Raw genomic sequence first — 144,179 nt, 5'->3', positions numbered from 1 at the left:
ATAGCTTTCTACACAGACTGTCAGTGGCTTCTCCAAGCTTACAGGCAGGAGTCTTGGAGATGCTAGAGAGAGAACTTGGAACCTTCTTCATGCAAGCATGTAGGTGCTCTGCCAAGAGCGGCCCCGTTGCTTAAGCGAATATCTTACCATGCTCACATGTGGTCTCCCATTGAATGGTTCATGGAAATAGTATTGAGGCCCATCAAATCACAATTAAAGTAAGTGGGTTGGGGAAAATGAAACACTGAATTTCAAAGTTCCTGAGGGTGGGTGGGTTTCATATAACAATGCACAAGCTATTTTATGCTTGAGTTAGTACCAAATTTCAAAAAAGGGCTCCTCCCAAGTGTCCGTGCTCGGGTTTGGTGAAGTGCTGGGCTCCGAGGCCAGATTGAAATTGGGGCCAGAGCTAGGCTGAGGAATAGAGCCAGAAAGCAGGTGATGCCAGGAGCAAGAACTAGGTGAGGGCTGGGGCCAACTGCTGGAGCTGGAGTAGCGCTATGTAGGCCTGTTGTATCAGCAAAGATTAGGCCCTGAATGCAGGGTTTATATGAGAACCAGGATCCCCACCCCTTTGTGGAGCTCAAAACTAGCCCTGATCAAAGACAAGGACCTGAGTTGGCCTCCCCCTCTTCCTGAGTAAGCCTATCTGAATGTAGAGCAACCTGTAAAGCGCTTCCCTACCTATGCTGGGGCTTGGCCCTGCTGTGATGTCAACTCTGCTCCTGGAATCCTGGGTGCAGTGGAGGGGGTCCCAGGGATAAGTCCAGCTGAAGAACTTTGCAGTTTCTGGGTTCCTCCAAAGGAGTGACTATAGGCTGTTGCATCTGGGGGGCTTTTGTTGGGGCAAGAGGTTTCACCTGGGTTTTTCTCCTCTTCCAGGTCTAAATCTAAGTGGGTCCCAACACCATGGAGAAACATTTGAGAATTTTCAGGGGAAGTCAAAAAAATTTTTAATAGGAGATAAAATTTCTCAGGGGGTTTCTGCACATTTCTATAATGCAGCATTTAAGAAAAGAAATGATTAACCTTGTAGCATTCTTTTATTCATACCTCCAGATGATTTGGTGGAAAAAATACATGAGTAAGGCATCAAGGAACTCTGAGTTTCCAAAGGACATGCCAGGGATCAATAGAGACTCTAGATACTAGGCCTGTGAGATAACTTTTGTTCCAACTTCACAGTGAGTATCACAGTTATTTTAACACCCCCAGCTTTGTCTGACTCTGACCCCGACTCCAGTCCTGACCCAAACCACAACCTTCAAAAGAGTTCAAAGGACTCTGTTACTGGCAAAGCTTTTCTTTTTGTTCCCAGGAGCCCCCTCATTCGTGTTTGGGTCTCCAGGCTTGGAGGTCTCACTCTGTACATGCTCAGGAGCCTCACAGAAATCGTGAGCCCTCCGTTGGTACATATGGGGACAGGTCACTTAATAGCAATGGACTAGCCACCCCTAGATTTGGCTACAACTGAGCAAATTGGAACGGGGAACAGATGCATGCTTTCCCTATGTGGGAACCCCCTAAGTAGACCCCAGGAGTTAACCAAAAGCAAGTTAACTCTCCATCAAGGCTATCCTATGCTCAGCCTTATCTTTCCCCTCCTTCCACCAAGAGATAGCAGTAAGTCAATGTGCTAATCGGCCCAGCAGGAAGAAACAGTTAAGGTCTGCATAGGTAAATTCCCCACCTCACAAAGGAGTTTGAGCAAGCTATACAAGCCTAAGAGATGTACCCATCAAAAATACTGATTAGTTTACTGGACCGCTTCTCACATTACTGGACTGCTTCTCACATTACTGGACCGCTTCTCACATTCGCATGAAAACATTCTGTTTTCATGACAAAAGCCTTGGCATTCCCCGGCAATTTCCACATTATACACTCAGGTAGAAAGATCAACAACAATGGGTTCCTTACTGGTCCCTCCCCAACAACAGTGGTCAGTTGGAATTCACCCCCAGGATATGTTTTTGGGTATAAGTATCCCCAGTTACATGATCCAGTGTGCTCTGTCATATGCTCTACATAGGACTCCATTGGGTGCTCCTTGTGATCTTTATGCCTTTCACTAGGGACTCCCTCACCGACTCTGTCAGCTTTCTGGGCAATTTACTGTTCACAGGCCACGCCAGGCTGCATTCAGTATTTTGTGCCATTTTTCAGATCAGCTCTCTTGCCCAGCCTGATCTGCCCAGTCTTCCTCGCTAACCTGGGAAGCTGGATCCAAGAAAGAAGCCCCCTCCTGGAATCATCGCTATCGACTAACGTCTCCAATCTTCCTGCGTCCGCTTTGGCCAGACCTGAGGAACAAAGTCCATTGGTGGTCCCCAGAGCTCCCCATCCAGACCAGGTGATATGAGCCTTCGCCCCTGCTTTGGCCCCAAATCTATCTCTATTCCCCTTTCTTAGATCCAACCCCCTCCTTCTCTAAGAAACCTCTTTCTCTAGCCTGCCTGGGAACTTACACAATTATGACTCTAAGCTAAAACTCCTCATTGCAGTTAAATGTATTTTTGATAGTAATTGTGTGTTAACCACATAATTCTCTTTTCTGTACCCGCTCTTATAATAAAGATATTATTTTTATTTTGAAATTTAAATCTTGTCTCAGTGCAGTCATTTCTTGATTCCAGAGGCTTGCACAAATTACAACTGACATGGAGCTTCCCCCTTAAGAGCTAATTCCCCCACAAAGCCCAAAAATTGGGGTGCTGACCCAACACCCCAGGACAGTTCCATTAACAACCCTGAACTAACATTTGTGGGGTCAGAGCAGATTGGGTTGGACCCAATCCCAACATTTCAATTTGTGCATGGGCCTACTAAATACCCTCCTGGATAACTGTGCCCCAGACCTTAATGAATAATACCTTAGTACTATTCTTTATTTTCCATTACATTGGAGTAAACGGCACCTTATAGTTTTCCCCCCAGAAAAATTATGACTAAATTGGTGTCCGTTTGACTCTACTGTTTGATTAGTAAAGTGTTTTTTTTCAAGTACAGGACCAAAAGTTTTGTAAACCTTTCACTGATTTTACTTTTGTAGGACAAGTTTACTTTTGTAGGACAATAATAGAATCTCTGTAGTGCCTTGGAAGTGTCCAAAGCAGTTTTGTGTGGTATATAAATATGTTAAAGAGATAGATAGATAGATAGATAGATAGATAGATAGATAGATAGACCTTATCTTGCTCTGAGTTACAATAATTCTGTACAGTATTGTCAGTATTGTTATCCCTGTATTGCAAATGCGGAGCTGACTAAGATTGAGAGAGTGTGGTTTGCCTAAAGCTACTGGTGCATTCATGGCAAAGGCGAGATTTGCATTAGGTCTCTGTCAGGGTTGTAGCTAGGGGAGAGGGGGCCCATGTTCACCCCTCTCCCTGGCAGCCCCTTGGACTGAGGGAGATAATTAAGAAAACAGGGAAGGGTGGAGCTGGTGGGCCCTCAGGAGCTAGGGGCCCTGGGTTCTTTGAATCCATCCACTCATTTATAGCTTCACCCCTGGTCTCTGTCTGTCAGGGGCAAACAAAGAGATTCTAGAGATGCCACACAAAGGCCCTGTGCACGCAAATGTGTGCTGAAGAGGAATGCCTTCCACCTGAAAGTGCCTCTAAGGGCAGGAGCCCCTATCCTGTCTGGGACCATGTTGCATGAGGAAGGGGAAATTAACTGTTTTTCTTTGCACTATTCCCCCACTGGCCATCTCCTGAAGCAGCTGCTTTCTAGACAAATATGGCTATTTGCCCATGGAATGACTATTACCTGTGGCTGTTTTCAGGAGAAAGCCATTGTAGAGGCAAATAGCCAGTTTGATGTAACCCTCCACCTCCACCCCATGGTCATAATCAGGACTGCAGCTGTTTTGGATCAAAGAAGAGTAACTTTTGGTTGGAAGCATGACTACTTAGCACTTATTTCCAGCTCATATCTAGTTTGACTCTTAGCCACTGCTACACTAACTCTCTCTAGTCCAATCTATAATTGGACTAGATTTTCCTTCTTTTGGAGGTTCCTCTTGTCCCCATTCTTCTTCTCTCTTTCCTCCATAATCGAACCATTCACCTGAGATGAAGATTACATTTGGGCAGCCAGTTAGCACAATATCTCCAAAACACAGTGTAGACTTGAGTTGGTGTCTACATTTCTTTTCATCCCTGTTTTCCATTCCAAGAGCCTTAATGCAAGTCTAGTGTCTGACGCCACAGAATTTCTTCCCATTCTCCTTCAGTTACCTCTGTAATGCTTTTATAATGAGAGCTTCCACAATTCTAGTCTTTGTTCCACAGGCTAGCTGAGGAGGAGTGTTTAATGGTCACTTGAAAATAAAATACGAGCCGTAATATAGGGCAGCTATTGAATTTTTAATCACTGCCAGGGGACAAGTAAATAATCCTTACCACAGGCGTAGCTGCAGAGTCTTATTAAAATACAACACGTCAATTACGGCCAAGCACTGAGATGCTGAGGACTGTATAAACTGATCAGCTCCAATACTGACAGGCAGTGAGTGTGTATGGCTTAACCAAAAACCTCCATGTGTTCATTCCGTGCAGAAGTCATTGTTGTCATCTTCTGTTAAGAGTTTGTAAAAGAAATTTCTTGATGGAAAGGCCAGAGTGGTGTTGAATTATTTGGGGGAGGGGAAGAAAACAGTCCCCCACACACAAAAAAGAAGCAGTTTATTATGCCAATGGAGATCTGAGCAATATATTTTTCTCTCAAGAAAATATATGCCTTAACACTGGAAGTCAAGGAAGGGAATGGTTGTTAGTTAACAGAAGAAGAGAAACACCCATGCAGTGCGAATACCTTATATATCCAAGCCTGATGTTCAAATCTGTTCATAGCACATTGCTGAAAAGTTCATCTGAACCCATTACAACAACTCACCTTTACTATGTATAAAAGGGCTTGTCACAGCACCAGTGATCCAAATGATTGTTTTTCTCTGAACCAATGTGGAGTGACTTGATCAAGAGAAGGCCAGCAAGCTCTCACATGCTGTTGGTGATAGCTACTTTGAATTCGGTACTAATCTCTTCATCTAGAGTCAAGCACAAAGGAAATTCCCAAGGTTCTACAACAGTCAGAAGCACAAATGACACCGTTCTTTGCACACCTTCCTTGGTCACTCCAGGTGGCTTTTTAAACACTCTTTTGACTTAACTCAAGAATAATGATCTTCTAGGTAGCAGGAACTGTTGGGAGTGTCAGAGTTTCTGAATAACTCAAGGCAAAAAAAGGGAAGCACTTAAGCAAAAGCAGCAGATATTTAGGGAAGCCAGAACAGAAATTCAGGCATATCTGAAATTTAAAACATAAACATAAAGTACATAATTCTACTAATGTATTGACTTGTGAAAATGTTACATTAGATCAATTTATTTAGTAATTTATGTCTTGCCTCTTGGCAGCCAAAGCACCTCACAATAACTCAAAACACAATTAAAATGCCACATAATAAACACAAAGCAATCTCATTAACAACTCTGTCAACAACAGCATTAAAATAAAAGAGTGAGAAGCAGCAAGATTAAAAACTCAGCAGAGGGCAATCAAACCAACTGGAACATCAGAATTAACCATTTCCAAATGTCTAAAGGCTCCTGTTTTGCTATATTATAAACAACTTGCAATGTTTGTTTCAAAATATGAGCCTTTTCTACAATTTCTTTATTCTTTTTTACATAGTAACAACATTTCTCTCCAATCAGGTCACAGGCACCTCCTTGCCATGCTGCTATAATATCCAGGGCTTTTCTATTCTGAATAACCATCGAGCATAGAAAGTTTTACCTCATCTTGGAGATCTAATAAAGCCATGAGTGTCACATTGAATCCTTTCTCCATTTCATGAGAGATATTAATTATTGTCTTTTCTAATTCTGCTACTCCTAAGGTGGGGATTATGATTCTACACGCTTTGTGGAACCCCGTATTTCTTTTCACTATTGGATTTTCCAGTGTCTCCCTCCCTTCCCTTTTTAACCAGTGTCCAAGTTAACCACCCAAACTGTCCAAGTTAACCACCCAAACTGTCCAAGTTAACCACCCCCCTTGCACCTGCATGGGTAGAGGTATCAGGTAAAACAAACAACTCAGCAGACAAGCATACATAGTCATGATTACAGATTTTCCCGTGGTTCAACCTCCTTTTGCCCTTTTGAACAGAGTCTTTAACCCATCAAGGGGTTCAACTTCCCACCGTTATGAGGGTTCCTTCTTTGCAGCTGTTGCTGATGGTGGACTGCTGGTCCTTCTTCTGGGTCGGGGTTGATGTCCTCTGGAGACCCCCTTGGGATTCTTTCCTTATACTTGGTCACTGTTTGGGTCACCAACAGAACCTGGGGAGGGCCCTGCTTACTGAGAGAAAAAGATAGGCATACAAGACATCAATTCCTTCCCCCCTGAAGGGACAGCATCCTGGGATCAGGGTCGGCCAACCAAAATTCCCCAAGAGAGGAAGATCACAACCTTTCTTAGGTCTAGTTCTCAAGGCAAGCAACACAAGTAAAACCTGAGGCCATTCCAAATTGGTCTTTTTGCATTATTATTATTATTTTTTCCAATAATGTTTTTGTTTCTCTGTTTGCCCTCGCTTCCCAAAGTTCAAAACAGGGGATAATGGCCTCATTTGGGGCTTAGAGCAGCTGCTGTGGCTGTGTTACAGGAAGGGAAGGCTTTACCCGATGAGCAATCCTGGGCAGGAGGCAAAAGCAACAAAAGTCAAAAGAAATAATGTTCACATTCACCCCACCCTTGTGGGTTTGTGACTTTGAAGAGACATTAAAATAAACTGGCAGGTCAAACATAGTCTTATCACTCGAGAGGCCACAACATAAACTCCAGCACTTGAATCTCGCAAAGGCTTTTTGGGTGGAACTGCTGATAAAGTCCTGTTCTCCTGTAGCCTCATACGTCTCTTCTTCCAAGATGTCCAGAATGATGTACTACATACTTAAGTTTCTTCTCACAACAACCCTTCAAAGCAGGCCAGGCCATTTAAGTGGCTGGCTAAGTGTCACCCAGCAAGCTTCATGGTCGAATGAGGAACTGGACTTGGGTTTTCCCGGTTCTAGTCCAGCACTCTAACCACCACACTGGCTGCCAACATAGTTTCAGACTTCTGTCAGGGCAATCAATCTTCGTCCAGTGTATCTGACTTAATTCTCCATAAAAGGGTGATTTGTCAGTGACATCTGGCCTTCGGGATCTTCACCGTCCCCATCTAAGCCACGTGTACGTAGTGTTTTAGCTCTCCATCAATAATATCCTCATAAAAACCTATATAAAAGGAAACAGTCCCTGCCCCTGGGCAAAATTACTATACCTTGTTGAAATAGGATTGAAATCTCTTTCACGAGGCCTAGTGTCTCATGAAACAAACAGGCTTCTGTGGTAAAATATGTTATCAGAAAAATTGTCCATAATCTTGCAGAGGGGTGAAGCCTGTGATAAACACAAGTTATTATCAAGTCTCTAATCAGGAACTGTGAAAACAGAGTATGGGTTTAACAGTAGCACACAGAAAGCTAGATCCTTTTAAGCTGGGAAGTCTTTCAGGTGAATGCAAACCAGTGCTTGGGAACTCCCTGCCACTTGATATAACTGGCTATGGGAGTGGCATCTGGATTTCAAAAGTCTTTGAAGAGGCAAAGCAGGGCTGGCTGTGATGAAAAATTTAAATTTAAGCCTTAGACCATTTTATAGTGGCTCTCAGTGTACATGGTAACAAAAATATTGCAAAGATGTAAGCTCCCCTAATATTTACAACACATTATATCAGCTTGTATTTACAACTCTTTTTATCCATTCAGCTTAAAACCTTTCTTTTCTCTTTCTCACCCTCCCACACTTTACTGACATCCCTTCATACCATAAAAAAGCTTAAGCAAGGTTAACTGTGGGGGGAAAAGAATCTAAGAGCCCCCCCCCTTTATTGCTTCAGGCCAATCTGTATCCAAATTACATGGAATTTCCCCCAGAGAACCATGAATAATAGTCCTTATTCTAAAGGTATACAGTCAAGAGAGTATAGTTATAAACAATGAAAGCCCCACCTGTACAGAGGTGAGTGTGGGGCTGGGGAGGCGCTAAAGTTCCCTTCTTTCTCATCACTTTATCAATAACTGAACAGACTAATGACATCTGATAAGACAATACCAAAACTCAAAATAAACAAGAGATCAATTTAAAGGGATTCAGCTGAGTTACAACATTGGGACCTTAGAATCCTTTCCTAATTTTCTACTACTACTACTACTACGAATAAACACTGAGAAATGCAACATCTTTATGCATGAACATTGCTAATCCAGTATTCCTGGTTCTACTTGTAGACTGTTCAAGGGTTAATTCGCCCTATTTCAACTTTAAGAGAAGCACAATCATTTACAGAAGGATTATTCAGTATATGACCAAGGTGTTCCCATCTTCAGAGCATGAAAGCTCCCTTTGGCTTCCTCATGAAAGTGCTTCCAAAGAAACAACCCCATACAAAAAGTTACAAACAAAAATCCTGAGTCTTCACAGAAAGTGGCCACAAACATGCACGGCACACTATTAAACTATTTCCTGGAGCTAATTATCTTACATATAATCTTGATAGTGAAATATGCTTTAAATCTTTTGATAAAAAGTTCATTGAATTCCAATAAGTTACAAACTGGAGTTCTCTACTAGCTAGCTATTCCTTTTACTGGCTGGCATCTAATTAAACGTTTGGCTGGGTTGGGTTCCCAAGATATTTTATTGAAGCAGAGGGAGAGGAAAAGGCTCCAACTCTCCCCAAAACCCACATACTATGGTTAAAATACAGGAATTACACTTTTTATATTTAGCTACAATAAGAAGAAACATGGTGGTCCCTTTTCTTTCCAATTTTCAAGAAAGGTAGGCTACTGGTCGTGATGCTGGACCCAAATATTGGGTCACAACTGCAGCCATACATCCTTTGTCCTCTTTTACAAACAAGTAAAAGGGTTTCTCATAGTTCAGAAATGCTACTGCAGGCGCAGAAACTAATAAAAAATTTAAGATTTCCCAAGCATCTCAGGCTTCTTCTGTCCAAGACTCTGAGTTTCTGCTAAAGTAAATACATGTACCTAAACACATACACATTTTTCACCTTTTGTGGATTCAAATACATCACCTACAGATGAACATGCAGTAAGGCCTCAGACAGTGCATGAAATGGGTGGCTAGATGCACCTCAAGGGGTGGGGAGTTCCACAGTCTGGGGGCTCCAGCCAAAAAGTCTCTGTCATGTGTTCCCTACAGATGAACACGCAGTAAGGCCTCAGATATTGCATGAAATGGGTGGCTAGATTAATATTGGATGAGGCGGTCCTTTAAATATCCTGGTCCCAAGCTGTTAAGGACTTTTAAAGGGACTCACTAACTACTGTACTTGAACTGAGCTCAGAAAGAAAAAATGAAGATGGAACTGAGTGAGAGTCACACTCTCCCAGGCATCATGGGCCCCAAGAAGGACAAAGTGAAGCTTCTGAATGCTTTGCAAGGATAGCTCCATGTAGAATACTTCGCAATGATGCAATAAGACAAATCTAGGCATAGAATAACTCATGCCTGCCTAGATGTGGCGCAGCGGGGAAATGCTTGACTAACAAGCAGAAAGTTGCTGGTTCGAATCCCCGCGGGTACTATATTGGGCAGCAGTGATATAGGAAGATGCTGAAAGGCATCATCTCATACTGCGTGGGAGATGGCAATGGTAAACCCCTCCTGTATTCTACCAAAGACAACCACAGGGCTCTGTGGGCTCTAGGAGTCGAAATCAACTTGATGGCACACTTTAGTTGTGTCAAAGGCATATGCTATGCTGGCCAGATTACCTCAATCAAAACAAAGGAGGGAGGCCACAAGTGCAAAAACAGCCACAGAAGTCCCAACAGTGTACTGAAGTAGAGTTTGTTGTAGAGTGTTTCAACTGATGAAGCACAGCAACCTTATATTTTAGAGTGATAATATAATAGGTGCACTGAAAAAAATATAGGCTGCTGCTTGATTTCAGCAGCATTTCTGAAGAAGAACATGTTGTGCTTACAATAAACCATATTTATTGGTGCACCTTTAAAGTTTTCTCTTTTGTTGTTTCCAAATGTTGCCTCAGCAACGAGAATGTATGTAAGGTAGCCTTAGGCACGCCATTGTTCTCACAGCCTCAGACCTTGCCCACACACTGCCATCTGCAAAACAGAACATTGATAATGCACTGTCTTCCACATGCTGTAAAGATTACTGAGAGAATGCATGTGATTGTGAAGTCCTTGAGCGTGCTAAATGTGATTGCTTTTTAATATCTGCAGCGGAGGAAATAGAGCCCTATTAGGGCTGTTCCTGGGGGGTGAATCAGCATGTGCGAGGCCTTCTTAATATTTCTGTATAATATACATTATATGTAAACACACACACAAACACACACACACACATAACGTCTTTATTTTACACATTTGCATAACTCAAACATATAATGATTGGTGAGTTTTTAAAACTCACGAGTCATAATCAGTATTGCATTGCCTTCATTCCAAAACTGAATTCTCTTGCAATATAAATCTTATTTTGAGGGAAGACACTTGGATTCCCAACATGATTATACATTTAGTGCAAGGGGCAGGCATTATTTGAATCAGGCACTCCACACTTTTGCATGGAAGCGCCATTAATGCAACCCCCCCCCCATTAAAGGATTGGCGAGGGTGGGAAAACAATTCTGCACCAAATTGTTCAGTTGCTGAAATTCCCTCTACTTAGGAGACTCCATCTTTCAGGGTGATGATGGGCAGAAAGGCATCTAGTCATAGAAGAGGTTATGGAGACAACCTATTGCTGCACATATTTGCACATATCATCAGAAAGGGGTAGCATATAGCAGAGGGCTGTTGAATTGTTTCTGCTTAGTTGCATCCCATTCCTGGGATCTTGATCCAGTTCTAAACCACTCCTATAAAAACACAATCAAGCACATAACAATTCTGACCCATGCCTCCTGAACTCCAAATAGGCTTTTGTGTGTGTGAGGAATACGTTTTGTTTGGGGCGGTAGTACCAAGGCAGTGTGTGCGCACATGCATTCAGAGCGGAGCATTTCTGATTCAACCTGAGCGGGATCTAAACAACTCTCCCTTCAGTGTCCCCTCTAATATTTTTCATGTGTGTGCTGAATGAGTTTTGTTCTGGGCAGCTGCACTAAGGCATGCACATTCAGAGTGGGGCTTTCCTGATTCAATCTGAGTGGGATCTAAAAACCGAGTGGACATCAAAAATGTTGTGTGCGGTTGCACATGCGCACGCCTTAGAGGCAACACTGTCCCACCCTCCCTCCTTACAAGCTGCTGATTTTAAGTGTGTTTCCACACTCACCTGGGCCTTCTAGAACAAGCAAACAGCAGACACAGGGCGGATTAACTTTTTTTACTCCTATAGGCAAAAAGGCTTTTGCCATCCTTCAAAAAAAAAAGGGGGGGGGGGCAAGTACTGTGGGGGGGGGGAGAGGAAAGTCCCCCTCCTGCCAACTTTACTTAATTTTTTTAAAAAGGCAGGGTGGCAGTAACTGCTGCGGGGAGGAGGAGTGACCGGGTTAAGTTCTCCCCTTTTGTCGCCTAAAAGACTGCTGCTGGTGGCGGGATGGGGTGTGGTGTGGCCACTGGCTTCAGGGAATGGGGGGGGGTGTGTGTGTGAGAAGGGGAGAGTTTCCCCCCCCATTTTTTACTTTTAAAAGCCCACCACTCACAGCAGTGAGCTTGGCTCCTCCCTCCTCTCTCCTCCCACCTCCTCCTGAGTGAATGTGCTCAGGCTGAAGCTCTGCCTCCCACCTCCGGCTCTGCTATAGACGATAGCTCTGCTGCAGTCTATAGCAGAGCGGGAGGTGGAGCCTCAGCCTGAGTGCATTCACTCAGGAGGAAGCGAGGAGGAAGAAGGAGCCAAGCAAAAAGCGGGGACTTTCCCCTCACCCGGTCACTCCCCCTCCCCACTTTTGGACGTTAAGGACTCTGCACTGTCTCATGTCTCAATGACAGAGGGGGACAGACTAGTGAGTCAGAGAGCTAGAGAGGTCAAGACATTGGTCATCCCTTCTCTACTGCTCTGACACTATCCCTTTGATATGTAGATTGCTATCCTTAGGGACTTCCTTCCTTCCTGCCACTTCCTCTTCCTCTTTCCTTTCTTCTTCCTTGCAACACCCACTCTCTTCTCTTCCTGCACCGTGTGTGCAGAGATGCAGAATCCATCCCTCTGCATTCAGCTAGCTAGCTAGATTGGAGATCCTATCTCTCCACTTTCCTATCTAGAATGGAGTTCTCCAATAAAGACTCCTTATATTGATTTGAAACTATGAACTGGCTCCAAGTTATTTTACTCTCAGCAAACAAGCATGCCTAGGCAGACTCCGCTGTGCTGTGCCTCAGTGCACTATGCTGTAATAGAAGGGTATCTCTTACCAGAGAGAATTCCCAACGCCCACAGCAACTACTGCCACCGCTGTCCTGCCTTTAAAAAAAAGTGAAGTAAAGGAGGGGGACTTTCCTTTCACCCCCCCTCCCCACAGCTATTGCTGATGCTGTGGCTATAAAAAAAATGAAGTACAGGAGGCAGGAGGGGGACTTTCCTCTTGCCTCCTGCCGCTTCCAACAGAGGCAGAGGCACGGCAAAATTTGAGGAGCAGCCGCTCCTCAGATTTTGCTGCCATAGGCAGATGCCTCCTCTGCCTCTGCACTAATCTGCCAGTGAGCAGGCAGCAACTGCAGATGGCAGGAAGGTGGGCGGGCGGGCAGGCAGGGACAGACAGCAACCACACAGGACGAGTGAGTAAAACAAGACAGATGAATTCCAACAAGCAAATGGATGGGGTAGATTTGGGAACAAATCTGGATGGATGGACAGTAGAGGAACTGATATTGGCAGCAACAAGTATGGTGCACTGAGTTGCTGTGTATGTGTGCACACTTTCTCCTCAGGCTAGGAGAAAGTGTGCAGCCACAGATGGTGGTGGTGCAGGAGAGAGTTTGCGCCAGAGAAAATGCATAGCCACAGATGATGGCGGAGTATACGTGCCTCCCCCCAGCCCACATGCCTCTGATCATCATCAGCTGGGCTCTGCACAGGAAGAAAGCCGCAGGTGGCTGGGGGTGGGGAAAGAGAGAGTGTGCAGTGCCTGCCGGCCAGCTGCTACTCCCAGCCCAGACTTCCTCCAAGCAGCAGCTGCCCAACTCCAGGCTCTGGTGGCAGGGGACAAAGCCAGCCGCCCCCACCTCTGGTTGCTTTCTTCACTCTGTGACAGTGGAGAAAGCAGCTGCTGGTGGTGGGGCCTGGGAAGAGATTGCACGCAACTGAGGGCTGCACACCAACTCCTAGCCCGTGCCTCTTCTGAATGGCAGCTGCTCACTCAGTTCTCGCCGTGGGGACTGGGAGAGAAAGCAGCTGTCCGTAGTCCCCAGATGGAGGGAGCTGGGGAGAGAGTGCATGTGCAGGGCCTGCTGCCAGCCACATGCCTCTTCCGAGCAACAGCCACTCAACTCAGAGCTGCAGGACTTGGTGCCCAAAGCAGGCTGCAGCCTGTTGGTGGACCAGGGAGAGAATGTGCCCACGGCTGCATAGGGCCTGCTGGCCTGAGCCGCCTCCTTCCTGGCCTGCATGGTCGCATCTTCTCAGCAACAGCCACTCTGGTGGTTAGGCTGGCAGGAGACAGTGAGTAAGGGGGCAAAGAAAGCAATCACAGGTGGTTGCGGGGCCTGGGGAGGCCTGAGGGGGTGTGGGGTTGGGGGTGAGTACCCTGGTCACCCCACCCAAAGGATGGGCTTGAACTCTGTTGACATACAAAGACCATACTACTGCATCTACTGTTATCTTGACTTATTCTGAAGGTCAAATTGCTATCATTCAAGAAGCTGAGTGGTAAAAAATGATATTTTTCTCATTCCCATGTGATAATCAATATGAAAGTGTGCTTTGGTATATCAAAGTGGGAGATCATCTCCTTCCAAACCTTTGCAATGATTTATTTAGTTGGTTTTTTAAAATCTCTCATCAGTAACAGTATGCAGTAGCCCCTCTGAGAATAATTTTGACATCAAAACCTGCAGCAAAATGTGAAGGACAGATATTGCCAGATGGAGAAATATGAATGAGACTGAGCAAAATTTCTGATCCGCTGCCAATTATAAGATGATTCCTATTAATAATATATCCAATGTTATTCTTATCCTAGAAGAGTGTAGCAAAGCAAACATATTGACATGATGTACCTACAAGTCTAACAAACGTTGATCTGTTTGGTGAAACTATTCTTTAATATAACTGATCAAGCAGAATTCCCTGAAACAGAAGGAAAGGGGTACAAAAATGTTGACTGCCAAAGAAAAAATATAAGCACCACAAGGTTAGATGATGAGATTTAACTCATCTGAGGCCTAAGGCATGATTCTGTCTTCAAGTTATGCATGCTATGAAGACTGAACCCCAGTTAGGCATATGTCTATAGGAAGGTGGACATATGTTCATCGGCATATGGGGATGAGGTCATAGTTCAGTGGTAGAGCACCTGCTTTACATGCAGAAGGTCCCAGGTTCAATTCCTTGAGTCTCCAGGTAGGGGTGGGAAAGACCCCTGTCTGGATCCCTAGAGAGCCACCACCAGTCAGTGTAGACAATAATGAGCTACACGGACCAATGGGCTGACTCAGTATAAGGCAGCCTTTTATGTTCCACCCTGAGTACTCTCTTCCCCATCCAGTGAGATAACTCGCTTCATCACTGACTATCTGCTTTGAGGCTAGCTTCTTGACATCAGTCGTTGGCTTAACCTTTTCCAATGCTCTTAAAATGAAGTAGAGTCAGTGTGTATCCTGGAAGCAGCATCCTCTACTTGGACTGCCACCAGGAGAAAGTTCTTCACAACCCAAGGTTGTGCAGCCACCTCACGTAGCTCCTGTTGTCTCTCTTGGTTTTGCTTATTCTGCGGTGTCCTCATTAACTTCCCTGGCTCCCTTATATAGGGAACACATGGGGGCATGTGTTGCTTTGGGAAAGGCCACCCATGCTCTGGAAGAGCTGTTAAGTCCCTGAAAGGATGGCACCTGGCAATTAGCCCAATGCTACAGTTACTTGGCTAAACTGAGGCCTGCATTAGTCTTCTAGTGGGTATAACGAATGCAGAGCATCCTGTCCCCACAAATACTTGATACATTTTGATCATAAGTTACCTTTATTAAGCCAATTCCAGCAATAAAGTCCATTTTAGCAATTACTATTAAAAGAAATATATCAATGCCTTTCATACTAATGGACTTGTATATGAACAGCACATTACATATGAAAACTAATCAGTTTACATAATCTTGAGGGATTTCTGCCTACCAACATAAGCCCTCCCCATGTCCCTACAGCTGAATGAGATCCACCACATACAGTATGTGCACGATATATTCTGAAATGAGGTTTGAACTTGCTGACTTGGAGGTGAAAGGAAAATGTAGTTGATCGAGAAATACTGGAGCCTGTGAAGAAGTCATTTGGCCTAATATAAAAAGCTATGCGGGGAAAATAGAATTCAGAAAGCAAAAATGGAAGGTTAGGCATAATAGATGCCCTGCACTGCAATGTCTGAATGAGACACAGGCAGTTTTCACACTTGGCAGAGATCCTAGATTCCTGGTGTCAATGGACTTATTATCACATAACAGAAAAAATGCTGACAGGGGTAAAGCCACCTTAAAAACTACAAAGAGCCCAGATACTGAAGGACACAGCTGCTATTTTTTCTTCTGATGTCTCTGCAAAGAAGTTAAGAGAATAAAAAAGATGACACATGGACAAAGGAGGCTGAAAAACCAATAGCAAGTGAGCAAAATGAGTGCAATACTGTCAAAGAGGTGGTGCAGCATAGCAGCCAAGGGACTAAGTAGGAAGCCCGTGGTTCAGATCTCACTTTTGCCATGATCTCATTAGGTGACCATAGTCTAGAACAGGAGTTCCCAATCTGTGGTACTCCAAAGGTTGCTGAACTACAACTCCCATCATCCCACATGGGATGATGGGAGTTGTAGTTCAGCAACTTCTGGAGTACCACAGGTTGGGAACCGCTGGACTAGAACTAGAAGTTATGGGATATGTGTGACTGACTACTGCTGGAAGTAGCAGACTTCTTGTGTCTCCTTCCCTAATTATACAAGAATATGAAAAAAACTTTATGAAGTTGTTCCCTGAGTTTATGTGTCTTTCTGGAAGCTATATAAATATATAGATGTTCAGAATATTATGTTAACAGAATAGATGTTCTGTTAAGGCAATGTTCAGTTGTATTCTGCTAGTTCCTTGGTTTATTCAGTTAGATTTTTTTAAAGTGATTTTTTTTAAAAAAATGATTGTTTTTGCACTTATTGATATTTGCAGTTGCCTTTGTTTACAGTTAACAGTAAAGCGAGAAACACACTCTGCAGTAAATGGTAGTAGAAAGAAAAAGGCACTCTGCATATATGTAGGCATCATTGTTAGTTATGACTGAACTCTGCCTGAGAGCAAATTCTGGGGCAGACCTCTTTTACAAATGGAAACCTAGTCTTCAAGCACAATTCAAGCACAGAGGGTAGATATAAATGGAGAGTTTTCACAATGGAGGGAAGTAAGAAGTGGGGTCCCCCAGTGCTTTTTAATTTATTCATAAATGATCTAGAAGCAGGGGTAAGCAGCATGGTGGCCAGATTTGCAGATGATGCCATACTCTTTCAGGTAGTGAAATCCAAAATGAATTGTGAGGAGATCCAAAAGGATCTCTCCAAATTGGGTGAGTGGGCGACAAAAAGGCAAATGCGGTTCAGTGTTGGCTAGTGTAAGGTGATGCACATTGGGATGAAAAACCCCAACTTCAAGTATATGTTGATGGGATCTGAGCTGTTGGTGACTGACCAGGAGAGGGATCTTGGGGTTGTGGTGGACAGCTCGTTGAAAGTGTCAACTCAATGTGCGGCAGCTGTGAAAAAGGCCAATTCCATTCTAGGGAACATTAGGAAGGGGATTGAAAATATAGGCTAATATTATAATGCCCTTATACAAAACTATGGTACGGCCACATCTGGAGTACTGCGTACAATTCTGGTTACCACATCCAATGAAGGACATTGTAGAACTGGAAAAGGTGCAGAAGAGGGCAACCAAGATGATCAGGGGCCTGGAGCACCTTTCTTATGAGGCAAAGCTACAACACCTGGGGCTATTTAGTTTAGAAAAAAGATGACTCTTCTCCCTCTCCCATAACACTAGAACCAGGGGTCATCTTATGAAATTGATTGCCAGGAAATTTAGGACCAACAAACGGAGGTACTTTTCCCACACAACACATTATCAACTTGTGGAATTCTCTGCCACAAGATGTGGTGACAGTCAACAACCTGGATGGCTTTGGGATTTGGATAACTTCATGGAGGAGAGGTCTATCAATGGCTACTAGTTGGAGTGCTATAGGCCACCTCCAGCCTCAAAGGCAGGATGCCTCTGACTACTAGTTTCGGGTGAGTAACAGCAGGAGAGATGGCATGCCCTCAACTCCTGCCTGTAGGCTTCTAGTGGCATCTGGTGGGCCACTGTGTGAAACAGGATTCTGGACTAGATAGACCTTGGGCCTGATCCAGCAGGGCTGTTCTTATGTTCTTAATTCTGCTCTCAAACCAGGCTCTTGTACTGTATATACCTGAATCCAAGTCTAGGTTTCTCCTGCAAGTTTTTTTATATTAGAAATCAAGTGTTCACCTTAAATTCAGAGTCCTCTTCCTTTTGAGTAAGTGCAGGTATAACCTGTATTTAATTCAGAGTCATCGCGCTCAGCAGAGCTATCCCGGGTTGTGAGGAGTTTGATTTCTGCTCCTTCTACTTCAAATCAGTCCCTGGGGTCGTTCTGCTGTGATGCCTTTAATGGGTTTTTTGCAAACAAGATCTCCTGTATTCGGGCCGACTTGGACTCCACTGTTTTTGCAGGGTCTATGGAGGAGGTGTCCAGCAATCCCTCTTGTAATATTAGATTGGATCAGTTTCAATCTGTGACTCATGAGGATGTGGACAAGCTGCTTGGGGCAGTGAGGCCTACCACCTGTTCTCTGGATCCTTGCCCGACTTGGCTGCTTCTGTCTAGCAGGGAGATTGTTGGAGATGGCCTAGTTAATATCATTAACGCATCACTGAGGGAGGGGAGGGTGCCCCCTTGTTTGAAGGAGGGATTGATTTGACCACTCCTAAAGAAGCCTTCTTTGGTTCCCTTAGTGATGGACAGTTACAGGCCAATCTCCAATCTCCCTTGGTTGGGCAAGGTGATTGAGAGGGTGGTGGCTGACCAGCTCCAGGCAGTCTTGGAGGAAACTGATTATCTAGATCCATTTCAAACTGGCTTTAGGGCTGGCTATGGGGTTGAGACAGCCTTGGTCGGCCTGATGGATGACCTTTACCGGGAATCGACAGAGGGAGTGTGACTCTGCTGGTTCTTCTGGATCTCTCGGTGGCCTTCGATACCATCGACCATGGTATCCTTCTGGATCGCCTGGGGGAGTTGGGGATAGGAGGCAGTGCTTTGCAGTGGTTCTGCTCCTATCTCTCGGGTAGATTCCAGATGGTGGAGCTTGGTGACAGTTGCTCCTCAAAATGGAAGCTGTTATATGGAGTCCCCCAGGGCTCCATTCTGTCACCAATGTTTTTTAATATCTATATGAAACCGCTGGGTGAGGTCATCAGGAGATTTGGTGCTGGGTGCCATCAGTATGCTGATGACACCCAAATCTACTTCTCCTTTTCATCTTCAGGAAATGACACTCATTCTCTAAATGCCTGCCTACAGGCCGTAATGGGCTGGATGAGGGAGGACCAATTGAAGCTGAATCCAAGCAAGATAGAGGTGCTCATTGTGGGGGCTCAGAATCTGAGGGATGAATTAGATCTCCCTGTGCTGGATGGGGATACACTCCCCCAGAAGGAGCAGGTGCGCAGCTTGGGAGTACTCCTGGACCCAGGCCTCACCCTGGTATCTCAGGTGGAGGCCATGGCCAGGAGTGCTTTCTATCAGCTTCGGCTGATTTGACAGCCGCGGTCCATTCCTCAGAGAGGATGACCTCAAAACAGTGGTGCATCAGCTGGTAACCTCCCGGCTTGACTACTGCAATGCACTCTACGTGGGGCTGCCTTTGTACGTAGTCCGGAAACTTCAGTTAGTTCAGAATGCGGCAGCTAGATTGGTCTCTGGGGCAACCCGTAGAGACCATATTATGCCTGTTTTGAAACAGCTACACTGGCTGCCGATATGTTACTGGGCAAAATACAAAGTGCTGGTTATTACCTTTAAAGCCCTGAATGGCTTTGAGTTATCTGAGAGAGCGCCTTCTTTTACGTGATCCCAACCCCACATTAAGGTCATCTGAGGAGGTCCGTCTCCAGTTGCCACCAGTTTGCCTGGTGGCGACACAGAGGTGGGCCTTCTCTGTAGCTGCTCCTGGGCTATGGAATGCACTCCCAGCAGAAATTCGTAATTTGAGATCATTGCTGTCCTTCAAGAGAGCCCTTAAAACGTACTTATTTGGCCTGGCCTTCCAGAGTTGTAAATGATTAATGGTTTTAAACTGTTTTAAATTGTTGCCCTGATTTTCAGGGCTTTTAGCTGTTTTATTGGTTTTATTGTGTTTTAATAGTTTGATTTTAATTGTTAATTTGTTTTTAATTGTTTGTATCATGTTGTGAACCGCCCTGAGCCGTTTTGGAAGGGTGGTATATAAATCTAATGAATAATAATAATAATCTATGATTTTGGTAAATATGGTATCCTTTCCTGGGGACAAGGAAAGACTTTCTAGAGGGGTATGTTGATATCCTGGCTTCTTTTTGCTTTTCAAAATATTTCTGTATTTTTAGAGTTGTGTTAATCATTCCATCAGTATCTGCAGGAACCACAAGCACTGCTGCATGTTGTGTACTTCTTATTTTAAGAAAGTGATCAGTACTCCTTCAAAATGTGAATTTCAGGTGGTTGTGAACTTGTGATGTCAGAGAAAGGATATATAGAAGCTCATTCAGGAATTTTCCCACGTGTGGATGGTTGCCTCCTTCTTTTCTGGCAATAAAAATTTCATCTCAGCTGTCTAAACATCAGAGCTGTTGGTGAACATGTTGGGCAGTGTTCTCTCTAATTTTTTTCATCTATGTGTGGAATGAGTTCTGTTCTGGATAGCAGTATCAAGGCAGTGTGTGCACACATGCATTAAGAATGGGGCCTTCCTGATTCAACCTGAACAGCATCTAAAATTAACTGAGAGAACATCAAAAAACTTGTGAGCACACACACACATGCATACCTTAGAGGGAACACTGGTGTTGGAGTGAGTTGAATTTCCCATTTATCGCATGCTTATAGAGTGCTATGCAGGTATGGGTTGTTTATTGTATTTGTTGATCTAGTTTTTGTTTCTTGGTCACAGGACTTCCTCCACACTGTGTGGGTGGCAATCCCCAGGATCTCAACTCTTTTGTTGAGAAGAGCTTAGGTGAGATGAGTGCTGATTCATGGTTAAGTTGTAAATCAGGAAATTTCAAGCTACTTGTTTTGAAGATTGTCTTAACACAGCTTTTTGAACTCTAGGTTTTTTTAAAAAAGAAATTATTTAGCATTTGTTGCCAAATACGTATCTGAGTTTAGGAACAAGGCATGGTTTGAAATAAAAAGAGGAATTTCAGTTTCAATAACAGAGATCTTTGAAGCCAAGACAGTTTTATGGAATCTCAGTTTAGGAGGTCTCAGTTAATAGTTTGAAATAGGGTTTTGTGATTAATATCAAGGTGTGAAGAATGATCTGCCAGTATCCATTCCAAATACTTGGAGACTTCCATTTTTTTTGGTCTGTCCATTTCAGTTGTGTGTTTTGACTTAACATTAGCCTGAAAGGTTATAAGGAACAACAATTGATTTTTCATATTGTAATATTTTATCTGTGATCTTGTTTTATTAGTTTTGTGAATATTAACTGTTTTAATATTTGTTGTATCATTAATTTGTAAACCGCCTGGAGATATTTATATCAGGTGGTATAGAAATATGATTAAACAAACAAATAAATATTGATCTTGAATCCTGATGCTGCTCTAAACTCCTCTAGTATTTTTTCTATGCTGATGATTGCTAGCTCAGGGTTGGATAGATGATAGTGTAACACCATCTGCAAATAGACTAATAATGTGCTTCAAATTATCAATAGTGATCCCTCTGCTGTCTAGAGAAGATCATATAGCATTTGCCAAAGGTTCAGTAGATAGGGCAAATAATGTCAGTGACAGGGGGCATCCTTGCCTTGTCCCTCTTTTTTGTATAGCGCTACTTGGTAATTGAAGTCCATTTACTAATAGTTTGACAGTGGGAAAGCTGTATAAAGAGTGTATAATGTTTCTAAATTTGGACCCAAAGTCTAGTTTTGCAAGAAGGTAATGTAGATATTATGGTGCTAGTCTATCAAAAGCCTTTCCCTATCTAGCGTTAATATAGCCAGAGGCTTTTTTATTTTATTTTTATTCACGCAGTGTATAACATTTAAAGTCCTTCAGATGTTAAGTTTGTATTGTATTGAGAATAAATCCTGATTGATCTGGATGGATGTAGTACTTGTACAACTATGAGTCTCCTGGATAATATTGTTCTAAATAATTTTGCATCTAGATTAAGAAGTGATATGGACTTATATCACAACCCCTGCTAACTTGGCAAAGAGGCACCTTTTAATGTGGTGATTCTCTTTATTTAGCAGGGGGAAGAGTAACTGACCCTATCCACATCCAGCACAGTACCTCCAGTGACTGTTGCTGGTATCTATCATATGTTTCTTTTTAGATTGTGAACCCTTTGGGGACAGGGTTCCATCTTATTTGTTTGTTATTTCTCTGTGTAAACAGCCCTGAGCCATATTTGGAAGGACAGTATAGCAAATAAATAAATAAATAAATAAGTAGTAGTAGAAAAATCAACAACAAACAGCAAGTGCCGCCTTTGTAAAGAAGCAGATGAAACAGTGGACCACCTGATCAGCTGTTGTAAAAATTTTGCACAGACTGACTAAAAACAAAGGCATGACAAGGTAGCATGGATGATACACTGGAACATCTGCAAAAAATACAAGCTACCTGTAGCCAAAAATTGGTGGGACCATAAAACTGAAAAAGCTGTAGAAAATGAAGATGCAAAAATATTATGGGACTTTCGACTACAAACAAACATCTGCCACGCAATACACCAGATATAACAGTAGTCTAGAAGAAAGAAAAACAAGTCAAAATAATCAACATAGCAATACCAGGTGATAGCAGAATTGAAGGGGGAGGGAATTTTTTTTTAAAAAAATACAAAGATCTACAAATTGAAATTGAAAGGCTGTGGCATAAGAAGACCAAAATAATCCCAGTAGTAATTGGCTACTGGGATTCCAAAACAACTTGGTGCAATTCCAAAACAACTTGAAGAGCACCTCAACACCATAGGGGCCACAGAAATCACCATCAGCCGATTACAAAAAGCAACTTTACTGAGAACAGCCTATATTTTGTGATAATATCTGTAATAATAACAATATTGATAATAAAATTTAACTATCCCAGGTCCTTGGGAAGGACTTGATTTCTGGATAAAACAAACCAGTCAATAACACCTGTCTGACTGTGTAAACAAGAAATAATATTTTATTTTATTTTAATTAATTAATTATATTTATAGGATTCTGGTTTGGTGTTATCTCTCTTGGGTTTGAGAATTACGCTATGTACATTTCCATCCAGGACTGAGGGACAAGGCCAGTTTCCAAAATATTATTAAATAGGGGAGTTAATAGATTGAGGAGATGAAATTTACATTTTCTATTATAGTCTATTGAGAATCCATTGGGTCCAGGGGACTTGTCTGTCATTGTAGAATTGATGATTATGTCTATTTCTTTATCTAGAATAGGTGCTTCCAGATTTCTGTGTAAATTGGGGGTCTCTGCTGCTGGAGCTAATTTTGTATCAAGTCATTTATTTTGTTATTATGCAGTAGTTCTGAAGAGTATAGGTTTTGGTAATATGTGGTAAATTCATATATATATATATATATATATATATATATATGATTGGTAAAGCATTTATGCTTTTGGGGATGAGTAATTTAACAGTTTTAGATTAATGTTTATTCGTCAAATGCTTTGCTAGGGATTTAGTAGCCCGAGCTCCTTTCTCATAAGAATTATGCCAAATATAGAGTAATTGTTTTTGGATTTTAGGCTTGTCTAAAAGGTTCAGTTTTGATCTAGCTTTTTGAAGTTTGTTGTGTAAAAAGAAAAAAGCATTTCCTGTCTGTTTATGTTGATGTTCTAAGTCTCTAAATTCTTTTAATATTTTTCTCTTTCCGGGTTCCTGATTTTTTGTGTCCTTTCTGCTTGACTAAAATATTCTCCTCTCAATGTTGCTTTAAAAGAATCTCATACTACTTGTATATTTTCTTTCTTTCTTTCTTTCTTTCCTTCTTTCTTTCTTTCTTTCTTTCTTTCTTTCTTTCTTATTAAGATTTTATACCGCCCTTCCAAAAGGCTCAGGGCAGTTTACATTAAAACAACACAATTAAAATCAATTAACAATTAAAACAGAAATTATAAAAAACCCGGAAACCTATTGGCAGACAGTGTAGCTCCATCAATAGAAGAGTAATGTGGTCTCTCCAAGATGATCCAGAGACCAACCTGGCTGCCGCATTCTGAACCAACTGAAGTTTCCAGACTACGTACAAAGGCAGCCCCACGTAGAGTGCATTACAGAAGTCAAGTCTGGAGGTTACCAACAGATGAACCACTGTTTTGAGGTCATTGATCTCGAGAAACGGGCGTAGGTGGCGTATCAGCCGGAGCTGATAGAAAGCACCCCTGGCCACCAGCTCAACCAGAGAAACCAGGGAGAGGTGTGGATCCAGAAGTACTCCCAGACTGCGAACCTGTTCCTTTTGAGGGAGTGTGAACCCATCTAGAACAGGTAGGTCAAAGTCATCTCCGGAGTTCTGACCCCACACAATAAGCACCTCCGTCTTATCTGGATTCAGCTTCAGTTTATTCTCCCTCATCCAGCCCATTACTGCTTCCGGCAGGTATTTAGGGAGGATATGCCAGTTCCTGAGGAAGTTGACATGGAGACGTAGATCTGGGTGTCATCAGCATACTGGTAACCCTCGGCTCCAAATCTCCTGATGATCTCTCCCAGCAGTTTCATGTAGATGTTAAAAAGCATTGGAGAGAGTATGGAGCCTTGAGGGCTCCATTCATGCTACATTCTAGATTGAAATCAAAATATGCATTCATCAATCACACTTTATTTCAGTCAACAGACCAGAAAAAACCTAATATAGAAGTAACAAACAATCATATAAAAACAGTACATGGACTAAGATGCTCAGTTAAGATACTCAATTAAATCATATTACATCAGGTATTAGTGGCAGCAGCCAGCAATGTGGCAATTTTGCCAGTTTTATGAGAATCCCAATCAGATAATAACAGGGAAAAATAAAACTCATCTGATCTACCAAGGTATCTGATAATAATAGGTGTAATAAATATAAAATGAATATCATGATAAAAGGAGTATTACAAAAGTATATGAATCAATGTCTCCAACATACCTGGACTGCAAGGACAAATACTCTCATCATAGAGGATATTCTGAAATCTTCCTACAAGTAGCTTAGAGGGAAGCATGTGATAGTGCACCAGTGTGAACGCTCTTCAGTGTTTTAGAATGTTATGATTGAAAATCTTAGAGGAGAGCTGGTCTTGTGGTAGCAAGCATGACTTGTCCCCATAGCTAAGCAGGGTATGCCCTGGTTGCATCTGAATGGGAGACTTGATGTGTGAGCACTGCAAGATATTATTCTCCTCAGGGGATGAAACCGCTCTGGGAAGAGCATAAGGTTTCAAGTTCCCTCCCTGGCTTCTCCAAGATAGGGCTGAGAGAGATTCCTGCCTGCAACCTTGGAGAAGCCACTGCCAGTCTGTGAAGACAATACTGAGCTAGATAGACCAATGGTCTGACTCAGTATATGGCAGTTTCCTATGTTCCTATGTTCCTAAAATATACTTAGCTGTAGTGAACCTATTTATAAAGCTCTCAAAGGTGTTACAAATTGGAGCCAAACTTAAATATTAATTCATCTTTTCTTCCAGTTTCTCTACAATGAATGTATTATTCAATAAAGAGATATCCAGTTTCCATGAACACGTTTTTTTCTTTTAATTTCTCCAAATTGCATTGTACACGAGGTCCAACTGTGGTCAGACCATATTCTACCCTATCAGAGCATTTTGCAAATGGTGTTGCAATGAATCAGTAATACAGATATAATATATTCTAGAATAAACTCTGTGCCTCGCCAAGCAGTATGTATATTCCCTATTGATTGGATGAATTCATCTCCATGTAACACTTGTATTTTTCTAAAAGTTGTGATATTGGAGTTGTAGGCCAGGCTTGGTTGTGCTTCATTACATCAATAGTTTTATCATATTAGGATCCACATAAGTGTTGAAATCTCCTCCTGTGGTCTAGTCTTTTATGTCAGATGGCTGTATTTTCTTAAAAACAGCTTTAAGAAATTTATATTTTTTGGCATTAGTTGCATATACAGAGTGAAATATCGGCGGTGTGTCAATAAGGGTGCCTTCTACAAACAGACTTAAAAAACTGAGACAAGGTGTACGGGAAAATCCCACCATCCTCCTCCACTCTTAGCTGTGGCATTTTCAAAAGCCAGAGAAGGAAGAGAAAGGAAGTGTGGCAGGGGAGAGGAGAGTACAGTACTCTTTCTCCTCCTCACTTGCTTTTGCTCACTTCCCGCCTGGCTTTTGAAAATGCCATAGGCAAGAGTGGAAGAAGATGAGAGTGATAGCAGTGGTGTTGGTGCTAATGTACTGCTAAGGAAGTTAAGAAAGAGATCACAGCCAGGCTGCAGTGGGTTGGGGAGGAAAGGAGGCTTTGCTGTGGTGGGAGGAGGAAACCAAGGCCCACTGGAGTTGAGGGGACAGAGCAGTGTGCTCTGCATACCACTGAAGAGTAAGGGAGGGAAAGTGCTGAGGTAGGGGTGGAAGGCTGGAGAGTGATGGCCTGGAGACATTGTTTCAGGTGCCGGGGAGTTGAACTGGCCCTGTGAGTTTGCAAAGTGGAATGGTGCACTATTGGAGTGGGAGGGCTATGCAGATCAGTGTTTAGAATTACGGTATGTGGTTGGTAGGGCTAGTGGATGGTATCGTTTGAACTGACCCAACATGTGGAGCAATACAGGTGTTGGCTACACTCCTAGTCACAGGTCAAGAACTGAGCTTGAGGTCTCTTGCAGTAAACCTGCACTTCAGACCTCCATTAATTTTATACAAGTTTAACCGTCATGGCTTTCCCCAAATAAATGTGGGAACTGTAGTTCAGTGAGGGCTCTGACAATTCTCCATTAAGGATTGTGGTCCCACCCACCTCCATCTGAGAATCCCAGTGCCCTTGAGAGAGAGGGAAATGATTTCAACCATTTCAAATCCAAGATCTAGATATGCTCTTAGTCTGTGGTTAGCTAAAAGGGCTCATGATGTTGGATACTAACCTTTGAAAAGACTGTACCTTCACTCCGCCCTGCCCTGTTGCCATTGTTTCACCCTCTGTGCTAAAACTATGTTGATATACTTCATGTTTCTTGATTCTGTGCCAGAGAAGGCTGCAAATAATCAAATAATTTTGACTGGGTTATCATTTAAAGACAATTTTTATAACCTACTGGATAGAAAGTAGCTGAGTTAGTATTAATAATGTCCTTGGTAATTTAGTTCATATTGTAATTATTAATTTTAAGGCATATGATTCTTTGGCAGGCTGTAGTTAAGAAATCCTTACTTTTGATTAATAATCCTCAAATGAAATTGTCTTCCCAAAGTCATGAAAGACAATGAGTGGTAATGTTTTGGATATGATTCAGATAAGTTGCCATAGAAATGTTCAGTGCCCCATATTGCTTAAAGGGGCATATTCTCAGCTAGTGCAACTTGGCAGTGATTCTTAAACATCGGTGTCATTATGTCTGAAGACTGCCTATGAATAACAATATAGGAAGGGAATTATTAGCTCTGCACAAACCTAGCAGTGGCGGCCAGTGCTGGCTGGGGTGGAGGGCAGGATCAGAGAATGCAAAAGGGCCTCAGCTCAGAGGTGATCTTACTCAGGGACCTTGGGGATCTGGTCCATGGACTCCTGTCTCGGGGAGGGGGTTTCAAATGATTTAGGGGGCCTCGCCAGAGGCCTGTCCCCACCCCACGCCTGCCCTGCGGCTGCCCTGCGCCTGTGGGAAAGATTGCCTGTGTGCGGGTGCAGGGAGCAGCCAGCAGCTGCCTCCACGCACAGTTGCTGACCAGGCCCTCCTACCATTGCTGTCCGCTCCACTCACCCCGCCCTGCGCCATCTCGGTACACGCCTGTCCGTACACACAGGTCATGGAACCTGTCTACATTGGCGGGGCACACAGCTCTTCCATGAGTTCGGGCTGCCATCCACACAGCCCCCCCATTGCTCAGCACTCCTCTCCCACCTCTTACTGTTGACTGCCCCCCTGTCCAGTTCCAGCCCCCATGCCCCCATGCATTCCAAGCTCATAGCAGATATGGCCTGTTGGCTCATTCCAAATGGACACCCCCTCCCTCCCTGAGCACTCCCCTCATCCCACCCACCCCGGTCTGATTTCGGCTCCACCCCCTGAAATAAGCTCAGGAGCCCCAAGTAATCCCTTGTAATGGCATGCAGACAAAGTACCCCCCAGGCAGGTTGCGCCCCTCCAGCCTCAGGCAGTTTCCAGAACTCCACGAATCCAAACTGTGTCCTCCTGGTGGCTAATTGCCAGATTTTTTTGAGGGGGGCTCATGGCGGTGGGGACCTCATGGCGGTGAGGGGGTGTGTGTGCTCCGAAGTCCTTCAGATCCAGACTCCAAAATTACCTAGGTGCACCACTGCCTCAGCTACATCTTTCTCTCCTTCTTGCTTCCTGTCTTGCCTCAGCTGCATCTCTCTCTCTTGGCCTCTTTTCACCTTATTCCAGCTGTAGATGGAGCCACCCAATGAATGACCGGCCCACACAACTCCAGTTACAGTCAGGGGATCAGGCTGAAAGGGAGAGAGAGAAATGCAGTGGGGGGAGGGTGGGACAAGAGAGCGAGAAAGACACAGCTGCAGCTCACTTGCCCCCACCTCCTCCGCCACTGAAACCTAGAAGAATAGTCGTCTTCTTATTTGACGGCCATAGTAGTATGCTTGTAACTCCAGGGCGTTTTCCAGATTACTTGTTGCAACAGGTTCGCAACGTGTCTGCCACAAGTGCCCTTCCGTATTGTCCATGTTTCAACATTGCGGTTACTGCGCTGTCAGCAGGGTGCCGTTCATATTTCCAATGCCTTGATTCAATTTTTATTGATGCGTTGTAGCCCTATAACATTATAAATGTGTTGCAGGAAAGTAGCTGTATTTTTCCATTTTAGGAGGCTTGCCCGGTTGTTTGTGCATTGCAATATAGTGTTGTGTGGACGGCTGAAATCACAGTGTGGCGATTTGTTGATGTTTTCTACAGCTCCTAGAGCCCCTTTCACTTCATGAATTTTTTTAAAAAATCTTTTAATTCCCGCCCCCCATCTTTTCAGCTTGCTCACCATGAAGGGGCCAGAAGAGCGGCGGCAGCGGGTTGGGCAGATTGGTCGGGGAAACCCTGCCCCGACACACCAGCCGCTGGCAGCTGCCTGGTGTGGGAAGAGGGTGAGGAAAGAGCCAGCCAGCAGAACAGCAGCAAAAACAAAACAAGAAAGCTAGCAGTGCACAGCAGGTCCCCAGAGTCTTTGAATATTACATGTCGATGGTACGGCTGCTGCACTTGTCTTTATTGGCTTTCCCTTCCTGGCCTAATTGCTTTGTTAGCATCAGGTGTTCTCTCTCTTGCAAGAGGAAGAGGGGAGTTTAGATTTCATTCCAAGGCCAAAATGACCTTGACTGCCAGACACTCGCAGTAGCTAGTTCTGGACTCTGCTTAGCTGACATAGAAAGAGGGAGTGTGAATCTAATCCCCTTTCCCATTTGTGGTGCTCATAGCCAAATCTGGGGGTGACCAGTTCACTGCCAACTAAGCAACCTGTCCCCATAGATTGGGAGCTCACTTGGCGGTGCAGCACCTGAGCATAACCAAAATGCAATCTCCAAGCCTGGAGATGCATTTGCAACCAGGGAGGCTTCTGGGAGTGGGCAGAATAAGCTCAGCTGGTAACATACGGCCCCAGCGCTGACACCTTGGTGGCGGGTGTGTGTGTGTGTGCAAAAAGACAGGGCCCTGCCCCACTCCCGGCGGGCTGCTCCCGGCTCTCCCTTGCTGGCCCACCCAGCTTTCCAGCCCAGCTTTTGCATGGTGTGGCAGTGACACCTCTTCTTCCACTGTTGCTTCCTTTTGCCTTCTGCCCCCAATAAACAGCTGGACCATTTGACCTGGTCCATAGACTACACTCCATTATCCTACCAGATCAAGAAGATTATCTGTAGACATTGGCACCTGGTTTCGGATATACCTGGCTGTAAAAAAAAACCCCATGGTGGCCTTTAGAAAAACCAAGAGTCTAAGAAATTTTTTGACTCGCTCAGACTTTACAGTAAGACCAAAAGTGAGTATGGCTGCACAAGGTTTCCACCCCTGTGGGAGTTGCACAGCTTGTGTGTTCAGCCTTCCCACTACTGAATATTGGGACCCGGGTTTGAAGAAACATGTTTGCTTAAACTTTTTTGCTAACGGTAAGACAAAAAGGATTATTTATGTCATAGTGTGTCCATGTAATCTGTGGTATATTGGGAGCACTATGAGACCTGTTAAGACCCGTGTTCTTGAACACAGATCTAGGCTTAAGAACAGAATATTAGATGCCCCATTAGTGCCACATTTCATTGAGAAATCTCACTCACCCGATGATTTTAAGTTTTTCATGCTGTTTAAATTTACACCAAGGCCCTTTGACAAACAAGATAAGCAGAGGATCCTCCTTCAAAAAGAATCTTTTTTCATCCACAAGTTCAATACACATATACCCAATGGGTTAAATGTTAATTGTGATTTCTCCTGTTTCCTTTAAATAAATAAATCACAAAGAAAGGGAAATTAAGATCAGCACAGCTGGTCCAATATTCCCACTCATTATATAATTGATTGATGGTTGGGGAGAGTATTTAACTCCAAGTTTAAGAACCATCTATTAAGGAGCATAGCATGTCTGAGCAGGCATGGTGGTGAGATGCTGCTTTTAGTGACAAGGCTTTTCCTGATTTAAGGCTGGTTTGTTTGCATTCATTACATGTTTTCACTATGCATTTTGTATGATTGGGGCTTGATTGTTATGATTATTGATGCACAGACTGTTATACTTCTGATGAAGACACTTGCGAAACAGACCACAATCTAGGAAGTCTGTCAAGAAAGATTCCAGTTCCTACTCTCAAGATTTCTGTGCCTAGCCTCTCAGGTCAAGCTTTTTGTGCAGAGTGCAGCACTTTGCATTTTTGAGGATTGATTTCCGGCACAGCAGCACTACTTACTTCGTTATCAATGACCAAGTGATTCCAGTGACTGTCGTCATTTTTTTATCGTGTGGGGCTTGTTGTAGCCCTTATCACTGTATTCATTTGCTGTTATAATATGGGTGCCTGTGGGAATTTGTTATTATATGTGTAATTTGGCTTCAACCTGTGGTGTGCCTCTGTATTCATTGCCTTTGTCTTTGTTCATGGGTTTGGTGATATTGTTTTTGCATCTATTACCCGTGTTCCCCCAGTTTTTTTCTGAATCATTTACCAGCAAGCCTGCAAACTTTTCTCAATGCCATGTGGTGTGGAGGGCTTATTCCACAGTTCAAGGATTTGTTAATATCTAAAGCCCCTCTCTGTACATGATTTTATTTATTTATTTATTTTGATTGGGTTGTTTTGCAACTGCACGATCCCCTTTCTATTTCTTTAATATAGAGGCAACCAAGGGATTGTAGTTTGTGCCGTGGTGCTCCCCCTAGTGGCAGTTTTGCACAAAAGGGCCTAGAGAAAATTAAACAAACCTCATCACGTCATCCCCCTCTACGACCTTATTGGCCCGAAATGGAGGGGGGGGGGCAGTGAATGAGAGCCTGCCCAGAAAACCAACTGCAGTGGTGGGCAATATGAGGAGCCACAACCCTGTCACGATGCATTGAGAAACACATTGAAGAATGCTGTGCTTGGGTTTTCAAGCTGCTGCCTAATCCTGTTGCACTTTGCAACACTTTAACCCATGCAAATCTCGTAATCTGAAAATGCCCAGGTCTTTTGAGAACTCCTAAAAAGAATGGTGTTTTAATTTTTTTTTAAGTATCTAAATTTAATGTATGCATACTGCAGGATTGTGGCCAGTGAGTGGCATCATTACGTGAACTGGCATGGTCCTGAAGCACAGGCTTTAGCTGGAAGTCCAACAATGCAATTTCCTCTTCTCCCATTTGCTGCATGCTTTCATGCTAGATGCTACAAATGGCAAAACAGAACCTGAATCCCCACTCAGTAGAAAGTGACAGTGAGTTGATTAAGATTTATGACTAATGTCCTTTGATGAATGTTTAGAAAGCTGTTATGGGTTTATTTTTCTATTCTGGGACATGTTCTATTTCTTTTCTTTTCTTTTTAAATCATTGCCATTCCCCCTAGCTAGCTGGACAATAATGTATGATGCTAATAATCTGTCAACCGCAGATACTTTTAAGAGATTGCAAGCAAGCAAACAAAAAAGTAGTTTACCTGCAAACCATATTTTGGGAGAATGATTTATTGCAGGGCTTAAAATATGCAAGCTACATTTTTCATTAAAACTTAAAATAGAATGAAATTTTTACCATTTCTTGCTTCGAGTAATTACAAACAGAGAACATTTTTTAAAAGCAATATAGTTCCGTCACCAAGCTGAATAAGGAAGATTGGCTCACTTACTACTGCATTGTCCAAATCACCTGTGGAGCTTCTTTAGTTTCCTTGAAAGTTGTGGCAGGGTATACTTCCCATGTCTCCCAATTTAGAAGGAAATGTTTTAGATATGGCCAGATGTGACTTCTGGTGTGTTCTTCAGGAAGGAGAGGCCTTGAATTTAATTACACTTCAACAGCCAAACTGAAGAAAAGGAACAGAGAGGAGAACTGATCTGGAGAGGAAAGCTGGTCTTGTGGAAGCAAGCATGAATTGTCCTCTTGGCTAAGCAGGGTCCACCTTGGTTTGCATTTGAATGAGAGACTACATGTGAGCACTGTAAGATATTCCCCTTACGGGGTGGGGCTGCTCTGGAAAAAGCATCTGCATGTTTACATGCAGAAGGTTCCAAGTTCCTTCCCTGGCATCTCCAGATAGGGCTTGGATGAAGCTGCTCTGGGAAGAGCAGAAGCTTTCAAGTTCCCTCCCTGGTTTCTCCAAGACAGGGCTGAGAGAGATTCCTGCCTGCAAACTTGGAGAAGCTGCTGCCGGTCTGTGAAGACAATACTGAGCTAGATAGACCAATGGACTGACTCAGTATATGGCAGCTTCCTATGTTCCTATGAGAAGCTGCTACCAGTCTGGGTAGACAATACTGAGCTAGATGGACCAATGGTCTGACTCAGTATAAGGCAGCTTCCTATGTTCCTAAAAGCAATCGGGTCATAATTAGGAGGATTTGCAAAGTGATGGTGATGAAAATGATAAAGGATAGGGAAGAAAGAGATGGGGGAAGATAAAAGCAAGGGACAATTGGTAGAGAGTGATGATAAAGGGATGTTGTGGGAAGGCATGTGTGATAACGTAACAATATTATGTCTTATGAGCCCCTGGTGGCGCAGTGGTAAAACTGCCGCCCTGTAACCAGAAGGTTACAAGTTCGATCCTGACCAGGGGCTCAAGGTTGACTCAGCCTTCCATCCTTCCGAGGTCGGTAAAATGAGTACCCAGAATGTTGGGGGCAATATGCTAAATCATTGTAAACCGCTTAGAGAGCTCCGGCTATAAAGCGGTATATAAATGTAAGTGCTATTGCTATTGCTATTATATGCCTAAAAAGGCACTGAATAATATAAAATATAGATTTAATAAAAACAATAGCCTAATTCAGACACTATGCTGTATGAGTGTACAGATGTCTGTACACTCATACACATGTTTGTGTGAATGACTGTACCTGTGTTCATTTTAAAAGTGAACCTGGATACAGCCCCTTCAAATGCATGGTACAGATAAGAAGTGTACTTCTTCTATACCTGCATCCAGTATAACATGTGAATGAGTATACCTGTGTACAGATCTGTACCTGTGTACACTCTACACTCATTATATGAATGTTGGACATAACATGTAAATGAACCTACTGTCCCCCTGCTTACTATCTACATAAGAGAAACATGACGAGAAGGAGGTAAAGAAAGACAATGGAGGAAGAAAGACATGTTCAAATAAAAGATATGTTCAAAGAAATAATATGCTTCAGCAAATTCTTTAACAGTGAGGGGAACTGAATGTTATGAATATCTGGGGGCACTGCAAAGACAAGATAAAATGGGTGGAGGCATGAGACAACTTATGTAACCTTTTCTAACTAACTAAGAAAAATTTGGTATCAAAGGAATGCAAACCTCTAGAAGGAGTATGAAGAGGAATCAAATATGTTTAAATTAAAATAAGAAGGGAAGGCAGTCAGGGGTGTAGCCACCAGGGTTCACATGGTCTTTTGAACCTAGGCCACCACGCCCCCAGGAGTGCTGTTCCCTCTAACAGGCATTCCCAGATGATGTTGACTACAACCCCCAGAATTCCCAGCAGCAATCACTTTTGCATGGGGATTCTGGGAGTTGTAGTCAACAACATCTGGGAATCCCTGTTAGAGGGAACAGTGCTCAGGAGAGGCTGCTGCCTCCCTGCCTGGCCTCCGTGGGCCCTCTTTGCAGCCACCTCCTTCCTCTTCTTGCCTCTCCTGTGGCCATTAAACTGCCCACTGTTGTAGGGACAGGAGAGGTTCCCTTGCCTCACTTCCTGCTCTAGGAGCCTGCTGGGTAAGGGGAGGTAAGTGAAGGGGAGAAGACACGAGGCTTCCTCTCTCATGCCAGAGGAAACCTTGCCTGCCTGCCCCCCACAGCAGGCAGATTAATGGCTGCGGGAGCGGTGAGAGGGGAAATAATAATAATAATAATAATAATAATAATAATAAATAATTCGATTTCTATACTGCCCTTCCAAAAATGGCTCAGTGTGGTTTACACAGAGAAATAATAAATAAATAAGATGGATCCCTGTCCCCAAAGGGCTCACATTCTAAAAAGAAACATAAGACACACACCAGTGACAGTCACTGGAAGTACTGTGCTGGCGGTGGATAGGGCCAGTTACTCTCCCCCTGCTAAATAAAGAGAATCACCACGGTAAAAGGTGCCTCTTTGCCCAGTTAGCAGGGGAAAGCAGCCCAAACTTATGAAGGGAAGACAGTGAGCTTCATCACTGGCCTGAGAAGAAGCCTCACTTCTTCTCCCCCTCTCTGGCCTCTTTAGGAGCCTACTTGGAGTAGAGATGTGCACGGAACCGGTTCAAAGAACCGGCAGTTCCACTGGTTCGAAGGTGGTGGGGGTGCCGCTTTAAGAACGGGGGAGGGTGCACTTACACCTCTCGCCGCTTCCCCCCTGCCGACGTCCTTTGTTTAGAAAGCTAGTTGGGGTGGCAGTGTACCTCTCTGTCACCCCATTACCTCCGTTGCCGGGATATGGCTGGAAGTCCCTGAAACGCCTGCGCTTGCCAGCATGCTGGGGACTTCTGGCTATATCTGGCCAACGGGGGCAATGTGGTGGCAGGGAGGTATGCTGCTGCCCCGATTAGCTTCCTAAACAAAGGGTGCTGGTGGAGGGAAAGTAGTGGGAGGGGGTCTACACACTATACAGTACAGAAGGAAAAGCTACCAATTTAATTTCAAACAGGACAGCAGAATGTAATATATGGTTGCCCAATTTCTTAGAATTTAAAGACAACCAAACATTTCATTGGCAAGAGTTTTTAAAATGAGTTTCTTGTGATCTGATTTGCAAAGCCTTATTTGGATGCAAGTGTATAAAAATAGACTTTTGGTTGAGGAGGAGGCTTAATGTTCATTTTAGCAATTTGTGAAGCTACTTTCAAAAGGTTGGGGTATTTTAGTTCATTACAAGCTTATTAAAAAGACAATATGTAAGTTATTTATATATGGGCTACTGTTACAAGCACAAAGCAAAATAAAATAGCAATGATTATAAGGGGAAACATTGAGAAAGAAGCATTTTCTCATATTTTTCTATTTAAGTCATCTTGAGAACTTTGTTGCTTAAAAAAAGCATAGAAATATATTTAATGGGGGTGGGGAGGAGAGAGAGAGAAACCCACACACAGAGACCAGATTAGAGCTATAAGGAGATTAGTATCTGTTGGAAGTGAAGGACTATGCACTGTCTCTTGTCTCAATTGATGTGTTTTAGAAAACCAAAGCAACTCCATTTTACTTAGAAAACCTAATTCTAACTTAAAGTAACCCCAGCCCAGCCCAGCTCGGCTCAGAGCCATCAAGGCCTCTCATGATCAACGTCATTATCTCTCTCCACTAAAATGTATCTAAAGAAACTTGGTTCTCACAGGACAGTTTAGAATACAGGATGTAACCAAATAAGGAGTGATCACCAGATGAACAATGAATCATTCGCATGCGTACTAGATACTTAGTCCACCATTTTGTTGCCACGTATGCTATGTCTGGGGTGTCAGCATCATTCAGATTGTTTGTATAAATGTAAGATGCACCTATAACCAATTTGTATTTCAATGCAGAGTGATAGCCCATTGATTTACCTTGCTGGCTGCAGCAGCAAATTAAATACCTCTAATTGATTCCCACTGAGTCTGTTTGATTGGCTAAAAGGTGGACCCAGGGACGAACTGAACTCACATCACAATGATATAGGAGGACAGACTAGTGAGTCAGAAGGCTAAAGGGTCAAGACATTGGTCATCCCTTCTCTTCGACTCTGACACTATCCCTTTGAGGGATCTCGGGGCCTTCTTTCCTTCCACTTCCTCTTCCCTTCCTTCTCCCTTGCAACATGCAAGCTCCTCTCTCCTTGCACCATGTATGCAGAGATGCAGGATCCATCTGCATCCAGCTAGCTAGCTAGATTAGAGATCCTAACTCCTCAATTTCCTATCTAGAATGAAATTATCTAATAAACATTCCTTATATTGATTTGAAACTATGAACTGGCTCCAAGTAATTTTACTCTCAGCATATACACATGCCTAACCAAATTCCGCTGTGTTGTGCCTCTGTGCACTCTGCTATAATGAAAAAGCATTTCTCTTACCAGAGAGAATTCCCAACAGTATCTTCAGGAACAAAAGACAGGAACACAAACAAAAACAGATCCATTTTGTTAGAGCATTTTTCTTCTCTCTTATTCTTTTTAAAGTTTCTAATAGTTTTGAACTGACTAATTTCCTCACAAGAAGGTATATTGTTGGGATGGAGAGGGTTTTTCTCACAAGTTTGTATTAGAACTGAAAATGATTTTTTTTAAAAAAATGTAAAACACACAAACATAAAGAGGCTCTTCACACAATTAGTGTGAAGAGCTGTAAGGGGGTTTGTGGGGAGAGTGGACTTAGCCTGCTCTCCCCGCAGAAGATCGGCCAACCACATGACTGCCAACCACATGACTGAGATCGGCCAACCACATGACTGCCGGCTCCATCACAGAGCCAGAGGGGGCTGCGGGGATTGGGAATTCCAGGATGTGAGTGCATGGGGCATCCTGGAGAGACCCCCAAGTCCGGGAGGCTGCTTACAGTCGGGGGTCGACTCACGTGTTGCCATGCGCTGTGGCAACACACGAGCAAAAAGATGAGGTGAATGGAGCGCTCGCTGTGTTGACCTTATCTAAGAGGAGGGGTATTCATGGAGGCTAGCTGCCCGGAGCAGTGTAGCTCCCGTTGCAGCATTTGATTGCCCCAAAGCGTGCTAGGCTCCCTTAGCCCACTTTTGGGCGATCGTGAGAATAGTCTCAAAGAAGAAACACATGCGCACAAATTGAGTTTAGTTCTCTCATGTGTGTATACACACACGGGGGTAGGGGTGGGTAGGAAGAGGAATACAGTGGTTTAAGCAGGGGGTTGGTTGCTTAATCTCTCTCACACAAACCAAAGAAACAGATAAGGGTTGAGTATTTCAATGCTTTACTTTCCTGGGGGAAAACAAGTCCAACAGACAGCAATCCCATCATCCTGGCAAAATAGCACTTAGCAATAGCAATAGCACTTACATTTATATACCACTCTATAGCCGGAGCTCTCTAAGCGGTTTACAATGATTTAGCATATTCAGGGCAAATTGAGTACATTCAAAGGCCAGCCAGAGCAGGGGATCCAGGAGAACAAATCAGGCTGCTGCTACTTACTGCTACTCCTCCTGCTGGGAGAGAGCAGGAATAGCAGGGAGTGAAGCTAACCCCCGCCCCCTTTTTTTTGGACGATGCAGCCGCCGAGGTACTGCTACCTATCTATCCATCCATCCATCTATCTATCTATCTTTGTATACTGCCTGCCTGATATACCTATCTATCTCTAGGTGGTGTACACAATCCAAAATACAGCAAATATAAAACAGAATGAAAACAATTAAAACAATTTCACAGTATAAAAACAACTAAACAGTTTACAATTAATGTTAATTAAAAGCCTGAGAAAACAGGTGTGGCTTGAGGGTCTTTAAAAAAGCAATTGGAGATGGAGAAGCTCTTATTTTGACAGGGAGCATATTCCAAAGCCCTGGGGCAGCCACAGGGGAGGCAAGGAAGATGCCTTCTTTATCAGCAAGGAAGATAAATACCAGAGATATTAGATGAGATAAAGACCAACAAAAGGGACATTACAATTAGGGAAGGACTGAAACTTGAGCAAGGAGAGTCTATAATGTGAATGCAACATTAAAGGGCCAGGCCCCATTCTGAGTTGGATCCAGCCCCCTTTCAGCTGGGCATGATTTAGAATGTGGTTCACATTCCACCTCAACTGCTATCCCATATCAATTCCTCCACCTTTCCCATGGAAAACAAAAGCATTCCCTTGGGAAGGAGCCCCTGGTGGCACAGTGGTAAAACTGCCGTCCTGTAACCAGAAGGTTACAAGTTCAATCCTGACCAGGGGCTCAAGGTTGACTCAGCCGTCCATCCTTCTGAGGTTGGTAAAATGAGTACCCAGAATGTTGGGGGCAATATGCTAAAAATCATTGTAAACCGCTTAGAGAGCTTCGGCTATAGAGCGGTATATAAATGTAAGTGCTATTGCTATTGGGGAATTTTTTTGGGGGGGAGGGAATAACAGGAGGCAGAAGGCTCCCTTCGAGACAGGAGAGGCCCTGTGCAGAGCATTGTTTCCTGCACGGAAACCATGGGGGGTAGGTATTTATGTGTATAGTCAAGACAGATTTGGTTATGTGATGGCATCATTCAGGGCAAAAAAGTCTATTGAGAATGAGGGCAGTGCCTCCTAGATTAGTTATTTGGGTGATCACAGCCAATCAGAGCTTGCACAAGTCTTGTTCAGTTGGGTGTGGGGGGAGTGGAACTGGTTGGCTCGCCCTGCCCTGGCGTAGTCTTTAGCCTCGTCTCCCATCTCTGTCTGGAATGGCACAGATCATGAAGAGAAACTCTCCCTGGTCACAGTGTTTACTTTTGTAGAGAGAGCTGGGGGTGTGGTTATGGAGCGTTGGGGCTGTCTGGCGTGCTCCAATTCCCCCAGTCCCTAAGTGCAATAATGACCAGAGAGGGCTATAGTGAACAGGATGTCACTACGCTATGATGAAGTCAAGCATTTTGTCTATGTCCATCACATCAGGAGGGGCTGTAAGCTCAGCCACAGGGTACTACATGCTTTGCAGGCAGAAGGTCACTGCTGAGCTAGATGGACCAGTGGTCGGAATCACTGTAAGGCAGCTTCGGATTATCGGGCAAAGTCCATTGTGAAAGAGAGTGAACGAGCAAGAAGTAGCAATGCAAATGAGTACATGAACATTTTCTCAAACAGTGCTGAAAAATAATATGGAAAGACAGGGATTTGTCAATACGATCCAAGATGTGGCTCCACACTATGTAATACCTCTTGGCTTACCTTTTAAAATGATTTAATACTGCATATTTTCTTCACCAGATCACTCCCGCTCTGAGAATATGAAAAAGATTGTTCAGTGTCAGCTGCCCAGCCTTATAGAAGCATAACAATAGCTCAGTCTCTGCTTTTGCAGAAGTGAACCAATAACGATATCATAAACATTTTATAGAACCAAGATGTAAGGAGATCTTCCTTTTTTTATTGGTTGTTAACATGATTGCAGTACTTAATATTACACCAGGGAGCACAGTCTCAGTCACAGTTCAGTTCTGCATATATACCTTTCAACCTTGATGCAAGAATAATGGTTTCTTATTAAGCTTGCATATAAAAAGTTTTGAAAAGTCATAAGGGACCTTTTTATCTTGGTGGAGTCTACTTGAAGGTAGATATATTTAAGTGAAACACAATACATTGAGGCTGTAGTATTGATGGTGCGAAGTATTCTTTAAAATATTAAAAAGCACAAAAACAATACCAATTCTGCCTGGGGTTCACTTTATAATCTTGGCTTGTATCCCTGAGGGCATGTTTGCTCTTGGAAGTAGTTTGCAAAATATCTGTTTTCAACACACATTCTTTCCTCTTAAACATTTCACTTTGCTTCATGATATCAACAATATAATTCGACCTCTAAATTTTAGAGGCATTTTCTTATTACATTTTAAAATCACACTGCCACATGTTTTCATTTATTGCTACTGGAACACCATTCATTGGGAGGGGGCAAAAGGAAAAGGAAATGTACAGCTGAAATTCATTGGTTTTATTATGAATGTGCTGTTATGCTCCTAAGCTTGACTATAATACAAGGAATTTATTTTTGTATGAGCTACATGTAAAGTGTTCAGAAAGGCTCTAAAAGGCTGATTTAACTCCCATTTAAAAATCAGAAGTGTGACTGCTACAAAATCCTTTTGGGGTTGGATCAAGTATTGGAAGATAAAAAGCTATCTAATGTATAAAACCTGGTTTTGAGAACTGAGAAACTGAGCAAAGAGTCAAACTGAACTGGAACCAAGAATTAAACTGAATCTCCCCACCACCGAACTGGTAAAGTAAAGTGTGCCGTTGAGTTGGTGTCGACTCCTGGAGCCCTGTGTCTTTGGTGGAATACTGTGTCTTTGGTGGAATACAGGCGGGGTTAACCATTGCCATCTCCTGCACAGTATGAGATGATGCCTTTCAGCATCTTCTTATATCGCTGCTTCCAGATATAGGTGTTTCCCATAGTGGGAAACATACCAGCGGGGATTTGAACTGGCAACCTCTTGCTTGCTAGTCAAGTCATTTCCCCACTGTGCCATTAGGTGGTACAAGACTTTATAATAGATTCAGGTTACTAGGACAATAGAGGTTCTGTACCATATGGAGGTGATGACAACTATGGCCAACATCCAGATGAATGCTGTGCTTGTGCAACAAAGTTGTGTTAGTGTAAGATGGTTGTTTAGATGAATGAAATCATGGGGATGTTCAAAATGGTGCTGTTGCTAAACAGTTCCTGCAAAACATATGAGGAAGAGGTTTCGCTGCAGGAGGTGCACGACCTTGTTGTGAAAACATTGTACTAGAGCAACACTAGTCTGGAAGGCAAGCTCCTGACATAGCGCATTTGGCTAGCACAACATGATTGCATAAGTGCAGCATTAGTCTGGATGTTGGACACTACTAAATAGCAACTGGATTTTATTTCATCTATTTACACAGGGTATAGCCTGCTATCCATCTTGGAATATCTGCCCAGGCTCTAGAGCATGCAGTATCTTAACATGTCTAAATAAATGAATCTGCCTTTCAGTCATTAGGTGGCCAGAAAATGACTATGAGGTCATTCACATGACCGGGTGGTAGAGCAGCGGGCGGGCAGGGGTGGGGAAGGCTGGTGAAACTCACCTTCCTCACAGATGATAGCTGTAAAGTTGCAGACTGCGCTCCCAGACAATCTGTGCTGTGTACCGCAGCGTGGAGTTCTGGAGGCCAGATTTATGTGTCCTGGCCTCCAGAGATCTCAAAATGCACCACAAGTCACATGTGATAATTTGGGGGATTCCCCCAGGAGATGGGTGCCATCTCTTTGTCTGCTGGGGCCCCAGCAAACACATGATCCCAGAGCATGGGTTAAGGGCTCAATCGATGCTGGGCTTCCCTAGCCTGGGTTTGGATACATGTGAGAATAGCTTATATATCTTAGAGGTTCAAAATGATGGTGCGATTAAAAAAAAAAAAGGTTGGGTGTAGCATGAATTTTGGGAAGGGTTCATTTTGGTCATTACAGGTCTCAGAAGCAGCAGGAAGTGTTGATCTTGATTGCCCTCCCCACCACCAAGGACTACGCTTTTATTTTATTTGTTTATTTGTTTATTTATATTTATTTATTTCATTTATATTCCTCCCATCCTAGAATGGCTCAGGGCACTTTATGTCACAAATTCAACCTGTTTAAAATTCAGTATAAAACATCAAGTCAAAATAGTTAGTATTTTAACACAAAACTGATTTTAAAAACCATTTTAAACCAATTAAATAATTTTAAAAGCCAGGCTGAAAAAAATGGGTCTTTATGGCTCTCTTGAAGGCCTCCAAAGAAGATAAACCTCTTATACCACGGGGAGTGCATTTCACAACCTGGGGCAACAATTGAGAAGGCCCAATCACAGCTTGCCACCAGATGAACTTTCTATATATTTAATTCTTTTAAACATGCCCGTTGCTAATCCCATGTGTGGTAGTTCTCACGAGAGTTTGCAAGCGGCTGCCGGACTAGCAACAGGGATGGGGGAGAAAATAGAGATGGCGGATGCTGGAAGGAGGAGGTGGCCCGGCCAGCAGGAGGAGGCAGCCCAGCCCGGCTGGTGGGAGGAGGCGGCTGCTGCTGGGAGTTGGTGGGCGGGCAGGAGGAGGTGGCAGGCTGGCAATTCAGCCAGCCCACCAGCCAGAATCACCAGGGGAGGCGGAGAAGGGAGGAGGAGAAGAGAAGCGGGTGGGGGGAGAAGCAGGCAGGCCAGCCAACCAGAAATCCGACCGAGCCAGGGGAGCGGGGGAGGCAGCCACATTGCCGGCCTGAGGCACAGATGCTCGGCTAGTTTTTTATTAAAACAAACAAACATGCAGGCCCAAATCCTTCAATAGACATGTTGCCTTGTTTGGCCTTAGACGCCTACTGCCAAATTTGGGGGGCTATTAAAGCTGTTTGGAAAATTAGCTGATTACATGATTAATTGACAAAAATCTGTTTTTTTTAGTTTAAAGTTCCTGTTCTCAGAGAAGATATTTCACAATAATGGAATGTGAATTGGAAGACTAGAGATATTAAGTACCTGGGAGTTCTGTTCTCAGATGATATAAAAATTTAGCTTGAGATAATATCAAACCATTAATTATGAACATGAAATAACAACTAGTGTAGTGGTTTAAATTAAAGGTTGGGGTGAGGTGGGGAGTTATAGTCATAAAGCTGCCATTAAAATGAACATCTTATACAAGTTTCTTTTCTAGTTTTTCAACATGGTCACTTCAATATCACAGAATTAGCTCTATAGGTTACGATCAGTAATGCTAATATACTGCAGCAAATAGCCAGCAAAGGAGGTCTGTCATTATGCAACATACACTATTTCTACCATACAGCAGTATTACTGGCTATATGTTATTGGTTAGATATAGAACAAGATAATTCTTGCTGAGCAATTGAGCAAGTAGGTATTCCTTTCAAAGAATGGATGGTATTTGGAGCAAAATGAGAGGTGGAGATGTATGATTACAAATCATATTAGGAATATTACTGTGAAAATCTGGGATAAGAAATGTTACTAACATAGCTCCTGGAATGTTTCCTATCTCCTTGATTATCATAAAGATTTTGCACTAGCCAGAACTGAATTCTGACTGTATTTCTCTCATATGAACTAGATTCATATGAGATAAAGTAAAAGCTTGAACTCAGGGGTGGACCTAAACCTGTCCCCTACCTTGGTGAGCAAAGGAGTCTAGGATGAGGGACAGATTAGGCACTTCTCAATAGTGTCTTAGATTGCAATTTACTAACACACACCCTGCCAATAAAATTAAATGGGATCCAGTGAGAATGAACTCAGACTTTATCAGCATAGCCCCAGTGCATCAACTGCATATCCCTGCCTTGGGCTCTGTTTCTTGGTGAGATGGTGTTATGGGCTTTTAAGAATGTGACAAAGAAAGAGAATGTTGAAAACTGGCTATTATTTTGTTAGACATTCCCTACTTTTCTGCCCAGCAGGAAATACTTGGGGGCAAAACTGCTGGGCTTAATTTCTTTTTGCATGAAGGTTCATTGGTGTTTTGCCTGAAAACTCACTGTGCCCGTATAAATGGAATATTCCTGTTCAGAGCCATATTCCTCTGAGGGGGATAAAATTAGCAAGGGAGTGCTATTGCTAACATGTCCTGCTGTGGGCTTTCCAGAACAATTCGGTTGGTAATTGTTGGAAACAGGATGCTGGTTTGCATCAATCTTTGGTCTGAACCAACAGGGCTGTTACACAATGATAACACTATATATATACAGTGCTATCCATAGCCTAAGCAAAAAAAGGGTAAAGGAAGAGAGAAAGGGGAGGGGAGGAAGACAGGTATGGGGGAAATGGGATGAAGGTGAGCCAATTACACAAATTTAAGCCCACTTTCAGCTGGGTATTAAGAAGAAGAGGTTAAGCCAAAGGTGATGTGCTGTCTGTTCTTCTTCCGCCTACATCTTGGTATAATCTCAAACAATGAGTTTCATTTTCCTAATGTGCGCACCTCTTTGGCAGGGGAATGCAAAAGTGCTGTTATTGATTATATAAAGAGCAGAGGCTTTCACTTGGAAGACAAGGATTCTCTCATGCCCCTTTCTAGGGTTAGGACCAAAACTTCACACTAAGTGAGTGTTAAAGCAGATTTAAGGCTCTTCCCAAGGAAGGGAAGCCAATTTCAAGGAAAGCCAATCAGATTTCAGTAAGATAGGCAAGACTTCTCAGGGGTTTCTGCACATCCTACTCCTTACCACTGCCTAGTTTATGTGTGTCTTACTTTGGCCAGTCCTTGGAGGTGCTATGGATTAGGGAAGTGCAGAACCAGTTTGATCGTGAACCAGACTGCCAGGAACCAGGCCCGAACCTGGCTAATTTGAGTGGTTGGATAATGAACTGCTTTGAACCAGTTCGGCTGGTTCGTTGAACCAAACGTCACAGCCGATCAGTTCAACCAAATCCATTCGCATACCCGTGGTTCGGTCTGAATTCAGTTCAAATTTGGACCAAACCATGGCAAACGTTCTGTGCAGCCCTCTACTATGGATTATGTGTTCTTTTAATTCTGGAGGCCAGACTGTATGGACTGGCTCTTTTTTTAAAATGCCTGTTCCTAGCTGCAAAAATTCCAATTGGAACATTGTATACGATTTTTCTTTTCCTCCCAATTTATGACTTTGGCTATAATCCAGTGTGCACTGAAGTCCCACTGAAATGATAATGATAATTTTGTGATAGATTTTGAGCCTTTTATTTACTTAAATCACATGTTATATGGGAATATTTATGGCATATAGGCATGTTTTTAATAATGTATGACCATAGTGTCTTCTATATTTAACTCAGCAACACAAAAAGAAGTTTTTTGAGAACTGTGCCTGTCAAAAGTCCATATATTTTGAAAGCAACATGAAAATGCAATGAAAATGCATCATTACATTAAAGATTGTGTCAGCTAGGGGTGTGCGCCGAACTGTTTTCCATGGTTAGGTTTGAATTAGAACCAAATTTGAACTGTACTGTGGGCTTGCCAACTGGTTCAGTCGAACCAACTGGCTGGTCCAGTCTGTTTGACGAACTAACTCGAACCGGTTGGAAGCGGTTTGCCCTTAGGGAATAATGGAGAACTCGAACCACCCCATTAATATCCATTGATAGGTGATAGGGTCACCAATGTGGCTTGGGTAGCAGGGCTGATGGGTGTTACCTATCACCCAACCCACAAAACAATTGGACATTCGGGTGATTTTTAATGAATTTTTGAATTTTGTTTGGGTCAGTAGGTCAGCACTAACCAGAGTTAGGGTTGACCTACTGACCCAGAAAAAAAAATGCAAAACTTCATTAAAAATCTGAAAAACAATGCAAAACTTCATTAAAAACCAGATTGTTTTGTGGGTTAGGTGGCACCCATTATGCCCTACCACGTAACCCGCTTTGGTGACCTTTGGACTTTTTTTCAGTGAGATTTCCCTGGGACACAACAGGTACTCCTGGACAGGTCATTGCAAAACTACAAGGCTGCCAAGGCTTTGTTTGCAACTTGCTTGCTGAACACAAACTGAAGGGACTACAATACATTGGATCCTTCAGAGTTAGCTAATTACAGACCTGTCTCTAATCTTCCTTGGTTGGGCAAGGTGATTGGGCAAGGAGTGGTTGCTTCTCAGATCCAGGCAGTTTTGGATGACACAGAATATTTAGATACTTTCCAGATCGGCTTTCGTGTGGGCTTTGGGGTTGAGACTGCCTTGGTCGGCCTGATGGACGATCTCCAATTGGCAGTCGACAGAGGGACTGTGACTCTGCTGATCCTTTTGGATCTCTCAGTGGCTTTTGATACCATTGGCCATGGTATCCCGTTGGGTTGCTTGAAGGAGGTGGGATTGGGTGGCATTGTTTTACAGTGGTTCTGTTCTATCTCTCTGGCAGATTCCAGATGGTGTCACTTGGAGACTGTTGCTCTGAAAAACGAGAGCTAAAGTGTGGTGTCCCACAGGGTTCCAGACTGTCTCCAATGCTTTTTAACATCTACATGAAACCACTGGGAGAGATTGTCAGGAAGTTTGGTCTGTGGTGCTATCAATATGCTGATAACACCCAGATCGATTTCTCCATACCAACTTCATCAGGAAACGGCATGACCCCTACTAAGTGCCTGCCTGGAGGCAATACTGGGTTGGATGAGGGGGAAAGGCTGAAGTTGAATCCAAACAAGACAGAGGTACTGTTTATAGGGGGTTGGGATCTGAAAGATGGTTTAGATCTGTCTGTTCTGGATAGGTTTAAACTCCCACTAAAAGATCAGGTTCGTAGTCTGGGAGTGCTCCTGGATCCCAAACTCTTCCTGGATTCTCAGGTTGAGGCTGTGGCCCCGAGTGCCTTTTATTAGCTTCGGCTGATACACCAGATACGTCCATTTCTGCAGATAAATGACCTTAAAACGGTGATACATATGCTGGTAACCTCTAGACGTGACTACTATAATGCACTCTATGTGGGGCTGCCTTTGTATGTAGTTCGGAAACTACAATTGTTTCAGAATGCGGCAGCCAGATTGGTCTGTGGGACAACACAAAGGGACCACATAACACTGATTCTAAAAGAACTGCACTGGCTGCCAATATGTTTCCGAACAAAATACAAAGTCCTGTTATTACCTATAAAGCCCTTAACGGCTTAGGTTCAGGGTACTAAAGAGCACCTTCTCTGTCTCTGTTGTGAACCCTGTCACCTATTAAGATCATCTGGAGAGGAACAGTTATGGTTGCCACCAACTCATTTGGTGGCAAAATTTGAACTGGGCCTTCTCTGTGGCAGCCCCTAGGCTTTGGAACTTGCTCCCTGCTGAAATAAGAACATCTCCTTTGTTTGTTTTTAGGAGGACCCTGAAGACATACCTATTTTCCCAGGCCTTCAACTGAGACCAAAAATTTTAAAATGTAATTATCTATTATGATTTTTATCTTTTTATGAATTTTAAATGTTTTATATTTTATATTATGTTAAATCTGTACACCGCCTAGAGACTCCAATGTTAGGCAATATATAAATTCAATAAATATAATAATAATGATGATAACAACAACCACAACAACCAGAGCTTTACATTCAGTGAGTACAAGGACATCATTAATAAGATCAGAACAGATTTGTTGTGTGCCCTATCTGTCCCCCCCACCCCCACTGAATTGAGTCTGATGAATAAATTACCTGATAGGGCCCAGTCCAATTGGATCCAATACAAGGGTTCCTGATACACTTTGCATCTGATTGGATATGTGGGGTGGGGGTGGTGGCCTTACATTACACCTGTGTTTTAGATGATCATTCTTCAAAAAATTGCTGTATTTGTGGGGACCAGTTAAATATGCCACTTTTCTTCCTTAGCAGCTGGCATTATGTTTTATTGGACAACTTCTGGGGAAGAAAAGAGGCATGTTTATACAGTTCTGCTGCCACTATCAAAGCAACAAATTGTTGAAGGAACACCCACAACATTGCCTGAAGGTACACCCCCACAAGATCACAAGATCAGTCCAATGTGTCCCACACAATTAGATCAATTAACTCAGAACTCCATGTGCATCAAGAAACTGATGCACTTGTTAGGAATCAGATCGGAACCAATCCAGTCCCAATTATGTAGGTGATACACGGACTTACCAGAGATGTCCTTAAAATCTGATCTAAAGCCTCAGATAGGTATGGGCCTTCCCCTGCTGGCTGTAAAAAAGACTCCCACATATTCCCAAAACCATATCCATACTTTATGTCTCATATTATGTATGACATATGGTATTTTTAAAATACCAGGGAAGAGGGAAGATCTTGGGCTGGCAGTGACTGTGTTTCTGCTTCTGCCCTACCTTTCTTCAGGTGTGTTCCATCTATGGGGCTGACTCTGCTGCTTTAAAGCTCAGGCTGGGCCAGGGGCGTGAGCCTCTTGGCGTGAGCCGAAGGGCGAGAGCACAAGGGCTCTCGTCCTTGTGGCTCTCAGCCGTGGGGTGAGCTGCCTGGGGCCCTGAAGATCTTTTCCTTCTGCCCTGAAGAACTGTCTTCCCACAATCAAGAAGCTAGCAGGAGATCACGCAAGTCTGGTCTTGGTTTTTTATTAAGCCAAGAAGCCGTGGTGGTTTATTCTGGGGAGATGTGCCTGGGGGAGCCAAAAAGTGGGTCTGGAGTGGGGGCGGCAATATCACGGGTAGCGGGCAGAGGGAGGTATGGCGGTGGGAGTTCGGCAGGCCGTTACAGGGGAAATCGGTCCAGGCAATTGAGGCCTGTTCCTTTTTCCGGCCCTTCTCCCAACCCTCTGACCCTAGGGAGCTCTGGGAACACTCCTTCGAGGATTAGGGTGCTGCTGCTGAATGCCAGGTCAGTTAACACAAAAACATCTCTTATCCACGATCTGATTGTGGATGAGCGTGCTGACCTGGTATGCGTGACGGAGACCTGGTTGGATCCGCTGGGCGGGGTTGGTCTCTCTCAGCTTTGTCCTCCAGGTTTCCAGATCGTGCAGCAGCCCCGCCTCGAGGGTCGGGGAGGAGGCGTTGCAGTCATCTTTCGTGAGACTCTTCCCGTTTCCAGGTGCCCGGTCAGGCAATCTCAGAATTTCGAGTGTTTGTCCTTGAGGGTGGGCCTCCGAGATAGGCTGGGGATTCTGCTGGTGTACCGACCACCCCGCTGCACTTCAGTCTCCCTACCTGAGCTGGCGGGGGTGGTCTCGGAGGTGGCTTTGGGTTCCCCCAGGCTTATTGTTTTGGGGGATTTCAATATCCACGCTGAGGCCCCCCTAGTGGGTGCGGCTCAGGATTTCATGGCCTCCATGGCAACCATGGGCCTGTCTCAATTGGTATCGGGCCCTACCCATGTGGCGGGACACACTCTGGATCTGGTTTTTGCCGACCAGGAAATAAATGATCTGGAGGTGGGGGAATTTGAGACCACTCCCTTGTCATGGACAGATCATCACCTGGTGGGGTTTAGTTTGACTGCTCCGTCTACACTCTGCAGGGGTGGTGGGCCGATTAAGATGGTCCGCCCCCGGAGGCTTATGGATCCGCTTGGATTTCAGACGGCCCTCGGGGAGTTTCCAGTGTCCAGAGCTGGTGACCCTGTCGAGGCCTTGGTTGATCTCTGGAATGGAGAGATGGCCCGGGCTGTTGACACGGTTGCCCCCAAGCGCCCTCTCCGGCTTGGTGGAGCCCGTTCGGCTCCTTGGTTTTCCTCGGAGCTTAGGGCGATGAATCAACTCGGGCGACTGCTGGAGCGACGCTGGAGGAAGAGTCGTCACGAATCTGATCGAACACGGGCTAGAGCCCATTTTAGGGACTATGCCGTGGCGGTGGGGGCGGCGAAGAAATGCTTTTTCTCCGCCTCCATTGCGTCTGCTCAGTGCAGACAAACAGAGCTGTTTCGTGTGGTGAAAACCTTGCTCCACACATCCCCCCAGACAATGGGGGAGGAGCCATCTACAGCTCTTTGTGATCGGTTTGCCTGTCGCTTTGCAGATAAAGTCGCTTGCATCCGTGCTGACCTGGACTCCAGAGTTTTGGCAGTTCCGGCAGACGTGCCTTTGGTACCATCTGGTCCCGTTGTGTTGGATTCTTTTCAGTTGCTGCGGCCTGAGGATGTGGACAAGATCCTGGGCAGTGTGCGGGCGACTTCGTGCGCTCTTGACCCTTGCCCTTCATGGCTAATAAAAGCTGCCAGGGAGGGGACAGGTAGATGGCTGGAGGTGATCGTTAATGCTTCATTAAGGGAGGACAGGATGCCATCGTGCCTTAAGGAGGCGGTGGTAAGACCTCTATTAAAAAAGCCCTCCCTTGATCCCTCCAGCCTGGACAATTATAGACCTGTGTCTAACCTCCCCTTTTTGGGCAAGGTGATGGAGCGTGTGGTGGCGTCCCAGCTGCAGAGGGTCTTGGATGATACGGATTATCTGGACCCTTTTCAATCTGGCTTCCGCCCTGGGTATGGGACTGAGACTGCCTTGGTCGCCCTAGTGGATGACCTACGCCGGGAACTAGACAGGGGGAGTGCGTCCCTGTTGGTTCTGCTGGACCTCTCGGCGGCATTCGATACCATCGACCATGGTATCCTTCTGGGCCGCCTCTCAAGTATGGGAATCGGAGGCACTGCGTTGCAGTGGTTTCGGTCCTTTCTTGAGGGGAGGGTTCAGAAGGTGGTGCTGGGGGACTACTGCTCGGCCCCGTGGCCGTTGGCCTGTGGGGTCCCGCAGGGATCGGTCTTGTCCCCCATGCTGTTTAACATCTACATGAAGCCGCTGGGAGAGGTCATCCGGAGATTTGGACTGAGTTGTCAGCAATATGCGGATGACACTCAGCTCTATCTCTCCTTGTCATCTGATCCTAGGGAGGCGGTGGATGTCCTGAATCGGGGGCTGGAGGCCGTGATGGGTTGGATGTGGGCTAACAAACTGAAATTGAATCCGGATAAGACGGAGGTACTGTTGGTCAGTAGGAGAGCCAATCGGGATGAGGAGATTTTACCGGTTCTGGATGGGGTTGCACTCCCCTTGAAGGAGCAAGTACGCAGCTTGGGGGTACTACTGGACCCGGCTCTGCTTTTGGAAGCTCAGGTGGAGGCGGTGGCCAGGGGTCCCTTTGCACGGCTTCGACTGGTGCGCCAGCTGCGTCCCTTTCTCGAGAAGGCAGATCTGGCCACGGTTACCCACGCCTTAGTCACGTCGCGGCTGGATTACTGTAACGCGCTCTACGTGGGGCTGCCCTTGAAGAATATCCGGAAACTGCAACTAGTGCAAAACGCGGCAGCGAGGGTTTTATCCGGAGCTGCCCATTGGGAACATATCACCCCCATTTTGAAAGAGCTGCACTGGCTGCCGGTTCGTTTCCGGGTCCAATTCAAGGTGCTGGTTTTGACCTTTAAAGCCCTAAACGGTTTGGGCCCGGGGTATCTGAGGGACCGCCTGCTCCCACGGGTTGCTGCCCACTTGACAAGGACATCTGAGGGGGCCCTGCTCCGGGTGCCGACAATGAGGGAGGCCCGGCTGTCGTGCACTCGGGACAGGGCCTTCTCTGTTGCTGCCCCCAGACTCTGGAATGCTCTCCCAGTGGCCATTCGTTCCTCGGACTCCATCACGGCTTTTAGAAAGCTTTTAAAGACTTGGCTTTTTACCCAGGCTTTTACATGATCGTTTTCTACTGCAGCTTCTTTGTGTTTTTATTTGTTGTATTTGTTGTATTGTTTTTATGCCTGTTTTTATGTTTTTATATTTTTAACATGATGTTTTTATTGTCTTTTTATTGTATGTTTTTAACTTTTGTAAACCGCCTTGGGGTTATCTTTTTAACGAAAGGCGGTATATAAATGCAAAAATAAATAAATAAATAAAATGGCCCCTTGCAATTTCCTTGGAACTCCCTGATTGTGGGAACCTTTTGGGGAGAGTATTCAAATGGGGATGACCTAAAACTGCCAAAGCTCATTAATTAACAAAAACTGTAGGGCAGAGCCACTCAGTGTTCCCTCTAATGGATTCCCAGATGTTGTTGACTACAACTCCCATAATCACCAAACAGAAGCCATTGTCGCTGGGGATTCTGGGAGTTGTAGTCAACAACATCTGGGAATCCCTGTTAGAGGGAACACTGGAGTCACTGTATATGGCATTTGGCTGGCTACCTAAAAGTAAAGCAGAGATCTGAAGTTGCTCTCCCCCTTTTTCTGCTGTGCCTTTAACATCAACCTTACATGCAGACATGAAGCGAAAGGTTTTCCTAATACTTCATCTGCAATCCAGAAGAAGCTCTACCTGCTAAATTTTTGCATGACAACCAGCTGTTAAAAACATAGGAGGGCCAGTTAAAAAATGAAATGCAAATGCCATTTTAGTTAGAAATATATTTAAAGCTGTAAGAAAATGCCATTCCCAAACACTTCTTAATACTGGTGTTCTTCAAATACCCTATATAGACTTCATTTTGCCTCATCTATTGTTCCCAAACTATTGATTTGCTAGGGTATATTCAAACATATTCCTACAATGAAGCATCATTCATTTTCTAATAGTTAAAAAATCTAATTCTAATTATCACTGAAATTCTAGAGATATCCATCTTCTGAAGGGTGTCTTTAATTATAGATAGCCTAGCCAGCTAAACTAGGCAGTTGGCCAAACAGAATGTAAATCTTTTCAGAATGCTCTCTTTTCATTACCCACCAATACCATTTGCTGACCTGTTAAGTCCAGAGTATTTGTGTTTATTTCTGAGAATTCTCAGTTCCCAAAACACCGTTTTAGATCAATTTGCAACAAAAAGAGGAAATGGTAGAAACCTAGAAATGTAACAATTAGTTTTATACATTTTTCTGTGTTGCATCAATTTTAATATGATGCTGGCTGAAAACATACATGTGCTATGGGAGAAGGGCAATTTTTGCTAATCTCTCCTTCCTTGTGCAGACCACTTTGCCTTCCAAAAATATGTCCCTGAAGGTTGCATGTCCCTCAGGGACATATCTTTTGCCTCCAACAAGATAGGGACATATTTTTTGCCTCCACAGTGTGCTTCAGGAGGGAGGGGAGATTGGCAAAAATTGCTTCTCCCTCGTAGCATTTGTGCAAGACTCGTCTCAGTGTCAACCTCTGTATTTAGAGTGTGAGCCCCTTTGGGTCATCAAAACATTTTCTTGTACATTTTGCTGTGTAAATCACAATAATAGTATGATATGATATGAGACAACACAATACAATACAATAATAATAATAGTTTATAATATAAAATAAGTTTTCTTTGAAATAAACACCACCTAGAAAATTGCACTTCTCAACCAAAAAGAAACAAGGAATTGAAGGAGCCAACATTTTGCTTACATACTGCATACAGATCATCAGACTACTACCCTGGGTTGAGTGATCTCACCATATAAGTTTGATTACTTGAATAATCCTGCCAAGGGATAAAGCACATCTTAACACATCAGAGCCAGATGTGTGATAAATTAGTCACTTGTAACTATGCAAAGAATTGCCCTATGTCTTGGCTGGTCAAATTATGTAGAAGTAAACTATAGGTAGTGGTATGGAGCCAAAGCCCAGGGCTAGAGCTAGTTGAGCTCTGAGGTTAAGCAGGTGGTCAACTGAATACAACCAGCCACCTAGTGGCACAGTGGGGAAATGACTTGATTAGCAAGCCAGAGGTTGCTGGTTCGAATCCCTGCCGGTATGTTTCCCAGACTATGGGAAACACCTATATCGGGCAGCAGCGATATAGGAAAGATGCTGAAAGGCATCATCTCATGCTGTGCGGGAGGAGGCGATAGTAAACCCCTCCTGTATTCTACGAAAGACAACCACAGGGCTCTGTGGTCACCAGGAGTCAACACCGACTTGATGGCACACTTTGCTTTACTTTACAGCTGGATACAAGTTCTACAGGAAGACTGGGGACAGCTCCTGAGCAGTCAGCTTGTTTCAATAACCTCCAGAACAGGACGGAGACCTATGTTATACTGCAGGTTCTGAGGAGTGTCTCAGGAGGGCTATTCCCACATTATGCTGGGCAAACAGCATAAACATATCTGTATGCAACACAATAAATATTTTCTGTGCATTCATTTCATTTCATTTCTTTCTTTCTTTGATTTCTATACCTCCCTTCCAAAAATGGCTCAGGGCGGTTTTAAATGTGAAGCTCAGCGCTGGGCACTTTAAATGAATTTTGAAGTGCCCACTGGCATGTACTGCTGTATGCAGACTGAACATAATGTGGGAATAGCTATATCGGAAAACAGATCAATCATTTGTGTGCACCATATGGAGACTGTACATGTGAACAACATGATGAGGCTGTTCTCATGACACAGCCTCATGGGTTACCCCGGGTGGCTCATGTCGTCTGAAGCGCTTGGAGCGGAGGGCTGCTGGTTGCTTCAGACCGCACTAGCCCCACTTTTTAACCTGGCATTCAGCCAAGGTTAAATGAACCTGTGGTTCATTTAATCTCAGCAGGTGTTCGTCTGGGCAACTGCTGCGGGCTTAAGAGGCTTACCCTTGGCCCGCCACCATTTGCAGCAGTGAGCTCATGGCTGTGTCAAGTGTGGCGGCTGCCCTAAAGGAAACAGAGGCTGTGTTTATGGTGCAGGGCATCCTGGGATGTGGTAGGGGGCAGTCCTCCCTCTCCCAGATCCTGCCGTCGTCGTGCTGCCACTTGTGTGGGTGTGCGGCATGGTGGAGGGAAGCACGCACGGTCACCACTGATCTTCTGGGGAAGGCAATCAAGCTCCAGCCTTCCCCACAGCCCTTGGAATGGTGGCCAAAGGTCGCGTGTACAACCTCAATGTATGAATAGCTTGAAAGACATACTACGTGAACAGCACTAAGACTGCTTCATGTCCTGTCACCTCACTGAGAGGAGCAGTTTTCGTAAGAGGTTCTTGCTCAGGCCTGGAGTCTAGCATTCTGGTGTTCTGTCTTCTCTTTAAGGATATCTCGGAGCAATAGATAACTGTGGGATCTTATCTTGCCTGGGAACATAGAAAGCTGCTTTATACCAAGTCAGGCCCTTGGTCCATCAGGCTTACTATTGTCTACACTGACTGGCAGAGGCTCTCCAAGGTTCAGGCATGGGGCCTTTCCCAGCCCTACCTGGAGATGCCAGGGATTGAACTTGGGACTTTCTGTATGTAAAACAGATACTGTACCACTGAGCTACAACCCCATCCCCCATAATTGGTGGGGCAGCTCCTTGGGCTGTGTAGTCATGTCGGATTGACAGAAGCCTCTGTTGAATGTTGTTGGAGCAAGGTCTGCAATGGCAGCAAGGGCCTCCCACAGTTGAAACTCTGATTGTGTTCCCTGCTGTTGTTACAGAACTTGTTGTTAGAATTTGGACGGACGTACCACCCTCCCTCTGGCCTTCTCTCTCCTCCTCTGCCCTCTCCTCCGCCTCCTACTCCTTTACTTGGACTCCAGTTGGGGTGAAGTATCGGGGTACCCTTGACCCCAATAGGGGAGGTTCGTTCCTGGGCAGATGGAGCCCAATAATCAACCCAGACGAGAGGACTTAAGATCAAAGCTTTTATTTGCCCTTAAGTAGCAAAGGTGCTGCTTGGCTCACGCTCAAAGCAGGACAAAGGCAGGACAGAGAGCAATACATTTTAGAGTATAAATGTATTGCTCTCTGTCCTGCCTTTGTCCTGCTTTGAGTGTGAACCAAGCAGCACCTTTGCTACTTAAGGGCAAATAAAAGCTTTGATCTTAAGTCCTCTCATCTGGGTTGATTATTGGGCTCCATCTGCCCAGGAACGAACCTCCCCTATTGGGGTCAAGGGTACCCCAATACTTCAGTGGTGCCGTGGCTCGGATATGGGGTGCAATTAGGGACCCCACTGGGCGGTGCGACCCCTCCGGGGCAGGGGGGCAGGCAGTCATGCTTCCCCTCCACTCCAGAGTGAGTACTGAACTAAGTGCTTACTCTGCTGAGTGAGCCCTCGTTACACCAGGAACTGGGCAGCTTGGTTGTTCCCCAACAAAGATCACACATGCCAGGGGAGTGGTACCTAAATTTTGAGTGAAAAGATTCCCCCTTTAATTCTTGAGTGGTGCTGCTCTAACTTTTTTACAAGTTTGTAGGGGAAGGAGGGGTCCAGCTTCTCTCCCTTGGATGCAAGCACACACTCTATGGCATTACCCATCTGGAGCATTATTTGATTCAACTACACAAGATTTTTTCCTGTGTGATGATGACAGATGTTGTTCCAGATCGGACTGCTTTGTCATGAGATTGAGATACATGCACGCGGGCTGGAGGGCTGTTGCTACCCAGCTTGGTTGTTAGTTCTCCACAAGCACTGGGGGGAGTGTACCCCACCAATGCCTTTCACTGTCCCAGTGACTGGTGGAGAGCAGGAGTCAAAGTGCTCCCTCTGGCAGTCTGGCTGCTCCATAGCACATATACATGTTTTTATTTGCCCAGCATGAGCATAGCCACCTGGCTTGGCAGGTATTGCTGAAAACAGTGGCTCCCCTCACCTAGGATTCTGCGTGCTGGTCGATTGACATATGCCACAATGCCAGTACCAGCCTGAGGATTTTGAACGTGTGTTAGAAACCATCCCTGATGTCACCCAACTACCTGTCCGGACACACAGAGCAGCCCAGAGTCTGCAAGTTTGGAGTGTAGAGTGGAAAGCACTGGGCATTCACACAGGGATACTGGGGGGCTCACACTGGTGGGGGCCCCTATGGTTGGATGGGTTATATCATGACAGTGCAGACCAACAGAGAACCAAAGCTCATGGAGTCTCTTGTCCTCTCCAGTGGACTGGCCCTCTCATGAGAGGGTTAATCCCTGGCTGGCAAGCCAACACAGGGGCAGGAATTGGGGCTTCGTGGACTGCTTGGACCAGGTCTACCCCCACAAGAACATCCTTTGTCACAGTGGACCAAATCCCCAGGATCCTTTGCCCACTCTCATATACACATTCCCTGCTAGGAATTCCTCATGATCCCTTCCTGGAGTAACAGAAAACTAGTACCCCTCAGCATTCCCCGATACCAGAAGTTCTGCTTATACGAGACTGCGTGGCTTTGACAGAGGGATTTAAATGCCCTTTCCCTCCCGAGGGTGGCTGACTGATTCTGAAAAGGTGTGATCGTACTTGGCATGCCCCCTTGGGAATTGTGGTCAATGATTGCAGACCTGCGGATGTCCTGATGTCTTGCCCACAGTCTGGTGACGTGAGCGCGAAGGAACTTGCTGAGATGCATCTTTGGCCGACCAGGGGGAGGGAGGGGCTGCTCTGCCCTGCAACTGGAGGTTGCTGAACTGTGACTCAGCAATCATCTGTGGGACGATTCCCAGCTTCCAAATTTAACCTTGGGTTCATCAACCCATGGTTCACACTATGTCCGAAAGCAGCCTCTGTGTGGTTTTGCACGAAATGGAAAGCAGATCAGGCAAACAATGCAATATTGAGATAAGGGCAAGAAGTTTTGTACATCTGGGGTTGTTGTTGTTGATTTGCTTACTGTGCTGATTGCAATGCAGAGATAAAAGTGACTCTGTTGGTACTGAGGACCAAAACTGCTTGATTTTGCATTTCCATGGATTTTTGTGTGTGTGTATTTAAAACCATCCTGAACCTTATGCATAACTGATTTGTTGTTTGGGATGGCATCTGCCTGGTTCAAAATATATAGATGATCTCTGAAGGCACAAAATGCAAGGTTGTTCAAAGATGTTTTAACAGGTAGCCCTCTGGTTCTTAACCTTGAGCAAATAATAAAACAATGACAGTTCCCTTTATCAGCAAAATGGATCAATCATCTATCACAACTTGGTTTATGATGCTTATAAAGGAACTGGTGGCAATGAGGCAATGGAGGATTTCTTGTCATAAATTGCCTATCATCTCTTTGGGATGAGGATCCTGTAAAACACAGTATGGTTTCTGCATGATATTTTTTGTTGCCAGCTGAACTGTTCCCAAAAAAAGAGCACCTGCCCCTCTGTTTCAATAGCCGGTTGCCAGAAGTCTTCATTTTGGGCTGTAGTATGGAGTTCTAACACTGCCGAAATACAAGTACCCTCCAATTGAAACTCACCATTTTTAATGATAATCTAAGGACTGAATGTGCCACATGAGGAGCTTAGAATGATCACATGACTGGCATTTTATCAGACTATCAAATTTACCTACAGCAAAGAAAATGAAAAGTGTTTCCAAGTTGTAAAAACAGATATTTCCCACTTCAAGCTACATCTCTCCTTTGATTTGTGTATGGAATATTGTGAGTGCACATCCTGCATAATGATTAAGCCCTTTTTCTTGAAATTGAGAGATGAAAGATCTCCTTGAAGACGGTGGATACTTTATTATGAAGCCCTGTGATTTGTGAGGTCAGCCAGTGGAGCAAAATAGTTTTATTATTCTCAGTTTTTAGCTTTTTACTGATAACTTTTAATTTGGAACTTTAAAATGTTGTTGTAAGCTGCCCACAGACGGATGTTTGGGGCAGCATACAAATTTGATAAATAAACAGGCAAACAAACGGATACATAAATTAAAAAAACAAAATTGTAATTTGAAATGTGGTTTTAGTCTGGTCTTTTAACTTGTTTAATGTTATTAATATTTTATTTTACATTGTATCTGTTTTATTAATGTTGTGAGTGTGCAAGTCCAATTATTAGACTTGCACACTCTTCAAGCCATTAATTTCATTCAGCGCATGTTGTTTAGAGACAGGTTTTTCTGTCATTGTACAAAATGAAGGTTTTAAAATTAAATAACCTACACAGTCTTTACTTTTTTGGAAAGTATTATTTTTAGACAGGGTATTTGATCTAACAAAACCCCACAAGACATTTTCAGAAAGATGTTGAGGACATTGACATGAGCGAAAACTGTGCTCTACCCAAGTTTGGGAGTTGTGTGTGCTTCCAATTTTTGGTTGTTTGGGTGCAAAATACTAGGTAGGAGGAGGGAAAAGAGATTGTGTGGGAGAAAGGTAGGAGGGAAACCTAGGTAGCTTCTCCTCCTACTTGTTGTCTACATACATAGAAGTTTTCGTTTGTATGAATGACCTCATCATTTTTGTCAAGTGCCTGTTTTGGTTTGGACTTTTCCCCTGTTTAGCTCATTTGTTGTTGATGAAGTAATTTATAAGAGCTGTCATAAAAACTGCCTAACAGATATAATTATGGAAGAATGGATTATTAGACAAATCTATCTGAAAAGGGACTTTAGGTTATTATTATATTTTTAATGTAAAAATTCTGCTATCCACTCAACTTAAAATCAACTTCCTAACTAAGGATTCGGTCCTGTGTAAATTCACATGGGAGTAAATCCCAAATTCAAGGTGTATAGGACTGGGCTGTCAGTTAGGAGACAGGACATGGGCAAATTGCACCATCAAGTTCTGGATCCATACTTTTATGGAGCTGGAAGCAAGATTTTCTTCAGAACTCAACTTGTTTAGACATAAAGACATAGGAACATAGGCAGCTGCCTCATACCCATTCAGACCATTAGTCCATCTAGCTCAATATTCTCTGTACAAACTGGCAGTGGCTTCTCCAAGCAGGGCCGTCCCTAGTGGGGTGCGGGGCTGGGGGTGAATCAGCATGTGCGGGGCTTCCTTAACATTTAATATTATTACAAAATCATACTGATTGATGATATACAGTGTAAATAGTGTAAGTGAGGTTTTTGGACATGTCCAACCAGCTTGGACATATAATGCATTTCTAAAGAAATAAAAATAAAAAGTACAACAAATGCTTCACAGTTCTCAGACCTTCTGGGTTGCAAATCAACTTGAGCATAGTTCATTAATAAATCAATCAATAAATAAACAAGTAAATATTATATATTGTTTGTTCCAGAAATTTGTAATTTTCTGCCATGAAACAAACCACTCATAGGACTTTTTGGATGGGTTTTTAGAAAGAAAAAAACCCCACCAACAATTTGTCCAATCCACTTCAATTTTAAGATACATATTCCTCCCACCCTGCCCTACATCTCTGCTCAATACCAAAGCCCTATGGCAAGCCAATCCCTAAATATTCAAGGGGGGGGATAACCACAGATAACCACAAAAAAGAAATCACTTCATATCTCCATTACTAAGGCTGGGCTGGGCAGAGGGTCTGCAGAGAGCTCTGGTGCTGGACACTGCCTGCCTGCCTCCTTAGTTCATCAGCTTCAAACTTCAGCAAAGCCTGCATGGACGCCTCTCTGGAAGCCCCACCCACCTGTCAAACAGCTGAGAGGCAGGAGAGACAGAACTCTAGCAGCTTGCCTGAGAGGCTTTCAAGCTGCACACAGACACAAAAGATTGGCTGAGGAGAAAGATACATGGCTGGTACTGGGGGAGAGAGAAAGGCAGGCTGCACTACAGTGTGCCAAGAGTGGGGCCTGTGCCAGCGCAGGGCTCGGGCTGTTGCTCGGGCAATTGCCCCGGTTGCCCCGCCCTAAGGATGGCCCTTTCTCCAAGTCAACTTCCCTCCAAACTTAGATGGTGGTAGACTTGACTGCCCTGTATTGTCCAAACTCCTGATAGCTGAAAAATACTTTTTCTTGTATTAAACTGGAGGCTTATTTCATTCCTCCAGCTGAAATTCTTAGTGTGCAAGAGTAAGAAGAGTAAGCCCTCAGAGGACACCCTCCCTGCCATATGTTTGCATGAGTTACAGATCTGGGTGTGCCTCCTGCTTGATCGTAGCCCCTCATGTAGAGATACAATGGGCAGCCTCGTCTGAAGGTAGGGAATTCAGTTACATCTCTGTTTTGGAAACAGTTGAATGAGCCAATTGTGGTGTTTTTTGGTTAATCCATTCCTTGATCCAGGCCAGCTTTTGAATGGAGTTTTTGTTACTTGTATTACAGCCCTGGAGGAAAAGGCGGGGCTAACAAGTAGCCAGCAGCAAGAGCACAGAAAAGCAGTCTCTCTGTACACAATATCTGTTTCATTAAACTATTAATATTCCTGACTCAACTCCACTGTCTTCTCCTTGCATACCATAACCCCTTCTCTTGTATTCTATACCAATCACACCCATGCAGATACATGGGAGAATTTCCCACCCCAGCAGAGGCTGATTGGGGTATGTCCAGCAAGGACAGAGAATCATGCAAAGATGTAGCGGTTTGCTTCATATGTCCATGGATTCTTGAGGTTCACGTGCTTTTAAAAAATTAATTACTTTCTGCTTTTTAAATTAGTTAATTCCTTCATTTCACTAGCAGGTGTTCCTAGCCAGGCTGAGAAAGTATTCAGTTATGTCTGAATAATGGAATACTACAAACTGAAGTATTCAGTGCAGATCCAGGTTTACATCCTCAGTGAGAATTCGGCCTAAAATCCCAGACTACAATGAATAAGACAGGAAAGGTTTGACACATTTGGCCAAGTACAGCTTGGGACAGCATATTGCAGTAGCATTGTTTAATCTTAATGGGACACAGAGGAAAAATGCTAAACATGTAATTTCTCAGTCAAATTACACATGCTGTCAGCAGCAGAACTGGAAATTATAATGACTTGCAAACCACCTGCTACCTAGCAGATGCGTAAGTATCCCCAAGTGACAGAAATATGAAGTGCATTTGTGCATTGTAACTGTCCAGAAAGTAAGTAACCACTTCAGTTCTCTAGAATAATGCATTTTAATGTGGGACAACACACAGCTAAATTTAAGCATTTTTAAACTCCATTGATTTCAATGGTAGCCAGTTAAGCACTCTCTTAGCTTTCCTACTGATTTTATTTATTTATTTTTGGCTTAAGCCCCTGGTCTGATCCCTATTTTCTACTGCAATGAAGCCTAACTCTGTGTACCTACATCTGCTTATATTCATTCCCTGATACTTGTGCCTTCCCTTTTCCTCTCCCCCCTCTTCTACCTTTGTCTTTCTATTGAAATGTAGATTGTAAGCTACTCAGGGCAGGGAATGGTCTTGTTTGTTATATAAGTCTGTAAAGTACCATGTACATATATCAACATCTGAGAGAAGCGCTTGACCTTTCCCAGACCTTACCCCATGTTTTCTTCCTCTTTCCCTGTTTGTCATTGATTGAGCTCACACACATTTCCTTTGCACATCCCTTGCTTCTCAGAGCCTTCTAAAAGTTCCTACTAACATGCCTGCATCTTGCTTCTTCACCAGCCTGGGTCCTGGGGTGGGGGAGAGATGGCAACAGGTAGCTACTAGAACCCTTTTGTTGTTGACGAGCCTTGAACAGCATACTCGCCAATACTACCTATATAATATGTAGAGTATCTACTTTCTCACTTAGGTTTTGATGATGCACATCCCCGAGAAGTTTAGCCAAAGTCTCATTATGGCAAGAAGTATTGCTAAAGTTGCATCTTGGCATCCCAGCTGTAGTTAATAACACTTAGCTTTTGTATAGCCCTTTTTGGTGTAGATTGTTGCATACTTTATCCAGCTAATCATTACAACAATCCCATAAGATAAACCAATATTGTTATCTTCATGTTGCAGATGGCGCTGAGGCTGAGAACCAACACTATCTCACCTAAGACCACACCTGTGAGTTCATGGCTAAGGCAAGATGTAGAGGTTTTCTGGTTCATGGTTCATGCTCTTTTCATCTCCACTTACACCAGCATGTGGCAAGATGATGATGATGATGATTTTTACATTTATATCCTGCTCTTCCTCCAAGGAGCCCAGAGCGGTGTACTACATACTTAAGTTTCTCTTTCACAACAACCCTGTGAAGTAGGTTAGGCTGAGAGAGAAGTGACTGGCCCAGAGTCACCCAGCTAGTTTCATGGCTGAATGGGGATTTGAACTCGGGTCTCCCTGGTCCTAGTCCAGCACTCTAACCACCACACCATGCTGGCTCTCATTGATGTAATCATCTCAGGTATGGTCCAGGTTCGTTCACCAAAATTGGGGAACAAGCCTCATTTATGTGGATGTAGCTGCTTTTAACTCATACTGGTGAAACTGTACAACATGGGAAGGGTTTTCAGTGAAAATGCAGTTTTATATCATGTTTCAGTACCGGCAAAGACTATCACCATGGTGCAGCCGGAGCTTTTGGTAACCCCTTCCCCATGTGTTTTTGTGAGCTGTTGTAGTACCACAGTGGCTACAAGTGTGAGCCAGAAGTCAGGGGTGGCAGTTGCCTCAGAGAGCAGATTATTGGGGCACCAATGAGGTGAAAAGATGCCCTTCTGCCCCCAGCTTTAAAAGAAAGGGAAAGAGGGGTGGCAAGTTCACACAAGGGATGGAACATTTGGCACCCTGCCTCAGGTCCCCAGAGGTCTTGAGCTGCCACTGCCAGAAGTACCCACTTTGAATCTCACCTCAGCTATGAACTTCCATAAGTAGCTTCAGGCAAGTCAATACTCTCTTAGCATTAGCTCCTCTGCTGCTACATGGGGAATACCTGTGGGTATGATGCACATGAAAAATATTCCATAAATGCAACAAATCTTATTGTTCCATGTAGCGAGTGGGGTAGGTCTTCTTTAAGACTTAGCAAGCATGACTTGTCCACATAGCTAAGCAGGGTCTGCCCTGGTGGCATATGAATGGGAGGCTTGATGTGCCAGCACTGCAAGATACTCCCCTCAGGGGATGAAGCCGCTCTGGGAAGAGCAGAAGCTTTCAAGTTCCCTCCCTGGCTTCTCCAAGACAGGGCTGAGAGAGATTCCTGCCTGCAACCTTGGAGAAGCTGCTGCCAGTCTGTGAAGACAATACTGAGCTAGATAGACCAATGGTCTGACTCAGTATATGGCAGTTTCCTATGTTCCTATTGTTGCTCTATAGATTTTCTAATTTTGTGGTTGCTGAAGTTACAGCTGTTGGGGTCTGCTGTAATCTACTTGTGAGGGGGGGTGTAACATTCTAGTATTTAAGACAGATGTGTAAAACAATGATATAACACATGTAAGTTGGTATGATGGATTAATTTGAGGGGATTGGAATTACTAGTTGCCCAATTCCTAGAGTGAAACACAAATCATCTGGCTTTAAAAATAAAATCACTGATGCATTTACCTTGCTTGATATTAAAAAATGGGACATAATTCAGAAAGGGATGATAATGTAAACATTTTGTGCATTGGAGATAAGCAGCGCTTGAAGCAGCAGCCTGGATTTGGCAGCATTAACAAATTTACCGTGCTGGATTTGCCTGTATTAGCAGTGCTGAATGGCAGAAAGTTTTGATAATGTCATTTTATGGACATGCAAGTGTGGAATACTTTCAAATTACAGTGTTAGCAAAGTGCTTAACAGATCTGTCTGCCGTTTCACATCTGTAAATGGCTACATAATTTGAACATTTAGCGGCTGTTACCTGTTTGCTACCAGACTCTTAAACTAGACGCCTATAAATGAGCAGAAAGCAGTATTTTTAGAAGGCATAATTGGCTGGCAGGTAAAGAGGATATGAATGGAATGATTTAAATAAGCTTTCTTGCCAGAATAACACAATTTTGGCTAAGATGAAACAAAAGTTCTTGATTGATCCAGATCTTGAACCAGGAACCGTGTGGCCTGAAGCTTGAAAACTGCCTGCAATTACAATTACTTATACCCCTGCTTCTGCTTCTGCTACAAATGCACAATGGTCTGTACTTAGGCCTCAGACCCCTCATCAGGCACAGATTGGAAATAGGGCTGTCCATTATACTCAGTGATTGACACACAGAGCAAGGAAGCAACAGTGTAGTAAGAGCAGCAGGCTGACAGAACTTCCCAACTAACTTCACCAGTGCACTAGGGAAGAGGCATTTTGATGACTGACCTCCCCTTCCCCAGGAAGTCCTCTGTGCTACCTAAAAATGTGGGCCTAATGGGGAAAAGAAGATAATTTAAAATTGCTCCTTTCCATGTGCATGGGTGCAGTTGCTCTGATCTGCACATTTCATTGCACTGGTTCTTCCTTGCTCAGCCAGAAGTTGGCTTCACTCCTAGGAATGCCTTTAGGCCTCTATGACTATGTTGCACCCAGGGACGTAACCTTAGTTGGGCAGACATGTTCTGAGAACACAGGCCACACAGCAAAGAGCCAGGGGCTCCTCACCTGTTGCCAACCGCCCCCCTCTTGTCGCCTCTCAGTCAACTTGAATGGTGGTAAGGGTCTGAATTGGTTAGGGCTCCTCTCTCAAATGAAATAGGTGATTCTGCCCCTTACCACTGCACAAGCCAGCTCAAAAGCGCCAGCAGTGGTTGGCTGGCCAGTTGGTAGCTGGCCAGCAGGCAGGAGAGAGACAGGAGCGAGAGAAGCAAGAGAAGGAGAGAGTGAGAGAGTGGCATGGTGCCACAAAGACTTTTAAACACTTGTGGTGAGAGGGGGGTATTTGTGTGTGGGGAATTTGCAATGGGGAGTTTTTGTGTTGGTGGTGGAAGCCGTCGCCGCCACCACCACCACCACCACCACCAAAAAATAAAAATTTTTAAAAAAATTGGCATGCCAAAAAAACTTGAATTCCCTATATGTTCATTTATTGAATATGGGCCCCTTCTGACCCTGTTAGACCACTGATTGCACCAATTCTCTTTGCTGCACTACTCTGGAGCGAAGGCACTGTTATTTCATCTGAATTCTGCTGCCGCTATAACCTGGGTTTTGTGCACAAGCTCCTTTCCCAACCATAGAGAGGTCCACTCACAGCAGCCCAGAAATGTGTCAGTTCTAGGGTGCCCACATTCCTTGCTGGCAGCATTGCAGAGCTGATGCTTCATGATGCATTTAAAGATGATGATGCATTTAAAGGGACAGACCCTTAATGATGATGCATTTAAAAGGACAGAGCCACATTGGAGCAAACCCGCTTTCTCCTGCATGTTTTTCACCTTGCGTGTTCCTCAGCAGAAAAACACATAAAAGGATGGGTGGACAAGAGGGAGACAGCAGAAGATGTCTCCAACAATTCATCACCGCCGTGCTTTGTGCACAAAATCATGATTCAAAGCTCGATTTGAAACACATCCCTCGCACCTTTAAAATGGAGGAGAGCAGGTACTTATCTGCTCCTCCATTGCTCACCAACATTTCCTGAATTGGCGGTATTCCTCCTTGCAATCTATGTGTGCTGGCAATGCTCTCGTCAACTGCCCTCACATGACGCCAGCACGCATATGGCCTCTGTGCATGTGTGGTCACCAGTTGCGTTTCAGCATGGTTGCTATGTGGACCATGCTGCATTATCACAAGCTGGTATCAGTCCTCCTGGATTGGAGGTATATAAATAAATAAAAATAATGCCTTGAAGCATGGCTGGGAGTGGACACTCAGTCCCAGATGGCACTGCCAATCAGCATGCCAGGGATCAGCAGGGTCCTTGCATGGGGAGCTGTGTCGGCCACTGCCTCATCAGCCACCACCTCCTCAAGGTGTACTCAGTGGATTGTGGTAAGAATCTGTGTGATATTTCTTGGTGATTGCTATGATGAGCTCCATGTCTGGGCTTGAAACTAATGTGCTTCACTCACTGCTCTGGTTTGCCCTGCAATCTGCATTGCAAGGTGTACTCAGTCAAAATGTGGCTGCAGACCACATTTTGAGGCTAACTTGAGACTATCGTTGTTCAGCTTATGGCTATGCTTGCTGGCTGCTAAGGGTGTTGCTGTGGCAGCTGTTGCAATGCTGAAGTAGGGCATCATAATTGTGTGTGAAAGAGCAACTTCTGCCAGTGATGTTCCTGCTGTGCAGGCACTGTGGCTAGCAGTGGATTCTGGGTCAGTGATTCTTTTTTTTTTTTTTTTTTTGGTCATTTCTGGATTGCATGTATGGCAAAATTGTGTTGTTCTGTATTGGGAGGGACTGCATGCTTCTGTTCTGCAGAGTTTTTCGAGGCAGGGTTGTTGCAAAAAATGGACAGTCTCTCTCTCTCTCTGTGTGTGTGTGTGTGTGTGTAATATCTCTTGGGGATTGCTGTGATGAGTTCCCTGCAGGGGCAGAGCCACAATTGGGTGCACGGGTCTAAAGAACTCGGCTGCCACTCCCCGTTAAAGAGCTCCATCCAACCTAGCCACCCCCCTGTATCTGACCTCAGGCACAGGGGGCATGGCCATGTGTGGAAACAGGGCTCTGCACCCGTTTGCAAGGTGCTTCAGCCAGCGCTGCATTTCCAGCCTGGCCAGGGAGTGCCTTTCCTTGCCTCAAAAGGCAGAAAGATGTGTTCTCAGTCAGGCTGGGAACCTTGCACTGCCTGAAGCTTCTCACAAACGGGGCCACACAGCGCAATTAGTGAGATGCTTCAGCCAGCACTGGGTTCCCAGCCTGACTGGGAACATGTCTCTTTGCCTTTCAAGGCAGGGAAAGGCACTCCTGGCCAGACTAGAAACCCAGTGCAGGCTGAATAACCTTGCGAATGTGGTATGCAGCCCCATTTTTGCATATGACCATGCCCACTGCATCTGACGTCACATGCAGGGGCATGGCTAAGGTGCCTAGGGGCTGCTACTGGTGTGTTGCACCCATGCCACCGTTGACTTCCTATGTGTCTGGCTCCATTGCTGCCTTGAGAATAACTTGTGCTTCACTCACTTCTCTGGTCTGCTCTGCAATCAGCATTCGTTCCAAGGCGTGCTCACTCAAAAATGTGTGGCTGAAGTTCTAGTTGAGCTTATGGCTCTGCTTGCTGCTAAGTAAGGGTGCTGCTGTGGGAGCTGGAAATGCTGGAAAGCAAGGACGAGTCATAACTGTGTGTGAGAGAGCAACTTGTGCCAGTGATGTTGCTGCAGCACAAGCACTGTGGCTGCCAGTGGATTCTGGGTCAGTGATTCTGTTTTTCGTCATCTTTGGACTGTCTTTGAAATGTATGTTCTTTGTCAGGGGGGACAGATTACCTTTTTCTGTGTGCATGCAGTGCTTTTGAAGGCAGGGCTGCAAAATGTGTGCACGGCCATAGGGAACAAGGGGGAACTTGAAACACCCCATTGTTCTCCATGGGTAGCTCCCAGGGACACCACAGTGGGTTGTGTGGTAGGGAATGATGGGTGCTACCTACCACCCACTCCACAAAAGAAATGGGCAAGTGGTTGATTTGTAACAATTTTTAACCTTTCCTTACTGGATCCTATGGGGGTTTGGGGAAAGGGTTAATTAAAAAAATTTTTTTTAACCGTACCTGCCCACTTTCAGAAAACAAATGATTCCCACTATAGCCCAATCCCGCATGCACATACTCGTCTTGCTGTAAGTCATGCACCACACCTGGCCCAGTGTATTAAAAGAGCTGAGCGGCTTGCAGCGCTCTGGGTGGCACACAGCAAATGCTTCCATCTTGCTGGCACCTGACGTGCAAGCCACTAGCAGGGCATCCTAGCTGCATCAGAAGAGTGTCAGTTCCTGATTGGTGGGCACCACCTGCTGAGAGCTGAAGGGGTGCAGGTTGTAGAGTCACACGATGGTCTCTGCTGGGCCCAGCAGCACCCAGCTGAGCCTGCCGCTCTCCCACTGCTGCGAGGACCACCATTTCCTCAGAGGGCACCGCCAAGCACCAATCAGCTGGAAGGAAGCATCAGTGCCCTTGATCGAAGCTAGCACTTCCCACAAGGACAGCACCTTGGGTGGGGATGCAGCGGGGACTCAGCACACACACAATGCAGCTTGGCGACAGCCAGTAGGCTTCCCTCCCTGCCTCCCCCACTCCCACACCCAGACTTCTGAGCCAAGGCTGCTGCTGGACGGACTCCTCAAGAGCTGCCCTTCTTGCAGTGGCGCAGCCCTAGCCCCATAAACATACTGACTGAGGGGCCCCATCCCCATCCACACTAGTCTACTGCGGTGGTGGCAGCAGCCTGCACAGATGGCTGCCGCTGGCACTACCTGGAAGGCGTGCACACCATGTGCCACACACAAATTGCTGGGCTGGGGACTGCTGCAGTGGCTGCTGCCACCATCATGGAGAGAGGGGGCATCGGAGGCCTCCCCCAGCTGGCAGAGGACTGGGCCAGATTCTCATGGCCCGGTCCTAAGAGCACCTCTGCTTTGAATAGCATGAAAATATCCTTATCCAGCTCAAAAAATGTACTCACTAATCCTACAGTTGTCGCTATTTTCCCTCAGTTTTACAGCATCATAGAAATTAATAGCTGGGATACAAACCACTATTAAATGTGTTACATTTAATTTAATGGGGAATCATGTTTGGTTATAGAAATTATTATCGTATACATCCTGCTGAGTGTGACATGCAGGTAATGTGAGTGCTTTTTCGTGTAGGCCATTAATGAATGTGCTCCATTAGAATGAATGTACAGTGTATCTTTGTTTTAAATTTTTTATAGAACTGCAGAATGTTATCCTAATACTGCAGTCTCTCAAGGAAATATTGGCCATTAAGCTACTCATTTAGCAGAAGTATTTGGTCCTCAATGTGCACTTTTCTCTCCACAGGATATTTTCACAAGTAGCCCATAAGAAACCTCAAGGATTTTATCATAGATAATCACATCTGGAATTTAGTGAGGTGCTCTAGAACTTCAGTCTCTAACACTTTCCCACTGAGTATGCAGGTGTACCACTTGAAGGCCCAGTCTACTGTATTTTACAGGTCTCTGGATAAGAGTAAATGTCTTCAGGAAGGACACTCCAAAAAGTGTGATAGGAAAATATTCTCCTTCCAGGATTTACTCCTCTTCTCAGACTAGTACAGTGTTCAAGGAACATCACTTCTAATGTCATTCTACAATTATTCATATTTTCCCCTTTGCAAATGGCTGGGTTGGGACTTGAAAACACAGAATATTCACACTCTGTTGTCTTGAATATACACACACCAACATTTCTTGGGATGTTTCAGTCCTTAAGAGAACGATTGCACTGACTACACTGTGCTTTTCAGCATTCATGGACCCCTTGGAAATGAAGTGGATGTTGAATTGGAGTTTGTTCTTGAAACACAGGCCCTGTTTGGACATGGGTCAAACCATGGGGACACAAAGCTGCAGTTAATCTGTGCAGCCAAGAATCATGCAGCAGATGGCTGATCAACTTCAGTTTGGCAATCTCCAGATTCTGGACAGAGGAACCCTTCCCTCCTCCTAGTCTGCCCAGGCTGTATCCCAACCAGCTCTGTTCTGCTCACATTGCCAGACTGTGGGCAAGGTGACAGTAAAGCAGCAACTATTGGCTATGATGTTAGAGGGGACATGCTCAGTATGATCGTGCCTTTTCAACATTGATCACCCGTCTTCAGCAGGGCAAAGACATTTTAACAGTCAGACACAAGTACCATTACTGATACCCCTGGATGTCAAGGGGCACTTCCAGATGGCAAAGGGGTCTTGGAGGAGAGAGAGACAAAGAACAGCAACTGAGAAATGAGGTGAGGCAATGGTGGGTTGGACACTGGGTAAATTTGTTAAAAATTGCCTGCTTGTGCATTTCTTTTGTGGGTTGGGTGGTAGGTAGCACCTTACATGTCATACCACCCAACCCACTTTGCTATCTCTAGGACCTACCCATGGGGAACAATGGGGTGTTTTGAGTTTCCCATTGTTCTCTATGATTGATACAAGCAGAGTGCAAAAGTCTTTGCAACGGTGCCTTGAAAAACACTGCATGACAGAAGCACACAGTCCCTCCCAACACAGAACACTACAACACAGAACACCACAGAACACCACAGAACAACACATTTTGCCAAACACACAGTCCAGTATTGGCCAAAAAGGAATAACTAACCCAGAATCCACTGCCAGCCACGGTGCCTGCGCTGCAGTAACATCATTGGTACAAGTTGTTCTCTCTCACACACAATTATTACTCCATACTTACTTACTACAGCAGCACCCTTAGCAGCCAGTAAGCATAGCCATAAACTGAACTAGAACCATATCTTCAGCCACATTTTGACAGAGTACACCTTGCAATGCAGTATACAGATTGCAGAGCAGATCAGAGCAGTGAGTGAAGCACAAGTTAGTCACATGGAGCTCATCACAGCAATCACCAAGAAATATTATACAGATTGTTGCCACTGTCCATTTCACACCACAACACCATCTCACAAACAGACCAAACCACATCTCAAGGAAGGCAGGTAGGCACCCAAGTTTTGCATTTGTCAATCTGAGATGCAGCAAAACCAGATAGTTATAGCAGCAATAGGTAGTGCAGCATTATACTCAGTGCTGATAAAAGAAAAACACAAAATCAAACCTTCCTTCCTCCTCTCCTGTCTTAATGTATCCTCTTCTTCAAGAGAGATATAAAGACACTCTCTCTGCCTCCCAGTCTCTTTGAATACATTGTTTTGAAATTCCCTCCAAAAGTGTCCCCCTTCCCTCCTCCCGGCTAATGGAGACACAGTTGCCCATGCCAACACTTGATTTACATACTAACAAGCCAAGCAAGAAGCGAGGCGATTGCAAGGCAATCAGAAGCCAGTGCCAGAAAACTAATAAGAAGGGAAGAACAGCCTGCCAAAATGACATTCAAAACACTTGAAAACATTTCAAGTTGGGGTTATTCTGTTTCAAGCTCCAAATAGGCCTTTTATTTTAAGGGCATTTTGTTTTGAGCTCGAAACACTCGAAATGACCCATTTTGAGCTTGAAATGTTTTGCATATTCCTGCTTGTGAATATTGCACATTCTGTTTCTTCAGCTACTGGTCTGAGTCCATAGTGGGTTCTCTCTGTGAGAAGCACAGAGAAAGCTGTACCTTTAACATCAGAGAGGGGCATAACACAGAGCACATAAGATTTCAGCTTCAATCCCTGGTGTCTCTAGTATTCCTGGGATAGGCCATGATCACAGGACTTGAAAAGCCTGCTGCCAGGGAGAGTATTCAGTGTGCTAGGTAAACCAATGGTCCAATTCGCTATGAGGTAGCGTTATATGATCCAACTTTTAAAGTTATCATATATAGGTTCCTAGTTCCAAGGGTTTCCCCATTCAGTTCAAATTATTTCCATACTGGTAAATGGAAATACCATGCATGCATGCAAATAGCTATGCAGTTCCCTATTGGAAAATAATTTCCAGTTTTTCTAGTTCAAGTGTTAGTTGTGGTAGCTGGCACAAGGACACTGTAACAGTTCATTTTAAAAAATGTGAATAAGGGAATTTTCTTGCTGATAACTATTATAAAGAATTCATATTTTCTCTTTTATTAGTTTGCTTATTTATAAAGGCAGTAAAATTTTTAATCCTTTTTTAGCATGATAGGACTTCTTAATTTTTTGTTGCCTGGCAAATGAATGGCGTTCAAGCCATTTGGCTTTAATTTGATCAATATTTAATGAATTATAATTAGCAATAGCTCTTAGAGCTTTGCAGTGCAATATATTGGTGCATAATTTTAATCAAGGAGAAAGAGAGGCTAAAATATGTCAGGAGAATAGTTATAAAATCTATGCTAAAGAAATGTAGTAAGATTATTAACTGAATTACCAATGTCTAATTTAATCATTTTTCTAGCTGTTCTTTTATTTTAAAAAGATTACAAAGATTATTTAACCACTTTTTTTTGTAAAAACCTAATAATTTTGTTTAAATAATTGATTAAAGCTAATGAATTCTTTAACACTGATGTCCAGAATGAATGCACCCTAAATAGAAAAATTCTAAACCAGACTATAATTTGAGATCAGGAGAAAAACATTTTGCAATTGGAATGGGGCTTATTTTGAATATACACACACAAACACATTAATACAGAAGGATATATTTTTTCTTTTTTGTATGTATCATTGCTGTTTATAGATTTCTAAATGGAAAATTATGTAAGCCTAATTGGAATTGCTTAATCCATCTGATGGCAATCCTATCTTGAAAAAAGAAAGACATAATAATAATTTATTTCCATGTTGAGAAAAGGATGTCACTAGATTTTATTTTTTCTGAAAAGTGTGCTTCTGTTCTTGTATGCAATAGTTTACTTTAACTTACTTTTAAAAAGTCAACAGCCTTACTATGATTTAACATCAAGTGATTTTAATATTGCTGCTTATGGGGGGAAATGACCAAAGGCACAATAATGCCTGAATGGTCACGTATAAGTCAAACATGCGGAGAAGTCCTGAAGCTGGTTTGGAAGCTCACTTGACAAACACATAACTGATACATATTGAGGTGATCCAAACGAGCAGCAGAAACTGGGCTAAGGGAGCCCAACCCGGTTTCTGCTGCTCATGTGCAGCAACGGGAGCTGTGTGGCTCCCGGCAGCAATCCCGCCTAAATGCCCTCCCCCTTAAAAGAGGTTAGCGGAGTGAGTGCTCCGCTAACCCCATTTTTTGGTTGTGTGCCTGCTGTGGCGGACACACTCAGGGAGGGGGGAGAGGGGAGGGGGCACCCCAGGAATGCACCATGCACCATGCACTTGTGCAGTGCATTACTAGGGCTGTGGTTGGGGGAATGCCACATGGCAGCGCTTCCCTTTGCTTGACTCCTGGAGCTGCCGGACGAGCCACGGCTGGGCGCAGGAGTGCCCAAGCAAAGCCACAGCTCATCTGGATGGACGATCTGCTCACCCAGCAATGGGCTAGTGATTGGTGATGTCAGATTGGTTAGTGATGAAAAAATGAGACTCTTCACATGATTAGTGTGAAGAGTCATAAGGGGGTTTGCATGGAGAGCGGGTTCGACCATGTGAAGAGCCTCATTTTCTGACATGTTGCAGATGTGAGTCATTGGCTATTTTCCATATTGCTCTCATTCACCTTTTAGGAGAAAAGGTATCAGAAAAGATATTGTAAGTCCTATTTTAATAAATTGTTGATTTGCCTCAGTGGAATTCTGGGTGTTTGGCTACTGCTTCCCATTCTTTTTCATGAAGAATGAAAACCTGAAGAATGTCAAGCACTGATGTCGCTTTTCCACCACTACAAAAAATTTCAGCCAAAGTTGAGAACTATAGGATAGCAGGCCACCCCTCTAACAGGTCAGTCTAGGTCAGGGATTCTCAACGTTGGGTCCCCAGATGTTATTGGACTTCATCTCCCATAATCCCCAACCAAAGGCCACTGGGGCTGGGTATTATGGGAGTTGAAGTCCAATAACATCTGGGGACCCAATGTTGAGACTCCCTGGTCTAGGTTATGTGATAAGTTTCCAGGTCAGGTTTTCTCTGCTGAGAACAACAGAGGGAACTCTGCTGCTATCTGGTATTTCTGGGCTGGGCCTAGCTAGGACTGCCCTCTGCTTCAGTGCTTCTAGGGACTTGCCCCCTGGCTTGGCAGGAGACTAGTCAAACAGTATCATATTATACTGAGGAAAAAATACTTGTCTAAGGATAAACATTATGGGACCCATGTGGCTGCTGTTGAAAATCTGTGAACTATGGCAGTGCATAATGTTTGCATAATGTTTAAAAGGTCCTTGTCATATGCGTTGCCCAACCATATGCAGTGCCTGTATGTTAGCACTGTATATCCTGGCGGTGGTTTGTGTGTTTAATTTGGCCCTGAATCCACCCTGAGTGAGTAAAAGCAGCTGCTTTCTTCACGGTTAGTCTGGCAGAAGCCACAATAGTCTCTAAGTGGCTTTGCAAGAAAATCCAGAACAGCAAGGACACATTGTGGGAAATGATGACTTTGCAAGAGTGGTGAGGAAAATGACTCGTAAAATTACACACAAACTAGGGACAACGGAGACATATGCTGCATTGCTCACCATTTGTAGAGCCCATGGTACAGCAGTTTAGATTTCTTTCCACTGTCCTCATGGCTTAATTTCAGCTAGAGATTTCAAGTGATGTTGCTGACATTTGTAATTATTGGAGCGACAAGGCAATAGGCACAAAGAGTAGAGATAGGAACAGACAGTATCTCTGATCGGCGCTGGTTGAGATGAAATGATTGAGAAAGCAGGCATGGCCGGGTGATGAATCTCTCCTCCCTTGCTTACCTGTGTGGGATGCTTGTCCTTACAACTGCAGATGGTGGTGTTGAGGTTTCTGGTGAGTCGAGCAGTGGTGTCAAGGTTTCTGGTGGGTGTTCATATCTGGGGTCTTTATCTAAGAACAGAAGTGTTTATCCATCAATCCTTCCAGCATTGGTTGTTAGCCTTGGCTGTTTATTATTCATGAAACATGCTCTCTTTCTGCCAAGTGTCCTTTCACTTACTTGGTCCCCAATACCAAAGTTCCTGTTTGTATAGGGGGCAGAATGATGTGGCTTCTTGTCACGTGACTCAGTAGCTGGGATCTGTATTCCCTTGTTGAGCTTCCTTTATCTCTGGTGCTGCTCCATGATGGTGATAGAGTTAGCAAGAATCCTATCCATCAATGTGATTGAAGTGGCTACATATCACCTGGGGCCTTCAGCTGACTGCTCTGGGAGTGTTGTTACTTTTAATACCTGGTTTGTTGGCTTAATGATATGTTAGCATTGCAGTGGAACTGACCTACGAGATGCATAGGATTCTGAGTAAGCCCCACCCCCTGCCTCCACATCACATTCCCTCCTGTGCCCATTTTTTGCCCTTACCTTAACTGTGGGCTGCTAGCATAGGGCTTTTGCTGGTATAACCGGTCACTGGTGTAAATCCGCTATGATGGTGTAATGTTTTGTTCTGTTGGCATAAGGGGATATAGTAGTAATCCACTGATCCGCATCCATCTGGCACAATCTAAGAAAAGGATTGAACTGTGGTTTGGATAGTTTTTATCGTAAATTTGTTTTGTATTATGCCCTTGGGTTTTCTTCTGTTTCCCAGATGTCACTAGTCCTTTTGCAGCAGAACAAATGGCTATGTTGTAATATTATTAATGTATGCCAAGTACAACTTCCTTATCTGACACTATTCATCACATCCCAATTAATCATGTGCCAAAGAACCCAATATTCTATTCCAAGCACAGACCAATAACTCCTGGTGAAATTAAATCATCTTTCAGAAATATTTCATGCCTCCAAGCTAATAATTCAATGCAAATAGATTTCTGGAAGGACAATTGGGGCAGGTTATGTGATCTTATCGTTAGATTCTCCAGTGTGTTAAAATCTTCTACCACATTCTAAATTGACATCTCTTCATAAATAGGTTACACCTTTATCTAAATAGCAGAAACATTACTACTTGCAGAGCTGAGTGCCATATGGTGTAGTGGGTAATGTGATGGATTTGGAAGTGGGGAGGTGCAGATTCAAATCTCCGCTTAGTTACCAGTTGCCAGGTGAGCCATGGGCAGGTCACGTTTTCCTCACACTATTTCATATGGTTGTGTGAGGATACATTTAAATAATAGGGATAATGAGATATGCTTTTCTGATCTTCTTGAAAGAAAAGTGGGATAAAAATGTGATGAATAAGATTTGCTATTCCATGACCAGCTCCAGGTCACTGACTCCTTCCCATATTCACAGTGGGGAGAGTGGTGGCAGCAGTCAATGGCAGCCCCACATCTTCCCACCCTTAGAGGTGGGCAGTGGCTTGAAAAGCCTGGGGCAGATCTCATGCAGATTTATTGCTGATGGGTTTTCTAGGAGATGTTACCTGCCCAGAAAGGCAGTGCCTCATGAAGCCATGTTGCCTCCACCTTTGGTCAAGAGGAGTGACCCGCGTTCTGTGCATCCAAACTATGAAGGAGGGGGTGGGGGTTCCCACACTTCGTTTGCAGTCGCTGCATTTAAAAGGGCTGTGATAGGGATTCCCAACCCCACCCCCCCACTAGCCATCTCGGTGCTGAAGCATACCCTGCCATTGGATGGCAGCCTGAGAGCAGCATGGGGGCTCTTTCTAGGGGGGCTCTTCTTGCTGGCTTGCCGACCACGGTTTTCAATAAACAGCCAGAAAAAAATGATAGTTTACTTACTAATATGAAGATCCCTGCCTTCCCCTTGTGGGGGTCCTCATTTAATCTCCCTGGGGAAAGACAAACTCACTTCCCCACTTGGGGAGAGGAGTGGTAGGAGAGGAGAGGTAGAGGTTGGAGAGGAGAGCTGGTCTTGTGGTAGCAAGCATGACTTGCCCCCTTAGCTAAGCAGGGTCTGCCCTGGTTGCACATGAATGGGAGACTAGAAGTGTGAGCACTGCAAGATATTCCCCTCAGGGGATGAAGCCACTCTGGGAAGAGCAGAAGATTTCAAGTTCCCTCCTCGTCTTCTCCAAGATAGGGCTAAGAGAGATTCCTGCCTGCAACCTTGGGGAAGCCGCTGCCAGTCTGTGAAGACAATACTGGGCTAGACAGACCAGTGGTCTGACTCAGTATATGGCAGCTTCCTGTGTTCCTATGTTCCTGGAGGAAGAGACTTGGGGCCCCCTTCTCCCCACCCCCTAGGAGGAGAGGATTCTCTCTTCCCACCTTGACTGTTTAAAGTTGGACTGACTGCACCCACCCATGCCTGTTGGGGACTTTCCACCCTACACAATCACCCATTCTGTTTTAGCTTGATGGGGGCGGGGGTTCTTAGGAAGGAAAACGAATGAAGGGAATGCTGCATGCTCCACTCCAAATAAGGGCTGTCCCTTTCATGGTTGCTGTTCCTTTGTGGGAATGCATTCTACCACACCTGTCTGAGATGCCTCATAAAGAGGGAGCCAGACTATGCATTCCTAGACCTCCCTATATACAAGAATTTATATAGAAAGAATTAGAGGTAACACTTGTGTCCACTTCCACAGTAAATATACAGATAATGTATAGCCATGGAATGCACCCATGGTAGTGCTGCCCAGCCAGACAACACATGGAACACCTTTAACAGAATGGCCCCCCAAGCAGACGTGATAGATTGGGTGTTAGGCAACTGATAGGGTTCCCTGCACATGTGCTATTCTCCTTGTTCAGTTGGGAGCTGTCACAATGTTTCCGATAGGAATTGCAGGTAGAGGTTCCTTATGGTGGAAGGATGGGGTGGGGTGGGGGGACTGAGACCGATTGAGATGTGTGTGGTCAAAAATGTGTTCAAGTATTACTATTAGTGGGAATCAATGTGTTTGTGCAACAGGCACTGCAGTAATGAGTTCTCTGAGACCTATCTTGCAGTCTCCATTTTGTCCTCCGATTCCTTTTTGCCAAGGAACAGGGGAGGTACAGAAGATGAAGGGGAAAGCTTCTGTCTCCAATACATTTGTTTCCCTTTAAATACAGGAACTGTAGAGATGTGGTGTCCCTGTTGCCAAGCAGTGGTGAGAGGAGAAAGGAGAAGGCAGTGGGTGGGGCAGTGGGTGAGGCACCCTCTGAGGGGTGGCCAGAAAAAAATGCCATCACCCTAGAACTGACACATTTTGGGGCTGCTCTGAGACAGCCTCTTGATGTCGATGTTAGTGGGAGCAGCTTGGGCACAGAACCCAAGTTACAGCAGTGGCATGCCTGCATGAATGCATGCATGAATGAACAGCTTTATTAAGATCATAGGTCAGACGTAAACACAAATTCAGACAACACAAGCAGTGAAACCCACTACAAACCAAAGGTTCAAATTATGGTTTGGGGTCAAAACCTGACCTGAGTTTGGGTGACAAAACTGTGGTTTCATGCATTTGGATGATCACAAAGTCGAACCTCTGGCAAGTTTACCTCCGGCTTGACGTATTGTCCAAAAGTGGCCTGTATTTCTGTTTGTCTGTATTTTTGTCTGTTTTCAAGACCCAACTTAGTTAAAGTGGTGTGGCAGTTAAGTATGGGGTGGGGAATAAAACATAGAGACCACACAAGACCTGAATTAAAGACATAGGTTAGAAGAAAAATCAGGGGGGCCACATGCCGTAGTGGGAGGGGAGAGTTCTAAGAAAGCCAGTCAAGAAATACAACAGCTAAAGGAAGTGTGACAAAGAAGGCAGTGGCCTCAGCAGCAGGAATCTAAGTAAACCATGGGTGAGTGGAGCACATGAGGTGCATTTATGTATGACTGGAAGGCAGAAACTGGGCAGGGAAGAAATATTTGGGAGCTGGGAAACATCAGCCAGGAAGATTTCTAGAGTCTAGATTCTGTCAGGGGAATTCTGCCACCTGTGGATTCTGTATTGTGGTACAGAAACCCTGGGAAGGAGGGAAGATAAGAATGTCAAATATGTGGTGGTGGGGATGGATGTCACATGTTGATTTTTAAGCAGCTAGTACTTTGGTTGAAGACTTCTAGTTTACTTAATTACAACTTAGAAGTCTATGAAGCTATTCTCACGAGCAGCAAAAACCAGGCTAGGGAAGCCCAGCCCGGTTTTTGCTGCTTGTGAGAATAGCTTCAGTGGCATGATGGCAAGCCCTCTTAGGTAGCCTGCCACAGGTTACTTGACCGTGTGTCTACCATGGTTGCTTGCAGCCACGGCGAACACACTTGGGAGGGGGCTCTCAGTAATGCAGGGCACACTCATGCAGTGCATTATTGGGGCTCCAAGGGATGGGGCGCCACAGTGGTGCTTCCCTCAGCCCGACCCCAAGAGCCGTCGAGCGTGGCAAGGTACAGGCAGCCCACAGGGGAGCCGCTGTTTGTCTGGTTGGGCGATCTGCCCACCCAGGGACTGTGCTGTGATCATCTGCTAGGAGGTAAGCACTTTCGGGCTTCCTCCCCACAAAAGAGGGTAGCCCTTCTCACCGATCGTGAGAAGGGCTTCTATATCTTTAGATTACCTAAGACCTGAAAAGCAAGGCTACCACACACACACACACACACACACACACACACACACACACACACACACGGAATTTACTGTTCTAAGGAAACAACTTCCACACCTTCTTAGATAGTGCATGGAAGTAAATTTTAGGGCTAGTTTACCATCTGCTATTGTATCTTTTGCTGAATGTGAATTATGAATTTGGGTGCACAAGTGAGAGTCATCTAGTTCAATTACCATTACCATTTCTATTATGAAGTAAAGTTTATGTAATAAATAATGAAGCCAAATATGTATATTACTCTTTTCTGAATAAGTATTATCAGAGATGTACTGTAACTTGACCTGTATGTTTTCATGCAAGTGGCATAAATAATTGATAGTGCCCAATGAATATGCTAATCTGAAGAATCCGAGAGGCTTAGCTGCCCTGCTGTGCTGCTTTCCAGACCCTTGTGAATTTTTGAAGCAGAGACTGGTGGAGATAGCAGCTGGGTGTATGCCAAGATGCCACACTGAAGCCTGCATACAGAGTTCAAGGATTCTACAAAAGCTATATTTGTCTATTAATTGTTCACAAAATGTTAACTGGAATGATTTATTTGTTCTCCCTGCCATCAATATAATCTGAGGGAAGGAAGCATGTCACAATTTCCCTACACTAAGGTTCAGTTTGAAAAATGACATTTTAATCAATTCAGAAACTGAGTGGATAATAATTTGGAACATATTGACATTGTAGCTGTAAAATATATGCTCCCCAAAATTCTTCTCTGAGAATTTTTATATCAGGTATACATCAAAGTCCTGCCCGCAGCATCCTGCCCCACCAAGTACGTGGCACATCCACTACTTGACACATCCAAGTATGTGACACCACCACTACCACCACTATTACTACTACTACTACTACTACTACTACTACTACTACTGGTGTGAATAGAACTGGGTTGGCCAGTTCGGTTCAAATCTGAACCAGATTCGAACCAACCTAGCCTGGCCGGGGTCTTTGTATGGCCGAACTGGGTCCGGTCTGGTTCAGCCACCGAACTGGGTGAAATTGGTTCAGGAGATATTTGTAAAGATGCATTCCCTATGTGGCAGAGGCTCCTCCACAGGGGCTCCTCCACTGCATGCACAGAGGCCGGACCCGAGACACTGCTGAGCCAGCGCCTCAGTAAAGGAGGGGGGAATGTGCTTGGGGCACCGGGAGGGCAAGCAGCAGGACTGGCAGCTGTGCCAGCCAGAGTAAGAGCAGTTCTCCACCTCTCTGCCTCTGCCCGGCCACCCCTATTTATCCCAGACTGGTTTGCCCAAATCGGTCCGAGTTTGGCTCAATCGTGGCCCGAACCACCCCCAGTTAGGTCCATGATTGAACCTCTGAGCCAGGCCCAGTACGGGGCAAACTCGTTTGGGATTAACCATTCATGCACAGCTACTACTACTACTACTACCACCACCACTTCTATATGACTTATCCATAGGAATGCCTCCTGCTCTCTATCCAGTGTCTTCCCTTTCCTCCTGTGCTACTTCTTAACATCAATTCCTTCAACACTTCCTGAGCTACTGTAGACTCATCCTACCATGCTCTTCCATTGCTGTCTAGATCTCCTCATCCATTGTCAGTCCCCAGCTTCTCTGACATCCTTTTCTTGTCCATACCTTGTAGACTGCAACAGCCTTGCCAGTTCTGCATTTGCATGCTACAGGGGCTCATTAAAGTTGGGCAGAACAGTCCACCAATTTTCAGGCTTATTCAACCATTCTGGTTTGGCCAGAGTTTTCACCACTGTAAAAAAACAACAACTACTACTTATTGTATGTAGGTATGTGGCATTATATGGCAATTATATCAATATTCAAATGATAAGGGAATGCTATCAATAAGAGTTATATCTGAAGTAACCACGCCATCACCTCTGGGCCTTGTAGAGTTGCAGCACTGGCAAAGGCACTCCCTATGCAGTACAGCAGACCTTTGCAGAAAGAATATTGAAACATTCTCACAGCTGCATGAAGCCCTGACCACTAGTTATAATTTTTAGCAGCAGTCATAGCAACAGCAGAACATTTTTTAATAAGCCAGAAGGCTAATGAGGCTAACAGAAGGCTAATGAAAAGGTTTGTTTTTTTTAAAAAAAGTTTTGTTTTGAATGCAAGTGAAACTTAAAATCAAATCAATAAGTGTTTTATTACTTGATTACTTGTCACATGTGGCCAAATGGGATACAATGCACCCAATACTAAGCCCTGCCAATTTCAATGGAGTGTTAGGAATATTACAAACTATCTGTAAATCGGTGTCTGAATGGGCTAACCTGTCTCAGTTTCTAAGTTGTATGCACGCATTTGTTATTTTTGTTTTATTCCAGGCACTGGAAATATAAAATCTATGACAATCCCAGCCTTATTCTGACTTATATTTATGCTTGCATCTTCAGTTAAAAACAACAACAAACCTCCCAGGGCAGCATACCAACACAAGAATAACTCTGCAAGTTCTTACTAAAGGTCTATCTAGTCTACTATCTTGTTTCCCAAAATGGCTAACCAGAAGCCCACAAGGAAAAGGAACTACTTTGAATAATTTTCCTCATCATGTAGGCCAACATCCACATAACAGGATAAAATCAACAAAGGGCATAGATCAGCCATTTTGTCCACTGAGGATTCTGAAGTCAGAGTTCTGGAAAATGGCTTCATTAGAACATAAGAACAGCCCTGCTGGATCAGGCCCAAGGCCCAATTAGTCCAATATCCTGTTTAACACAGTGGCCTCTAGTGGGCAGCCAGCCAGCCAGCAAGCACTGATAGAGTTAATTGGAAAAAGCAGTTGACCTTGATTGACAGACTGGAGTCCCTAGGTCATGACCCAATCGGTTAACAAGTTGGGTGGGATGAAAGGGCTTCTGAGGGTCTTCTGGGGAGAAGAAGGGATACCCAGGTGAGAGAGGAGCAATGGAGTCTTGCCAGGTTCTTTCAGAGTTAGTTTTGTAAGACCCTGGGGAGTCAGGGATTGCAGGGAGTTGGTCTCACCTGAGTCCTGGTGAGGTCCAAAGAAAGGAAGGCAAGGCATATGGCTTCACACATTTAGACTTAGGTGAAAGTATTTTAATAAGACTTGTGTTAGAAATTATTTTCCTTTGTGTGTGTTACTTTGTATACCAAAGTATCTGCTTTGTATCTTCTCGTAACTAACTACCTTCAACCTTAACCTAGTAACTAATTACTTTAAGAGTGCCTGAGAACATCTGGGCATTTTGAAAAACTCTTGTCACCATCAAGCTACTTTTATTTGCAACCAATATGCTGAAGCCTAAGTGTTTTTGGTAGTAAATTAATAAATTGTTTTTCTCTGTTTTACAAGCCCTCTCAAAGTGTTTGACTGAATCTGGGAGAGGGGGAGGGGAAGCTTCTAGTGCGCACAGCCTCAAAAGGATTGTAAAGCCTGCTACATCCTCACTTAAACATATATAATTGGGACCACTATTTTATATTTGCCTGCTAGCAAATTAAGAGAGAATACTGGAATTTTTAGCGTTCCGATTCCAGTCCATTGTAATCTCCGTTCATAAAGGAATGCTTGGTGGCAGTGAGACAATCTACCAAGATTCCCTGTTTAATTAAATAATAAACCCAGTCAGCTCACCAAGTAATGTGGAGGGGTGACTCAGCGATAATTCCTCCCAAGTGAGCTGGCTGGGTCAGTTCACTACATGGCCCACCAGATGCCTCTGAAAGGCCCACAGGCAAGAGGTGAGGGCATGCCCTCTCTCTTGCTGTTGCTCCCCTGCAACTAGTATTTAGAGGCATCTTGCTTCTGAGGCTGGAAGTGGCCTATAGCCACCAGACCAATAGCCATTGATAGATCTGTCATTGTGAATTTGTCTAAGTCCTTTTTAAAGCTTCTTGGTCCTAAATTTCCTGGCCTTCAGATCATTGGGATGACCCCTAATTCTAGTGTTATGTGAGAGGGATAAAAATATCTGTCTACTCTCTCTACATGCATGATTTTATACACCTCTATCATGTCTCCTTGTAGCTGCCTCTTTTCCAAAATAAAAAGCCCCAGATGCTGTAGCATTGCCTCATAAGGAATGTGCTCCAGGCCTCAGATAATCTTGGTTGCCCTCTTCTGCACCTTTTACAGTTCTACAATGTCCTTCTTAAGATATGGTGACCATGTTATGTTGAGGATAAAATCTGCCTTTTACTAACAGTGTGATACCACAATTTATTATACCACCCTTCCACACATAATCCATCTCCATAATCATTACAGTTTTATAACAAGATAATATAATTTCTAATGATATTATTAGTATTACTATTTATTTACACAGTCAGACAAGTGTTATTGACTGGTTTGTTTTATCCAGACATCGAGTCCTTCCCAAGGACCTGGGATGGCTGAATTTTATTATCAATGTTGTTGCTGTTATTATAGATATCGTCGCAGAATATAGAATATAGGCAGAATATTGTGTATTTCACAGAGTGTCACATGTGTGACTATTTGCTCCATGGGCAGAAGTCATGGGTGTGTGCTCGGTGCAAGGAGCTCCTGGCTCTCAGGGAACAAATCCGTTCCCTCGAGACCAAGGTGGCGGATCTGGAGAAGCTCAGGGAGACAGAGGGGCATGTGGACGAGACCTTCAGGGATGTGACAGAGGCATCCCACTCCAGGGCTGGTAGCTCCTCTGCTGTCAGGGAGAACGAAGGTCTTGGGCGAGGAGGACATCGGTCTGAGGAAGAGGGAAATGCTCCTTTAGAAGGGACCCCTTCCGTGGATGATGAGCCCATATCCTCTCGCACAGGGGATACTCCTCTGGGGGGTGGGGGCCTCCTTGTAGTTGGTGATTCGATCATTGGGGGATAGAGAGATGGGTTTGTGACCCGCGTGTTGACCGCACGGTGACTTGCCTTCCTGGTGCGAAGGTTGCAGACATTATGCAGTGTCTAGACAGGCTCCTAGGCAGTGCTGGGGAGGAGACAGCTGTCGTGGTGCACGTTGGCACCAACGATGTGGAGAAATGCAGTCGGGAGGTCCTGGAAGCCAAATTTAGGCTGATAGGTAGCATTTTGAAATCCAGGACCCCCAAGGTAGCATTCTCAGAAATGCTACCTGTTCCACGCGCAAGTACAGTGAGACAGGCAGAGCTGAGGGGTTTCAATGCATGGATGAGATGTTGGTGCTGGGAGGAGGGGTTTAGATTTGTTAGGCACTGGGACACATTTTGGGGCAAGCAAGGCCTGTACAAAAGGGACGGGCTGCACTTGAACCAAGATGGAACCAGACTGCTGGCGCTTAAAACCAAAAAGGTTGCAGAACAGCTTTTAAAATGACACCTGGGGAACAGCCGATGGGAGCTGGGCAGTATCCCGTTTGGCAAAAGTCATCCTTTAAAGTGTGAGGCTGCAAAGAATTCAGATAAAACAGAAGGGGACAGAGCAGAACCGCATAAAGAGCAGACAGGAGCCTGTGCCAGCAGGTCAAAGAGTCAAAAAAATAGCATACATCAGGGGAGAGATTCAGTGTATAGGTGCTTATATGCCAATGCCAGAAGCCTCCGAGCCAAGATGGGTGAGCTGGAGTGCTTGGTTGCTAATGCAGAAATAGATATAGTGGGCATAACAGAAACATGGTGCAACAGTGAGAACCGGTGGGACACTGTTATCCCTGGGTATAAACTCTATAGAAAGGACAGGGAGGGGCGCCTTGGAGGAGGGGTAGCACTGTATGTTAAAGAAGGGATAGAATCTAACAAAGTAGAAAACCTAGGTGGACTGGAGTCCTCCACAGAAACCCTGTGGGTGACTATACAAGGCCGAAAAGGGAACGTGCTACTGGGGACGTGCTATCGCCCTCTGGATCAAAATGCTGACAGTGACTGGGAGTTGCAGGAGGAAATCAGGGAGGTGTCAAGGAGAGGCAGGGCTGTAATTATGGGTGATTTCAACTACCCACACATAGACTAGGTAAATTCACATTCAAGTCAGGACAAAGAGGTCAAATTTCTAGATACACTAAATGACTGTGCCCTAGAACAGTTGGTCATGGAACCGACCAGATAGAAGGCAACTTTGGATCTAATTCTGAGTGACACCCAGGACCTGGTGCGTGATGTCAGTGTCATCGACCCTTTAGGGAACAGTGACCACAGTGCCATCAAATTCAGCATACATGCGGGGAGAGAATAATCAAGGATGTCTAACACAGACATTTTGAATTTCAGAAGAGGAAACTTCTCCAAAATGAGGATTATGGTGAAAAGAAAGCTGAGGGGGGAAATCAGGAGAGTCACTTCGCTCCAGTGTGCATGGAGTTTACTAAAAACCACAATACTAGAAGCCCAGTTAGATTGTATACCCAAAAGGAGGAAAGGTACCATTAAGTCCAGGAGGATGCCAGCATGGCTAACGGGTACCGTCAAGGAAGCCATAAAAGGAAAGAAGACTTCCTTCCAAAATTGGAAGGCCTGTCCAGATGAAGAGAACAGAAAGGAACACAAACTCTGGCCAAAGAAATGCAAGGTGACAATAAGGGAGGCAAAAAGAGAGTTTGAGGAACATTTAGCCAAAAGTATCAAGAGGAATAACAAAAACTTCTTTAAGTACATCAGAAGCAGGAAACCTGCCAGGGAGGCAGTTGGACCAGACAATGAGGGAGTGAAAGGGATTATTAAGGAGGATATGGAGGTTGCAGAGAAGCTGAATGAGTTCTTTGCATCTGTCTTCACGGCAGAGGATACTGAGCATATACTTGTTCCTGAACCAGGCTTTTTAGGGATGGAGGCTAGAGAGCTGAGTAAGAAAGAAGTGACAAGGGATGATGTTATAACTGTCTGGAAAAACTGAAAGCTAACAAATCACCAGGGCCGGATGGCATCCATCGAAGAATCCTCAAAGAACTCAAATGTGAAATTGCCGACCTCCTTGCTAGAATATTTAACTTATTCCTGAAATCGGGCTCTGTACCAGAGGACTGGAGAGTAGCAAATATAACACCGATTTTCAAAAAGGGATCCAGGGGCGATCTGGGAAATTACAGGCCAGTTAGCCTAACGTCCGTTCCAGGCAAATTGATGGAAAGCATCCTCAATGATAAAATTGTAAAGCACCTAGAAGAACAGGTCCTGCTGGGAGTGAGCCAGCATGGCTTCCGCAAAGGTAAATCTTGCCTCACCAACCTTTTGGACTTCTTTGAGAGTGTCAACGAGTGTGTGGATCAAGGTGATCCAGTTGACATAGTCTACCTGGACTTCCAAAAAGCTTTTGACAAAGTTCCTCATCAAAGGCTCCTGAGGAAACTGAGCTGTCATGGGATAAAGGGACAAGTACATGTGTGGATTGCTAACTGGTTGAAAGACAGGAAACAGAGGGTAGGTATAAATGGATAGTTTTCACAATGGAGGGAAGTAAGAAGTGAGGTCCCCCAGGGATCTGTACTGGGACCGGTGCTTTTTAATTTATTCATAAATGATCTAGAAGCAGGGGTAAGCAGCGATGTGGCCAGATTTGCAGATGATACCAAACTCTTCCGGGTAATGAAATCCCAAACGGATTGTGAGCAGCTCCAAAAGGATCTCTCCAAACTGGGGGAGTGGGCGACAAAATGGCAAATGCGGTTCAATGTTAGCAAGTGTAAAGTGATGCACATTGGGACGAAAAACCCCAACTTCAAGTTTATGCTGATGGGATCCGAGCTGTCGGTGACCGACCAGGAGAGGGATCTTGGGGTTGTGGTGGACAGCTCGTTGAAAGTGTCGACTCACTGTGCGGCAGCTGTGAAAAAGGCAAATTCCATGCTAGGGATCATTAGAAAGGGGATTGAAAATAAAACGGCTAACATTATAATGCCCTTATACAAAACTATGCTGCAGCCACACTTGGAGTACTGCGTACAATTCTGGTCACTACATCTTAAAAAGGACATTGTTGAACTGGAGAAGGTACAGAAGAGGGCAACCAAGATGATCAGGGGCCTAGAGCACTTTTCCTATGGGGCAAGACTACAACACCTGGGGCTTTTTAGTTTAGAAAAAAGACGACTGCGGGGAGACATGATAGAGGTCTATAAAATCATGCATGGTGTGGAGAAAGTGGAGAGAGAGAAATTCTTTTCCCTCTCACACAACACTAGAACCAGGGGTCACTCCATGAAATTGATTGCCAGGAGGTCTAGGACCAACAAACGGAAGTACTTTTTCACACAATGTGTGATCCACTTGTGGAACTCTCTGCCACAGGAGAGTGGTGACAGCCAAAAACCTGGATGGCTTTAAGAGGGGTTTGGATGACTTCATGGAGGAGAGGTCTATCAATGGCTACTAGTCGGAGGGCTGTGGGCCACCTCCAGCCTCAAAAGCAGGATGCCTCTGAGTACCAGTTGCAGGGGAGTAATGGCAGGTGAGAGGGCACACCCTCAACTCTGTGGCTTCCAGCGGCATCTGGTGGGCCACTGTGCGAAATAGGATGCTGGACTAGATGGGCCTTGGGCCTGATCCAGCAGGGCTGTTCTTATGCTATTCCCAGTAAAGTTGCTTTTTGTAACTGGCTGATGGTGATTTCTGTGGCCCCTATGGTACTGAGGTGCTCTTCAAGGTGTTTTGGAATTGCACCTAGGGCACCAATTACCACTGGGATTATTTTGGTCTTTTTCTGCCACAGCCTTTCAATTTCAATTTGTAGATCTTTGTATTTGGTTATTTTTTCTATTTCTTTTTCTTCTATTCTGCTATCCCCTGGTATTGCTGTGTCGATTATTTTAACTTGTTTTTCTTTCTTCTCGACTACAGTTATATCTGGTGTATTGTGTGGCAGATGTTTGTCTGTTGATAGTCGGAAGTCCCATAATATTTTTGCATCTTCATTTTCTACAACTTTTTCAATTATTATTATTATTTTACTCAGTCAGACAGGTGTTATTGACCGGTTTGTTTTATCCAGACATCGAGTCCTTCCCAAGGACCTGGGATGCCAGAATTTTATTGTCAATGTTGTTGCTGTTGTTATAGATATCGTCACAGAATATAGGCTGTTCCCAGTAAAGCTGCTTTTTGTAATTGGCTGATGGTGATTTCTGTGGCCCTTTTGATGTTGAGGTGCTCTTCAAGGTCTTTTGGAACTGCACCCAGGGCGCCAATTACCACTGGGATTATTTGGGTCTTTTTCTGCCACAGCCTTTCAATTTCAATTTGTAGATCTTTGTATTTGGTGATTTTTTCTATTTCTTTTTCTTCTATTCTGCTATCCCCTGCTATTGCTATGTCAATGATTTTGACTTGTTTTTCTTTCTTCTCGACTATAGTTATATCTGGTGTATTGTGTGGCAGATGTTTGTCTGTTTGTAGTCGGAAGTCCCATAATATTTTTACATCTTCATTTTCTTCAACTTTTTCAATTTTATGGTCCCACCAATTTTTGGCTACAGGTAGCTTGTATTTTTTGCAGATGTTCCAGTGTATCATCCCTGCTACTTTGTCATGCCTTTGTTTGTAGTCAGTCTGTGCAATCTTTTGACAACAGCTGATTAGGTGGTCCACGGTTTCATCTGCTTCTTTACAAAGGCGGCACTTGCTGTTTGTGGTTGATTTTTCGACTTTGGCTCTTATTGCATTTGTTCTTAGTGCCTGTTCTTGCGCAGCCAGTATTAAACCCTCTGTTTCTTTCTTCAAGTTGCCATTCTTAAGCCATTGCCAGGTCTTGGTGATGTCTGATTTTCCACTTATATTGTGCAAATATTGACCATGCAGGGGCTTATTTTTCCATTTTTCTGCTCGGTTCTTGACTTGTTCTTTCTTGTAGGACTGCTTTCTTTCATTGGTGTTGAATAGTTTCGCATTATTGACCATTTGAAGTGCATCTTCTTCACTGTCCTTTATATATTCTTCAAGGCCTCTTTTCTCCTCCTCTACTGTTTGATGGACTTGCAGCATTCCTCTTCCACCTGAGCTGCAAGGGAGGTATAGCCTATCGACATCACTGCGGGGGTGCAGAGCATGATTGATGGTCATGATTTTCCTGGTCTTACGATCTAGAGTCTCTAGCTCTGCCTGGGTCCAGTCTATTATTCCTGCAGTGTATCTGATAAGAGGTATAGCCCAAGTGTTTATGGCTTGTATGGTGTCCCCGCCATTGAGTTTGGACTTTAGGATTTTTCTAACTCTCCTGATGTATTCACTTCCAATTTTTCTTTTAACTTCAGTGTGTGTGATGTTATCAGCCTGGAGATTGCCCAAGTATTTGTAATGTTCTTTCTCTTCCAGGTTCTTGATCTTGCTTCCATTGGGCAGTTCTATTCCTTCTGTTTTTCTTATTTTTCCTCTGTTTATTATTATTATTATTATTATTATTATTATTATTATTATGTAAATTTATGTCAATTTCTATTCACATGTTACATTCAGTGCAGATACAGACTCTGCACAGCATCTCTATGATGGCTGATCTGTATGTTTTTCTAGTTATTCACACATTGCATTCAACATTCATCAAAACAGTACAATCTGTATTTTACATTATTAATATGATGATAATAATCATAATCATAATTAAAAATAATATCAACCATCTGACTCTGAAGGCTCTAGGTGGTTCACATTTTGGGGGGATACAGTTCCCATGTTGGCTTTTAAAGTGATGCATGTACAGTCATTTGCTTGAAAGTTTGTGCACTCATACATATATTAAATTTCTCCTCACAACAACCCTGTGAAGTAGATTAGGCTGAGAGAGAAGTGACTGGCCCAGAGTAACCCAGCAAGTATCATGGCTGGATGGGGATTTGAACTCGGGTTTCCCGGGTCCTAGTCCAGCACTCTAACCAGTACACCACACTGGCATACAAAATAATATGTGAATAACCATTCAAATGAGATTTTTACAAGTGAGTGAGTGTGAAGGCACAGGGCTTGCCTGAAGAACTGATCTTCTCCCTCACTTCACTAAGTAAATTACAATTCCAAAAAGAAAACATTTTCCTACTCTATATACAACTTAAGAACTAGCCCCCATCTGAGCAACCCCTTAGGAGCTCAAAGGATCAGAAAAAAACAACAACAGCCTAGCTAATTTTAACAGAGCTGTGCCCATTTATTCCTTTTCTCCCCTTCCCCCGCATTTTTGTAAAAAAACCAAAAACACCTCAGTGCAAAAGATTTCAAAAGTATTTTGTAAAGTGAAGCCACTGGGCTCGTCAATGGGTCTTGAAGCTGCAGTTTGAAATATAAAGGCTGTCGTGCAAGTGAGAGACTTTCCTTCAAAGACAAGTGTAAAAGAATGAACTGTGGAGTATTGAGCGTGCCCCCCTGGGGTCTTGACAATAAAAGTCCACATTTTTCCAGCTTGAAATCCTTGTTTTCTCTGTTGTAGTGTGCTGTTGCTCTCAAGAAAAAGAGCTCAATTTTGGATCCTTGGAAAACAAATTTCATTGCAAAGCCATTAATAATCATGGGGGAGGGGGAGAAATAGCAGCCTAATTTACACCTAACCTTCCCTTTTAATGATTAATGGATACTATTTATGTAAACTGTTTTTCTACATTCCGGCAGGAAATGAAATTTGAATTGCAAATTTTACAGTGGTACATTTTAACCGGTGACCCTTTCCCCAATCACAAATAAAAGAAAACCAATTACATTTGTAATAAAGATGCTAATGCATTTCTTGTTTCTAAGTCATTTCCCCCTGAAAACAGGTGTCTACTCCCACGCCCCTGCATTCCTCCTTCTGTTTCGGAATCAAGACTGACAGAAATGGTGTTTTCTGAAATGCTGGAAGTCGTGTATGTACATTTGTTATTTAATCACAAGAGCCACCTCTGCTCTCATACTAAGACATAGCATTCATAGTCAAGTGAGTCAAGACTGCTGTCTTCTGATCTTCTGCTGTTTCCTTCTGCTACTGCCCTATAGCAGGATATTTACACTATAGAACAGTTATATTTAGTCTATAGAAGAACAGTATTCTTTAGAAGAACTATAGTTTTTTGCAGAACTATAGTCTCAACCAATGGAGGCTCCTCATTTGGGATAGCTCCCTTCCTTCCAGTCCCACATTCTTGCCAGCCCCCCATTCTCTCACCAAACCCATAATCTCTTCCTCTCTATTGTTCTCTCTGTCTGACTCTCTTGCTTGAATGTTGCTCTTGCATTTCTTCTGCTTGCCAGTAGATGGCACTGGCTCTTGGTCTTTTTTCTAAATTCCTTTGTAAAGCAATTTCTTCCCTCTTAGGGTATTCAGTGGGATCCATTGCCCCCAAATGAAGTAATCACCATACTTAATCACTACCCATATTGCATAATTAGTTCTCCAGCACTAATCAGGATGCGCCATTCTTTTCTCCCCCCAGCCCTGCCCCCAACCAATCAGAAGTCAGAATACCTTACAGGCACCTATTCTGACCAATAGCCAGCAAACAAAGCCAGCCCAGTAAACAGATTTCTCAGGCAGTCTGATAGCAGACTTTTTGGAGATATTTGTGCAAATTGGGAACGCTCAGTGAGTAAGCAGATGCAGTTCAGAACAGATAGGAACCTTGGCTACCTTTCTCTAGCCTCCCCTTCTCCCTTTCCTCCTCACTCAGCACCTCAACCAGGTGCTCAGGAGGCAACAGCTCTCTTCAGCATTTGCTGGGAGTTCTCTTCTTTTCCTTTCCTTTCCTTTTTAAAAATCCCAGTGGCAAATCTTAGCAACTTTCAGAGATCTAGAGCAGGGATTCTCAGTGTTGGGTCCCCAGATGTTATTGGACTTCAACTCCCATAATCCCCAACCAAAGGCTACAGGGGCAGGGGATTATGGGAGTTGAAGTCCAATAACATCTGGGGACCCAATGTTGAGAATCCCTGATCTAGAGAATTTGAGGGGGAATGAGGGAGGAAAGAAGAGGGGGAAAGTGGGAAATATGGTGGTCTGGCACTTCCTATGTGTAGTTATTTTACTAACAGGCAAACAAGCAAGCAGCCCCCTGCCTTCACTCTTGTTCTGGAACTTTAAGCAAAGCCTCTTGCTAGCTCCCTTATCTTTCTCTTACTCTCTCACCAATCTTGAGGGTGAAAGAGAGGGAGGGGGTTGTGGCTTCCAACTAAAACAAGGCATAACTGCAATTACTAATTAGACAACTTCAAACGTCTCCTATTTGAAATGCATCTTTATGCAGAAATATTTATTTTTTTATTTTATAAGGATTCTGAGATTATTTATTTATATTAAAATCCACAAAACACAATAAAAACCATAGCATAAAACAGTTATTAAGACAAATTATTAAAAATAATTCGAATTAAAAGCCTGCGAGAAAAGGTGAGTCTTGAGGGCCTTTCTGAAAACAAACAGAGAAGAAGATGCTCTTATTTCAGTGGGGAGCATATTCCAAAGCCCCAGGGCAGCCACAGAGAAAGCCCGGTCCCGGGTCGCCGCCAGACAAGCCAACGGCAACCATAACTGGACCTCTCCAGAAGATTGTAATGGGATTATTGTATTCTCTTCATGGCCACGGTAACTGGCACATCTTGAACACTAGGCCAGTCCAAAATAGTCAATTAGCTTCACCAGTCTATAGTTCTTACGCCAGTTTTTGTTCGTTGTTGCTTGGTTATTTTTTGTGTTATAATTTTGTTTTGTTTTGTTTTGTTTTGTTAGTAGAAGTAGTATAGAAAGGAGAAGTCCTCAGCAAAGGTTCTTTGGACATGTTTGTGATATATATGGCATAATTTTCAAATCTGATAAAGGATTCTCTCAAGTAAACGTTGCATAGAACTGCAGCCAATTCTATACAGTTTATTCCAAGCAAAGCATTAACAAACTCATTGGGGCTTATTCCCAAGTAACTGCTGTGTGCATAGGATGGCAGCCCAAGGTCTCCACATTGTGAGAACGGGAGAAATAAGGTTTGCTTAAAAAAAAAAAAGTATGTACTGCATGTTCATATTTGTGAGAAAAAGGGGAATTAGTGGGCTTTGTGTGCGGCCAAATACATTGTGGTATTTTCAAGTGGTGTGAAATGTGTGTACGCAGGTAAAGGTAAAGTGTTCCATCGAGTCAGTGTCAGCTCCTGGCAACTACAGAGCCCTGTGGTTTTCTTTGGTAGAATACAGGAGGGGTTTACCATTGCCATCTCCCACACAATATGAGATGATGCCTTTCAGCATCTTCCATGCAGTTGTTACCTGCAAATAGGTGCTCAAACTCCTCCTCCTCCCTTGCAAGGAGTGGGAGAAATGGAGGCAATTCTGATAGGATGGAGCTACTGAAGTGAAGAAGAGGCATGGGGACTTCAGAGAGAGATGGGGCATTGCCATTTTCCACACTTATAATTAAACAGTAAGGGCAGGATTTCTTCACTCACAGCCAACCAAGGGGCAAATTTAGCACTAAATCAGCACTAAACAGCCAGCTGCCAAGTGCTAGTGTGAATGATGGAGATTTTGGTTGAGACAAGTACAGATGGAGAAAACCATGGGCTGGTTCTTTGTAACTCAGGGTTAGGGTTGGACCTGCCTACTATTAGGCCCGCCTGTGGTTACCTCTGTCCCCCTTCCACCCCAAGAAGCAGCTGCTGCCACTGGTCTCAACATGATTGAAGCCTCACCAGCAAAAAGGTTCAAGTACAGTTCTGTAATGTTAATTCGCTCAGGTCCAATTAATATGTCATTCCTCCTACACCCAGATTTTTAAAAGCCTGATGTGGGTTCTCATAATTGGATCTGTGAGAATTGTTCCTATGTAGTTCCTTTCTCCATATGTTACTGGAACAGGGGAATGAAGAAAAATCATTTGAGAAAATTATCTGCAATTTTCCTTGGGAGGAAAATGATCTGTACTTTTTCTTTGAAATTTGGAGAGAATTCCAGTTTCTGGGGAAATCTCAAAACTCTGAAACTAAAAACAGTTTCTACTTTGGTGAAATGTCTCCACATCCCCAAGAGAGGGGCATGACTGGGGCAGAGCAATGATAGCTGGAGAGACAGCTGTGAGGCAGAATGGTCCTGCTTGGGGAGAGCTCCAGTTTACAATGAAGCATCTGGATGGAAAAAGGAGAGGAGGAGGTAAGACATGTAAAAATGGCCTTTGGGCAAAGGTGTACCTTTTAAAGTGGTGGCTTTCTTATATTTCGCAGGGAGATTGTAATTAGGGGTGCACATGGACTGTTTGGAGTGCACCAAACTGAATTCAGACCAAACTGTGGGTATGTGAACCCGTTCAGTTGACCGAATCTGCTGGGCTGGTCAGTTCGGTGAACCAGCTGAAACCAGTTCAAAGCGGTTCTCGATCAAACCAGTTCTGCACATCCCTAATTACAATCTCTCTATTCAACCTAGCATTGGGTCTCTCACAGTGGCTGTTGCTGATGTCTCTCTTCTTTTTCTTTTTCTTTTTTTAACTGTGAGCTCTTTTGCATTCTTTTTCTCATTCCTTTTGCTATTGTTTTGTGATTTTTGTGTGTGTTTAAAAGTGATATATCAAAACAATAACAGTGTGTGACTGAGTGGCAGGAAGTTCAGAAGGGAATAACTACTGCTGGATCATTTCAATAACAATTGAGGCGTCAGACCTGGAAATTATTTAGGCAAAACATATGATAGCTAGACTTAAATTACAATGGGTCAACACTTAACAGAACATGCTGAGAATTAGAATGATGCATCATTCTTCAATATGGAGTGAGCAAAACAAATCCAAGAAGTAATTAAATGTTCTTGGATTTGTTTTACTCACTCCACATTTCTTGGCTTTGTTTTGTTCACTCCACATTGAAGAATGATGTACCATTCAATTTATCAGCATAGTCTGTTAAGTACTAGTTGAATAATTTCCGTGGCTGATATGATGTGCAAGCCTTACAGAGATATGAGGAACTTGCATGCCACTACTGTGGACTCAGAAGCAGCAGCTCTGCTGTATAGAATTGTGATTGATACAAGCGTTACTGCAGTTTTTGCCACTGTGCATGGGAAAAACTGTAGTAATGCTTATAGAGCAATCATGGTTCCCTACATCAGTGGCGCTACTTCCAGGTCCACAGCAGCAGTGCTGAAAGCCATTCCCTCCTCTGCCATAGGGCTTGCACATTATGTTAGCCATTATGTTTAGTTCTAACCATATGGCTCTGTGATCGCCAGGAGTTGACACCAACTCGACGGCATAACTTTACTTTTACTAACCACCATGTGCTTTGCCAAAGTAAGAAGGAAAGTGGAAAGGAGAGATTTAAGCTTATGTGTTACTTTCCTACTGCAGTTAATGGGAGTTTTTTATGCTATAACTTTGGCTGGATCAAGTCCATAGTTTCCATTTGAAAATGCTGTCTTCATATCTGGGAAACATCCCATGGGAGAAGAGAGTGAGAATAGAATTTATGGAGTCTAGCAATTCAAGAGAGCTTGGACTCTGGGGAAACATGATCACTTAGAGTGGTGACAAGTTTCATTACTGTCTTTTCACACCTCTACTCTCCACTTTACCTCCCCTCAATCTCTGTTCTGCTTCTTGTATTGCTTGGCCTATTATGTTTAAGAGCACTACTCCGTCATTTAAGAGCACTCCTCTGTCAAGTTGGGACTGGCAGGGGCCAGGCAAGGAACCAGGAACCAACGTCTTGACTCAGGATCAAAGAGTGAGCCAGGAGCTAGAGATGCAGCCAAGTATCAACGATAAGCAGGCAAACAGAAGCCAGGAGCAGGAAGCAAGGTGAGAGTCAGAGGTGAAGCCAAGGGTCAATACTGAACAGACAACCAGGAATTGCAGGTAATATATTAGGAACAAGGTGACCTTGTTTCTGAGGCAAAACTTTAGTCCAGACAATAAGCTTTTATATGTGTTCTGGAAGAATCTATGCTTTGCCACTGTGTATAGCACCTATTTTCTGTCTCACCCCAGATAGTTCATAATAATCAGAATTGCATATATCATAGGCCCGGTTCATACATAACACTCATACATCCCCCACTCCCCCCGCTCTCCTGTCTGTGTTCGGAGGTTGGGGAGAACATCTCTGTGCAGTCAATGAGGCAGGGGAGCTGGCCATGTGGGCTTCCTTCAACACAGCCCGCACAGCCCGCACAGCCAATCAGGCTAAAGTTAGGTAGTGAGTAAGGGAGGCCAGTTACTCCCGCTAACTGGGCCAAAAGGCACCTTTTAAACATGGTGATTCTCTTTTTTTAGCTGGTGGAGAGTAACTGGCCCTATTCACCACCAGCACAGTACCTCCAGTGACTATTGCTGGTGTCTGTCATAATTCTTTTCAGATTGTGAGCCCTTTGGGGACAGGGAACCATCATATTTATTATTTCTTTATATATTTTTCATTTTGGAAACTTTTGTTGAAAAGCGGTATATAAATATGTGTTGCTGTTGCTGCTTCCTCCCTCAACTCCGGCTCCGTGGGACCCAAACTGTGGTTACGTACGCTGCCACCACAGAAATGGAGTTTGCAGCAGTGAAACTCCACTCTGACTGAAGGTTCAGCGTGGAGTTTGGCGAGGGAAACTGTGGGCCGCTTTCCCCTAACAAACTCCATTTCCCAGGTTCAGGAAGATTTGGAAACCGGAGGTGAAGCAGCTTCTGGTTTCCTGTCACATATGAACCAGGCCGTACAGTACACTAACCAGACACCCAGGACTGGCTGCAACTCCCTGATAACTGAACTTGCTGTTTCCTATCCAAGTTTTCTAGTAAGGCTTTAAGTTACAGATCCACTCAGTAACTACAGTATGTGTGCAAGTAGGTAAGTATTCATTTTAAATTAGTTTTACTAATTTATATAAACTTATAGTACTGATCCAAAATACTCCTCCCATTTTCCTCATTCAGATGACAGAAATGCGGAGGCATTTTTGTAAAACTTTCAAGAGGGCTTCAGAAACTCTGATTAATTTCTCAGCCTACTGGCAGCTGCCATTGCAAGGGGGGAAATATGACACTTGCTGCCATCAACACCAAACAGTGGTAAACTGCCCCACTGAAACATTACAAAAATGTATTTCCGAGGAAGTCACTCTGTTTCATCCTGAAGCCTTTCAGTAGCATCAAATTTTTGCTGAAATTGCTCCTAAGAGTGTTTTTGGGTCAGCTCTTATACTATACCAACCTTGTATCTAGGTCCACCCACCATCTAAATCATGCATCTTGCAAAATAGGCTTTGGTTTGCAGATGTGTATGCACATCTGTCCTCCAAGACTTTGTTTTGTTGTTTTTGCTGGACACAACTATGCTCCTGGCCTTTGTTTTATGTCAATGGCATCACCACTATTGAGTGAGGGTGTTCAGTACACCCAGCTGTGAGTTCCTAAGGCCTTCACATGCCACCTCCTCTGCCCCCTAGGGTGCTTGCCTCAATCTTTGGGGGCCCCTGCTCCCACCAGGCTGAGATCGCCCCAACTTCATGCCGGTGCAGCCCTCATCTCAGCAGGTGGCCCCTATAAGCAGGCCTGTTCTTGCTGGAAGTTGGGGCGAAAGCAGCCTGGCAGGCAGGCAGGTGGCTAGTGGTGACCAGCAAGCAAAGGGGGTGGGGGCGGGCAGAGGGCATGTGAGAAGTGATGGGGTGGGAGGCAGGCAGGAAACAAAGGGGAGGGGCCACACTTCCTGTTTTGCTCCTGGGCCACCTTGCTATGCCATTGTTTTATGTTATGTATGTAGTAAAGTCTACCTGGTTTTACCCCCAACCCTGGTAATGATTCAGCAACAGGGTCTGGAAGAAGTATTGTAAAAATTACTGGCATCTAACAAGTTCTTCATTTCTAAACATCAACTGAGGGAGCTATTATTAGATTCTGTACATATGAATCCTCTCTAAACCCTTCTTCACTGACTTGAAGTCCACCCAGGTGACCTCTGCTGCGGTGAATGGGCAAAGAGAGTCATTCAAAAAGCCACAAGTCCTCTGGCAGTGTTGCTTATTTCATCCTTGAAGGCTGAGGCAAGAGGAAAGCTGTTAGGTGGTATGGTGGGGTTTTGTTTTGTTTTGCAGGTATACTTCTCATCTCTTGTGTTAAGTTGAATATAGTGCTGACAGAGAAGACGACTGCTTTAAAGAAATGAGATGTGGCAGATTGAGTGTATCAGCCCCTTCCTCACAATATGCAGAATGAAAACTAGGACTGAGCCAAATATTCATAGCACATTTATAGCTGTTAGCTTTAGCAAATTAAAATGGAATTGGCTTAAATTGTAGTGTGTTCTTGGTGTTGTTGTTTTTTTAAGCAGTGCTCTCTGGGAGCAGAATGGGTTGTTATATGTCTCAAAATGTTGTTAAGGACCATGCTATGTGTTATGCTTCTCACAGGAATGAGGCATCACGGAGCAAAGAAATAGGCAAGTATGTGATCCAGGCAGACAAGAAGTCAAACCCCAGAATGTAAGCCAATCCAAAGCATCTGGCCAGGGAGGTAAAATCCAAGGAAGCAAAAGCAGGTTACAACCCGCCCCCACCCCACTGCCAAACCATAGCTCAGTTGATCAGCCTGACAGCAGCCTCTTTCTTCTTCCTTGCAGAAGGCTGCTGGGTTGTGTGGTTCAAGCCAGACAATGTGGCTTGGGCTGGCAGAGTGAGCCCTGACACACTTTGTGACTTATAAAGAGGTGCAGGACAAGGCACTGTCCATGAAAATTCAGACACTGGTCAAACAGGAGTTTGGTGAGAAATCATGAGTGCAAATACTGCAAATCATTATTCTATTAAAAAAATACATACATGCCTTTAAATGAGAGTTGCCAAGTTGCAACCTGGTTTGTTCTATACTTTTCAATGCATCGATGAAGTAGGAAATGAAGCAGCCATGGCCCCTCCTGCCCAGTATCCCACCAATACTTTAATCTACTCCATCCCCCTTGTGTGGCACTTCTGGAATTCCTGCTACAGCAGGTGAAAGCATCATGGGGAAACTAGGTTGAAGAAGCACATCTCTGGGTTCTAACTTGTTAAATCTACTTCTAACCGGTTAGCAATGAAGACCTAGAGACCGATGGCACCTTACGAGACAAACTACACATTACATTAAACCTAACGTGTAACCGTCTTTTCTATTCACTTCATACACTTTGTCTACAAAAGCTCATGCTACTAAACCAGCTAATAATCTACCTGTTCAAGTCATGAGGAGGACAGAGATGTTCTGTCCTTCTTAACCACTTAAGCTCCCTTAACCACTATTTTTAAATAGCTAAATGGGAGGGGAATGATTTGCCTAAAATTAGCAGAAGCTGGGGTGGTGCTGGTTATCCTCTCCAATAATTTGACCACTGACTATTGCAAAGACAATGATCACTAGGTCTGAATGGATTAATTGAGTCTTGGTTTGATTCAGCTGTAGTTGTCTTGCCAGGGCCAGACAATGGGTTGTTTCTGAAACTCCAGGTCTGGAGTTGGAAGAAAATAACGTTTAGATTATAATAAACTCTCAGATGTAGCTAGTGCCATAAGCATTAAGGCTCTTCATACGATCAGTGTGAAGAGCCATAAGGGGGTTTGCAGGGAGAGTGGGCTTAGCCCGCTCTCCCCGCAGACGATCAAACAGCAGCCCTGGGCAGTAGGGGTGTGCACAGAACCGCGGAACTGCGGTCTGGCACTGGGGTGGGGGTTTCCTTTAAGAGCGGGGGAGGGCTTACTTACCCCTCCTGCCGCTTTCCCCCTCTGGCGCCCGTAGTTCTTTTAATAATTGGGGCGGCAGGATACCTCCCTGCCGCCCCTTCTTACATTTTGCTGCTGCCACTGCTGTTGCCTACGCTCCCAAAGGCTTGAATAAGCCTGTAGCGCACGCGCATGCGCGCTTCACGGAGACGTTTCTTCACGGATGCCTTTCTTCAATGCACTCACTGGCAATGTGTTGTGTGTCTACTTAATGAACGTTTACTCGGGAGTTAAGTCGCACTGTATTCAAAAGGGCTTACTCCCAGGAAAGTGTGCAGAGTGTAAAGCTAGGATTGGGCCGCGGCTTTCCTTTAAAAAAAAAAATCCTCCCCGACTTTTGTACGTGAAGAGCTTTTGCAACAAGAAACCAGAACGTTACAGAAGTCCACCCGGGGCAAAGTCCTAGTTTGCAACCCTGCCACGATGTGACTGTGTCAATGGGGCTTATTCCCAAGTAACTGTGCACAGGACTGCCGCTCTAGCCACCGTTCTGCAAAGGGAGTAAAGCGGGGGGGGGGGGCTTCCACGGAGTCAATTGGAGCGAATAGATTTTTGGCATTATCCTCACTTATTTTCAAATTAAAAATAGAATAGGGGATACTCCTTCAGTCCCAGGCTTGGAAACTTCACCTGGGGGAGGAGAGCTTGCATGATAGAAAACGCTGCACAGCAGAAAATGTGAGGGAGGGTCCCAGATTTTGTGCGCTCATGCACACACACACAGACAGAAAAGCCCCAATTGTTGCACAGAAAAGCACGCACACAGGCAGCGCACGAGGCCAGCGCCACCCTCTATGATGTCACCCAGCGTTCTAATTCCCACGGTTGCCCCGGGAGACGAGAGGGTTCTCCTCCTCTTCAATCATTTGGGAAGAAGCGATGGGTGGTACTAAGGAACCTCCCTGCCCACTTTACTGTTTTCTCCGTGTTTTCTTCCTTCAATTGGCTCAGCGTGCTGCCCTTCCAGGGCTCCCTGCCTCTCCATTGGTCAATGTGGTTCCTCTTCCTCTGTCTTTGCTGCTGTGCTGGTTGTATTACTGTGTGAAGCATGCACACGACAGGCTTACTCATGCCTTTGGGGGAGCGTAGGCAACAGCAGCGGCAGCAGCAAAATGTAAGAAGGGGTGGCAGGGAGGTATCCTGCTGCCCCAGTTATTAAAAGAACTACGGTGTGGGAGGGGGAAAGCGGCGGGAGGGGTAAGTGAGCCCTCCCCCCGCTCTTAAAGGAACCCCCCCCCAATCACCCGAACCCCGAACCACCCATGTCCGGACCGGTCCGGAGGCTTTTAGAATGGCCTCCGAACCGGTTCGTGCACATCCCTACTGGGCAGCCAGATTGGCCGCCCACACAACTGCCCGCTCCATCATGGATCTGGTGGCGGGCAGCAGGGATCGGGGGCTGCACAGCAAGTGCGTGGGGCATCCTGGAGAGACCCCCGAGCTCAGGAGGCTGCTTACAGCTTCCCGGTCAGGGGTCTACTCATGTGTCGCCGCACGCCACAGCAACACACGAGCAAAATGATGAGATTAATGGAGCACTCGCTCCATCAATCTCGTCTAAGGGGAGGGATACTTAGCGAGGTTTGCTGCCGGAAGCCTCGTGGCTCCCATTGCAGCACACGATTGCCCAAAAGCGGGCTAAGCTCCCCACTTTTGGGCAATCATGAGAATAGCCTCATTGTCTTTTGCCTAATTTGGTGTGAGCAGTTCTGTAAACCATAAACATATTGTGGATGCTGTGCTAAAAATGGTATCTGTGAGGCACCACAGTGAAACTTTGACTGATTTCCTCCTGTTTACAGAGAGACCTGGAGCTGCTTAAATAGTTTATTAGAGCATCTCGATGGGAGGCTAATCTTATTAGTTTGCTAATTGAATGGTTAGTGTTGGCGCTAATTGGATGGTTAGTGTTGGCACTAATCATGACTGACAAACAATTTAAATAGTGCTTCTCAATCTGTTTTCAAGATAGATCCAAATGACTGTGACAAAAGCATCCATCTGAAATGAAAGTGTGTCTGTGTGTGTGTTTGAAAGAGAGGGGTGGGGTTTGGTGAAAGGCAAAACAAACAAGGAATTCCCAAATTGTGTGCCAAGGCACAATACTTCAGCTAGACAGAACTGTTAATGTGCTTGTAAGAAATAAAATAATTGCCACATTTGCAAGTAATGGACTATGGGTCCAATGGGCGGCCTATCATTCCACCCACTCCCACTCTCCTGTCCAAATGCAGATGGAAGGGAGACCAGAGAGCCTGCAGTCAGCAAGACTGTAGAGAGGAGGGGGAACTGGCTGTGTTCTTGCATGAAGGACAGCCCACACAACCAAATGGCTGGAGAGAGGGAACTGCTTCTTCCCTCAACTCCAGTTGAAGGGGACACAGCCTGCATTTCCTAATTCAGACGCAGCGCAGGCTCCACTGAACCTTGGGTTGGGGTGATGGAATTCACTACAACCCAAGGATTCAAAATGGAGTTCCAGAGAGAACACCTAGGGTCACTTGCAACGCAGATTAGAGCCCTACATAGAAAGTCAAATGCTAGATGTTCAAGCTGGTTTCAGAAAAGGCAGAGGAACAAGAGACATTATTGCTGATGCATGCTGTACAATTGAGAAAGCCAAAGAATACCAAAAAGAAATCAATATGTGCTTCATTTACTACAGAAAAGCCTTTGATTGCATCAACCAAGTCAAGTTGTGAAATGTCCTTAGGAAAATGGGCACCCTGTACACAGGATCTAAAGCCACAGTCTAGATGGAACATGGTGAAACAGACTTGTTTCAAATCGGCAAAGGTGTAGGACAAGGCTGTATATTTTCTCCTTATTTATTCAACTTATATGCTGAACATTGACTGAGAGAAGCTGGATTTGAAAAAGATGAGCATGGTTTTAAAGTTGGAAGAAGAAACATCAATAACCTGCGCTACGCTGATGACACTACTCTGATGGCTGAGAATGCAGATTATCTGCAAGCTCTAATAGTGAAAGTCAAGGAGCACAGTGAAAAAATGGGACGACGACTAATTGTAATGAAGACTAAACTAATGACAATGGGTACTGCAAACAGCCTCAGAATTGATAGTGAAGACATTGATGTGGTGAATAGTTTCTGCCTAGGGGTGTGCACAAAACCACCAGGCCTAGTTCAGTTCAAGTTTGAACAGGACCTAAACCTCACCGGGCCAGTTTGGTTTTGGCCCCCTTTGGAAACCCTGCCCCCCTTTCAGTTTGGCTGTGTGTGTGGGGTTCATCGAACTTTTTTGGGGGGAAATGTCTTCTTTTTTTAACACCCCCTCCAGGAGGCTTCTTCAAGGTGGTGAGGGTGGGGGTCCATGGAGGTCCCCGACCCCCCACCAGTGTTCCTTTTTGTAAAAATCCAGTTCAGGCCTCTTTGGCCCTTTCCAGGCCTATTCCCCAGTGTGGTGGCCATTTTGGAGGCTGCCATGCCTGCACAGTGTGACCCTGCATGGCCTGGGCCATGGCCCGGCCTTGCAGGGTCCCACTGCACAGGTGCGGCATCCTCCAAAATGGCGCTGCACTGGGGAATAGACCCGGAAAGGGCCAAAGACACCTAAACCGGGCAAAGTAAGGCCGGCGGGGGAAGGGGAACCTCTGTGGATCCCTGCCACCTTGGAGAAGCCCCCCGGAGGGATAAGTTAAAGAAAAAAGAATCCCCCCAAAAAGTTTGACGAACCCCCAAACTGAGTGTGTGTGTGTTTGTTTGGTCTGGGGTCAAGCCGAACTGAGGGTGGTTTGGCTCGATCCAAAAGCTTTGAAGCAAACTGGTTCAGTATTGAACCGGTTCAAATCTGTTTGCACAACCCTACTTCTGCCTTTTAGGATCAACCATCAACAGTAAAGGATTCAACAGTCAAGAAATACACCGCAGACCAGCACTTGGTAGGGTTACAATGAAAGCTTTGGAAAGGATATTTAGATGCCGTGACATGTCTATACCTACAAAAACGAGAATTGTTTGGACAGTGGTTTTCCCCATGATACTCTATGGATGCGAAAGCTGGACTTTGAAGAAGCAAGATAGAAAAAGTATTGCTGCTTTTGAACTTTGGTGCTGGAGAAGACTTTTGAGGATACCATGGACAGCCAGGAAAACAAATGGATCAAAGAACAAAGAACAAATCATTCCAAAATTTTTGAGGCACAATTGACCAGGCTCAAATTATCATACTTCAGACACCAGTTCCCTTGAGAAGTCCATAATGCTGGGAAAAGTTGAAAGAAAGGAAAGGGGATGACCAGCAGCATGATGGATGGACCTCATTACGACAGCAATGAATGCACTAGGGATGTGCACAGAACCACGGAGGCTCAGTCCGGCACTGGGGGGTGTCTGGCTTTAAGGGCGGGGGGGTAGTCCTTACCCCTCCTGCCGCTTTCCCTCCTCCAGCGCTCCACTTTGGTGCAAAGTTTTTGGGGTGGCAGAGTTCCTCCCTGCCGCTGCTGCCCCCATCGTAGTCTGAAAAAAGGGGAAGTTGCCGGCACGCGCGCGCCCGTTGCTGCCGCCACGCCCATCGCTGCCGTGCGCGCCGCACACATCACACATTGCAATGTGTGACATGTGTGGCGTGCGTGCACGGTGGTGATGGGCGCGTGCACACCGCGACGAGCACATGCGTGGTGGCAACTTCCCCTTTTTCCGGACAATGATGGGGGCAGGGGCGGCAGGGAGGAACTCTGCCACCCCAAACACTTTGCACCAAAGTGGAGCACTGGAGGGGGAAAAGCAGCGGGAGGGGTAAGTACTACCCCCCTGCCCTTAAAGTCAGACACCCCCCCCCAATTCGGCCCAATTCTGAACAGATTAAGAGGCCTCTTACATGGCCCCAGACCGGTTCTGTGCACACTCCTAGAATGCGCCACTGAGAGACCTTAAAGTCCAAGCTGAAGACAGATCATCCTGGAGAGAATCTAATGTGGTCGCTAAGAGTCGACACCGACTTGACGACACTCACTCACTCACTCATTCAATCAACATATGATAAACTAGTGAGCAAACTTGAGTTCTCCACAAACTTCAGGAGGATCAGTCAGTGCTTGAATAATAATGAGGAGGAAGAGGGGGAGGGGGAAAAGGACTTTTTGTACAGCCTTTTCTACTCCAGGCCTTCTTCACCTAGCAGGCATGGGGAACCTAATGAGTCCAGTGCTGTGTCCAGATACAGCCCTAGCTCTCCTTAGACTCTGCACACACACACACACACACACACACACACACACACACACACACACACACACACCATGGGACACTCTGGCCAAGAGTGTTGTGTGGAGGTCAGTACTGAGTTTGAATTACTATTCGGGCTGCCTCAGAGTCTTCTCAGTTAGCTCTCATGATGGGTGGGAGTTGTTTCCCCTGCCTTTATCCTCAAGGCCATTGAAGGTCTCAGGACTCCTCGTGGACAGGCCTTGCTCAAGCCATGTTCTTTTCCTGGTTGCAAGGTGCTCCAGGTTCTGTGGTGGATTCCAGGCTAAATGATGGGTGTGAAACTCACCCCTCTCTCATTGTCATCACAGTTCTTTTGCTGAGCTGAAGTAAAACACACAGTTTGACTTTAATCATCCATACATTCTGCTCTGATTAGCTAAGGGTTGCTTGCTTCTGCCAGGCATCTGAGGAGAGCACACAAAAACAGCGGTCAGCTCTGATAGTTTATGCAGTTTCGTGGGAAAGTAAGGGGTTGCTCCAGCCTGCCTCTTTTGATTTGGAGGCAAATGTGAGCATCTGCACCATTTACAGAGACCCTTGCAACACCCCCCCCCATCACCCTTCTACCTTTCCCTGTCCTCATGCTTCCTTTTTGGTTGAAAATGTGTGTGTGTGTGTGTGTGTGTGTGTGTGTGTGTAGATAGATAGATAGATAGATAGATAGATGGATGGCTGGATGGTTGGATGGATGGATGGATGGATGGATAGATAGATAGATAGATAGATATGCATGCTGACATTTCAATGCTGACATGTCTGGGAACCCAAAATGGGTGTACTGAACCTCCCGAGCTCCATCTTTATTTACTAATTTACTTGTATCCTGTCTTTCCACTGCAAAATGGAATGCCTAAAGGGGCTTAGAACAAATTAAAAATATGCTCCAAATAAAACCTTAGTAAAACAGAAAAACAGCCATGAAAACATCATAAACCACCAGTCAGCATAATAAAACAATAGATCAGCTAGTGATTAAATGTTTTTGAAATTGTGATTCTGGAGAATCACAAATCTAATGACACTCCACACACCATGGTGTCATCAAACTGACCACAAACATACCAATGCTCTTGAACTCTATAGAATAGTTGAGTTATTTTTAATCCAATGTTTTAAATTTCCTTTTATAATCAATGATTACAACACACTTTAAAGAAATAATATAAAGTAAATTAATAGAGCAAGCATAAAGCAATGCATTATCCAATTCTTTGTTTGATTTGATGTGAGAAGTCCTTCATGGCATGAAACGCCTACACTTTGTGCGACCATTGGTTCATCAGTGGAAGAAGCCTTTCCTTTATTTCTGCAAGTTCTTTCACAAAATGTCACTTTTCTGTTGAGACAGAGGACTTATTTTTGAAATCCAAGTGTGTGACTGTATAGTTACATATCCATTTTGTTGACTTGAATTTAATAACCAACTGAGTAATGTGTCACTATCTGGGGTGGGTTTAGGTTGTTAGAAAACTCACCCAGACCTGAAAAATGTCACTTTTAGATCAGTTTGTACTCTTCTGTCAGCATGCATCATCAGCATGTCAGATGGAAATTAAATCTCCAAGAGATGCTGTTTCTGCCCCCTCCTGTTTAAGACGCCTAAAAATGTACGCTTTGCTGACATTCTTGACAGCTGAGGAACAAAATCTTTACATGCCCTGTGTCTGATTTTGATGTGCAAAGTAAAAAAAAGTTTTGATATGTTATTTGTTCTTCTTATACAATACATTTTTTGGAAAACAATTCCATCATACAGATCAGTCCTTCACTATGTGTTATTGTGAGGCCCTGTAGAGTGTCATCGCAGCATAACAGAGTGGGTTTGAAAACTATACCAGATAAGACCAGATGGGGCATAATACTGATCCAGGCTATGAAGATTCATATGCTAATTCATGCAGATCTCAAAATGCACCACTGACAAGCTTTGAGTGTGAATTAAAAATACAATTCTAGTGACAAGGCACATCTAATGGAGAGAAAAATATTCTTCCTCTCATTGATCTAGCCTCTGTGTGACTTACGGGAACATGCCAATTCCCTAATTAGGTTTCATTAACTGGAAAGGTAGCTCTTTCTATTCCATGCTATATTGCCCAATAAAATGAATGACAGATTGTTGCCTATTCACATCATTGTGCATCATATCAGAGTGTGTAACATGGGAAGAACAAACAATCTGTTAATGTTAATTGAACAGGTTTTGTTAAACAGACATTAAATAGATGAAAATGCTCTTTTGCTGGGCCCAGTAAAAGATATTTAACAAAGGCCGCATTCAGACGTAACAGATAAGTGGAGTTAAACGTGGCTGAAGTTGTAACTCCATTACACCTGAATGTGTGGAACTGCGATTACTGGCCAAAAGGGACCTCTGGTTTACTTTACCAAACTCCACTTTGAACCTTCAGTTATTTCTAAGGTTTGCTGCCGACACCTGAGGTTTTGCCGCCGAAACATTACGCCCAAATCGTGGCTTAGCTATAACTGTGGTTTTGCACCTATTTTCAAACAACAATAATAGAAGCAGTGGCACAGACCCGCCTGAGGGTGTGGCTGTTCCATGCTTTTACCTCTTCTCACTGGCACAAAGCTTCTCACTGGGTACAAAGCCTGTGCAGACTGCGCCTATTCACAAGAGTGTCAGGCCATGGGTGCTCTAAATAGAGCTGTGCTGTGTTGCTTTGATTTGGGCAGGGGTATCCCAGAGATTGCTTTATTGATCCCAGAGACAGTGGCCAAGTTGCCATGGAAACATGCCCCCTGCTGGGCCATCCACACCTGTGCACAAGTGCACTCTTGCCCGCAGCCCTTGTAGTTGACCCTGTTATCCTGGGGTTGGACAAGAAGAGGAAAGTGCCCTCTTCCACAATTCCCCACTTATCTGCATAAAGTGCAAAGATGGGACGGATCCAGGATTTTTAGATTTGTCTAAATGTACATCCCTTTGTCCCACTCTACAGCTGTGCACTCGACCAGGCTATGGCACACAGAGGAATTTGGGGAGAGGGAGGTGGAGAATCAGTTCTATTTTTTAACATAGAGAGTTGGGGTCCCCGTAAAACAGGGGCCCCGGACCCCTTTGGTTCATTGGTGGATAAGTAGGCTGGCTATACTCATGAACTCACAGTTCATGGCTGGGAATTACCTTTCTGCGCAGGGAACAGCGCAGCACAGCCATATTCCCAGTAGACTGGCCTTCTCATGAGAGGGCTAATGTGCTTGGCAGCAAGCTGTCAGACAGTGAATTTTCAATGGGTCTGCATGGACTGCTTTACCGGGGTCACCCCTTGCGACATCTTCCCTGGTTACAATGGGACAGACCCTGCAGCATCCTTCACACTCCCACATCTGCATATGCCAGTGCATGTGTGGTAGTTTTAGGGTGTGGGGCTACTTGCTGGGGAGGTGATGCCATCGCTGGCAGAAGAAGCGCTGGCATTGACGAGGGCAGGAGGAGTGCTCAGAAAATGCACGATCGCATTCTATGCTGCTTCTATGTGTTTTTATTCTTGTGTCTATGTGTTTTTATGCTTGTATTTTATAGTTTTTAAATTAGATTTTTTGCTTAATATTTTAATTGTCATTTTTATTGTATGTTTTTAACTTTTGTAAACCGCCTTGGGGTTGTTTTTAATGAAAGGCGGTATAGAAATTCAGCAATAATAAATAAATAAATAAATAAATAAATTTGGCGTGCCTCCTTCAAGATCGTGGCCAATCATGGTCACCCCAATAATGTGGTGATGTTTTGCCCACAGTTTGGCTGTGGAGCTAGCTGGGATCGGCCTCGGAGGCCAAGCAGCAGGGAAGGACACTCCTCTCCTGCAACTGGAGTGTGGCAGGCCACAGTTGGGTGAACATCTGTGGCACGATTTGGAGTTCCAAATCAAAACCTCAGCCACGTTTACTTCCAGTTAGCCATTATGACTGGATATGGATCTCTCTCGATAGAGACAGAGATAGAGATATTTCATATATTACCATCAGCAAGTTATCACCTATTTAAAAGTAGGATCCCCCAACTTAGTAATAGGTATTTCAGCACTTGAGAGTGTGGGGTAGGGATATGCAAAAAATTTCGGGCACAGAACGATCTGTGCCCGAAATGAGCAATTTTGGGTGATTCGGGGCCGAACCGAATCACCCTTGATGTCCCCCGATATTTTTGGGGCCTGAGCCAAATTACCCAAATTTCGGGCATGAAAAATTCGGGTGATTCGGTTAATGGTTGGTTTGGGGAGATTTTTTGAAGTTTTAGTGACTTTGGGGCAGTTCGGGGGCATAGCATGGGATCTGGGCAAAAAGAGTGGGGTGGGGTGGTAGTGCCTAATGGGTGCAGGCTACCACCCCAATTTCAGGGGGATTGGGCAAAGGGCTGATTTTTGGTGAATTTTTGAAGTTTTAGTGACTTTGGGGCAGTTTGGGGGCAGGAAGTGGATCTGCCCCAAAAGAGTGGGGTGGGGTGGTAGTGCCTAATGGGTGGAGGCTACCACCCCAATTTCAGGGGGATTGGGCAGAGGCCTGATTTTTTGGGAATATTTGAAGTTTTGGTGTCTTTGGGGCAGATTGGGGGCAGAAAGTGGATCTGCCCCAAAGGAGTGGGGTGGGCTGGTAGATAGTGCCTAATGGGTGGAGGCTACCACCCATCCCCAATTTCAGAATGATTGGGCAGAGGGGTGAATTTTGGTGAATTCTGAGGTTTGTCTTCATAAGGTGAAGTGTGCTAAATTGATTACTTCCTCATATTCATAGTAATTGAGAGTGTGAAAAAGTGAAAGTGGGGTCATGAGAGTTGTCTAATTGAAAAAAATCTCATTTGCTATGATAGAATGAGAATTCACACCTCAGAAGTTTTTTTATGTGAGCCTGGATCCCATTCCTCTATGGTATAACTTGTGGCATGGAGGTGGGTGGGAATAATAATATCTGAGATGAGACAGAGTTGCAGCCGAGTGTCCAATGGGTTGCTTGGCTTAGGCTGGAGCAGTGTTCCCTCTAACAGGGATTTCCAGATGTTGACTACAACTCCCATTATCCCAAGCCAAAAGCCATTGCAGCTGGGGATGCTGGGAGTTGTAGTGAACAACCTCTGGGACTCCCTGTTAGAGGGAACACCGGTGGATGCTCATGAATGGCCTCCCTGGGGCAATCCACTGGACTCCATTTCTGGCAATGTTTTGAAAGGTTCAGAGGACCAACTTCATTGTGAAGCCTCCAGCCTTTGGTTGAGTCTCCTAACTTTCCACTGAGCTTTTCATTGTATAGTTCAGCTTTGGTTCTGTGAGTGGTGCTTTAAGAAGTTGCCTAATTTTGTACTGTTTTAAATGGATTTGGTTTTGGTAATTGGTATTTTATGATTAATTTTGGTTTCATTGTAAGCCTCTTGGGGGAACGATGTGCTTGAAAAGTGGAATACCAAATTTATTAAATGAAGAAGCAGCTGCCTTATATCGAGTCAGATGATTGGTCTGTCTAACTTCTTGTTGTCTACTCTGAGTAGCAGTGGCTCTCTGGGGAGGAGTCAGAGAGGAATCTTTCCTACCCTAAGGTAAAGTGTGCCATTGAGTCGGTGTCAGCTCCTGGCGACCACAGAGCCCTGTGGTTGCCTTTGGTAGAATACAGGAGGGGTTTTATCATTGCCATCTCCTGCGCAGTATGAGATGATGCTTTCAGCATCTTCCTATATCACTTCTGCCCAATATAGGTGTTTGCCATAGTCTGGGAAACATACCAGCGGGGATTCAAACTGGCAACCTCTGGCTTGCTTGCTAATCATGTCATTCCCCGCTGCGCCATTAGGTGGTACCTTTCCTGCCCTACCTGGTGTTAAATAAATAAATAATGTTTGAGATAGGGTTGCTATTTGACTGGCATAAAAAAAAAAAATTGGTATATGGTTTGAGACCAAATGGAGGAAGACTGTTTTCTATGGGCAAAGGGAATTTTTGGATCCAGTCCTTTCAAGTAATAGTCAACTATTTAAAGCACTAGTGTATTAGAAATGTAACAAAAGACAAAGAGCATTAATATGAATGAGCAACATATAGATGCTGGCTGCATTTGCACATCACATGGAACACTCGACCCACACATTGGACCAGCAGTTCTGCTCCCCCCCCCACACACGAGCCCCTGCTCTCCTGTTTGCATTTGGATGACAGGGAGAATGTCCTCTCTGCAGTCAGCATTGCAAGACTGCAGAGAGAAGGGGGAACTGGCTGCGCAGCCTTACTTCTTGCTTGAAGGACAGCCCACACAACCAATCATGTAGGGAGAGAAGGAGGAGCTTTCTCACTCAACTCCAGTCCAGCTGAATGCAGCTCATTGAGATGCAGCTCAGTGCTGCATTGAGACAGAACGGAAGCTCCGTTGACCCTCAGTTTTGAGCAGAAAAATTCATTACAAACTGAAGGTTCAAATTTGAGTCTTTGGAGCACAACCTTGGATTGCAAAAGGGACGGGACTGCATGAGTTTGGACATAAGGATGAATTAACCTCAGGCCCCTGAAACTCCGGTTCCCCATTATGTGCGAATGCAGCCTAAAACAGACATGACTAATTCACATTGAAGTTAATGGGACTTAAATTAGGGATGCCTATCTGGTTTCAGTTATTTCAGTTGTTCTTAGCCATGACTAATTTGTCTGCATGCTGTCCATGGTCTTCTAGACCAGGGATTCTCAACATTGGGTCCCCAGATGTTATTGGACTTCAACTCCCATAATCCCCAACCAAAGGCCACTGTAGCTGGGGATTATGGGAGCTGAAGTCCAATACCATCTGGGGACCCAATGTTGAGAATCCCTGTTCTAGACTATAGGATCTCTACCATGCCAGGTCCCATGAGGCCTAGCCCCATCCTCCACACAGCAAATGTAGTGGACTTAATAGTACTTGTAATATATGCCAGCCTGATAACTGCTTGTGTGTGGTTCATGTTTCTTTCTGAATCCTATGTCACATTGATCCAGTAGGCTGCCTACAGCTCCAGATCATTGCTCCTAGGAGAAGTGAGGCTATGTGACTTAATTTGGAGAAGGTAGAATATGCACTCTGGAACATGTTCTAGGGGGGAAAGGTGTCTGTTACTGAATGTAGTATGTGTGACTCTTGCAGGACTGGAGCTCACGTAGCTTTCACCATGAGGACACCATTATATGGCGTAGAAGTGATGTTCAAAGGCAGAATTCTAGTTGCTCATAGGGGGCATCTGGGGCTTTTTAGTTTGGAAAAGAGGTGACTATGGAGAGACATGATATTGATGTATCCAATTATGCATGTAGTAGAGAGAGTGTACAGAAAGTAAAGTTTTTCCCTCTCTTACAACACTAAAACCAGGGGTCATCCAATGAAACAGAAGGCTGGGAAATTTAGGAACAGCAAAAGGGAATACTTTTTCACACAGCGTGTAATTAATCTATAGAATTATCTGCTATAGGATGTGGTGATGGCCACTAGCTTGGATAGCTTTAAAAGGGGCTTGGACAGATTCATGGAGGACAGGTCTAGTCTACTAGCTACAGGCCACCTCCAGCCTCAGAGGCAAGATGCTTCTAAATACCAGTTGCAGGGGAGCAACAGCAAGAGAGACGGCATGCCTTCATCTCTTGCCTGTGGGCTTCTCAGAGGCATCTGGTGGGCCTCTGTTTGAAACAGGATGCTGGACTAGATAGGTCTTTGGCCTAATCTAGCAGGGCTGTTCTTATGAAGTCACTTTCTAGAACTCTGGCTTCAGAATCCAAAGTGGGCAAAATGGCTGATCTATGCCCTTAGTTGATTTTATAGGGACATCAGAAGCTAATAACTCATAAAACCCTGAATGGATTTTGTTTCAAAACAACTCCATATATATCTTTATTTTTAATTTAAAAAAAACACAAACAGTTTAAAGGATGTTAAAGAAAATTAAGCTGTGTTATCTGATTGCCCCCCCAATGTAGCCAATAGTTGTTTTCTAGAGTTTAGGGATCAAATTTTAAACTGCTGCATCTCAGCCATTTAACATCAGAACTGTACCACATTTGGAGGGGTGGTGTCAACTGATATTTGCAAATGTTCAGGCAGGTTGAAGAAACAGTTTCCATTTTATGACAAATAGAATGTTCAGGACTTACAATGACAGAATGTTGAAACAAGTCCTTGTCTCACCTACTCTGGCACTACTGTGCCGGTATAATGAATGCACAGGTATTTAGCTTATAACCCTATGGCAGTCCCTATAAATGCATCAATTAAAAAACTTTTCTTAGGTGGGAGACCAACTTTCCTACAAATAAAAAGTGGCATTCCCCCAACAGGCTATTGTCTGCCTCTCTTCCTTTTTCTCCTTTCACTTCTCATATTATTTCTCAGGAGCAGCTGTGAAACTAAAGGCTGCATCTCAATGTTTCATCTTACTTCCCCCCCCAGAACTGACATCCAATTACTGCTTCCATTAAAATAATAAATGGTAACCTGATGGCAGAAATCTCATGGTGTTATTGAACTTTTTATATAAAAAATTAATGCCATCAGCCCTTAATGAATGTTTCATTTAGACACCTTTAGATGAATTCCATAGATTTCGGGGGGAGGGGGGGACCAAGACCTGGGGCCATTGTTGCAAGCCAGTTATTTCTGTTTTCCCATGATTTTTTACAAGGCTTGAAGGAGCATACCTTTATTTGCTGTAAACAAAGCAGGGTGTTATTAGGAACACTACCATCACCCCCCAACATTCATCCCATTTCTTCTTCCTGTGTAATCATAGGAACCGCCCTGAGCCAGCTCAGAAGGGCGGTATAAAAACTGAATAAATAAATAAATAATAAATACAAGTTGGAGGGGTCTTGTAGGCCATCTAGTCTAACCCCCCTGTTGAATGTAGGGAGTCCAGATCTGGAACATCCCCAACAGAAGGCTGTGCTTAAAGACCTCCAGAGAGAGGGTGGGGTGTCTCCAAAGCAGGCTCCATAATCAAACTGCCTTACTGTTGAGAAATTTCTCCTAAATTTCAGTTGAAATCTACCCTCTTATAACTTAAGCTAATTAGATCTAGGAGCAGCAGAGAACACATCTTTGCCCTCTTTTATGTGACAGGGCTTCAGGTATTGGAAGAGTAAATCCTTTCCCCCTCATTCTGCTTTTCTCCAGGCTGAACAGACCTAGTTTCTTCAATATTTATTCATATTTTCCTGACTCCTGACCATTTTTTTGCCCTTGTATGTTGGAAATTCTCTGTGGTGAGAGAATCCCTTTCTCATTATAGCAGAGTGCACAGAGGCACAACACAGCGGATTTAGTTAGGCATGCGTGTATGCTGAGAATAAAGTAACTTGCAGCCAATTCATAGTTTCAAATAAATATATAAGGCATTTATTAAGGAACTCCATTCTAGATAGGAAAGTGAGGAGTTAGGATCTCTAATCTATCTATCTAGCTGGATGCAGATGGATTCTGCATCTTCTCTGCACATATGGTACAGGGAAAGGAGCTTGCCATGTTGCAAGGTAGAAGGGCAGGTAGGGAAGAAAGAGAGGAAGGAAATTAATCCCTGAGATTAGCAATCTACATTTCAAAGGGATAGTATCAGAGCAGTGGAGAAGGGATGACCAATGTCTTGACCCTCTAGCCCTCTGACTTACTAGTCTGTCCTCCACTGTCTGAGACAAGAGACAGCACAAAGTCCTTTAACTTCCAACAGTATTAATGTGTACAAATATGGCTACAGCCTTCTTAAAGTGTGGTACCCAGATCTAGACAGATGTCTAGTTCATATAAAGTCTATGACTAGTGTGGAATTAAGTGAAAACTATTATTTCTTGTGAGTTGGAGCCTATGGTTCTGTTAATGCAGCCTAAAATCATATTAGCTATTTTGCAGCTACATCACACTGCTGACAATTTGTGATCAATTGCAACCCTGAGATTCTTTTCACAGGCACTACTTAAAATCTCAGTCTAGTTTGTTGAGGACCCTTTGATTAGTACTCTTTGAACCCTAGTTTTCCAACCAGTTGTGGGTCCACCTGACAATATTATCATCTAGATCCCATTTGACCAGTTTGCTTACCAAAATATCATGGGAAAACATTGTCATACGTTTTGCTAAAATTACATTTATGTCTACAGCATGCCTACAATGCACTAAAATTATTAACCCAATTTAAAAATATCAATTTGGCGGAATATATTCTTGACAAATCAATGTTGGCTTCTACAAATCATACTACATTGTTATCAATATATTTACAGACTGGCTGCTTTATAATCTGTCCTAGTATCACCCCTGTTATCAAAGTCTGTAGCTTCCTAGATCTTCTTTTTTACCCCTTTTAAAGATTTGGACAACATTAGCTTGTCTCTAGTCCTGTAACACTTCATCCATTCTCCAGGATTTCTCAAAGATGATGGAAGTTCTGAGAATACATCAGCAAGTTCTTTTAGTATCTTAGGATGAAATTCATCTGGCCCTGAATATCTGAACTCATTTAAGGTAGTAAATTAATAAAAACATTAATGCAAACTGAATTCTTCTTTTTCCAAACTCTCCGTTTCAAAAGCTAACTTTAAATGAATAATGTGTTCCTCATATTGGAGTATTATATTGTTCTCCATGGTTTCTTTCTCTTCAGGTTTTAAAGCTATTCATCATGGATTTGCAAGTTGTTGATTATCGGAGAAGTAATGTGTTTTCTCCCTTTTTTGTTATTTTTTGTAAAAATCTTGTGTTTACCTAAAGTTTAGGAGTAATCAGACCATATTGCACACCATAATTCAGATGCATGGTCTGAATGGATGACACCATCCTGCATAAGGTTGCCAACTCCCCGGATTTCTGGGTAGTGCCCGGTTTTTATGCAAGTTGCCTGGATTGCTTAGCCTGCTGCTGGGATTCCCAGCTTTCTTTCTTTCTTTCTTTCTTAGCTCTAGCCCTTGTAGAAATGGAATTCTGGAGCAAAATGTGCGGTCACTAGTCTGCTCAATCGCTGGACTTCGAGTAAGGCAGGTAAAGCACAGGAAGTTGGCTAGGACAGATTCACAATAAATAATCCCCTGAGAAATGCCTTTGTTTTTTAAATTTATCATCAGTGGATCTCTATAGGGCAGTTGAGAGGATAGCTTGATTCTGATGTAAATCACTGGCTATCTGTGTATTGTAATGCTTAAGGTGTTTGGCTTTATAGTGCAATCCATTCTATGTATGCCTTCTTAGAAGTAAGTACCATGGATTTCAATCAGATTTTCCCCCCAAGTAAGTGTGTATAGGATTGCAGCCTTAACTTAAAAGCTCAGTGTTGTTGTTTTTTGTTCTATTGCTGCTATTAAAACATCAAACTTTGTGTAATCTTCATTTATTTTCCATAGATATTATTTTGTTACTGGTTTTTTTAAATTTTGCTTTCAGCCACCATGTATTCTCCCTGCCCCCTGCTCTTTTCCAGCCTATACTAGTATTCTAAAGCAAAAGGAATCATTTTGGAGTTACATTTTATGTTCTTATCTCAGGATGTAAATGGTGACCATGACAAGACTCAAGCATGAAAGCCTTAATACCAAGTTTTATAGGGTCAATTGTAGAATGTAGTAGTAATAAAAATGCATTCAGTACTGTTCCTGAGCATGAGCTTTGATATGGTATCTTCTCCAGTCTTATCTGGTATCACCTTCACCAATAAATAGCATATTTAAATAGCATATTCAGCTGTTGGGAGATGGAGTGGGGTTGTATTCTGTAGGTGGTGAAGAATCCATGACAATGCTACACACAGCTTATTAGACAAAGGTTAAAAACTGAACTTGTATATCAGAAAGTGTTGGGATATAAAGTCTAAGTGTTTAATGCTCAGGTAAATGGTCAGGTAAAGAGATCCTCCTCAACTATTGGAGGGCAATACAGTCTACAGAGCAAATATAAGTAGTCTGGAGAGTGCATCAGCTAATTTACATAATTTGGTATAAAGAGCCCCTGGTGGCGCAGTGGTAAAACTGCTGCCCTGTAACCAGAAGGTTACAAGTTCGATCCTGTCCAGGGGCTCAAGGTTGACTCAGCCTTCCATCCTTCCGAGGTCGGTAAAATGAGTACCCAGAATGTTGGGGGCAATATGCTAAATCATTGTAAACCGCTTAGAGAGCTCCGGCTATAAAGCGGTATATAAATGTAAGTGCTATTGCTATTGCTATAATTAGGGTGTCTGGATATGGAGAGCTTGAATATGGCAAGTCTAATCCTGCATGGTCCCCACATAAAGAATGGTAAAAACTCCTCCACAGTAGAATCCTCCACTTTCCCACTGGGTTGTCTCTACTCTGGTCTATTTTAGGTGCACATCATCATGGCTGGGCCATTCATTCAAAGACAGGCTCTTCTGTACAACCCCTACAAGGTTCATCAAGCTTGATTTCCCTCAGCATGCTGACTCCAAGAAAAAGCAGGAGTAGGGTACAGCAGAATTGAAGCCTGGGGAAGAATGAACTTGTAAATACCTTAGAAGGAGTACAGAAGGTCTTGCTTTTAAATGAATGATATAGCAGCAGCCTAGTAGGAAAAGAGGCAGTGGCAATCTAATGATGTCTGTTGGGTTTCTTCACACTCTGCTCTGTGCATGTGTACCATTAGGATTGTATCTAAGGTACTCAGATCCTGTTGATTTACCTCAGATCCATACGCTCTGTTCCACTAGTAGGGTTGCCAACCCTCTAGGATTGCCCTAGAGTCTATAGGAATCAGCATCAATCTCCAGATGACTATTGAAAGCAGTCACTGAGATTTTTATATTAGGGAAAATATTGGGGGGAAACTTTAGGTAAATCTTTAGTCAAGTTTGGCATCTCTTCCTGTTCACTACCCTATGCTGCATAAAGCCCAGCGGGGTCTATGGGTGTGTGCACATGCCACTGATGTTCACCTTTCTAGTAGGGATGTGCACAAAACCAGTTTTTGTGTTTTAGGTCTAATTAGAACTGAACTTGAACCAGTTCTACTGGTTTAGGTTCTAAACTGTTAGAACTGGCCCATGGTTCGGTTTGAATTAGAATCCTCTAGAACCAGTTATAAAATGTTCTCCATAGGGAATAATAGGGCTCAAACAGGCCCATTGTACCCCATGGGTAACATATGGAGTGTCAAGGTAGGGTGTGTGGCAGGCCCCCCATGGGTGCCAACTACCACCCAAGCCCCAAAGCAATCGGTCAAAGGGGTAATATTTAATTATTTCTAACAGATTTTAAAAGTTATATTATTTCTCCCATAGAGTATAATGGGAATTAAATTCTTTGATGTCACATAGGGATTCATCACGTAGAATCTATGTGCCATCAGAAATCCAACACTATTGACATCAGAGAATCCATATGTGTTGGATTCTTTGATGGCACGTAGAATCTACATAGGGATACATTATGTAGAAAAAATGGGCCAGAAAAATGGGCCAGAGGTCTGAAGCCAGGCTATCTGGCTGGGCAACAAGCTGGAGGGAGGATTAGGGCCCCACCCCACACTCACTCACTACACACAAAAAAGTTTTAAGCACACTACAGCAGCCAGTAAAATACTTAAATATTGCAAGGCAAGGCACCCAAAGCAGCAGCAGCTCCCCAGACTCTCTCAGACAGCAGGCAGAGCAGAAGCAGAGACAGCAATAGATTCTATGCCACAAGGTGGTCTTTAAATATACTTTGAATAACCCTCCTTGGAGCACCCCCTCTTGTCCCTCCCCACTGGCCCATGGGGTGACAGATGTCCACGAGTGACACACTTTCAAAGTCACTCAAAGAGCCAGACACATCTGGCCAATCAGGGGATCTGCAGCACAGCCAATTGCTCCAAGTGACACAAGTGTCACAAAATGGATGACAGTCTCTTTCGTACACAAAATGGAGGCTTAATCCACTTGAGCCAGTTAGAACCAGCTCTATTCGAACCGGGCTCAGTCTAGTTCAACCTAGAACCAGCTCTAATTTTTATTTTACAGTTCGGGCTCCACCTAGAACCATAGAGCCGGGCTGGTTCTATCTAGAACCAGTTCACACTTCCCTAATTTATAGAATTCTTCCAGTCTAATCCTATGCATGTTTTCTTAGAAATAAGACTCATCGAATTTCATCGTGCTTCCTTCCATGTAAGTATGCATAGCACGGGCCCCTTATTGTTGTTAGCCTTTTATACTGTAGAAAGTGTGTGGGATGGTGCCATCTAACAGTGTCTGCAATGAAGCACTCTTGAAAGAGTGACAGTGAATGAATGAATGAATGAATGAATGAATATATGTAGGTAGAAGGTAATTGTACCTATCAATCATAAATCCATTATTTAGAAGTGACTCTGAAATCATCCTATGGATTGTCATCAGTATGGGAAGGAAGGAGGGAAGAGAAAACTGAAATGGCTCTGTTTCTTTTATGCGTTCTTCTTGATTTTTCAGGAATCTGACCACAGCCACAATTATTTGCATCTTCCTACAACATAGGTAAAAGGTAAAGTGTTCCGTCAAGTCGATTTCTACTCCTGGCGCCCACAGAGCCCTGTGGTTTTCTTTGGTAGAATACAGAAGGGGTTTACCATTGCCTCCTCCAGTGCAGTATGAGATGATGCCTTTCAGCATCTTCCTATATTGCTGCTGCCTGATATAGTCCCAGCAGGGATTTAAACCGGCAACCTTCTGTTTGTTAGTCAAGTATTTCCCTGCTGCGCCACTTAAGGTGTTACAACATAGGATGTTTTTCTTTTGTATTTTGTCCCATTGTAGAGATTCATTGGACGAAACAATCGCTTAATACATTGTAAGGATTATAAATGTAGTCTACTTTAAAGACTCTGTACCAGTATGTAGTTGGGCGGACCCTTCTATACCACATTCACCTCAAGGGGAAAAAACCAACCCATTTTTAAATGTGTAAAATCACCCCACTTTAATAAAGGGTAAGGACTTATATTGAAGGCAAAATAACAGCTGAGAAATGTGTTGCAGTCCTCCAATGATATTGTAAATGGGATCTTGTTATGTATTTAGTTTGCTATTGTCTCTCCAGTTTTGTTTGTTAATTTCACTTATTGTTGCTGAAACAATCTGCACTGTTCCTACATTCTTGCCTTCCTATTGAAAGATGGCTACATTGTTGGCTGCAATCCAGTTGTGAGGTATTATTAATGAATTTAATAATAAATTACATATATTGCTTAGAAGCTCACCCAGTTCATCAGTTCACCTAGAATTCTTGGATAAATGCCATCCAGTCTTCTGGGCAACTTACATAATGTGATTAGATCCTTTTACATCTTCTCTCTCAAGTAATACTAAAAAGACTTTTAAAAAAATCATTGCAGTGCTCTATGGAGCATTTTATATTTGTGTTTAGCTGGAACACAAAACTGAGTATTCAAACAAGAAGTACAATTGCTTTCAGGCTGAAAGTTGGCTGAACAAGCCTGAAGGAGAATTCATTATTTTTTAAAAAAGGATGTTGTGGAAATGTTGCATATTAAATGTCTCATCCTAAGATTAGAAGATGAGAATCCTCCATATCTAACCTTGCCCAGCTTTTGAAGACTTGTAGGAAAATCCATGCATTAATTTGTATGTGTGCTGAATTTGCACATTGTAAGAGATTTTTGATTCTCCAAAATCCCTGCAACCAGGAATAATTGAAGATTCCAAAAATCCTCACACTAATAGACTGTGGGTTCCTTTCTGAAGGTTCTGGCTGCCAAAAATCCCAAGACTCAAGAAGACACGAGGAGAATGAAGAAGTTATATTTGATCAGAACAGATTTATTTTCTTACCAATATCCAGATGAATCGCAGTAGCACACACAATGACTTCCCTCACAGCAACTAAAACAATATCAAACTGACACTCTATAGATTGCTAGAACTTTCACTCACTCTTTGTGGCTTATTCAATTCCCCTGTGCTTACCAAGGGAAACTGATGTTTCCTTCTTGCAAGGTATCGGGTGTGTCAAGTTGGGCAATCTTCCTCTATTTTCTTCACCTTCTGCATCCACTGGTCCCACCGACCCCTTTTCACCCCGGATCAGGGTTTTAAGTATCCTCACCTTTCCCACCTACGCATCAATAGTGATTGGACAAAGAAGGGGTCCTGACCATCCATGATCCTCGGCTAACCTGTCCCCCCTTGACATTTAATATCATTGGCTAGGGGAGATCTGAAAGAGGAACAAGGCGTGGGCCAAACGACCCCCTTTCAAATGGAACACCGAGTCTTGGCGTACTTTCGATCTGAGGTACTGAAAAATGAGGAAGTGTGCCCGAGCCGACAGGCCAATTCTCTCTAATTTTAGACAAAAGCTCTAGATGGGGGCTGCTCTTGACAACATGGAAGATTTGCTGGAACAGGGGAATTTGGCTTGGTCAGATGTGGTCAAACAACAGGGGAATTTGGCATGGTCTCGTTTCTGTCCAACCGTGGGAGGTCTAGGGACTGGCCCATAAGGAGGATATCTAATTTGGACGCACTGTGTGGGATTTGGAAATCCACCTTTTGGGACTGCATTCACTCATGGGTTCATGCTAATATCAAGGTCTAAACTGTATCAAGCAAACAGACTCATGTCAAGCATATATCTAATACAATATGGCTATCCTATCTATGTACTTATTCAATATAAAAATGATTCCAATTAGACCTTACAACATGACTAACAAGCTCAAAATCCACATTTTTCATTCTGAAATTCAGAATTCAAAAGTGAACAACTCAAATTTCCAATGAGCTTTCTAGTGCTTCTGTGTGTATAGGTTTGCTTACTGGATGTGCTACAATATACAAAATGTGATCATAAGGCAGTAATTTTCTCTCCATACAAGGAGTTACTGACGTAATGGAAGGTCTTTCTAGTTTTAAAGAACAATAAAGTATATTTATGTAACATCGTGGATCCTCATCTTAATGGGAGAAATGGAAAACTGCATATGTTCTTGAGTTCCATCATCTTTTCAGCCAGTGTAAAGCTATTGGCTGACGTGCTGCACAGCCATAAGAGGGTGGAGCAAGAGCTCCATCCCCTAAAGGAGCCTGTACACTGGATCTTTTCCAGTTTGTTTTCTGACCTGGATATGGGATGGAAACTGCCTTGGTCGCCCTGGTGGATGACCTATGCCAGTAGATAGAGGGAGTTTGAGTCTGTTGATTCTCCTGGACCTCTCAGCGGCTTTTGATACCATTGACCATGGTATCCTTCTGGGATGTCTCTCCAGGTTGGGACTTGGGGGCACAGTTATAGTTGGCTCCGCTCCTACTTGGAGGGTGGTTCTCAGAAGGTGGTGTTGGGAGATGCCTGCTCTACCCCTTGGCCTTTGGCCTGTGGGGTGCCACAGGGATCTATTTGGTCTCTCATAATGTTTAACATTTACATGAAACTTCTGGGAGAGGTCATCCATGATTGTGGGCTGCGGTGCCATCAATATGCTGATGACACCCAGCTCTACCTATCTTTTAAGTCAGCAGACACCAGGGAGGCAGTGGATGCTCTGAACCTTGGCTTGGAGGCTGTCCTGGACTGGATGGCGACAAACAAGCTGGAACTTAATCCAGATAAGATGGAAGTGCTCTGGGTTGGAAGAACAGATAATCCGAATAATGAGGTGAATCTGGTTGTGGGCTAAGCTGGAGCAGGCTTAGCCTTCTCCCCCACAGACAAGCAGGGAGCTGTCTCTGGGTGGCCGAATTGGCCACCCACACAATTACGAGTTCAGTCACGGAGCCAGTAGGGGTGGCGGCGATCAGGGGCAACCTGGCCTCCAGAAGTCCCAGGTTGCCACACGCGAGTGCACGGGGCATCTTGGGAAGACCCCCCAAGGCCTGGAGGCTTGTTTTTGTCACCAAGGCAAAGAACTGTGCCATGGCATCTCACGATCAAGTAAATGGAGTTAGCGGAGCATGCACTCCACTAAACTCATTTAAGGGGAGGGTTATTTTTGCAGGTTTGCTGCCAGGAGCTGCATGGCTGCCGTTACAGCACATGACTGGGAGAAACTGCCTTGGCTCACATAGCCCAATTTCTCCTGGTCATGGGAATAGCCTCAAAGTCTGCAGCTTGGGGATGCTTCTGGACCTGATGTTGTCCTTGGAGGTGCAGGTGGCGGCGGTGTGCAGAAGCACATTTTACCAAATACAGCTGGTGCGCCAGCTGCGTCCTTACTTGGAGAAGTTGGACCTGACCTCAGTCACTCATGCGTCGGTAACATCCAGACTGGACTACTGCAATGTACTCTATGCAGGGCTGCTCTTGAAGATGGTTCAGAAGCTTCAGCTCATCTGGAATGCTGCTGCAAGGATGCTCATGGGCGCAAGTTGCTTCGTGAGTATCACACCCATCCTGTGGCAGCTTCATTGGTTGCCAGTCTACTTCCAGGCTAGATTCAAGGTGCTGGCTGTACATGGCTTGGGGCTGGGGTACCTGTTGGACTGCATTCACCCACATGAACTTGCCAGGGCCTCATTGTCTCAGGCCCTGCTCATGGCCCTGCCATTAACAGAGATCCAGTTGGCGGGGACTAGAGACAGGGATGTTTTGGTTGTGGCCCCTTGGCTTTGGAATGCCTTCCCTGAAGAGCTTCGCCATGCTCCCTCCCCCAGTGTTTTTAAGAAACAACTAAAAGACATCTTTTAAAAGAGGCTTTTAAATACTCCATCTTTGGTTATATCCGGTAAGTTATTTAGTTTTTAGTTTTTATAATTCTCAATTCTTAGCTTTTAAAGTAACTTTTAATTTGAAACTTAATACTGATAGTGGTTTTTAACTTGACTTTTAACTTGTTTATGTAATTTGGTTAATTTTATTACTTTTATTGTATAATGTATCTATTTTATTATTGTGAGCCGCCCCCAACAGTAGTGTACTGGAGGGGAAGGGTATAAATATTTTAATAATAATAGTTGTGTACAGAGCTTGGCCTGCAGTGCTGTGTGGCCAGAGGGGGATAAGGATGCAATTTTCATTCATCTCCCCTCCCTCCAAAAACCATTTTCTCTGCCAGGAATAGGCCCCTGAGAGTTGCATAGTCCTCAGGGACAGATTCCTGGCAGAGAGAAGAGCTTTTGCAGGGAGGGGAGAGAAGTGAATATTGCTTCCTATCCTCCTCTGCCAAAGCCCAGCCTTGTGCACAGCTAGTTTACTAGCTCCTTGTGAGGATCGAGCTCTTGCTCTGCCCTTGTAAGGATGTACTGCGTGTCAGCCATTGGCCACAATCCAACGTGGAGTAATGCATTTAAGCTCATTGGCATCAGAGTGTTAAAACACACTTCACTCTGTATTGGATCGAGGACTCATTATTCTACCTTTTGCCCCCTCCTTCCTTTTAAAGGATTTTAGGAGGAAATTGTCAGCATTTGTTGAGACAACTTTTTATTCATGTTTGCTATTTGTGCCAATTTGCTGGCCATATTCCTAATTAATTGCTCCTTTAGGCACACATTTAGTTTCTGCTAATTGCCAGTGTCTGCTTTCAAGAACTGCACCCCGTAGAGATGTTTGTGGGTGGCTTTGTGTTTTAGAAGAAGGGAAGGAAGCCATATGAATTTAACTCCCCAAATGCTTTGAAATTGATTCCCAAGAGTTTCAATCACTCGTTTATGCACTGGGCCAGGAGCAAAGACTTTTCATCTCATAGGCAATCCAAGAGAAAAATTCCGTCTGTCCCAATTGCCAATGAATGAATATTTTAGGAATGATTTGGTTTTAAAGTGATAAGTTAAATGGAAATTGCCCTGTTCATATAACACCTTTATGGAGAAAAGATGGCAAAAAAATGAAGACATGAATACACTCTGAAAGAAGCAAAAGCAGTCATCTTCCCTTAGAAAAAGACATCAACTATAGATCACCTGTCCTTGCATCCATTATCACTGGACCTCTTGAAATATAACTCAAACAGATGGAGGTGCAGATGTAGCATTTTCAGAATGGAAGGTGAACTTCCTACCTTTGTGCTTGGCTTTCACTGTCACGGCTCCTGAATCAAAATAATGATTTCGTAGAATATCATGAATTCAACAATAACACATGTCTCTCTAAAGGAGTACCCAGTTTATTTCACCCCAGTACACGGCAGAGTTAAGACAAGGATGAATATCTCTTGGCTTATGAAGTGGGGAAAACACAATTAAGAGTGTTCTGAATATTCTCCACTTTTATTTTCTGGGACATAATTAGCAATATTGGTGGGGTAGAAATTCCTCCCCACTACCAACTTAGACTGTGTGAATGTTTTAAGCCATTGTTTCCCCTAGCTGCTGCTGCCTGGGCATCATGGCGTTTCCTGGCTAATTCTTCTTCCTTCTTGGAGTACTCACGTAGGTGGTCTCACTCAATCAGAGATCATGAAGGGAGTGGAAGGATGGTACATACAGCCAATCAAGTTTGCTTCATAATGACATTAATGAGGACAAATCAGGGCAAACCAAATAAACAAATGACTGTTGAGAAATCTTAACACATGGGAAGTGTTTTCTCAAACTGCCAAAAATGTTAACAAAAAACAGTGGGTAGTTTCTGATGAGTGCATCCATCTATTTTTATCTTTTTTCCAAAAACAAGATGAGAGTGTATATTTAATCAGTGCTTGAGACAACTCATATCATGATGAATTAAACTGAGATAGAAGCAGGACAAGAGCTGGCTTTCTGAGAAGTTCCTTACTCAAAGGTGTTATTGAAAATACAGTCTGATATTGATTTGCGAGGGGCTTGTGAAGACAGAAATTCTTTGCAAATACTCTCGCCTAATGCAGCCATCAATTACAATGGCCTTCTTGCTTGACTTCTCCCGATCGCGGTATAAGTCAGGAGAGCTGGGAGAGAAAGCTTCACGACCCAAAGAGGACGCACAACTCTTTTCTATTGCAAAAACAATAAAGTTTTTATCTGGACTCTGTTTGACTAACGATGACCTTCTGTTCTCCAGTTATTTTTGCTTCTAGTATACAGCCCGTCTCAAATACATATCTGTCTTTCAGATTTTTCTTGTTGCAAAATGCATTGATGAAGATCAGCCAAATCAACAGCACTTTTGGTTTGGGGGCTAATGTGTCTCCCCACCCACCACGAACACTATTGTGTTTGTCATGAATGGAGTAGATACTCTGTTACCACGAGTCTTGGGTTCTCTAAACACTGGAAGAACATCACTGAAAGAGGCATGGAGTGTTCTTGGCTGTGGGGCTGTTGTAGAAAGCTCACAGAAAAACCCGGCTTCATGTGCATCAATAGCAAAAGAAAAGCAAAAGAAAGAGGAGGAGCATGCAGAAAGGAATATTAACAATGCAAAATGTATAGAAGTATAAGATGTGCCAAATACAAAAACTGAATATTATATCAAAGTGTTTGATGTAAGCATGTACTCATCTACAAAAAAGTGCATAATTGCTGGCTAGCATCAAGAACAATATCAACATGCAGTGTTGTTGAACACTTTTCCAGACTTGTAAAGTAATATTATGCTCAAAAATAGATACAATGGACACTGTGCAGTGGGGTATATAATGCAATTCCTTATTAGGATGAGAGTAAAAGATCTAACTTGTCCCATTTCCTGAATTTTATCTGTGAGGCTGGTTATCTTGCACTGAATCTTATTCCCTGAATATACAACTGTTACACAAATAAGTTATTTGGTATTGCCACAACACTGAGTTAATTGCAGTATGTGTGAACATTAATAGAAAACTGTGTTTGTTTGCACAGCAAGAGTGCATCACATGAACTCTGTTTGGTAGTACTGACTTTCTACTTCTATGAATATTTATATACCGCTCTCCAACCAAAGTTCTCAAAGCTGTTTACATAGAATATATATATATTTTCTTACAACATATTGAACTATGGTAGACCCTCCTCCTCCTCCTTTATTACAGTCACAGACCAGCATAAAAATACATGTTCGAGAATATGAGTAAATACAAGTGGAAATGGAAGGTAGTTACATATGTGATGATGCATATTGACATTAAAAGAATTAATAGTACTTAGAATGTATGAGGGTGTTAAAAATGCAAATGCTAAAAGTACTAAAATACTACTAATAATTATACTATTACTATGTTTAAAAGTCATAAAAATGCATAAAAGACATTAAAAAGGGGACATAAAATAGTAGAGTTAAAAATATAATAGAGCTAAAAAAGTCAGAGTAAAAATTATATTGAATGTTAAGACCAATAAAAGGAGTAAAAGGGGAGGCATGAACAATTACAGAATCAAATCAGGGCTAAAAAGGCTCAAAGCCTGTCATCTGCTGGCGGATGCCAATTGCAGCCGCACAGTATCTGGCAACACTATAAGTTATGGTAGGCTTAATGTCAGAGAGTAGCATGAAACTGTAGAACTGTCTCGGATGTCCTGGAAACTTGCTTAACAGTGGAAGAATGAGAGAGGCACAAATGTCCCCACAGAACGAGCAGTATAGGAGGACATGCTCAGCAGTTTCAATCTGCCCTGAGCCACAAGGGCATAGACGGTCTGCAAATGGGATCCTTCTATAGCGGCCTTCTAGCACTGCTGAGGGGAGGCCATGGCAGCGAGCCAAGGTGAACACCCTTCTGTGGTTTGGGACCTCCAATTGATTGAGATATGCTGCAGGAGAAGCAGAATATCTAAGCCCGTCACTGATATAAAATTTTGGGACACTGCTGAGATCAGTTTGGTGCTCAATGTCTGTAATGAGCTGCTTGATGGTTGCTTTCGCCTGATCATAGCCCATGCTGAGCAGGGTCAGGGTGGAGAGGCCCAGCGTAGCCATTTTGACCTCATTTGTCTGTATCCAACTAGAATGGTAGTCATCGTGTAGGGTTAAGGGAGCAAGGCCAATTGGGCAAGAGGATAATCTGAGCCAATAACAAAGAGTGGTCGCCCACAGTCTAGCCTCAGTCTTGATCAGGCCTGTCTCCAGTTGCAAAGTGGCATTGGAGACACATCTCAGAACACGGAGTGCTGCCCTCGGGAATTTAGATTGCACCCGTTCCAGAGTCGCAATGTTGAGAAAGTGGCCCAACTGAGCACCATAGAGAAGTTGAGCTAGTGGCTTGGCTTTGAACTGTTCAAGTGCTGCAGGTAGATAATGATCTCCTCTTGTCCGCAGGTATTGAAGAATAGCAGAGGAGCTTCTCTGGGCATTTAAAATCACGTGTTCTCCATGGGTTTTTCTAGAGCTGCCAGAGTGGAAAACTACTCCCAAGTACTTAAAATGGGCAACTTGCTCAATCTTATGACCTTCAATCCTCCAAGAGTAGATCTTGGGCCTCCTGACAAAGGCCATAATTTTAGTTTTGTAATAGTTAATTTCAAGCCAATCCTCCTTACAGTGCAGCGACAAGGCCCTCAGTGCTCTTCTAAGGCCAGTGGGGGTCCTTGAGAGGATGGCTGCATCATCCGCATATAACAATATGGCAATGTGTCTCCCCATAAGTTTTGGAGGGTGAAAGTCAGGATTACTAAACTGGCCCACCATAGAATTAATGTAGAAGTTAAATAGAAGTGGGGCCAAGATACATCCTTGTTTGATGCCCTTCTGAGTTAGAACAGCCTTGTGAGATGGCCTTGTGGACTACATCTCACCTTGAGTGAGGTGTCTATATGTAGGGTGCGGAGAAGATATAGCAGCTGCCAGTCAATGGGGGAAGCCTCCAACTTCTCCTATAGTTTAACATGTGAAATAGAATCAAATGCTGCCTTGAGATCAATGAAGGCGGCATAAAGGGAGGTTGTCCTGCAGGAGGAATATTTCTCTATGAGGTGCTGTAGGACTAGGCACTGATCGATGGTGGAGCACCCTTCCCTAAAGCCTGCTTGTTCCTCAGCAAGGAGATTTTTCTGTTCCAGCCAATCTCTAAGTTTCCCTAATGGCAGGACAGAGTTTTTGTATTACTGAATTCATCCCAAGGAGATCCATTGTAGGGCTATGAAAAGTTTCAGAAGCCTATTTGGATTTTGCCTAATTCAGCCCCCTGCATGGTCATGTTCAACCCCCTGCATGGTCAACCCTTCAGGGGTTGTGGTGGGGGAAGGGCCAAAGCAAAGCGTTGGCAGCTAACCCAGATTGACCCAGTGCACATCAGTTCAGCCCCTACTCAGCCTGAACCAGATTGCAGTTTGGCCCTGCCACTGTCAAACCCCTGGTTTGCTGGACCAGGCAGGGGGAGGAAGACAGGCAGAAGACAGTTCATCTTGTCTTGGTGGCAAAGGAGCAGTGGCAGCTTGAGATTTACAATGACTTCCAGCAGAGTTTCCCCTGCAGTACTGAGAATGGCACAGATGTTCCTGGGAACTGTAGTCTTTTCAGTGAGTGCCACTATGGAAAGAATTGCCTAGGAGCACCTGCACTATTCTCAGGACTGCTTTGCACAACCCAAGTCAGTTGTAATGAATGTGTGAGAACGGAAGCACACACACTAGACTTCTAATAACTACGTGTTGCTTACAGCTCAATGGAAAGACTCCGGGCGGTACAATTTAGACTGGACATCCGAAATCCAGAATGCTTCAAAATCTGGATACCATGCCGCAACAACAACAACAACAACAACAACAAACACCTCAGCTCACTCGCTTGCAGATTCCCAATTTTGCTGCTTTTAAACATGCAGTCAAAAGTTACTTATTTCAGAAGGCTGTTCGTGACAGGGGTTTTGTCTGTAATTCTCTCTAGTTGCGGCTCTGTTTTTATTGTGAAACTTTTCAATGTTATTATATGTTCTTGCTTTGGCGCTAGAGAGAAAAGGGAAAGCCCCCATCCTCCACTCCCTGCTCAGTTTGGCGCCTGCTCTGTTGGTGTCTGTTTTGGCGGTCTGTGGGGCCTGCTCTGTTTGGTAAAGGTACAATACAGGGTAATGCCAAAAATGTCAAAAAGTCCCGCTGATACCCCTATAGGTAACAGTGATAATAAAAAGAGGAAGCCCAAGATATCTCATTATGCAAATAGTCCAAAATCCGGAAAAATCCAAAATCCCGAACACTTCTGGTCCCAAGCAGTCTGGATAAGGGATACTCAACCTGTAGTGCCTTCCTTCCTTCCTTCCTTCCTTCCTTCCTTCCTTCCTTCCTTCCCTCCCTCTCCCTCTCTCTTTCTTCTCTCCCTTTCTTTTTCTTTTTTTCTTCCTGATCAATATAGTAATCTGATCAGTATAGAAAATCTGTATATATGTAGCTTTTTTATCCAGAGAAGAAAACGTATGTCAAAAAATTTAGACACTGCCAAAGAAGGTGCAATACATTTATGACCTTGTGTGATTAGTGATCTCTGAATCTAATCTTAAGGTTCTTTAATAGACTATAATTATCTACAGTGTATAGTTATGGCCCTTTCCTGAGATTGGTTTAAAATTGCCTCCGGAGGCAAGCACTCTTTAATTATCTGATAAGAGCTAAACTTGATACTCTGACTGGGGAAAAAAAACTTTTGGGAACACAGAATAAATACAGGGCAGGACAAAACCCTTGTCCAGATGTTTTCTCATGGGTCTGTTCTGCAGTTATAGATAAATGAGAAAGGTGGGAAGTGTGTGTGTGTGTGTGTGTGTGTGTGTGTGTGTGTGTGTGTGAGACATGTTCAGTAGTTCTTTCAAGACACTAGACTATTTCAGCAAAACACCTTGATTGTATGTGGTTTGGGTGGAAGAAATATCCTTTACTTTAAATATGTGCACAAGAATATAATTGAAAACTAGGATGTGCAGAAGCCACATGATAAATTTTGCTTTTCTTATCAAAACATATTTGGCTTCCCTTGAAAATTGCAGGTGTTTCCCCTTGAGAGAAGCCCTGAAATGTAGTTTAAATGTCTCTCTGTGTAAAATTTTGGTGCCACTGGTACTGAAAACTGCTGTGAGAATTATGCTGATCTAAAAGGATCCTTTCCATATTCACAGGGATGAAAATGTGAGATTTTAAGGCAAAGAATCCTGGGGTTTGGTTCACTGTAACCAAGAGCGCCACCAGGCTTGCAGACCCAGGCAAAGCAGTGAGAAAGACCCAACACACTTTTGTCCTCATGCCGGTTTGCCAGCTGGGGGATCCTATCCTAGCAGGAAGTGGCAATGAGTGAAGCAACTCCCTTCCCTGCAATCTAAGACAAAGAGAGGACCACTGTAAAGACTGAGAGAAGAATCCAAATACTGCCTGAAATCCTGGAGAGCCACTACCAGTGCGAGTAAGCAATGGTGCTCTAGGTGAACCAACAGTCTGACTCAGTAGGTAGCTGCTTCCTATGCTCCAGTGGATTGACCTAAGAGAACTGAAAGCCAATCTTGACCTGCTAGTCCTGTCTGGTGTACTTCATGCCAGTCATGAAGTGCTGCAGGGTCTGTGGGCAGTACATTTGGAGCCCTCATATTTCTGTGCCATGATGCAGCTGAGATTATTTGAGGGCATCCCAAGTAATTGAAGGCTTGATGCCAAAGCCACATGACAGGAGAGAAGAGTGATTGCCATGCTGGCATCCATTAGAGAAATCTGGACCTTGTTTGAGGAGGAACTGCTACACATCTACATTCCTGGGTCTGACCAGCAGTTGATGAACAACTGTTAGGTTTCCGAGGAGGTGTCCTTTCTGGCAACACATGCCAAGCAAACCAAAGAAGAACAGTTTGAAAATATGACGGTGCTGTGATGCAAAAACATCCTACCCACTGACAGGGAATGTTTACCTTGGGAAGCAAGCTAGAGGACTGCAACAAAGACAAGTAGGCCTGCAGGTTGTGCAGCAATGTGCACAACACAGCTCCACTGCCCTCCATATGGAGGTTTCTGAACTGCAGGTGGAGAAACATCTGTGATGTCATTCATGGTTTGAAAAATTAACCACAGATTTGGCAACCTACAGTTTCATGTTACATGTAAATGTGGCCTATTTCTTGCATCCTAATAATCCAAACTGAGGTGGCATGGAAGGGTACATGGAACAAATTTTTTCCCCCCCAGAAATAAAGGCACAGGAGGAGATGCAACCATGTATTTCCAAACGGAAAGCATTAACCAGCCTACCAGTAGCTTCTTCCTGCTTCCCTTTATAGCAGTTACTGGCAGCTTGGAGTCAAAAGAAACTACAAGAGTTTGTTGCCTCAGATAAGTATGCATTAACAAGGACCCTGCTCACAGAAGCTATTAAATTCATTTGAAAATCCTTCCTGCTGCAGAATGAAATAGTTTAATTAGAAGATTTTGTCAGAGCCCAGGCAATCTGGACATTTACCTTAACAGGCAGATTCTTCTAATTTGCAGACTACCTGCTTTTGTTTGTTGCAAAAGATTGTGCTTTGAAAGGGCAAATGAAGTCCCTTATCACTAGTAGAGTCAACACAACCTGTTGGCTTGTGCCTAATTTGCGGAGTTATGTGTTTACTGTCTTTTTATGTGCATAAGACTGCAGTGCTCTATGTTGTCTATGCTATGTTGGGCTGTCTGTCAGTCATTTGCCTGAGCTGAAGGAGGAGTAGAGCAAGAAAACACCTGGAACAAATGTATTGGGTGAGATCTAGGAAATGTTATTGACTGGACTCAGGATCACTTTTTATTTCATTTGGTGGTCGTATTTTTTTGTTTTGTTTTGTTTTGTTCCATCTTTCAAAGCTGTCTCCTTCACAAGACAACTTTGGAAAAAGTCATAAAAATGATAAAAATTTAAAACATCAGAGAGAGGCAGGTGGAGAGTGCACACCAAAAATCAGCAGCATTAAAAAAAACAGTAACAGCATAGTCAAACAGCAGTAAATAAAATGACCCTCAAAAGGTACAATGGCATCACAGTGGGCCAGCTAAGAACACGCAACTGAGGACTTTGCAGAACAGTAGGGTCTCTTGATTGATTTTTTCGTAAACAGCCAGTGAGGGAGCCTGGCATAGCTCCACAGAGAGGAGCTGCTGAAAAGGCCTTGGCCCTGGTCCCTGCCAACAGAACCTGAGACAGTGGGGGACTGGAGAGCTCGTCTCTGAGGCAAATCTCAAAGCCTGGGTACGTTGATGTCGGGCTTCCCCAATCTCCTCCATGAAACAGGGTTGCTTACCCGGTCAAACGGTGATGGGCCAAGAGAGGCAGGAGTTTCCGGTTGCCAGGACAACCCCAGCAATTCCCTTCCAAAAGATACTAGGAAGGGCTCAGAGAGGCGGGCGGTGGCTGCTGCGGGATGGGCTGGTCCAGCCCAAGAGGCAACAGAGTGGTGGGAGAGAAATGATGATGCTGTCTGTCCCACAGCTGCAGCCCCATGTGGAAATGCTAGCGAGGGGGGTGGCGTTGGAGAAAAAGGCCCCTTGGGAGGCCAGAGATTGGGTGGCCAGTCCACTTGCCTGGCCAAGGGAGAAGGAGCAAGCTGGAGGGGGCAGGAGTGTCCTAAATATAGGGCTTTGTTTAAGGCAGGGGCTGCCAAAGATAGACGATCAGCAGGGATGGGGGTTGTTGGTCCGGTGGGCTCCCTGGGAGGATCACTGCTCTTTATTCCCGCTGATAGGTGAAGAAGTGGAGTGAATATACTTCCCTCCTCCCCAACTCTGAGGCAATGCCCATGCCTGTAATTTAGTGTGAGAGGGAGTGCAGGTTAATTGGGGAATTACCCCTCCCTCAACACGGACAGAAGATATGGGCAATCCTTGAGGTGCTCTAGTACCAGGCCATAGATAGCTTTAAAGATTAATCCCAGCACCTTGAATTGGACTCAGAAGTTCACTGGTGACCAGTGCAACAGATGCAGAATAGGGGAAATAAATCCACTCTGCTGAATGATCATAAGTAGTGGCTTCTGTTGTGAACCTCTGATCAAAAGCAAGCATTCCTATGAGTAACTGCTCACCAGCAGGAGTGAGAGGTTTCAGTCTTACTCTTTTGGAAAGGTGCCATATTTAGCTGCTTGTATTCCCTTTCAAAACATGAAATGTTAATTTTTTTTCAAAATGTCAAGAGGCTTTCACCCTCTCTTTTCTAGCCTTTTGTAAAGGATAACAGTGATCCTTGTCTAAAGAATTCAGGTCATAGAGTGAATAATACTTTCAGCTCAGTTAAATCAATGCAAAATCTCACAACCATCTCATGGGTACCGGTGGTAGCTGTGAATACACAAGTGTGTGTATCTCTCTTACAAAAATGTCCCAAAAGGCAGCTCATCCACCTTCATTCTTTCCACTTTTATGGACATTTCCATAATCTGTATTGGCAGAACCCACAGGCCATCTTAGTGCAAGTGCATTATGGGTAAAAGCCTAAGATTAGAACAACAGCTCTCAGGTCCATTCAGCCCAGTATCCTGATATCAGCAATAGATCTTTATGGGATTCAGAGTAGGATTGCCTATGAATTCAAAGCTGCCACTGAAAACAGTAACCCCATATTGTTTTTCCCTTTTCCCTTCCATGATGTTTATTTATCTTGTGTCTTGATGTCATTACGCTGTGTATTTTCCCTTCCTCACACTGTTGGCTGCCACTGGGATGGATGGAAACATGCTCAGCATGCTAAGGTTAGGCTACAAGGTGAGTTTAATTGCATGTTGTAGGGCGAGGGGAGATGACTTGCCATGAGACTACCATTTTTGACAGCAGTGTTGATAACATATAAAAGTCGTTCACATGACTGGGCGGGTGGGTGAGGGATGGCTTTGCTTCACTTACCTCCCTCCCGCAATTGATGATTGGCTAAATGTTGCTGGGAGCGCTGTCCGCTTTCCCACACAATCCATTTTTGGAGATCCAGAATGATGTTTCCTGGCCTTTGGGTATCCCAAAATACATTTTGTGCTGAGCACGGTGCAATCTTTGGAGGATTCCCTCAGGAGACAGGCACTCTAGGCGCTTGTTTGTGTGTGTCCTCAAGCTGAACGCAGCTTGAGGAGACATACGAGCAGGAAGCCCAAGGGAGTGCTTGCTCCCTTAACCCCGGGCTAGGAGCCGGGTGAGCCAGGCTGACCCATCAGGATTGATCCTGACTCTGGCGGTTCTTACATGCAACCTAAACCTGGCTGGGCTTCCCTAGCCTGGATTAGGCTGCATGTGAGAACAGCCTTAGTGTTTCTGATAATGTATAGTTCAGAGATTTCATGACTCCGTAACCATTTAGAATACCAACAGATTTCTCAGTTGTTCTTTCCTCATCTCTGGACATTTAGGAATAATCTAGTATTAGGATTAGCTAAATAGTCTGCTAAATAGAAAGGTGTGGAACTTTGCTCAGAAATGTCATGTCTTTTCCTTTACCACTTGCCAAACTATTTAGTTTCCTTCTCAGTTCCTTAGATGGTTTATCTAAATGGGAGTATCTAAATTAACCTCAGCTTTGCTTAGTTGCAATTCAGTGGCAGTCTAGGGATGTGTTAAAGTCCCCACCAGATATTTCACTGAGGAGAACATCCCTCCTTTTCTCAAAATGCCTCACAGGTTAACCTCTAAATTCACCTTGGATTTCAGTAATTAGGGCAGCCTAGTGTGCCATGGAGTCGATGTCGACTCCTGGCAACCACAGAGCCCTGTGGTTTCTTGGTAGAATACAGGAGGGTTTACCATTGCCATCTCCCACTCAGTATGAGATGATGGCTTCCAGCATTTTCCTATATCGCTGCTGCCTGATATTGGTGTTTCTTATACCAGCGGGGATTCAAACTGGCAACCTCTGGCTTGCTAGTCAAGTCATTTCCCAGATGCTAAGGCAGCCTATCCCTCCTGTATTCTACCAAGAAAACCACATGGCTCTGTGGTTGCCAGGAGTCAACACCAACTCGACGGCACAACCTTTGCCTTTTACGTTTACCTAAGAATTGGAAGACCAACACAGTCCCAGAGGTCATTTGGTCTAACCAATGGGCCTGTTGTGTCCTCACTCGTGAGCTGCTGACAAAAGCAGCATAACTCAAATTATAGTGTGTCACAAGCAGAGACCTGGACTGTAAAGGGGATGGAGTCCAGGAGAGCCTGAATACAGATCGGTATATCCAATAATAGCCTGGTTAGAACATTATATTTTACACGTGGTAAGAGAATGGGAGCAGGGAGCATGTGACAAAAACTCACCCCTTATTGACTGTTTTCCCTAGAAAGGAACATCTGACCTTTAATCTGGACAGATGAGTTTATGGCAGTGTTTTCAAATTTACAGGATATAACTTGCTTTAAACTGTATAATTTTTAAATTTCACACCATGCATCTTGTGACTGGCCAGCATGATGCACCGCACCACGCTGGCATTGCCCATCAGTCTGTGCCGCTCTGCACATGACAGGCAGCTGCACACATGGCGGATGGTGTTGCGCTAATGGGGAGCTGCACAAATTCTTAAAACTGCATGCCTGCAGCAGCTGCACAATACCACTTCCATCGGAAACAATGGAAACAATGGACAACTGTGGACACACAGTTTTAAGGAGTTGTGCACTGCCTGCTTGCACAACACTGCCGGGGTTGCCTGTCAGTGCAGAAGCAACAGCTGACCGGCAGTGCTGGTGTTGTGTTGCTCATCATGTTGGCCACTGCTTTAGAAAGAACTTCATAGCCTTATTTCTCACCTTTTTTTCCAATTGTAGAACATTCCACATACATTAATGGACAACACACATGCAGGGCATCTCAGAACCATAGCGTCAGCTAGAATGTTGTCCCCACTTTCTTTTATACAGAGGTTCTTCTGCCTCTTTTTGGGGAAAAAGTTTCCATGCAACTTTTCCCCTGCATTTAAAAAAAAAGTCTGATTGGTGCAACACCTGTCACTATTCTAGAGCAGAGAGAGAGAGTTTTAATGTTTTTGTCCTGTTTTCAAGAGTGATGAAAGTATCTTTCATACAATCCTTGGGGGAGAAGAAAGATTTTCTGGTTCCCTGGAGCATTCCAACTGTCACCACTTAGCATGTGGTACCCCTGAATCAATAATTGCGCTTTCTCACTAGTGACAAGTTGTGTTTACAAGCTGCTAGGGATTTCAGCAACTAGCTTACAGAATGGGACAGGATGTCTTGCTCCCTCCTTGTTTATTAGCAGACCTGTATGCATTCCATTGTAGACTCAACATATTGCCTTTTAAAATTATGCCTTTGAAATATTTGGACGTGTTTCTAGCTGCTATCTGGTACAGATCATAACAACAGCTGATCTTCCTCATGCTTTATTTAACTTTTTTTAAAATGTAAAAAATCCCCATGGAATCTTATTTTCCTTTTACAACATGGAAGTATGGCTGAAAATCCTACTCAGGATGGTAGCTCTACAAACCAGTTCACCTGAATTTTAGTCAGTTGAATTCAACAGATTTTAGTGGGATGAGAAAACAGAGGCAGCAGCCTAGTTCAGACAAACTGTGGCCATGAGTGCCTTGTGTCCCTGAAATACATGGTAAGTTCTCCCCCACCCCCAAGAGAAGTGGCAAATCCATGTGGGGCTGTTCATGCTAAGGCTGTGATATGTGTGGCTGCAATAGCCAGAAAAAGAAGTGTGGACACAGGAGCATAGGAAGCTGCCATATATGGCTGTCAGACCATTGGTCTATCTAGCTCAGTATTGAACACAGACTGGCAGTGGCTTCTCCAAGGTTGTAGGCAGGAATTTCAGCCCCATCCTGGAGAAGCCAGAAACCTTCTGCTCTTTCCAGAAAAGCTCCATCCCCTGAGGGGAATATCTTACAGTGCTCACATGTGGTCTCCCATTCAAATGCAACCAGGGAGGACTCTGCTTAGCTATGGGGACAAGTCATACTTGCTACCACAAGATCAGCTCTCCTCTCTGTGGAGGCCAGCACTGGCCCCAAAAGAAAGAGGGCCTTTGGCAAGGAGTGTCTTCAGCACCCTTCTCCCATGGTTTATTTATTTATTTATTATTTATTTAACACATTTGTATACCACGCAAAAGGCAAGTCTCTGGGCAGTTTGCAACAAACACACTCCTTATGTACTATGACACTGCCCAATTCTGAGTGCATGGAGTAGGTTTGATAGCATTTAGGGCTCCTGAACAGCCCCCCTACTGGACAGCACAGATCATGTCTGCTCCTATCTTCCTGGATTACTCTGAGGAGTGGGAAGGCCCTGTTCTACTGTGCTGATCACATTCTGCAGAGTCCTCTAGGCACCAGGGCACACGAATTTCAGGAAGCTACTAGTCTGGGGATGGATTCCACTGTTTTTGCGGGGCATGTGTATATCAGAAAATTCAGTGCTCTGTTTCACATATTCATCCACTGAATCCATCTCACTGGTTTTGCCCACCTCTAGATTATAGCCAGTTCAGCCCATAGATATTAGCTGGAGAATAGAACCCTTTTATGAGAATGAATCTCATAGCTCCATCCTGTGAATGGCAAGCATTTAGTAGCCAATACCATGGATGAGCATGAGATTATTGTTTTCAAGTAGGATGTTTCTTTTTTAAAAAAACAAGCTAAAAGCATTCTAAACAAACACAAACTTTATAAGGTGCGAGAAACAAAGGTGTGAGTATGGTGCCTGATAAATGGGCCTGTGGCTGTTTATACTATCCCCATCATTTAAAAATGTAGGTGCCATAAAAAGTCCAGAGCTTTCATTATTACCCACACTGCAAATGGCTCTGTAATCCATTAACAATGCCTTTGGGAGACTATAAGCATAAATACAAAGGCTGCCCAATATGCACGCCCCTAATTTACGGCAATCATTGTAGCCTGGGCGACACAATATGAAAATGATAGGCATCCTGATGTGATATTTCTCCGTTGTCCTGATTACCTGGTAAGACAGAGTGTGAAGTTATTCTTGTCAGAGGAATGATTGCTGTTATTGGATCCTAAATCAAAGCTGTAACTAATAATGACTAACCTTGCAGCCTCGTCACTAGGTGCTCTCCCATCTCGTTGCGGAGTGAGTTAGTAAATGTATTCCATTTACAAATAACTAATATTGCTACATATTTCAGACAATACGCTCGACAAGCGAGTGTGCCCAGCAATGGGGAAAAAGAGAGAGAGGATGTGTTAATATTTAACTTTAAAAAATGACCTTTTATCTTGTCAGCAGCTTCCTTTCGGAGCGAACAAAGTCTGTTCAGCACTGAGGATGTAGTGCAGTCACAAATTGGACACTTCGTGTCTGAGCACAGAAGGGCAAGAGCAACAACAACTTCTGAAGCCGGAAACATCTAATTGGGACAAGTAGCCAGTTCCACTCAGCAGACACCGTTTCATTACTTGGTGTATTTTCTTTAATGATGCCCATGCTTAATGAGTATCAGGCTCTGATACATACACTAGCCAGTCTTCAGACAGAAATACTGTTCTAGACAAATAGGAATATATTCCAGGATTATGTCATTTCAGACTGCAGGTGGGAGAATCATGTAAGTGAATGTTTCCCTTATATACCAAAAAACCTCTCTGGACAAAAACCAACTAGCTAGCAGGGAGAAGAGCTCTAGTTAAGCCTTGTTTCATGTTAGTTTTCTAGGTATGTCCATCCTTCCACCCACCACAAGGTTGTATTCAAACGTGCAGTGGCCCGCCTGCAGTGCAGAACAGTGAGTGTTAAAAGTTACAACAAGGTCTGCTATTTTGTCTGACCCAGCACGGATTCTACTGACTGAGCTCTGTAGAACATGAGGACATGCCAGTTCCTAAAAAGGAGCTAATAGCTCTGTTCTTCATAGCAGCTTAGCTCCAACTGGCTGCCAGATGGAGGTGAAGAATGCTTTCAACAGTCAAGGATGGTACATGAAAGTGTGTGAAATCTTAATAGTGGATATGATTTAATCTCAAATCAAGGCCACTTCGAGACTCGGATAACCTTTTAGAGCAATACAGACAAGGCAAAAGCCCTTTTTGAATGTCCACTGAAATGTAGGTCCAGTTCATTATTCTAATCATTAATAAACCTAACTTGCCTAGTGCTAGGCGAACAGTCTTACCAGTATAATCTAGTATGTCTATGATATAGCTATATTACCTGCAAGGTATGCTAATTATATTTATATAATTTATATTTACCACCCTCACAAATTATTTTTGTTTTTTGTATTAATGCTATTTCTGCTGCCACCTGCTGTACCTACATTTTTTGTGTGGAAAAAACCACAGCCAACATGAAGACTAATGAGGCACACATGCATGTGACATAGGCTACAGAGGAGGGGCTATTTTGCATATTTTCCAGAGTCACAGTTTAGAATATGCCCTTGAGGGTTGCACAGCCCACAGGGGCATATTTTTGGGAGTCACAGTCAGCTACAGAGGGAAGGGAAGATTGCCCCCCCCCACCTTGATAGTGCACGTTGTGCATTCATGTCATGAACACTTTACTTGTCTGGACTCTGGAGGACAGTCCATGAAAACAAAAAATCAAAAACTGAACAAACAATTGTTGTCCAGAAATAATTTAACTGCCTGATAAGATGTTTATTTAGTTGAGTCCAGAGGTGAAGCTCAGTCTTCTGTCAGTTGGGAGTGGGACTCACGGGTTCTTATCAAAACCTGCTTAACCCTAATCTGGGGTCATGGTTTTTTACACATGAGTAGAACTTCCTACTCCCATTAGTAGGAAGTAGTCCAATTAGATACATTTGGTGCCACCCCCAAACTTTCAGGCCACAGAACCCACACAAATTTAACATCTGACTCCAGGGGAGTGCAGCAGTGACCCCCACATACCAAGCATGGTGTCCTGTGTGATTGCACAACTCACTGAGAATGTGAGCTGTTAGCAAAGAAATATGAACATTTCAAACCCCACATTAATTAGGATCCATACTTCAACATCTCAGGTCTCAGCATTTCAGCTAAAAGGCTACTCTGTGACTGACCTAACTGCAATCTGGGAGCTGGTCAAGTGCATTCTACAGGCCAGTTACCCACAATCATCATGCCTTTTGCTTGTTTTCTTGTCTGCTGTCCTGAGCACAGACTTCTTGGGTACACACAATCCCAACGTCTTCTGGCAATCCAAGCCAAACACAGATGACAGCACTTCCCTTTCTAGATGTGGTTGCAACTCTGGGGGTATGTCTGACTTATTGTATCTCATAGTCCCTACACAGGTCAACCCCTTGCACAGGAGAGCTTCTGCCATCTATACACTGGGGAAAAATTATCCCTCACCACAATTCTCTGAGGCCAGGTTTGGATGAACATTGCCCTACACACACGAGAACATCAGGTCTGTGGCAAGAACACACCTGCCCTGATGTTACTGTGCTCTTGGCACATCCTTCAATCATGTGAAAGGGATGCTCATCTTAATCACCCCTCTACACACGCTTCAACAAGCTGTCCCAAGTGCTAATTCATGGCTGTACACATTGCTGCACAACATGCAGGCCCACTTGTCTTGGTTGCACTCCTCCAGTTTGCTTCCCAGGGTCAACATCTCCTGTCAGTGGGTAGGATGATTCTGCATCACAGCACCATCATATTTTCAGACCATTCTTCTTTGGATTGCTTGGCATGTGTTGCCAGAAGGGACAGCGCTTCAGAAACCTAACAGCTGCTCATTAACTGCTGGTTAGACTCAGGAATGTAGCTGTACTGCATTTCCTGCACAAATAAGGTCCATATACCTTTAATGGTGCCAGCTTGGTAATCACTCTTCTTTCTTGTGGCTTTGTCATCAAACTTTAAAATACTTGTGATGTCTTCAAATAATGTCAGCAGCATCATGGCACAGAAACAGGTGGGCCTCAAATGTTTTGCACACAGTCCCTGCAGTGCTTCATGATTGGCATAAAACACATCAGACAGGACTAGCAGACCAAGATATGCTTTCAATTCTGTTGGTGAAGATGGTTCCATTGGCACATAGGAAGCTGCAGCCTACTGAGTCAGATCTTTGTTCCATATAAATCAGCACTGTCTACTGTGACTGGCAACGGCTCTCCAGGAGTTCAAGCAGTATTTGGATTCTTCCTTCACGGTTCATGATGTCCCCACCCCTCTCTCTCTCGGCCTCAGATTGCAGGAGAGGAGTTGCTTCCTCCTGCTGGACTAAACATCTCTTGGTCTGGCCTCTCACTGGAGGACTCAGACCCCACCTCACCACTGTGCAGAGGGTGAGTGATAGACGTGTTGTAGACCACCATTTCTGCTTGTCATATATCCCATTATTTGGATACCTTCACTGGCAGGTGAGTAAGTTCAGCAGACTGTTTGGTACTACACATACTACCTCTATAGTACATCATCTTGCTCTCTCCACTAGGAACTAAGCTCCAATCCCCACCCCTCCTGGGCTGTATCTCAAGAGAAGAAAAGGGGAAAGACCCAAGATGTACTGTGATTGGTTGATCCACAGATGTCAGGCTTACTAAAGCTGACATGTTGTGGTTGCTGCAGCTGGCTAAAATCCCTTCTTCTGCGAGGTCAGATGCTTCCGAATGCTTTACTTATTCCAAACACTAGGTCTGTTATTGTGAGAGGGGCTAGTTTCATCCGCCCTAACTCAGAAACTGTGCTCCAGGCTGATTTTGAGACGCTACCATCATCAGAGGAAACAAAACTGAAGTTTCTAAAGAGCAACTGGGTGTTCTCCCCCACCCCAAATGCCTTAACAAGGGCATGGGATAGAAATCACCCCACCACAGAAAGCTCATTCATTTCTGGGGTGGCTTTTCTCCCAATTGATTCATAATGGGAATGGAACAGAAACCACCCCACCATAGGGAGCCCATTAATTTTGGGGTGTTTTTGTATTACCCTGTTTCATATTTTTAGCCTACTAGAAAGTAGGCTTATGAGATCACCTGACATTGTGCGTGTCCTTATATTTGTCCGTCCGTGTGCCCCACCCCCATCAACTTCATAATGCCTGGACCAATATGAACCAAATTGGGTACAGTTGTAGGGACACATAGGGACACCTCAATGGGGTAGTTAGTGATAATGTCATCCACCCCAATCCAAGATGGTGGACATGTGAACTTTTGAGGCACAAGTGGGCTAACTTGTGGACTGCTTAACTGATTTGAACAAGATTTGCTACAGATGTAGGGACACATAGGGATGCCCTAATGACATGGTGTGTGGTGATGTCATTCACTCCAATTCAAGATGGCAGTTGCACGAACATCTGAGGAGCAAGCAGGCTAATTTGTGGACTGCCTAACCTATTTGAACCAAATTGGGTACAGTTGCAATGAGTGACACACATGGACACTTCAGTGGCATAGCTTGTGATGATGTCATCCATGCCGATTCAAGTTGGTGGACGCGTAACTGTTTGAGGTTCTAGTGGGCTAACTTGTGAACTGCTTAACCAATTTGAACCAAATTTGCTGCCACTGTAGGAACAAATAGGGACACCTCAATGGTTTAGTTTGTGATGATGTCATCTACCCCAATCCAAGATGGCAGATGCGTGAACGTTTAAGGTGCAAGTGGGCTAACTTGTGGATTGTTTAACTGATTTGAACCAAATTAGGTGCAGTTATAGTGAGTGACACACAGGGACACCTCAGTGGTGTAGTTTGTGATGATGTCATCCACCCTTATTCAAGATGGCAGAACCACAAACTTTTGAGGCTCAAGTGAGCGAACTTGTGAACTGCTTAACTGTTTTGAACCAAATTTGCTACAGCTGTAGGGACACATAGGGACACTTCAACAGCAAAGATTATGACAATGTCATCCACCTCAATTCAAGATGGTGGACATGAAAACCTTTGAGGTACAAGTGCACTAACTTGTGGACAGTCTAACCAATTTGAACCAAATTTGCTACAGCTGAATAGACACATAGGGATGCCCCAATGGTGTAGTTTGTGATGATGTCACCCACCCTGATCCAAGATGGCAGATGCATAAACTTTTGAGGTGCAAGTGCACTAACTTGAGGGCTGTCTAACCAATTTGAACCAAATTTGGAACAGCTGTAGTGAGTGACACACAGGGATACCTCAATGGTGCAGTTTGTAATGATGACATCCACCCCGATCCAAGATGGTGGATGCATGAACATTTGAGGTGCAAGAGATCTAACGTGGACCTCAGTTTGCACCAAGTTTAGTCTAGCTGTAGAGACAGTGAAAGGAAAGTAGGCTGATTCGTTCTTACTAGAACTTGTTATTAATAACATAAATATCATAAGTGGCGAAGGGATATACTTGTGGAAATACCGTGTACCAGAGAGCAGGTAAGAATTTGATAACAAGAGCATAGCTGGGAGTGCAGTGGTTTGCTTGTTTACACAGCTTTATACAGCTGGGGGTGGAAATCTACCCCAATATCTAGATGAGGGTTAATCAGGGTCAGGTAGCTCCAGGTGGCTTTGGATAATCTGCAGATAAAGTGAGAGTGATTCAAATATTCTGCATTTCAAAGATGAACCCTGGTCCATTCACCCCAATACCAATTTTCAGGAGAGTGGAACATGAAAGATTTTTTTTAAAAAA

The 144,179-nt window shown here is 44.0% G+C and overlaps 2 long non-coding RNA genes across 4 annotated transcripts; both read right to left on the bottom strand.

Annotated features, from left to right (window-relative positions):
• Positions 1-22,754: 22,754 nt before the first annotated feature.
• Positions 22,755-28,144, bottom strand: LOC128324984 (uncharacterized). The gene is made up of 3 exons (XR_008307203.1): positions 28,023-28,144; positions 26,645-26,755; positions 22,755-24,331 (listed from the first exon to the last, which is right to left on the bottom strand). It is a non-coding gene; the product is annotated as an uncharacterized LOC128324984 (long non-coding RNA).
• A 3,740-nt stretch (positions 28,145-31,884) lies between these two features.
• On the bottom strand, positions 31,885-138,761 carry LOC128322241 (uncharacterized). Of its 3 annotated transcripts, XR_008305618.1 has the most exons (6): positions 138,629-138,761; positions 80,683-80,809; positions 74,946-75,030; positions 74,365-74,473; positions 39,253-39,303; positions 31,885-32,232 (listed from the first exon to the last, which is right to left on the bottom strand). It is a non-coding gene; the product is annotated as an uncharacterized LOC128322241 (long non-coding RNA). The 3 variants fall into 3 exon arrangements; XR_008305619.1 differs by lacking the exon at positions 80,683-80,809 and having other exon boundaries at positions 138,629-138,746; XR_008305620.1 differs by lacking the exons at positions 74,946-75,030; positions 80,683-80,809 and having other exon boundaries at positions 138,629-138,748.
• Between the last annotated feature and the right edge of the window lie 5,418 nt (positions 138,762-144,179).

This window comes from Hemicordylus capensis, chromosome 4, assembly GCF_027244095.1.
Source record: "Hemicordylus capensis ecotype Gifberg chromosome 4, rHemCap1.1.pri, whole genome shotgun sequence".
Classification (NCBI taxonomy): Eukaryota; Metazoa; Chordata; class Lepidosauria; order Squamata; family Cordylidae; genus Hemicordylus; species Hemicordylus capensis.
Note: the sequence above shows the minus strand (reverse complement) of the source record. Positions and strands in the feature narration are given on the sequence as shown.